The 144179-nt window shown below is 38.1% G+C and overlaps 1 long non-coding RNA gene across 1 annotated transcript; it reads left to right on the forward strand.

The window, feature by feature from the left end:
* The first annotated feature begins 12192 nt into the window (after positions 1 to 12192).
* Positions 12193 to 77605, forward strand: LOC113836283. Its single transcript, XR_003486345.2, has 3 exons — positions 12193 to 12272; positions 14060 to 14140; positions 77301 to 77605. It is a non-coding gene; the product is annotated as an uncharacterized LOC113836283 (long non-coding RNA).
* The last annotated feature ends 66574 nt before the right edge of the window (positions 77606 to 144179 follow it).

The following is a 144179-nucleotide window of genomic DNA, read 5'->3' on the forward strand; positions in this document are numbered from 1 at the left end:
CTCCAAAGTGAAGAAATAACACTAGCTAAAAAATAGTAAGAATTTTTCCATTATATATTAAAAAAGATGGAAAACTCCACAGAAAATATTTCATTATTTATGTATTTTAATAGTCTAAGAAATGTTATGTTATTCACAGAACATAAAATCCAAACAAAATATAAAAGTCAAAGACAAAGAGCAGTAGTAAAAAAGTAAATAAAAGCATAGAATGAAGTCAAGAAAGTCTGTGCTTTCTAGAGAAACACGTTATAGTAAATGTGGTGTGCACTGGGAGGTTTTGTGGAGTCAGTTTTCACCTCCAACCTTCACATGGGGTCATGAGTTTGAACTTAGGTTGTCAGGCTTATGCTGCAAGGCCTTTACCCACTGAGCCTTCTCACAGACACAGGACCATAGCTTAACACAAAAGTCTTTGAGGAGCTATCTAGGTGCAAAGTAGAGTACTGTTAAGTGATCTTTAAATCGTTGCAACCTAGTCTATCCAGTTTGCCTGAGCCCAGGAAAGCTTCAAGATATGTACAGAACTCCCAGGCTAATTCAAAGCATCCCTGGGTTTTAGAATATAAATTGAAGAATGAATATCACAGACAAATTCAAAATAATACTATTTGAAAATAAATGCCAGGTCCAATTTCTTCATCATTGCCCTCAAATACTTGTTTTTTTTAAATAGCTGGTAATTAACTATATATTTAAGTTTAAAAATCCTAAAATGTCTATATCTTAATTAACTTTTGCCATTTTCTAACTGCCGGTTTGCCCACAGGATCTGGTCATAAGTCATCTGAGGAGGAGCTGAATATTAGAGGGCTGCTGCTTTATAGTGTGATGATTTCTGTGGGATAAATATTTTTCATTATGTTTAATAACAGCTATCAGATGCAGATATTGGTAGTTGTCAGGTTCACAATTTTCTGAATATTTAACAATCAGTTCTCTGGGCAAGTACTAGCTTGTGTGTGTGTGTGTGTGTGTGTGTGTGTGTGTGTGTGTGTGTGTGTGTGTGTGTGTGTGTGTGTGTGTGTGTGTGTGTGTGTGTGTGTGTGTGTGTGTGTGTGTGTGTGTGTGTGTGTGGTGTATGTGAGCCTGTGAGCCAATTTGGAAATATCATGGAATTTATTTACAAATGTAAAAGCTAACAAGGAAATATAAGGACAGATATAACTACACAGGGATTTGTTATGAATCTATTTACAATAAAGCAATGGAAGCAGGCTGATCTTACTGATATGAATATTTAAGATCTTTGATGCCAATACATGTGAGTTGGTGACCATTATGGGTTTCAGGCTTTCCATTTGTGTGTTAATACTCAAAAACACAAGAAATTGCAATGGTTCCATACCTAGGCTATTGTAGATCTATTACCAATTGTAGGTGGTGGATTGCTTTTCTGTTTAAAAATTAGCATTTTATATATTTACATATTTCCATTAGCTATTTACAGTTCATTTTGATGCAGTATAGAAAAATAGGGCAGAATCTTCATTTTTTAAAGCTACCAGAGTATGTATCCTTTTTATTATGCAAAATTTCCATTGATCTAAGTGTTTTTGAATCACTTGCTACTTTCCAGGAATCTAACCAACATGTAAATTGAGAGATGTTAATATATATATGTCACTGAGTTGTTTTTTGAGAATCACAGCCCAGAAAAAGAAAAGGCAAACAGACTAAACGGGAGAGATCACTGCTCAGAATCCAAAAAAATTCAGGCAAAAGGCAAATTGTGATTAGATCATTCCCATCACCCTTGGAAGGAAGTGTTATGATGTTTTTAAAGAAAAAAATGACATTTCCCAAACTCATTTTCAAAAGAATGCACAAACTGACCTTATAAAAAATGTTGAGAAGCATAATATCTTCATTTCCTGCTTTACATCAAATGTACAGGAGGAATTCACATGGATACTTTGTATATCTTCTAATAATAACCTGGAGACTTAAATAAGTGAAAGTGGGAGAAAGTTGGGTAATGAAGCTCAGAAATGAACTGATGAATGAAAGCATTAGCAAGCAGTATGCAGTAGTCTACACTGTCATCTGCTGTGGGGAATAGACTCTGGCTTTTGGTTATCATGAAAGGAAGACACAGTGGGGTCAGCATGGTGACTAAGAGGGTAAAAAGGGTGGCATGAAAGTAGATAGAGAATTTTTGGGGTGTGACAGTTTGCATTGAAAAGTATAGAAACTACATTGTTTGTGGACTTGAATGACCTCGAGGGCACAGCTTGTTTCTAGAGCTCAGGGCCTAGCTGTGTCTGCTACCGGAAACTGCTCTTGATTCCCTCATAAGGATACAAGTAGCCTTCTGCATTTGAAAGTTCAACCAACCTCATATTGAAACTATCTGCTAATAAAAATCACTTCTGTGTTCAACGTGTAGTTCCTTTTTTTCTACATTTCCTAAGCAATGCTGCATAAAATTATTTACATAGCATTTATGTCACATATGACATATTATAATAATTAAGTAGGATGATTTAAGACATATAGGAGGATGCTCATACATTAGATGCAAACAAAGCCTTATTTTACATAAGAGAATTAAGCATCCAGTGATTTTAATTTCCATGGGTAACTTAGCATGTGTTCTAATGCTGTGAAGAAACACTATGACCACATCAACTTTTATAAAGGAAAGCATTTAATTGGGGCTTGCTTACAGATTCCGAGGTCTATTATCATGGCAGGGAGCATAGTAGGCAGACATGGTGCTGGAGAAGTAGCTAGGAGTTTTACCTCCAGAACCTCAGGCAGCAGGAAGACAGAGAGACTCTGAGACTGGTTTGTCTATTGAAATTCCAAAACCTACCCCCAGTGACACACTTCCTTCAACGAGGTCACATCTACTCCATCAAGGTCACTCTTCCTAATACCACTCCTTGATGACAAGGCATTCAACTATATGAGCCTATGGGGCAATTATTATTCAGTGCACCACAATGGGGATCCTCAGACCAATCCTGTGACTATAGAAGAGCTGACTGCATATAAAGTGAGTGTTCAGTACAATAAAATTATCACTAGCTGCGTTACATGTCCCGAGCTCAGATTCCATCTCTAGTTACAGAATCTTTGTCAATTAACTCCATGATCTTACTTTCCTTACTGGTGTAATAGGAGTAAAAAAAATGAGTATGTCTAGTTTGTTGTAAAGATGAGGAAAGGTAATTTATAGGGAAGAACTTTAAATTCTATTTTAAACTCTTATTTAGTAGTCTTGTAAAAGAGAGATATCTTTATGATGAATCAGAGGAGTACACTTCATATGGATGGCTGATTGCTATGTGTTCTTTTCCTGTCTCTTCTTATTTGTATATACACAGCTAGATTACATTTCCCAGACTCCTTTGCAGCTGGGCAGTGGAAGTGTTGCCCAGTCTCAGCAAAGGACATTGGATGAAGTTAACATGCATCACATTAAGACTAGCACAGTATATCTCTGATATACTCTTTTGCATTCTCATTTCCCATTTCATTTAGATAATGAAAAATACCAAAGAGACAAACAGTGAAGATAAATCATTAAAGAACCTTGGGTCCTTAGGCCTGCACTCTGTGGAGAGCCACTTGGAGAGACTCACCTAAAAATACTTACATTGAATAGCGGTGTGGACTGGGGTTACTTTTATAGTAGTTCTTCTATCACACCCATAAAAATTTGGCAGTCAGTCAGTAAAGGTCTTGATCTGATAGTGGCAACTAGAAAATAGTATCTGGATGAGCAATTGTGCAGTGACATTGAGCAAAGATTAAATAGAGATCAGTAAATAAAGTTCTTGTAAGAATTACGTATCATGCCGGGCGGTGGTGGTGCATGCCTTTAATCCCAGCACTTGGGAGGCAGAGGCAGGCAGATCTCTGTGAGTTCAAGACCAGCCTGGTCTACAAGAGCTAGTTCCAGGACAGGCTCCAAAACCACGGAGAAACCCTGTTTTGAAAAACCAAAATAAAAAAAAAAATTACGTATCATTTGCCTTTACTCTATAAGACAGTGGGAGTTGTGGGGATGTGGGAAAGCAGAAGATACTTTGAGTCAGGATGTAATTCTACACTATCCTAAGTAGATAAGTGCCTGGCAGAGAAGTGATAAAAGTTACAGTTAGGAAAATAAAACAATCTGGCTGAATGGGAATATGCAGAGGGTCTTTGTTGTCAAACTATGAGAATTGGGTTGGCCTTGATTTTAAATTATAGGCAAGAAGACACCAATCACCCTTTTACATAGTGAGAAAAATAGCTTGTCTATCATCCTAAAGAGTCAGTAGACAATTAGAACTTTCCACAGCCCAGCTGTTCAACAATCACCATTGGCAATTTACTACCAATCCTTGCCTATACCCTGCTTATCTTTTTCTTAGAGCATATTTTTCTTTTTTATATATTTTTGCTGTCCAGATACTACAATTTATTTTTTTTAATGTATGACTGGAGCAAGCTAAATTTATATAAACTCAAACATTGGTTCACAATAATGAGAAAGATTTAGAAATAATTATTTGTGTGTCACTATATGAAAATTCACTGGATTCACACCTTTCTTATTTATATGTTATTTGGCACTTTTTCTCTTTTTTTGGATTTTTTACATACTTAATGCATTTTATTTTTCTTATGTGGTCGCCACAGCTGGAGGTACTATTTCTCAAGAGCAAATTTATAAAGGCAAATGAGAGAAGTTTCCTGATTTTTATAAATTGTTTAATTAATATCTGTTTTAAAACTTCTATGAGTACTATTTCATGGAACCCTTGCTTAGAAGGGAAAAGCAGACATACCAAAATAATAAAAATATAGCATAAAAAGAAACTAAAGTTCTCTTTCTTAGTTGTGTCTTTGTGTGGCTTGGGTATCAAGGTTATTGTAGCCTCGTAAAAGAATTTGGCAATGTCCCTTCTGCTTCTATTTTGTGGAACAATTTGAGGAGTATTGGTATTAGCACTTCTTTGAATTTCTGGTAGAATTCTGCAGTGAATCCATCTGGCCCGGGGCTTTTTTTTTTTGGTTGGAAGACTTTTGATGACTGCTTCTATTTCCTTAGAGGTTATAGGTCTATTTAAGTTGCTTATCTCTTCTTGATTCAATTTTGGTAAGTGATAACTGTCCAGAAAATTGTCCATTTCCTTTAAATTTTCAAATTTTGTGGAGTACAGGTTTTCAAAGTATGACCTGAAAATTCTCTGGATTTCCTCAGTGTCTGTTGTTATATCCCTCTTTTCATTTCTGATTTTGTTAATTTGTATGATCTCTCTCTGCCTTTTGGTTAGTTTGGATAACAGTTTGTCTATTTTGTTGATTTTCTGGAAGAACCAACTCTTTGTTATATTGATTCTTTGAATTGTTTTCTTTGTTTCGACTTTATTGATTTCTGCCTTCATTTGATTATTTCCTGGGGTCTGCTCCTCTGGGGTGAATTTGCTTCCATATAGAACAATATCCCTCATGAACACTGATGCAAAAATTCTCAATAAAATCCTGGCAAATCTAACACAAGAACATATCAGAGATATCATCCACCATGATCATGTAGGCTTCATCCCAGGGATACAAGGATGGTTCAACATACGAAAATCCATCAATGTTATCCACCATATAAACAGACTGAGGAAAAAAAAAACACATGATTATCTCACTAGATGCCAAAAAAGCCTTTGACAAAATCCAACACCCCTTTATGATAAAGGTCTTGGAGAAATCAGGGATAACAGGAACATACCTCAACATAATAAAAGCAATATACAGCAAGCCAACAGCCAACATCAAGTTAAATGGAGAGAAACTCGATCCAATTCCTCTAAAATCGGGGACAAGACAAGGCTGTCCACTCTCTCCATACCTCTTCAATGTTGTCCTTGAAGTCCTAGCTAGAGCAATAAAACAACAAAAGGAGATCAAGGGAATACAAATCGGAAAGGAAGAAATCAAACTCTCACTATTTGCAGACTATATGATAGTCTAAATTAGTGACCGAAAAACTCTACCAGGGAACTCCTACAGCTGATAAACACCTTCAGCAAAGTGACAGGATACAAGATAACTCAAAAAAATCTGTAGAGCTACTATATACCAATGACACATTGGTGGAGAAAGAAATCAGAGAAACATCACCCTTTACAATTGCCACAAACAACATAAAATACCTTGGGGTATCACTAACCAAAAACGTGAAAGATCTGTACCATAAGAATTTTGAATCTCTAAAGAAAGAAATTAAAGAAGATACCAGAAAATGGAAAGATCTCCCATGCTCTTGGATAGGTATGATTGACATAGTAAAAATGGCAATCTTGCCAAAAGCAATCTACAGATTCAATGCAATCCCCATTAAAATCCTAACACAATTCTTCACAGACCTTGAAAGAACAATTCTCAACTTTATATGGAGAAAAAAAAGACCCAGGATAGCCAAAACATCCCTGTACAATAAAGGAACTTCTGGAGGCATCACCATTCCTGACTTCAAGCTCTATTACAGAGCTATAGTCCTGAAAACAGCTTGGTATTGGCACAAAAATAGACAGGTAGACCAATGGAATAGAATTGAAAACCCTGATATTAACTCACACACCTATGAACACCTGATTTTTGACAAGCAATCCAAATTTATACGATGGAACAAAGAGAACATCTTCAACAAATGGTGCTGGCATAACTGGTTGCAGGCATGTAGAAGACTAGGGTTAGACCCAAGACTTGCACAAAACTTAAGTCAAAATGGATCAAAGATCTCAACATAAATCCAGCTACACCGAACCTATTAGAAGACAAAGTGGGAAATACCCTTGAATTAATTGGTACAGGAGACTGCTTCCTGAACATAACACCAGTAGCACAGACACTGAGGTCAACAATTAATAAATGGGAGCTCCTGAAACTGAGAAGCTTCTGTAAAGCAAAGGAGACAGTCAGCAAGACAAATGGCAGCCGACAGACTGGGAAAAGATATTCACCAACCCCACATCTGACAGAGGACTGATCTCCAAAATATACAAAGAATTCAAGAAGCTAGTCTCCAAAACACCAAACAACCCAATTAAAAAGTGGTGTACAGAACTAAATAGACAATTTTCAATAGAGGAATCTAAAATGGCTGAAATACACATCAGAAAGTGTTCAACATCCTTAGCCATCAGGGAAACGCAAATCAAAACAACTCTGAGATACCATCTTACTCCTCTCAGAATGGCCAAAATCAAAAACACCAATGACAGTTCATGTTGGAGAGGATGTGGAGAAAGGGGAACACTTCTCCACTGCTGGTGGGAGTGCCATCTTGCACAGCCACTTTGGAAATCAGTATGGCAACTCCTCAAAAAAATGGAAATCAGTCTACCACAAGATCCAGCAATTCCACTCTTAGGCATATACCCCAAAGAAGCACATTCCTACAACAAGGACATCTGTTCAAAGATGTTCATAGCAGCACTATTTGTAATAGCCAGAAACTGGAAGAAGCCTAGATGCCCCTCAACCGAAGAATGGATAGAGAAAATGTGGTACATTTACACAATGGAGTACTACTCAGCAGAAAAAAATGGAATCTTGAAATTTGCAGGAAAATGGATGGATCTAGAAGAAACCATTCTGAGCGAGGTAACCCAATCGCAAAAAGACAAACATGGCATATACTCACTCATATGCGGATTTTATACATAGAGTAAGGATTACCAGCCTACAATCCACACTGTCAAAGAAGCTAATAAACAAGGAGATCCCTTCTCCCCTGGAGAAGGGGAGAGGTTCAAGATCTGCTGAGCAAATTGGGAGCAGGGGAAGAGGGGGAGGGAGCTAGAAGAATGAGAAGGGGAGAAGAAGAGGGATGCCGAGGACATGAGGGAGCAGAAAGGTTGAGTCAGGGGAAGATTAGAAGAAAGGAGAAACCATAATAGAGGAAGACATTTTAGGCTTAAAGAGTAATCAGACATTAGGGAAGATCTACAAATATGACATCAGCTAACTATCTCAGCAATGGAGGAGAGGCTACCTTAAATCCCCCCCCCATTATGAGATTGATGACTGAATTATATGCCACCTGATAGCCTTTATCCAGCAGCTGGTGGAAGTAGAAGCAGACACCCATAACTAATCACAGAACTGAACTGAACTGGAACCCAGATGCAGAGAAGGACCAGTGAAGAGCACAGAGGTCCAGACCAGGCTGGTGAAACCCACAGAAATAGCTGATCTGAACATCTGGGAACTCTTGTTCCCCAGTCTGATAGCTGGAATACCAGCATGGGACTGATCCAGACCCCAGGAACTTGGGTTTCTTTGAGGAAACCTCAGAAATCTATGGGACCTCCTGTAGAAGCCCAGTATTTATCCCTAGCATAGGTGTGGACTTTGGGTGCCAATTCCATATAGAAGAATACTCCCTGAGCCAAGACACATGGGGGTGGGCCTAGGCCCTATCCCAAAGGATGTAATAGACACTGATGACACCCTATAGAAGGCCTCACCATCCAGGGGGAGAGCAGAAAAGATATGTGACAGATAAGGTTTTAGTTGGTGGGGCTAGGGAGTGGGGGGGGGTGGGGGTGGGTAGTGGAGGACGGGTGGGAGAAGGAAACTGGGATTGTCATGTAAAATAATCCTGTTTCTAATTCAAATAAAAAAGTTGGAATAAAAAGAAATTAAATATCCTGAGAGTGCAATAGGTAGATGAATAATGAATTGGGCTTGGGGAGTTGGGAAAAAAAATCCTTAATGATCTAAATTTGCAAATACTGATGTTAGTAATGGCAGTGACTATAGTTATGATAGTTGGTAAATGGAAATAAATAAGCCCTACCCAAAAATAGATTCTATTATTCTCTGTAACTAATTCAGTCAAGATTAAAATCTTAGCAATACTCAACAAGCTACTGAAAAGTGTAATTGAGGCTTAGATATGTTATAATATAATTCTACAAACAACATGTTCACTTGAAAAATGGTTAGCACCATCCGACAGAAGCAAAACAATGAGTATCTTGAACTGGAACATAGGGAAAACGCAAGTTATTTTCTGTGGCAGAGGTTGAATTTCCAGAGACAGCAGAGTTCTAATTGGTTTTCTTTGCAACCTTAGAGTCATTTTATGTGAGCACTCCAAAATTTGGAGGTCCAATACAGCGTTCTCAGTGAATGTTCACAACCGTCTTACAAGTGGATAAAAGATCTGAAAAAGTATGAACAGGCTGCCATCTGAGCAAATATGTCCACCAGCTTAAATGAAAACAAAATAATGTCTCCTAAGAACCAGTTCTGTATATTGTGATATCCAATAAAAGGCCCTACTTCATGAAAGAGCACCACTGTTTAATCAGCTCTAGTCTAAGGTACCACACGTACACACTCCCAGAAGCTGATCTATTTATTTCAGAAGCAACAGCATAGAAATCAAAGGTCAAAGACAGTTGGTTTCATTTATTTTCTAGACTTAAAATCTATTAATTAAAACCCTCTCCCCCAACTTCAAGAAAAAATGCTTTCCACTTTTAGAGTTTTAAAATGTGTTTTAGTAATTATCTCTAGTTCTACTGAGAGCACAACATGTGTTTCAGAGCTGTAATTATGCATAATTTTGTCAATTTCCATGTTTTATGGAGCATTGTGCCCTGAGTATCTACCATAACTGTAATACAAATGATTAATTAATAAGTGGCTTTATACTGCATAAGATTGGTTGTCTCTGTGCCATGAGGGTAGATAGACTTTTATTAGGAATTTTAAAAGCAGTTGCAAGCTATTATCTGTGAGTCTAATCAGGCTTAAACTCTATTTTGTTGTTTTTAAAGATTTTTTTTGTTGTTGTTTTTTTGAGACAGGGTTTGTCTGTGTAACAGCTCTGGCTGTTCAGAAACTCACTCTGTGGACCAGGTTGGCTTCAAACTGACAGAGATCTGCCTGTCTCTGTCGCCCAAACACTGGAGTTAAAGGTGTGTGCCACTACTGTCCAGATTCAGCTTAGATTTTTATAGTCTCCAGTTTTTATTCGAACCCAGCCATGCATATTCTATCATAGGCTTAAACTATATTGTCTAAAGCCTGGTCCATTATAGCAAAAGTTTTTCTAGTCCTCATCTAAAAGATCATGATTCGGGAATGTATTTTAAGCTTTTTTTGTTTGATACTAAATTCAAGAGGTACCTATTGATTTTATAGCCAAACACTGACAATTTGTGTAAAAGGTTGGAAAGCACATCCATAAGGATGCTGGAGTTTGGTCTCAGTCTTGATTTGATGCTGTTCTACCTGCACTACCTGAGGCAAATTGCTCACCTTTGCAAAGCTTTCACTTTCTCACCAATGATAAATTTATGATCTCTCTCATATTTGCGAAAATATTAATTTTTAATAACACCTAAAATAAAATAAGTTCCATGCTTATTATAATTAATATTGAATAGCTTAAGTCTAAGGGTTTGAAGAGTCCATTATCTTTTGGGGTGTAAGCTTTCATAGTTTGTCCATATTTCAGTGTATGTCCCTGTAATCCAATCACATATGGACACCTAGAACTGAACCTCAAGAGCTGCAAAAAAGTGAATAAATAAGAGAAGATTAAGCTGAGAAGAAATATGGAGGGGGAAGGGATCTGGGAGGAGTTAAAGACTAAATGTGGGAATACAGATGATCAAAATAATCTATATACAAACATGAATTCTCAAAGACTGGATTAATTAAATAAAATAAAAACAATTTCTTTCAGAATCACATTGGTTCAAATTAGGGATTTGCAATTAGGACTTGTTAACACTTTGAGAAATAGAGTATGACTGTATAAATTTCCTTCTTGAAGAATTATAGCCAAATAGCTATTGTCTCACATTTTTATAGAATCAATTAAAAGAAGCATTCCAATTTAAACTAAGAATCAGTTTAAATGAGAAATTATTAAAGACATAATTCGTTGCAGGATGCTGGGTGGTGGTGGTGCATGCCTTTATTCCCAGCATTCGGAAGGCAGAGGCAGGTGGATATCTGTGAGTTCAAGACCAGCCTGGTCTACATGAGAGAGTTCCAGGACAGCCTCCAAAGCCACAGAGAAACACTGTCTCAGGGAAAAAAAGATTTCGTTTCCATTTTCAGTCAGTCATGTACAGTTAAGTAAGACCCTGATCTTAAAAATTATAGTACTCTGGTGAGATCATTTATCTAGGATTGTCAAGGCCCTGTGGCAACCTCTCCACCCAAGGAGGCAAATATTAGAACATTATCAATATACAAGGAAGATGTTACCAAAATTCTTGAAACAATTGGGTTTATAGTACACATACATGATAGATAATTTGTATGACCAAATTAGTACTTTACAAAATTAGGGAAAGTTGATATGAACCAAAAGGAGAAAGAAAAGGAGACTCTTCCATGGAAAGGGATTCTAGGGATCAGATAAGGAAAAATAGATTGAGAATGGAGGATCTTTGCATTAGCAAGTGCTATTCTGACCAGAATATTGGCACAGGTGTAAGAGTGGCAAAAGAATTCCTGAGGACACCACTGCTAACAATGTATTTGAGAGTCCTTAGGCTAGAGAACATCATGAAATTACTCAAGCAAGCTCTAACAAGGGCTTGAGTTGTGGGGGGACACTAGAAATGAAAAGAAGGAACAATTTTAAGAATTAACACAACTTTCTAGGAGTGCATATAAATTCCCTTAATGTTTTCTCATTATCTAATTCTTGTGACATTTTTGTATAGGTATTATCTACAAAGAATAGAAAAGAAATGGAAGATGTAACAATAAGTCTTTCTGCCAGTCGCCTGAGCCCTGCTGCCACATTGCTGCCCCCAAATAACATACAGAGTCTTATATTATTTACGATGCTGTTGGCCAATGACTAGGATTTCTTATCTGCTAGGTCAGTCTTAATTATCAACCATAATCATAAGACTTATCTTATGGAGGATGCTAGAATGGAGACAGGTGAAATGTATCCTGTCTTGCCGGGATCACGTGATGGCTCCAGAGCAGAGAGCAGGAGGGAGGGAGGGAGGGAGGGAGGGAGAGAGGAGAGAGAGAGAGAGAGAGAGAGAGAGAGAGAGAGAGAGAGAGAGATTTCCTGCTTATATTCTGAGTCTGTCTGCTGTGTTAATTCCTACCTGTGTCACAAGACTTATCTTTACTACATTTCCCAGAATCCTCCTTGATTCCTAGTCCCGCCTAACTTACTTCTTCATTGGCCAACAGTACTTTATTCAACAACCAATAAGATAAACATACACAGAAGGACTTGCCTCATCAGGAAGATGGGAACAGGAAGCACACAGTGAGAGATGGTAGGTGTGGATTCAATTTGACTTCCGGGGTTCTAAGTGTAACATTTTTATATCATGCTACAGGTGCTGATTGGAAGAGGGAAGCAAATGAACAAAAAGAATTCTTTGATTTTTGGCTTGGGTGAGACTTAGAATTCCAAAGAGCAATTGCTTTATATCAGAAAATTATATGCTTGATTTGTCATTTAAAGGCACAGTGATCCAGTGATGTTTTCAAAAACTAAGGAGAGAAGAGGTGCTCAGATGTCTTGTAAGAATACTTCTCTTGAGACCAGCTAGATTTTTGTATGTTCTCATCTCTGTTGGGACTGTTGCACTTGCAGATTCATGTCTCAATGACTGAGCAGCCATAAACCTTTAAAAAGAAGAGAGGGATATAGAAAGAATAATGCCAGCAGGAAATCTCTAGGCCCACATAATGGTTCTGCCATATGTACTTTTGGAGTTGGAACCAAAGTCTTATATCTTATGGGAATCTCTGTGGAACTTTTGGCTGCAGTCTTGGACATGAGATTGAGGAACAGGAGCCACATCTATAATCCCATTTCCTTGATTATCAGAAGTCTTTCAATTAGTTAATTTATTTATTCGCTTATTCATTTTTAAGGTTACTGGAGAGACTTGAAATGCCTGGGGGAATACCCAGTGAAGAAAATTTAAGCAATGGTGGCCATCTTGGCATTTCTTTTTTTTTTCCAACTTTTTTATTTGAATTAGAAACAGGATTGTTTTACATGACAATCCCAGTTCCCTTCTCCCACCTGTCCTCCCTTAACCCCTCAACTAAAATCTTATCTGTCACATATCTTTTCTGCTCCCCCTGGATGGTGAGGCCTTCCATAGGGTGTCATCAGAGTCTTTCGTTTCCTTTGGGGTAAGGCCTAGTCCCACCCCTGTGTGTCTTGGCTCAGGGAGTATTCTTCTATATGGAATGAGCTCCCAAAGTCCACACCTATGCTAGGGATAAATACTGGGCTTCTACAGGAGGTCCCATAGATTTCTGAGGTTTCCTCACAGAAACCCATGTTCCTGGGGTTTGGATCAGTCCCATGCTGGTATTCCAGCTATCAGACTAGGGAACAAGAGTTCCCAGTTGTTCAGGTCAGCTGTTTCTGTGGGTTTCACCAGCCTGGTCTGGACCTCTGTGCTCTTCACTGGTCCTTCTCTGTATCTGGGTTCCAGTTCAGTTTGGTGATTAGTTATAGGTGTCAGCTTCTACTTCCACCAGCTGCTGGATGAAGGCTATAGGATGTCATATAATTCAGTCATCAATCTCATAATGGGGGGGGGATTTAAGGTAGCCTCTCCTCCATTGCTGAGATAGTTAGCTGGTGTCATATTTGTAGATATCCAGACATTTCCATAGTGCCTGATTTCTCTGTAAACCAAAAATGTCTCCCTCTATTATGATATCTCCATTCTTGTTATCATGTATTCTTCCCCTGACTCATACTTCTGCAGTACCAGCTCTACTCAACAGGCAGAAATGAGGGGACCAACTGAGTATTCAAGTTTATGTACATCCAAAACAAAAATTCTTAAACTCCAGTAAAAATGACTAAGTTGGCTATGTAGTACAAGACTTCTTGATTATTATACACTGAAAGAATGGACAACTGATAGACTGAATATTCTCTGAATTTCTCACTAAGCAAGTTGTGCATCAAGTTCTTAATCTGTAGAACAGAAAATGGTCTGAATAAGAACCTAAAGATGTAGATGTTATACAAGGTTCTAATGAAAATTAGAAGACCAATTACTCATAAATTTGTTTTCTGTAAAATAAGGCCAAGCTGATCAAACTCTGAGTTGCTACAAGTGAAAGTGTTATAATGACAACTGACATGTACTCTGAACACACTCCACAGGTAAGGAGCTCTTCTTATTGTTACAACTCATTATATTCTTGCACTCTCTCAATCCCTTTCATTTTGCTTCCCCTTTTGGATCTCTCATACCTATGTCAATGATTCCAAATATGAGCCAAGAATAAACTTAAGAAAATGCACCATTCTCTCATCCTTGCATCTCAGTTGCTGAAAGGGTCAAAAAATAATATAACCATTTGCTTTTGAACCCACATAGTTCTTTAAATAAAAGGCAAAATCCTAACATAATCCTATGGCATTGACATAGTAGAAAATTACTATAATTATGCAAATTAAAATAAGTCAACAAGATTCAGAACACAATACACGATAAGTAATGTTTTTGAAAATAACAGTCACCGAGCCTGGTCATTTGCACTTAATAATAGGATCAGGAGGGAGCCTAGTGTCTGGGGAGAACAGCTGTGGTAATAGATGTATTATGGCTTTGATAGGTTCACTCTAGTAGTTTTATTTCTGTATTTGCCTTAGATTATAGAATGCTCCCAGAGTGCCATGCTATTGAAATTCCCATCATTCCCAGGGCTTTAATTAAGTGATTGGATTTGACAGAACTTGAATTGAGGAGGCCCAGCACTATGTCACTTTATGCCAGGATGATAGTATCAGGGCCCTGGCAAGTACATGCTTGGCTTTAATTTACATCTTGGGACGTCTCACTGTGAAGCATAAAAAACATATGCGTCTGTGTGATTTTAAAAGGCACTGGATATAGCATATCATGGTGATACTGTCCTCATAAAACCCAGAAGAAGGATGATATATTTCTTGGTTTAAGGACAAATTTGGACATAAAAACCCAAGGTTGACTGAGGTTGGAACCACTTTCATTCAGTTCTGAAAATAAACTAAACATTCCTTGCAGCTTTTAGCACCACAGCTTCCCTCTAATCTCTCCATCTATCCCATAGATACCTCGTTGAATAACAGGTGTCAGTATATTTTTTTTTCTGGCAGAGCTAGGAGAATTTGGAGCAATAAGGTATGAAATAGTAAACACCAATTATGTGCAGAGGTTTTTTTCTCTGGTCTTCTGTCTCTTGCATAAAGCATCATCTCATCTTCATCAGACACTACCCACTTCCTGGGTAACAAAAACAAACCCAAATCATTATGTGTAGCTGAGCTTGCTTTATTTTAAACCAAAACTAGCACCAAAGCTTAGGTGTATAGATGTGTGATTTAGCAGTTGTTACTCATTGCAAGGCATTACAGAACCATGTCTTTTTTTATCCTGTTTGATGCAGTGTGTGTGTGTGTGTGTGTGTGTGTGTGTGTGTGTGTGTGTGTGTGTGTGTGTGCGCATGCGCGCAGGCTTAGGACTTTGACATGAGTTTCATGATTGACAGAGAAGAAAATAGATAATATTGAATTATTAAACACATTGTTTTGGTAAAAGAGAAAAATAGAGACTACTTTATGTCTAGTTGGGCTATATACCATCTAAATCAGATGGAGAGATTGTTTATAGCATCCCTGTGAAGGGTCTTACTGGATATTATGATTCTTATCAGCCTTTATTTATGCAGGGTGAAGTGTTCTAACAACACTTACTGTTTTGGCCCAAATCGTTATATAAGGAAGGTAGAGTCTCTCGGGTACTTTTCTTACATTGTGATATCCATCTTTTCTCTTTTGTGCCAACCTTGAATATGGTCTTGTGATTCTTTCCATAGCAGGATTCAGACACATACTTTTTCTACTATTTTTCTCTTTTTATAAATGTCTGATCTATTATCTTTAGTGACTGCCAATCTTCTAGAAACATTGATATATTAGCAGAGATAATTTCCTGAATATATTTCGTATAGTTGGATCTTAAATAACAGGTATATGTGAATCAAACATTCTGAGGCAGGCATCTCTTTACCATATTATTCAAATCATATCACAAGAGATAATAAGATGCCACAGAAAAATGGAGACAGGAGTTACAAACTTGTTTTATGAACTTGCACTTAAGTTGCATTCTGTTAAACTGTGATGACTGCTCAGATTAAAAGCTTGTCAAAAACGATCCCAAAGTGTATGATGAATTATCTCATTGTTGAATAAGCCTCCCATTGAGAATGACAGAAAAGTTGGACAAAATATAAGAGTGATTTACGTTAAGAGCCATGTTATTTCTAGATGAATTGATTAGACAGACAGACATACACATGATGAGAGAGAGAGAGAGAGAGAGAGGGAGAGAGAGAGAGAGAGAGGAAGGAAGAAAGAGAAAGAAAGAAAGAAAAAAAGAAAGAAAAAAGAAAGGAAGGAAGGAAGGAAGGAAGAACAAGAGTGCACTAATTTCTGGTGCTGGGATTGAACTCAGTGACTAGCCCTTGTTAAGGTATTGCTCTGCATACAGCTTTTCTCTGGTACCAGTTCCTGACCTGATATTCTGTGAGCTGATTTCCTCCTGGAAAGAGTCACCAATTCTTGGGCCATGAAAGGAGGCATCAGATCCTGAAGAAAGCTGTAGCTGTGAGGCAGAGGAATCCACAGATGATTAAAAACATAAAAGAAACAAAAATTGAAGTTCAGAGTTATAAAGGTTACTGGGACTTGAGAGACACAGACGCCAACAAGAGAAGTATAGAGAAATGAGCTTCTTTCTTGATGCTTTGTGGAATTGTTTGTTTGTTTGAGTATGTTTGTATGTGCACATTGTGCATTTAGGAGCCTGCAGAGGTATGACGAGGGCACTGGGTCCCCAGAACTAAAGTTACAGGTGGTTGTAAGCTGCTTTGTGGATTCTAGGAACCCAACACAGGTTATCTGCAGGAGCAATACATGCTTTAAACTGTAAGGTCTTCTTTCCAGTCCTGTTGTGGGATTCTTATGCTGAGTAAAGCTAGATATAGTGAATTAATCAGGAAAGTCACTGTCTCAGTTACTTCTCTGTTGCTGTGGTAAAACACCATAACCAAGGCAACTTATAATGGAAAGCAAATGGTATGAGTCTGTTGAAACCTCAAATTCCACCCCAGTAACACACCTCCAACAAGGCTGTACCTTCTGGTTCTTCCCAAATATTTCCACCAACTGGGTACCACATATTCAAATACATGAGCCTGTGAGGGCCATTCTCATTCAAACTGCTATAGCCTCACTCTGTAAATCAGAGTGAAACCCTGGAAGGTATATGTCAGATTGGTAAACCACAGTTTGAGAAAGATTTATAAACACTGTAAACCAGGTCTGACTTAGTTATGTTGGTTTAGTTGACATAGATCTAACTCAGTTCACCTTGGCATCCTAAGCATAATGTAGAAGAGCTTCTGTAGTTTATTTTATTTTTTTAACAAAACAGAAGTGATAGAGGATGGGGAAATTAAGAAACAAGGGTATATAAAAATGAAGGTAATATGAGAACACTACTTAGAAATCTACATCTGGTAACACACACACACACACAAAAAAAAAAAACATAAAAGAGAAGCTGAAGGTATATACCACACAAGGACAGACAACACCAGTTTTAGAAGTAATGGGTCATTTAATAAAAATTTGCCCTTTGGATTACCTCTGCAGAAATTATTACCCAGAGAGTACCTGCAGGCACTCATAACTATGTAGGATTGTATTAATTACTTTTCTATTCTGTGATAAAATACCACTAACAAGACAACTTATAGAAGCAAGGGTTTGTTTGTCTTGTAGCTCCAGAGGGGTAAGTTTCCTAAGGAAGGGAAGCATTGTAGCCAGCAGCAGCAGGCTGGAGCAGGATGTTGAGGGCTCACATCTTTAACTACAATCAGGAAAAAGAGAGTAAACAGGATCTGGCTCATTGCTTTGAAATCTCAAAGCCTATCTCCAGTGACATGCTTCCTCCATACAAGCCATACCTCCCCAACAGTACCCCAAACTGGGAATATTCAAATATTCAAATGCCAGAGCCTGTGGAAAACATTCTCATTTAGACTACCACAGTGTACCCCCTTGCTTCTATAGGCTCTGGTAATATCGACATGCAAAATGTATTTGGTCCCACTTCAAAAGTCTCCATAGTCTTTCTTTCTATATGGTCTTTAAAAGTTCAAAGTCCCTTCTCAGATTCAAGACAATCTCTTAACTGTACCCCCCTATAAAATAAAAAAAAGCAAATTTCATACTTCCAATATGAGATAACACAAAATATATATTACAATTATTTCTTTCATTGTATTTCTTTATTCCCTACTCATCTTCTCCATTGTAGACCTGCATAAGAGTGATTACTAATTACAATTGGGAAAACTTAATATTAGGTTGCCGCCACTAAAGACATTAATTCACTAGCTTTAAATGGAGAGGCAGGCAGTTCTTGGGACAGGGGCTGAAAACAGCCACACAATAAAAACTCAAAAAGTAGTGAAAATAGTGAATATTAAGTTAAGTTAAGGAATGGAATCTGTGAGGGCTGAGAGGGATATAAGCCATGATAGGGGTAGAAGAAGAAAGTAACATGGAGTAATTAGCTGCTCCTGATAACACACATGTATGAATATGTAATAAAACCACATTAATCAAAAAGCATAAGTAGAAAGAGAATTTTGTGTCAGATACAAAGATGAATCCTTATATTTCAAGAGTATGAAGCTTAACCTGTACCCAGCATGAGCCTTTTAGTATGGGGCCACTATTCTAATGGCATTAGATAAACCTGCTCGTCTTATATCTAGAGCTTCATGATCAAGTATAAATTGCCTCTTTATCTATATCTAGGCAAACAATCTGTTTGTACAACATGGTAACATATTTTAAGCCATAAGGACTAACATTCAGCTGATTTGTATTTCAGTTTCTCCCTATGAGCTATGTGTCCTAATGATACATCCACCCCCACCACACATAGCAACAACTACAAAGCATATGGGATAATGGAAAGATGGAGCTTCACAAGACTTGGAGATTGTTAGGGACTTAGGGGATATCAGTGTTTTCGATTATTTGATTAGAGAATACTCTGTGGGCTGTTCCCATAGCTTTTGTTGCACAGGAAGTGGGTGAGGATCAAATGTGGGTAAAGCACACTAGGTTATAGGAGCCAGTAATGTAATGTACAAAGGGAAATGTTTACAAAGTTGGCAGTTTTGGTAACTACCAAAAAAAAAAAAAACAAAAAAAACAAAAAACAAAAAAAACTACCTGGAAGCTGACCCCTGAGGGAAATGGTTTCATGGGAGTAGTGATACCAGTGTGCCTCACAAAGAATTGAGATCTATGTGGAATCATTGTATAGTTTGTTTAGATGACATGATTGCCTAGATTTTGTATTTTAAACACATATGTCATATTATTTAAAATTTAAATTAAAACGTAATTTTATTCCTTAATTATTTTAAAGTATGTGTATATTGATGTTCATGTGTGTTTGTGTGTTTGTGTGTGTGTATGGGAGAGAGAGAGAGAGAGAGAGAGAGAGAGAGAGAGAGAGAGAGAGAGAGAGAGAGAGAGAGAGAGAGCAGATGCCCACAGACTTCTGCAAAGGATATTGCTTTGCCTAGGGCTGGAGTTACAGATAGGTGGATGTAAACCACCTGAGTACTGGGAGTTAAACTCTAGTCTTTCAGAAGAACAGCAAAGGCTTTTAATTGCTGAGCCATCTCTCCAGTCCCCCAAATTAAGTTTGTATTAAAGTGCTTATTGCCTACTATATATAAATCACTTTAGGCAAGACATTGGCTTAGGGGTTGTCCTTGAGAAGTTTGGAATGAAACTCATAGATCTACAGTAAAAAATTTCCTATAATTATTTAGGAACAGTTAAGTCTAGGACAGGGTAAGCATATCAATGAATTGTACAGGTATATGGATATATTTCTTCTGAGTGATAACAGTTAAGTATGAGAGAAGTCATTGTGTCTTCCTTTTGATCCCACAATTTTCCAGGTGGAGTCATTTACTCATTCACAAGAGTAATTGAAAATTGCAATAAAAGAAAGATGTCAGAATATTCATATATAGTTACATTAAACCCTGCCTTGAATGTAACCTCCATTTGTCCAAACTCTTTTAATCTAACCCCTCACACTAATGATATTTTTTAGCAGAATTGATTCAGAAGCACTATAAGGCAAATAGGATGCTTTAGAAGCAAGTTACAGACATTTGATAGGTTCAGGTACAATTATTCTTTCTGTTGTGCTGCCCATTCCAGTAGAAATGATAGATAAGAATAACAAATTATTAGCCCCATTATTTATCATCACCTCCTTCTGACTGTGAGTGTACATGTATCTGCACTTGTTGTGTTTCAGATATGACCTTGGAAATGACCTTTTCCTAAAGATCATCAGTTTTTTTCCTATGATTGAGATTCATAAGAAGAACTGGTCATATCTTAATACTTTGTCTTGCATGGTGTTTGTCATAGACCTGGTACTTATTAAGTGCTTTCCTATTCCTGTTGACTGGATGGATTTTTTTTTTAAATGAGAAACTGACTGAGTGCCAAGGGTTCAGTTAAGGTGGCTGGGGTAAAACAAGGAAATTCATCAGTTTATAAATGGGAAGCCAATAAGACAAGGTTGCAAACCCTAGCAGCTTTTTTAAAAAAATGGCTTATCAATCTTTTGAAGTAGAAAATGATACTCCTTGCACTTTTTCCATACCAAGAACAAAACAAGCCCACATAAAATGTAAGACTGGACCTAGCACTCATGTTATTGAGTGTTAGAGCACATGAAGAGAAGAAAGAGACATACTTTCATGGGCTGTTGGGAGTTATTTTATAAGGTTCTTCTATGCACAACTCAGCTCCAGGCATCACAAAGTTTCAAGTATACAGACCTTCACCTGACCCATTCAAATATAAGTTGCTTTTCTCATAACATAGAATCTCTGAACATGTCAGGGCTTTTTTCACACTGTCATAACATTTCTCCACATAGCCACAAAATCATCAAAACCAGGGAATTAGCATTGATGTAGCACTGTTACATAATCTCAGACCCCTGTGAGTGGTATAGTTCTTTCATCCATTATTTACCAGAGCCAAAGATCTAGTTCAAAATCATGTCTGGCTTTCAGCTGTTGTTTATTTTCTTCAATCTGAAATGCCTACTTCATCTTTCTTTCCATGACCTTGACACTTCTGAAGATTATATGGTAGAGATTTTGAAGAATGTCATTGAATTTATCTGATAGCTTCTCATGAATACGCTTTATATCACTGGCAGAAACATACAAACATGATACCATGATTTATTTTTCATGTCAGGGATACACAATTTTGATTCATCATGTTGCCAGTGTTTAAAAGATGATATTTGCCTGTTTTCACTATTGCAATATAATATTCCCTTTTTGATTTATAAGAATTTGGTAGAAAGTTAATTTGATGCTCTATCAGTGTCTAACTCATCATAAAATGTGCCATTCATTCATATAAACTTTCCCTCATAAAACTTTCAAATTATCCATTTAATTATATTGGTAAAATCTTATTTCTATAATCAACTGATTATACTTTATAGTAATTATTATTTGATTTGATGTTTGAATTATCCCACATTTTTTTGAGGTGCACCCTTGCACCTCAGATTCTACCTTCTTTTGACATCATCATGGTTTTTTGAACATGGCTTTACTTTCTGGTGTAAAAAGGGTTTCTAGACTGTCTGGGTGGCTTATTGTTCTAGTCCTTAAATCAGTCACTTCTCTGAGGGACCTGGTTCCTTTTAGTGATCAATAGCATTTAAGATTATTAGCCCAAGTTATATGTCAAACACTTCAATTCTCAGGTTTCTACATATAGATTTTTCAGGCATTCCTGTTTTAGCAATGTGTGGAGCAGCAGAAGTTACAATTCATTAGTTAATTTGGTTGTTCAATTGTCCAGTCTTTGTTGGATGGCTCATCCCACACTGATTACATTCATTCCAGTTTCTCTCTTTTACAATGCAGATCTGATGGAGTAGCATTACTAATGTCTTGTATTTTATTATAGCTTCTATACTCTATTTGTAACCCTCTCATTTGTTAGAAACTTGGGTTATGAATTGAATTGCAGTCTAGCAGGAGAGACTAATGGATATCAAATGTAGGAAGTATTAGAGTGAAGTGTAGATTTCTATGGGAGAATCTGATGGCAGTACTTTTGTGTAAGAAAAGGGCAGGGATCTGGATAAGAATCAGTGACAATTTGTTGTGAAGAAATATTTAAGATGTGACCTTAAGATCAATTGGATAGTGAAGGATAAGGAGCTAAGATGGAGAAACATTCTTGCAAGTGGAGAATATAGTCTGTATAGAAGCCCTACGGCAGGAATATGTAGGGTATATTCAAGGAGCAGATAAAAATGCAGCATGTTGAAAGCATGGAGATCTAAGTGGTGTGAACTAAGTGGTTACTCTTGGAGATGCCTTAAGGATACAGACACAAATTTGTTTTCATCTTAAGGCATTGGGAAGCAAGTACTAAAGGGATTTAAACAAGTAATAATACATTTTGTGTTTTATGAAGAAACCACTGGGTGTTTTATGAGGAATGAGGGCATGTCAATAAAAGAAGATTCATTTCAACTATTAAGAGTGTATTGAACAATAAAAGTAAGAGATGCTAATCATTTTGACTAGTCTATAAGCATTTCGTTAAGGGTCAAGGAATGTGTACTATAAAGAGACCACAGAAAGGGGGAAGTACAGATGTGTGAGGAGGAGAGAACCCGAGCATGCCACCTTACAGAGAGGCCCCAGAGAACAATTTGCTGCTGAGTGCTGCTTATGCTGAGGGCAAGGCAACCTCAACTACTGAAGTTAAAGGAATCAGCATTCAGTTTGCACAGCTACTATGATTGCTACAAGATGGACACATGCCTCTAGTCATTCCTTAAGACACAATAAGTTTTCATTCCCGATCTTGTTTGTATTATCAAGGATGCTGGCTCTTTATTTTCCATTATTTTCAATGTTCAGAGGGTTAGAATACAGAGCCAGTGGTTTAACTCTTCGTGAGATTTACATGAATGCTGAATCAATTCAGATCCCTCACTCTACACTTTTTATATGTAAGCCAAAGCATGATCTTTTAAAGATTTATTTATTTGTCTGTTTATTTAAATATGTGTGTCTATGTATATGAATACACATTTTAATGTGCCTGTGCATATTGATCAGAAAAAAATCATTGAATTCCTTGGAGTTGGAGTTACAGGTAGCTGTGGGCTGTACATGTGAGTGCAAGGAATTAAACTCTGGTACTGTGGAAGAGAAGCAAGGTTCCTACCCACTGAGCCACCAGCCAAGTAGTTTTATAGAACTACTTGGGGATTTGTTTGCTATAATTTGCAATTAAAACTATCTTCCTTGAGCTTTTACCATTGAAAGTAAATTAATATAATGTCCACAAACAAAACTACTTTTCTCCAAAACCTTTCAATTTTCTAATCTTTTCTTCTCAGAGCTTGACCACCATTTTCTTTTCCTCACCAGAACCCAGGAAGCCATTCAATTCCTTTTGTCCTTCTTCTCGCATGTGACCCATGAACAAAGCTGTTTCTCTCCATCTCAAACATAAATCATGAACACACTGCTTTTTATGTATCAATTTTCCCACTGCAGCTTGATGTATTATCACCTCTTCTTAGTTTGCTTATAATGGTTTCATAGCTGCTGTGTCTATCTCTTCTCTCATTCCCATATCCTCATAATACATTATATGCAGAAAACAAAATCATAATTTAAAATTGCATGTTAAGTCCTACTGCTTCCTTCTTAGAATTGTCTGATAGCTTCCTACAACGCTTTAAGACATAAGCAGCATGCATCTGGCTCCTCACTGCCATGCTGTCTCCATCTTGCCAATCACTTTTCTTTTTGGAGTTTCCACACCAGCATCACTCACCTTCCTTTTACATGTTCTTAACAAGAACAATGGCACTCTCTGGGGCACTTTTATGTGCATTTCTTATTGCTATGAATTGTGTCATTCCTATCAGTGTGTGAATGTCATTGATTCCAAATGTTGTGCTGTGTGTAGGTCATTCTATGAAAGGCCTCACTCCTAATTCTGCATCATGTATGATGTTCACAAGTATCTTGCCAAATATTCATGTCTGGGAAAAATCCACATCTGACTAGTACATAAAACCTAAGTCTATTTTAAACCTAATTTCAAAATACTTTTGAATAATTTTAATAAACACTGAAACTTCTAGGAATGTGACTGCATTGCATATCGGGGGAGGATTGTTTGTTATAATTATCAAGAGTTGCTCACTGTTTCAGAAAATTACATCACCAATGACAACGCCATTTGTGATATTCGAGTTGCCAATTCAGCACACCTGTACTTGACTCCATTTGTGGTTGTCACCTTCATACAGATTCTAAGTATAGACACAAACATCTGACTCCTTCATATGGCTTCTTATTTTGACACCCGAGAAGTTTCATATAGAAATGCATATCATTTCATTATACATTATCTTCTATTCCTTTTACCTCTTATTATAGTCAAGGCATTATATTAACATTATCAGAAATTCTTTGTGCAAATATATTAGATATAAATTTCAGGGTAAAATGTGACTTTAAAATTATTTGCTATAAAAGGAGGGCATTGGGACCGGTTGGTTGAAAATACTGCTCTAACACATTAAGTTTTGTCTTACCCTAGTGCTCTATGCTCCAATTTAGCAACTTTTGAAACAATGGGCAGATTTCTTACTCAGATGTAGGAGCGAGAATATAGAGTGGGTAAATGTTAATTCACTCTAGGATTAATCCATGAAGCTATATTGTAGGCAGAGATTATGAGCCATTTACTAATATTTTTATTTTCTTTATTAGGTAGATTGTTGAAGGTGGGTTTAAAGGAGTCCACAAATACCCAGATAAAGGATTCACAGGTATTCATTAGGGGAGCACTCAATAGATGGTAAATAACCACCATAGTCTTCCTGCTCCTGAAAATGCAGTCTCTGCCTTTCAGCATGCTCCAACCACAACCAAAGAGATCACAAGCCTACCGCTCCTTTTCCTTATGAGGGGTCATATCTGCATACCTGAAGCCACATCCTAAGGTGTGGCCACCATTCCAAGTGCACTGGTGGAGCAAGATGCCACTACATTTTTCCTTTTTGTCTAAATAAGAGGGTTTTAAACCTGATACAAAAACTATATACAATGATAACAAATATCAAATATATTCCAGGAGAAAGAAATGTGAAAACATCTACAAATTTAGATCTACAACCAGCAAGAGCAACATTAAGCAAGAAATACATACTAAATGTCCAGTCCAAGGGAAATGGCATATAACAGAATATATTTTGATATCTGTCCTATTCTGTAAAGTCTAAGTCTTGTACCTAATATGCTCTAGTTAAGATAAGAGAGAATATTCATTGTGACTATCCAGTCTTCAACCTCATTAAAGACCTGAGAAGGAAAATAATAGTACTATGTTATGTAAACAGAAAGTGCAAGCAGGTGACTTCCTAAAGGAGTAAGAAATGACAGAAACAGCAGGGTACCTGGTCAGTCACCCAAGGTCTCACTATAATGTTGGGAAAACCAATTTGGCTAAGGCCTACAGTGTCTGACAGACCATATCAGAAGCTGGAAAATTCAGAAGACTGTCCTACCCTGATTTGGCAAGGTTCAGCAGTCTCCTTTTGTTTATCTCCTGCTTGTCTAATTAAGACAGCATATCCAGTGTTAATGGTTAAGTCAAGGGCAGTTCTTTGCCCACAAGGCCAGTTTTGCCAAGAAGAAAATGAACTCCAAATGGAGTGTTACGGGTGCCCATCATACTCTTGGGAATAGCTTGGTGTTTCCAGGAGCAATTTTGTCTTGTGTCAATGGAGTTCTAAATTATTCAAACATTTAAATGTCATATTCTGCATGTCTTCGAAGTGTTTGAAGATCAAATATCTATGGTGAGTACATCTCTGAGCACATAGAGAACCTGCCTGACATAACTAGGTATAAGAAGAATGGGTGACAGTAATCTGTAATTCTCAAAAACATATATTGCTTATTGACTGAAAGTTTACATATATAAATTAAACAATCTTTAAACAGCTGTGCAGCACAAGGACAATGACTTCAAAATCGTAAGTATATACATATGTGAGTAAATATCTAGATCAGAGGTAGAACTGAAAAAGCTTGATTAGAGATAGAACTGTATAGTGCAAAATGATAAAAGAAATCCTAAATAGTATCAATATACAAAATATCTTAAGTGTATGTAGAAACAAACCTACATACAATATGATAAGAATAACTTTACATTTGTGCACAAAAACATTGTAAACAGAAAGAGTAACCTCCACAGTATGACAAATATAATTTCAAGTTTGAAACAATATACAAAATACCCAAGACAGGAATATAGATAATAGTTGCTAAAATAGTTCATAAGAAGATACAGTAATTTATCTATATCTACCTACATATCTATGTTCCATCTATATCTATATCTTTCTATAACCCATCCCATCCATTCCCTTTATACTGGTGGAATAAGATGCCATTAAGATTGTATTCACTCCTGTCCTTTGTCCCCAGATATGACCATGTAGGAAAATAGAAAAATATTTTCAGTATTTACTGCTTTTATAGTTCTTTTGTCCTTGTGAAAACCACTGCTTCCAGGAATCAAACTTTTTAAGTGGCAGTGTATGTTAGTACTCTCCCAACTTCCTTGCTAATTATTTCATTGGAGTTGTGTTGCAGGATATTTGTACACTGTGTGAAGATGTATTTCTGTGATTGGTGTAATAAATAAAAAGCTGAATGGCCAATAGCTGGGCAAGAGGTATAGTCATGACTTCCAGGAGAAAGAGAGCTTTGGGGTGAAGAAAAGAAGAGTAAACAGCCATCCTCAAAAGAAGCAGGATGGGTAGTATAGAGATGAGGTAACACCATGTGGCTGAGTGCAGATTAATATAAATGGGTTTGTTTAAGTTATAAGAGCTAGTGGGAAAAGTCTAAATAAGGCAGAACTTTCATAATTAATAAGAACTCTCCATATAGTTATTTGTGAGCTGGTTGCCTAAGGGAAATTCCAACTACAGAGTTGCTCTTATTGAAAGCATTTGGAAGAAATTTGGTGTACAAAGATTTGTTATAGAAACACTCTTGAGTAGCACTCTGACTACTCAAGAACATGATATGAACAAGAAGTTGTAGCGTCAGTTTTATTTTGAATTTCAATCTCTTGTTGAGTTATATAATAACTGTATAGAAAGAAAGGCCTGGTTTTTATGCAGTCTGTTTTTCTTGTGTATGTAGTCTTTTTATTCAAGTGTGAGGAGGATTTTCTTAGATAAGATATATTTTCCTTAGATTTCATCTCTATTTCTTTATGGTCATGACATAGATTTTCTCATAAATCATTGTTTTTAGTGAAGAAGATTTCTGCCTTTTAGAGAGGGGTCTTCTCAGATATGTTTCAGAAATTTTGAGCAGGCTTCATGGAAGCTAATGATATGAACTATTTTAAATCAATATTGATTGTATTTATTGAAAATATCTGATGATGTCCAGTGTGGTTTGGTTGTCACAGGGTGATGGGGATCTATGGAGAAGTGCTCATTGGCAGAGAAAAGAACTTAATCTCTTTTGTTGTAGGTGGTTGCTACAGCTTGAGATATCCAACAAAGCTGAAGAAACATACTGTCCTTGAAAAGGCAGCTTCACTAAGCTCCCAGGTCCCACAATAATAATCAAAGGCCAATGATACCTTCCAGAAACACTGAGAACATAGACTTTAGAAACTTTTTATTTTGTTATTTATTTGGGGTACCTTTCTACACGCCAGATGCAGGTAGCTTTGCAGGATATTCTTGACATCATTTTTTTTTTAAATAGAGAATCCAGCTCCCCTGTTCTGGTTCCCAGGGTGGATATTCCTTCTAAGAAGTGCAGGCTTGATTGTTCTTTGGTAGTGCTCTCAATTTTCAGGTTACTTATGCATTAAGTAAAAGAAAGAGGGCCAACTTTTCTTCAATGGTATGGCCATTGGTAGGCTACCTGTGCTCCTACGGAGGTCCCAATGCCCATGTACACATAGACAACACTTAGTGGACTCAGTAGAAAAAAAAGACATGAACTTATGGGAGGGGCTTATTGAGAAGTGAACATGGTGAAGTAGTCTTTGGGGAGTTGAAAGGGGAGAGAGTGGAGTACCTATGATCAAAATACATAGTATGCATCTATGACATTTTCAAAGAATAAATAAACAAAAATAGTTGAGCCAGTGATAGAGTACTTGCTCACATGCAAAAATGACCTAAGTTCAATTCTCAAACCTGAAGGACAAAAAGAAATATCTTCATCAAGGGGTTTTGAAAAGACTGGAAAGTCTTTCATTCAAAATTAATTTGTTTCTGCTGTATGCCATTTACTTTTAGTTGTTATTATAATTAGTAATAAATTAATGGCAGCCATTAGTCAGGACCTATGCTTTATTATTCTTTATGTCTTGAGGGCTGCATTAAGGCAAAATATATTGTTAGTATGGTATAACGATATCAGGCCCAAGGATCAGAAACATAGGGCCAGGTTGTGTATTTTCTCTTTATACTATCAGTTCTCAGAACAGAAGTTAGAACATGTATTCTTTTCTTTATAATATTTGTCGAATAAATAGGTCAAGAAAAAAAGAAATTTTAATTGGACTGTGGTTTTCTTATCAAGTGACATTTAAGCCTAGATTCACCTTTTTCCCAAAGGTTAGCTATAATAGGACCATGGGAGAGGACTCAGTGGGTTAAGGCACTTAATGCCATGTCTGACTACCCACCCCGGATCTTCAGGACCCACATGGTGGAAGGAGAGAGAAACCCTTGCAAGTTTTCCTGTTTTGTGTGTTGTACACACACACACACACACACACACACACACACACACACACACACACACACACAAAACTATAGTAACTTTCCCAGATATACCCACAGTCTTGATTGTCCAATCCTCTTCTTCCTTTTTCTCTCAAATACTTAGAATTGGGAAACATGAATTCTCCTGGCAGAGGTCTCCAGTATGACGAATCCCCCTTGACTCCAGCTGCCTGGTACTTAGGCTTTCAAGTGCCTCCCTAGCATTTTGTCCACAGCATTGCTGAAGCACTTCTCACGCATAATTGCATTTACAAAAAGCCCTTACCATATGCCATTTCTCTTTCATGAAATTGTACATATGTGGATTTACTTTTATATACTTTGCCACAATCAGGAAAAATCTTACTTTGATTCGATGCACACCTGTTGGAGATAATTTGAAAAGGGGGAATAAGGAGGTAGAAATTTGAAAGAGCAAAGAAAGGTAAAGCAGGTGGCAGAACAGGAACAGGAGAGAGAAATTTAAAATGCAGCTTGTGGAGAAACTAAGGTGGCCGAGCAGGCAAAGTTAAGATTGTGTTTGTTCCATCAGCTGGAGGGGGTACTGGCGCATATGTTCTTCTGAGGAGAGAACTAGTCAGAGCAGAGCTGGAGCAGTGCTGGGGTGGAACACAGGCTGCAAGGTACTTGGTTGTATGTGGAGTAGCTTCCTTCACAGTAGTTTCTGGATTTTCTCATCAAGTTACAGTGGCTATTTGAGGTTACCATGAGGGCCCCAGGAGACAGATCACCTTGTTTAACCTTCATGTGAGGTTTGGTATATACAGAGCAAAGTAAAGATACAAGTACATTGTTGAAAATACAGGGAAGGTTTTTTTGTGTGCTATCCTTGTTTGTTTTGAAGAAAGACAAAACCCGTCTATCATAATTTCCAGAGCTTTCTTTTCAGTCTTGTTGGCCCGGTCCTCTTTCTCCTAATTGCTTATTTGCTTATTTACTGTTTGGAATGTGGATTATCTGGGCATGAATCTCTTTATTGGAGACAGAAAATTTATGTTTATGTAGCACTGTACAAATTGCATGAGTCACAGAAATGCAAAATGTAACTTTATTCGTCTTTCTAGAACCAGACATAATTTTTAATCCTCAGCTCTCCTTTTCAGTTTGAAGCAGGAAGATTCATTTGGCTAATTTTAGTCAGTTTTCCAATGATGTTGAATTTAAATTCATTCAAATACAAGATATCTTCCACTGATTCTCTCTTATGCTAGTGTTAATAGTGTGCTCATGTGCTATTTATGGAGCAAGGACAACCTGTTCCCTGTATTGATCTTCAATGATCTGACTTCTGTGGCATCAGTCAATACAAACAGCATTGGAGCTCCACCTTCCATTTAGAATGATATTGCATGATCTATATTGTAGCAACTTACTGTCCACATGGCCACTAGAATCATTCCCATCTGTTGACTTTGTAATTATATCCAATAAAGTTTCGGTCACATGAAAAATATCTGGTAGTCCTTGATTCTAAATGGATACTTGAGGACTTCCATGGAACTATGGACAACCCAATTCATCCATGTGTTCATCTATTATTCATACATGCATGCATCTATCCACACAACAAATATTATTGAGTTCCAAGTGCTTACTAGGCACACATTATAAACATTTCCTTCCCTGAAAGATTTCATTTTCTAATAGGATGAAGAATGAAAATATTTTATCTGCCTAGGCACGAAGTTTAAATTATGAAAACTAAATTTGTTAACCTTTGCATTCCACAACATATTTTCTGTGCTAGTTCTATTCTGTTGCTGTGATAAAAATGCCATGAGCAAAAGGGACTTGAGGAGGAAAGAGTGTACATACCCAGGGTCACGGTCAGTCAAGCGAAGCCAGAAGCAGGACCTCAAGGAAGGATCCTGGAGGCAAGAACTGAAGCAGAAGCCCTAGAGAAATGGTACTTACTGATTTGCTCAGCTTGCTTTCTTAAGTAACCCAGGACCACTGGTCTAGGGTGGTACCTGCCACAGAGAGTTGGGCCCTCCCATATCAATCATTAATCAGGAAAATGCCCCACAGACTTGCCTATAGGCCAATCTGATGGAGGTGACTTCTCAGTTTAGAGTACTTCCTCCCAGATGTCTTGGTTTGTGTCAAGTTGACAAAAACCAACCAGCATACTGTCCACATTAACACAATTTTATTTTATTTTATATTTTTTATGAAACTCGTGCCCAAATTCATGACTTTTAGCTCGTCAATGGGAAGTTTCAATGGATTATTTAAGTCTTCAAATTCTGTGAGCTTCTTGTCCCCTTCCTCAAAAAAGAAATATTTGCTTTCCTGTTTAATGCTTCTTCTACAACCCCAACAATTACCTTTCTTTACTTAACACCCAAATTGAAAGACCTGCCTTAAACCATTCTTTTGATTCCTAACAATTTTCAAAACTGCCTCTCCAAGAAAGCTTCAAAATATTGTTAGGCTCATAGTATCCTCCTTTATGTTGTGAGGAATAAAGTCAAGTTGGCCTTATCAATGGTGTGTTGGTAGTATTTGGGGAGCCAGCACTTGACAATGTATCATTATAACTCAGTAGCAAGGTAAGCTTTTAGAGAAAGATACATTAGTATACATAATTATCTACATTAGTTGTACAAAATTATTTCAAATATGATTATTCATGATCAAAAGTAAGGCTTTTCATTGTCAATTATGGTATTGCTTGAATACTATGATGTGCCTTCTTTTCAGGGGATATTAAAATATAATTTTCATTAATAAATATGTTAATATTACTATAATGCAAGTGTCAGCCATGTGCCAAATATTGCCTTTAGGCTCTCTAGAGGATGCTGGATACTGAGTGTCCATCAGCTTTCTTGGAAACAACCTCCATGCATTTACCTGTTACTTGGATTAGGCTCATATAATGTAGGACGCAGGACTAAATCTATGGTTAGGTCTTTTGTCTTCTGCTGATCTATCCAAGTGAAGTGGGTTGAACAATAAAAACACAGTCTAAAACTCCCTTGCTAAGTGTCTCAAAAAGCTATCTTGGCCAGAGTTCTTAATTGTAGGCAACAGAATCTGACCTAACAAGTTTACTTGGAAAGAGATTTATGATAGTTCACACAGTTATTGGGAGAGTTAAAAGTACAGATTCTAGGCTGAGTTTCTGGGAACAATGCCCGGAACCACATAGAAAACTGGCTTGCTAAGGAAGCTGCTGCTACCATTGGCCTCAGAACGCCTGTGCGCCTGCCATATCAGGAAGATATCACACTGGGCAAGGGCCACCACCACCACTGTAGGTCTCAGAAGATGCAACCCCTCCAACCTCCCAGGACTCTGGTATTTGAAAATGATTTTAAAGGTGTGTTCCATCAGATAGCAGCATTAGTACCACCTGGTAACTTGTTAGAAATGCAAATTATCGGGTCCCAACCCAGACCTATGGAATCAGATGATCTGGGCATATGGCCTAATGATTTATGTTTCTGATCCAGGCTAAAGTCTGAAAACGGGTGCTGTCTCAGATTGCTCACTTTATTCTGCTAAGTCTTGTGTAAATGAAGGCAAACTGCTTTGTGGACATAGAGCATACAAAGAAGCCTGTTGCTAAAGGAGACTGGAGCAGTACTCCTCTGAGTTCAGTAAACATCTCAACTATCTTGGGACCCTGTTAAAACTACAGATTCTGAGTTGAAGAGATATCTCAGTAGTTAAGAGCTCATGGCGCCTTTCCACAAGGGCCAAGTTTAGCACCCAGTATCCATGATGGGCACCTGTAACACAATCTGTTGATGCTAAAATTTCTATGAAAAAGGTCCTCTGCATAAGGATCCTGTTGTATTTTCATATGTATTTTTATTACTTTGTCTCAATAGGAAGTCTCCTCTATCTTCAGAAGTTGTAAATGGCTGGGTATTTTATTTTAGAAGGAAGATATGTTGGGTTTTCCTAAGTTAAGACTAAATTAAACCTAAATTGTTAGAAAATTTCTTAATTATTAATTTCTCCAATGGAGGCAGAATCTACTCAATAAGAAAATACACTGAATTCATTAAAATCAAGCCCCCACCAAGACCATAGTCTGCTTTTCAGCCAGCCAAGAGAGCTTAAAGTTGTCTTGATGTGGAACAATTCCTGGGAGATTCTATTGGCTTTACAGCCTTTTTATTAATTCCATGGCTAAGGAAACTGGGATGAATTTTACAGTCTCCCTTTTCTTCTTGTTTCTTACCATCCATCAAGTATCATGAACAAGGCTTATGAGCAAGAGCAGTAATGTTGAGCAGCTTATGTTTCTATTCCACTGTGGGTTTCCATGCTGGCCTCTTCTACAAAATGAAGGCCACAGTCTCTGTCAGATGGCCCATCCCATATTGCTCCCTCTCATCCAGGTTCTTGCCTAGCCTTTCCAGATCTGAAGGGGTAATGGCATTCCTTGTATTTTCTTACAGCTTCTCCACTTTAATTTCAATTAACTCCATGTTACACTGTGTTACTGAAATGTTTACCCACAAAGGCTCATATGTTGAAGGCTTGCTTGAAAGATGGTGGTAGTTTGTAGAAGTGATTAGATCAGGAAGGCTCTGACCTAACCAGTGGATTAGTCCATTGTTGTGTTCATAATTTGATGGCTTTGCTGATATGTGGTTGCAAGCAGTAGGGAGAGCCTAGGTAAAGGAAGTATATCACTAGGAATACAACTTTATACATCATCGCAAGACTCTCCCCGCTCCCCTTTTTGCTTCATTGTTACACACAGCTAACTCTGTGATGTTCTGCCATGCCTCAAGCCAGAATAATGGAGTCAGCTAACATTGAACTAAAATTATGAGCCAAATAAGCCTCTACTCCTTTAAGTTGATTTCTCTGTTAATTGTCACAGTAATGAAAAGTGGACTCACTTCTTTTTTTAAATGCTCCTCAAACCTTCATTCTCAGAGTGATAACTAAATATGCCCATCTAAGCCAGAGATGAAGCTTGATGATTTGTCTTCTAAAACCAGTAAGGTATGGGTCCTGCTCTCTCCTTTTGGCTGCAAAGTAGTTGACTAGTTTTTATTATTATTTTTTTATTTTTTGACTTTCAAATTGTTTTGTATACTATTCATCCAAATAGAAGATACTACTTGAAACACTCTTACATTTGCATGATTAGATTTGGTGTGGAACTATAGTGTTTTCTAGTTCTATATACAAAATGGAATACTTTTCAGCTGTAAGGAAAATGAAGTCATTACATTTCTATGAAAATAGATGCAGCATATTTTCTTTGTTTTGTTCTTAGTATGAATTTTTAATTTTAATGGAAAATAAGTTTTAATCATGTACTTATTTATGTGACTAAACCTAACTTAAGTTTCCTGAGATATTCAAACTCCATGTTTTGCTTACTAGCCAGTAATCATTTAGAGGACACAAAATCATTTGTTCAGCAAATGAACCAAACTCATTTCTGGATAGAAAAAAACAGGCATAAAGACCTGTTTTAATTTGGCTTAAGCTATTGAGTGTGCCTTTGATATAAGCATCAGTGGTGCGATTGATTTTTAGGCTACCTATGGAACTTTTACCATAAACCCCAAAATTTTCAGTAGTGTTATATATGCTTTTATCTTGAGAGTAGAATTAAAGTTAGAATTTATTTTGTATTTGAGAATGAAGTAGCTTATGAATCCATTATCTACAGGTACTTGCTTTGGATTCAATGAATAATAAATATAAGGAACAAATAGATGAATGAACAGAGATTGGCTCTAAGAGGAAAAAATATGAGAGAATGATAGCAGGACTGTGGCCTGGGAAATGTGCTACACCCAGGGTACCAACCTTGTCAGTAACTGCTTTATAGGTTGAACTCTGCAGATTGTTTCCTTTGGCTTTCTCATCTGTCACAAACTCTCACTTCCAATGATGATTAGTAAGTACTGATTATGAGCCCTGTTGTAACAGGCATATTTCAGGTAGAGGTCATGCTGTCATTCAACAGAACAGAATTTACCATCCAGCTGGAAGACATTTCCTTGGACTTACAGTAATACTTTCTATGCTACCTTTCTTTTGTTTGAACTACAGGTATGTTGGTCATGATTTTGCTGAGACTTTTAGAAGCAGGGACTAATAATTCTCTAATTTAAATGAGAGAGAAATGGCAAATAGTAGTTTCAATTTAGGGACAAATCTTGATTCTTAGGAGCACTTCTATGTACTTGATTTTTTTTTCGAGACAGGGTTTCCCTGTGTACCTTTGGAGCCTATCCTAAAACTAGTTCTTGTAGACCAGGTTGGTCTCAAACACACAGAGATCCACCTGCCTCTTCCTCCCGAGTGCTGGGGTTAAAGGCGTGCACCACCACCACCCAGCTAGTATGTACTTGGTTTGTGAAGCAGTGGTGAACTGATGGGAAAACTGGAAGGACAAGATGTTATGACTTAGTCCTTTATCTTAAAGAAGCTTATCAGTTTCATGAGGTTCTGTTTATTAATTGTAGATCTTAGAGACTGCACTATTGGTGTTCTGCTCAGAAAGTCATCTCCTATACCAATGCATTCACTGTATCTGGTTTTATGTTGAGGTGTTTGATTCACTTGGTCTTGAAATTTTGCAAGTTGATAACTACAAATCTATTTCCATTCTTCTACATACAGCCATCCAGTTTGACCTACAGTACCATTTGTTGAAGATGCTGTCTTTTATCCAATGTGCAGTTCTGGCTTCTTTATAAACAATCAGGTCTTCATATGTGTTTGGATTTATGTCTGGTTCTTCATTTTGATTCCATTGAACAAAGTGTCTGTTTTTATGCCAATTCCATGCAGTTTTTAATTACTATAGCTCTGTGTACAACTTGAAATTGCCAATATTAGGACACCCATTTGTTTTCTTATTTTTCAGGAGTGTTTTAACTATTCTGAGCTTTTTGGTTTTTTTCATATGAAGATAAGAATTATTCTTTGAATGTCTGTAAAGAATTGTGTTGGAATTTTGATGGGGATTGTGTTGAATTTGTAGATTGCCTTTGGAAGAATGGCCCTTTTTATTATGTTAATCCTACTGATCCCTGGCCATGGGAGACATTACCAACTTCTAATATCTTCTTCAATTTATTTCTTCAAATACTTGAAGTCTTTATGAATCTTTCACATGCTTGGTTAGAGTTACCCCAAGATACTTTTTATATTTAGGACTGTTGTAAAAGGTGTTGTTTCTCTGATTTCTTTCTCAGTCATTTGTATATAGGATGACTAGTTATTTTTTTTTTAAAGTTAATCTTGTATCCAGACACTTTGTAGAAAGTGTTTATCAGCTGTAGGAATTCCCTGGGGGAATTTTTAGGGTCACTTATATATATACTATCCTACAATCTATAAATAACAATACTTTGGCTTCTTCCTTTCTGATTTGTATCCACTTGATCTTCTTCAGTTTTCCAGTTGTCCTATTGCTATAGCTAGAATTTCAAGTACTATAGTGAATAGATATGGAGAGAGTAGTCAACATTTTCTTGTTCCTGATTTTAGTGGAATTGTTTTGAGTTTCTCTCTGTTTAATTTGATGTTGGCTATAGGATTGCTGTAAATTGACTTTATTATATTCATTGTCCCTTATATCACTAATCTCTCCAGGACTTTTATCATGAGGGGGTTGGATTTTGTCAAAAGTTTTTTCTGCATCTAATAAGATGATCGTGTGGTTTTTTTTCTTTCAGTTTATTTATATGGTGAATTACATTTACTGATTTTCATATATTCCACCATCCCTGCATTTCTGGGATGAAGCCTACTTGATCATGGCTGATGATCTTTTTGGTTTGCAAAATTTTATGAAGCATTTTTGCGTCTATGCTCATATGGAAAATTGATCTGTAATTTTCTTTTTTGTTGTGTCAGGGTGACAATGACCGCATAAAATTAATTGGGCAATATTATTTCTATTTTCTGGAATAATTTGAGGAGTATTGGCATTAACTCTTCTTTGAAAAAATTCTATGCTAAAGCCATCTGGCCCTAGGGCTGTTTTGGTTGGCAGATTTTAATACTGCTTCTATTTCCTTAGAGGTTATAGATCTATTTAAAATGTTTATCTGATGTTAATTAATTTATGTAAGTGGTATCTATCAAGAAAATTATCTGTTTCTTTTAGATTTTCCAATTTTGTGAAGTATAGGTTTTTATTGTACATCCTTTGATTTTCTGGATTTCCTCAGTGTCTCTTGTGTCTCCCTTTTCTTTCCTGATTTTGTTAATTTGGATACTCTCTACCTTTTAGTTAGTTCATATAATGGTTTCTCTATCTTACTAATTTTCTCAAAGAACCAATTCTTCATTTCATTAATGTTTTGTATTGTTATCTTTGTTCATATTTCATTGATTTCAGCCCCGAGTTTGATTATTTATTGCTGTCTTCTCCTCTTGTGTATGATTACTTCCATTTTTCTGAGAAACCGCCATACTGATTTCCAAAGTGGGTGTACAATTTGGCACTCCCACCAGCAATGGAGGAGTGTTCCTCTTTCTCCACATCCTCTCCAGCTAGATTGTCATAGGCGTTATTGATTTTAGCCCTTCTAACAGGAGTAAGATGCTATCTCAGAGTGGTTTTCAGTTGCATTTCCCTGATGGCTAAGGATGTTGAGCACTTTCTCAAGTGTCTTTCAGCCATTTTGAATTCCTCTGTTGAGAATTCTCTATTTATTTCTGCACTCCATCTTTTAATTGCATTGTTTGGTGTTTTGGTGGCTAGCTTCTTGAGTTCATTGTATATATTTTGGTGATGTCAGATGTGGGGTTGGTGAATATCTTTTCCCATTCTGTGGACTGGCATTTTGTCTTGCTGACTGTGTCCTTTGCTTTACAGAAGCTTTTCAGTTTCAGGAGGTCCCATTTATTAATTGTCGATCTTTGATTACTGGTGTGGACCCCTTTGCTCACCAGTCCTCCTTCTCTGCAACTAGATTCCAGTTCAGTTCAAGGTTTATCTGTGGGTGTCTGCTTCTACTTCCACCAGCTGTTGGATGACGGCTATACCATATCATATTAATTAGTCATCAATCTCATTATCAGGGGAGGGCATTTAAGGTAGCCTCTCCTCTGTTGCTTAGATTGTTAGTTGGGGTCATCTTTGTAGCTCTCCAGATATTTCTCTTTAAACCTATAATGTCTCCATCTATTATATCATCTCTTATCTTGTTCTCTTCTCTTCTTCCCTCAACTTAGCCTCCCTGCCCCATCATGTCTTCCTCACCCCTCATCTATTTTTTTTAATGTAGGCACTTTGTTCTATGAATGTTCCTCTTAGCACTGCTTTCATTGTGTCTCATAAGTTTGGGTATACCTGTGTTCATTTTCACTGAATTCTAGAAAGTCTTTAATTTCTTTCTTTATTTCTGTCTTGACTTAGTATTCATTCAATATTGATTTGTTCAGTTTTCATGAGTGTGATGGTTTGAAAGAAAATGGCCCCCACGCAGAATGGCACTATTAGGTGGTGTGGCCTTGTTGGAGTGGGTGTGGCCTTGTTAGAGTAAGTGTGTCACTGTGGGAACAGGCTTTGAGGCTTCATATATACTCAAACTACACCCACACCTCAGACTACTTCTTGTTGCCTGTGAGTCAAGACTTAAAAAACTCTCAGCTCCTTCTCTAGCATCATATCTACTACATGCTGACTTGCTTGCTTCCCTAATGATAAAGGACTAAACCTCTGAACTGTTAGTGAAACACCACAATTAAATGTATTCTTTTGTAAGAGTTGCTGTGGTCATGGTGTCTTGTCAGGGCCCATTGTTATTGACTCTGTTCCATCTTGACTTAAGGTCAGAGAGTTCAAGCCTGTTTTTACTCCTCAAGGTTAAACAACAGATGTTTGGCCTAAGGTGTGGTTACTGAATGTCTTGACTCTCAAGACCAAATTACAGGATGTTTGACTTAGTTTGTAGTGACCAGATGTTTTGGGTATTGGGAAGGTAATTATGTTTGTTTGTTCCTTGTATCATGGTAAGGAAGTCTTTTTTTCTCCCCTTTTTCTTGGAGTATATAAGAGCAATGAATAATAAGCTTGCGGTATCTGCAGTATTCACTGAGTACCCTTCTGACTTTTTCTTCTGTCTCATCTTTTTTCTTTTCTCAATACTCACTCCCCCTTTCAGGTACAATCTAACTGGTCAGCTGGACCTGACAGTGTCTCTTCCCAGCAAAAGAGACCCTAAATCACAAGTTTGTATTAGGGATTTGGGATATTGCTGTGATAGGTCCACCATGCTTTTGTTTGAAGCAATATGGACCTTGGAACTGTGGATTAGAAAAGCAGTTGAATGCTTTAAGAGTTGCTTAATAGGTCATCCTAGTAGGAACAAAGAAGATAAGGATTCTGAGTGTGATTTGAATAATGGGTGCCTGGATCAAGGGGTTTCAGAGGAGAACTGTGTTAGTATGTGGCTAGAGACCAGTCTTGTGATACTTTGGTGGAGAATGTGGCTGCTTTTTGCCCTTTTCTGAGAAGTCTGCCTGAGGATAAAGTGAAGAGTTTTGGATTAATTACATTGGCAGAGGTAATATCAAAACAGCTTAGTATAGACTTTGTTGTGTGGTTATTAGTGTTAACTTTAATGGAGATTTATAATGAAAAAGAACAAGCTGAGTAAATAAAAATACATAATGTAAAATTTGGGGAGGAAAGGAGCACTAGGAAGTAGAATGGAGCTAAGTTCTGTCTTCAAGAAGATAAACAATTAATAAATGAAGTAAAGGGATTGTAACCTCAGTGAAGGATCCCATACTACTAAGTTTCCAACTTGTGAAAAGGAATCAAAAAAAGGTTAGAACCAGGTAGTGGTGGTACTGTGGAAGGCTCTATATGGCATTTAGTTCTATCACTCAGGAGGCAGAGGCAGGCAGACCTTTTAAGTTCAAGGCCAGCCTGGTCTACAGAGCAAGTTCCAGGACAGTCAAGCTTGGGTAGTGAAGCAAACCATAGAAAACAGAAAGTTGGTAAAGATGTAATTCAATGAGAAGGCCATGTTCTAGCCCCAGTGAGCCCCAGAACTGGTCAGCTTTGGCAATGTTTTTCTGCATTCAAAGATAGAAGAAAGGCATTATGGAACCTTCCTCCATGCCTAAAGAAAGCTGATGACGCCAGGCATGTGTCAGGGGTGTCCCAGAATGGATGCCGAGAAAGGCCATTATGTGAAGCTGTGAAGGTGAAGCCTGGATTGCCTTGAAGACCCCAAGATGTTACAGATGCCATAACCATGGGGTATGTGCAGAGGAAAGCTGCTAACAAGGAGTGGAACCAGCCCAAGAGAAATAAGTATGTTGCAGTCAACAAAGCTGAAAGGAGTTGGAGATCTGAAGAGCATTTTGACATCAGATATGGAAATGCAGAGTTTGGAATTTGCTCAGCTTAGTTGTTTTTTTCTTTTAAATTTTTTTTAGTTAAATTTAAAATGATCTTATTTTACATACCATTCCCAATTTTCTCTCCCCCCTCTCCTCATACTCCCCCTACCATCTCCCCATTGTACCCCCATCCAATCCTCAGGGATGGTGAGGCCTTCCATGGGGGAATCATCAAAGTCTGTCACATGGTTTGTGGCAGTACCAAGTCCCGCCTTGCTGTATCTAGGATAAAAAAGTATCCCTTCATAGGGAATGGGTTCCAAAAAGCCAGTTGGTGCAATAGGGATAAATACTGGTTCCACTACCAGAGGCCCCATAGACTCTCCAACCTCCCCCAATTGACACTCACCTTCAGGGGGCCTGGTTCAGTCTTATGCTGGTTCCCCATCTATCAGACTGGGGTCCATGAACTCCCACTTGCTCAGGCCAGCTGTTTCTGTGGGTTTCCCCAGCATTGTCTTGATCCCTTTGCTTATCACTCCTCCCTCTGTACAACTGGATTCCAGAAGTTCAGGTCAGTGCTTAGGTGTGAATCTCTGCTTCTGCTTCCATCATCTACTGGATGAAGGCTCTATGATGTCATTTAAGGTAGTCATTAATCTCATTATAGGGGAAGGGCATTTAAGGTAGCCTCACCGTTATTGCTGAGAGTCTTATTTGGAAGTCATCCATGTGGATTCCTGGGAATTTCCCTAGTGCCAGATTTCTCTTTAAAACTATAATGGCTTCCTCTATTAAGGTATCTTTTTCCTTGCTCTCCTTCTTTTTCCTTCTCCCAACTTGACCTTCCTGATCCCTCTTGTTTTCTTACTCCTTCTCTTCTCCCCTCCTCTCTCTCATATCTCGCTCCCTTTCCCCATGCTCCCCATTTACTCAGGAGATCTTGTCTCTTTCTCCTTGTTGGGCTCATGTATGTCTCTCTTAGGGTCTTCTTTGATTCCTAGCTTCTCTAGTGTTGTGAGCCGAGCTTTTTTTTATGTTCTTGCTTTGGTTCAATATTTCCTCACCATGCTTTACATAATTACAGAATTATGTAATCTGCTTTTGGATTTTGAATTTTTAGGGGATTACAGTTAAGAAATTGTATGAATTTCAGAAGAAACTTTGAACTTTGGACTTTTAAATAAGTTTGAGACTGTGATAGACTATGGAGACTTTTGAAGTTGGAGTGAATACATTTTTGCATTATGAAAAGGCTACAAACATTTGGGGTCAGGGAGTAGATGTAGTGGTTTAAAAGAAAATCCCCCCTTCATTGGGAACAGCACTATTAGGAGGTGTGGCTTTGGTGGAGTAGGTGTGGTCTTATTGGAAGAATTGTGTCATTGTGGAGGTGGTCTTTTAAATCTCAAATATTCTGAAGCCACACCCAGTGTCTCAGACCACTTTCTGTTGACTGAAAGTCAAGATGTAACAACTTTCAGCTCCTTCTCTAGCAACATGTCTGCCTGCATGCTGCTTTGCTTTCTGCCATGATAGTAATGGACTAAACCTCTGAACAGCAAGTGAGCCACTACAATTAAATGTTTTTCTTCACAAGAGTTACCACAGTCATAGTGTTTCTTTTTAGCAATAGAAACACTAAAATAATAAGTTTGCAAGTTTTCTGTTGTTGATATCCAGCTTTAACCTATGATGGTCTAATAGGATGCAAGGAGGTACTTCAATTTTCTTATATCTGTCTAGATTTGTATTGTGTCTTAGAATGTGGTCAATTTTGGAAAAAGTTCCATAAGGTATAGAATAGAAGGTATATTCTTTTGTGTTTGTGAATGAAATATTCTGTAAAGTCCTACTAGGTACTTCTGCTTTATAACATCTCTTAGATCTAGTATTTCTCTGCTCAGTTTCTTTTCTTTCTTTTTTTTTTGGTTGAGCTGTCTGCTGATGAGAGTGGGGTATTGAGGTCTCCCACTATCAATGTATGAAGGTCAATATGTAATTTTTAAGCTATAGCAGTGTTTCTTTTAATGAGCCATGTATGTTAAGAATTGAAATGTCATCTTGGTGGACTTTTTCCTTTGATGAGTATGTATCCTTCCCTTTCTCTTTTTATCAGTTTTGATTTGAAGTCTGTTTTTTTAAGTATTAAAATGACTACTCCAGTTTGCTTCTTAGGTCCTTTTGCTTGGAATGTATTTTTCCAACCCTGAGGTAATGCCTATGTTTGATATTGAGGCAAGTTTCTTGGATTCAGCAGAAGGATGTGTTTTTCTGCTGGTATGGAGGCCTCTGCATTTGGGATGTTTTAATATCTAGGTGCTGATTTCTGAATTTGTCTTTGTTGGGTGAGTATTTTGTTTCTTTTCTTCCTTTGTTTCTGTTTCCTCTGTGGAGTTTTGGAGAGTGTAATGGCTGTGTGTTACCTGTTTTCCTGACTTGTGCAGATGATGTGTTCACATGGAATGCCTGCTGGTGTTGGTGGCTGGGTAACTGGCATAAGTTGGGGGAAGGAAGGTTGGTGGAGGAGGTCTTTGTGATACACTGGGGATGGGGTCAGAGAGGAAAGGGCAATCACAACAGGTTTCCAGGTACAGAGTTAGGGATAGGACTTGGTGTATGAGAGAGTGGATCTCAGGATCAGTAGGAAAGGTATGGGTTGGCCTTCAACCTTCCCAGGGTTGCCCTCGGAAGATCTTTTCCTGGGCTATCAGGGGGTGCCTGCTGGAGTTTGGGTCTGGAATCAAGTGACAACTTGGGGGAGTAAGGTTGAGGAGGGGGATGAATTATGGGACCAATGGAATCCCATAATTGGTCAGGGGTGAGGCTTCAGGTGGTATTCTTTTGCAATACTAGGAATGAGACTGAGGGATGGAGTCTGAGGGAACAGAGAGAAAGGAGAGGGTCTGCGGATTTTCTGGCCTCTCTAAGTTTTCCTGGGACTTATTCTAAATTATTGTGTTCATCTAACTGGGAATGGGTAAAACTAGTTATAAAGTCACTTTGGGAGTCTTATTTCTAGGTGAAGAATTCTACATATTTTTTTTCTTCTACTAAGCAACATTTACAACCTCAGTTCAAATTTTGCATCGAGTAAAATCTAATCTCTAAAATGCCTGCATATACTTATCAGGAATATTATTGGGAAGACCAAAGGACTGGCCCCTGCTTGTTAGCTGCCTGTTACAAGTCCCTTTTCTGGATGATGCTAGCTTTCTGTCCTCAAGCCAATCTGTGCTCCATTCCAACAGTTCTCCCCCTAAGCTATGTTTTTGATCTTGTAAATCAATCTGCGTGTCATATGGTTGAGTCACATGCTTCCCTTATATCCAGCTGTCCAGTGTTTCCCCTGATCTTTTCATTAGATATGAATGCTCGAAGGACTGAAGTCACTAACACAGAAGGGCACTTTGTTTTTCTAGTGTCCCTCACTTTTGGGTGGACACTGGGAAATCTGTAAATTATTGGTTAATATACTTTTTCCCATTGCCCAGAAACCATATGAGTTTTCACTGTATTTTAATGAAGTTTGAAGTACACAGGCTAGTTTTCTCTTTGGGTTTTTGCTTGTTTTTCTATTTTTTGTACTAATTATTAAGAATGTAGAATTCACTTTGGCCTTATCATCCATAGACCATGTATTTCCTTTTCTTGTGATTTAATTTAGGAAAAGCTCCTTCAAAAGAACTTACTGCAGTTTTGTGGAACATGCTTGCTATTGATAAGTTAGAAACAGAATGATGAAACATGTGTTAGTTGGCTGCACTTTAGTGGCCATTTCCCCTGCTCAGTCCCATTCTGTTTTTCTGAAGTCATAATATTGCTAATAAGTGGCTCATCCCAACACATGGTCAAACTATCCCAAGCAATTGCTAATTTTTTTCCCCAAACCAAGTACTTTTGTCAAAAAACTTGATAATGTCAGCCGGTTGTAGTGATGCATGCCTTTAATTCCAGCACTCAGGAGGCAGAAGTAGGCAGATTGGTTAAGTTCAAAGCCAGCCTCATCAACAGAGTGAGTTCTAGGACAACCAGGACTACACAGAGAAATCTTGTCTTGAAAAACAAAACAAAAACCTTGTAATTACCTTTGAATTCACTTTTTTTCCTGTGTACTTTGGCTTGTGGCACAGATGTCTGCAAAACAGAGTCCTTTACTACAACCCCACACCTTACTACTCTTACATAGGCAGTTGAATTCAATGGTATCCTTGTCTTCAGAGACTCTGTGAGTTAACTGGTTTACTACTGTCAGGCTATTTCACTGCATTTTGTGTGGCACATATGCTTAGGAATGCATGTTTATGTCTGCAGCTATGTGTGGAGGTCACAAGTTGCTACTGCCTATCTTCCTTGGTTGCTTTCTATTTTGTTGTTTGAGACCATCTCTCACTGAAACTAAAGCTCATGGATTCAGACAGACTGGCTTGCCAGGAAAACGAAGGGATCCTCCTGTCTTTGTGTCCCCAGTACTGGGATTATAAGCATGTATTACTCACAAGCTTTTTAAATTTTGTATTGGATTGAACTCATGCCCTTAGGTTTGCACAACAAATACTTTACCAATGGGGTCCCCTCCACAGCAACTAATTCACTGTAAAACAACAAATTTATTTCGAAAAAGAGTTTTGCCATAAACACTGCATGTTGCCTATGGAGTACAATTTACAATCTTTAAGTTAGCAGTAAAGATTTCCTTATCACTCAAAGTGCCTAAAGTCTGACAAACAAAATTAGGAGGCTTTATAACTCTATGTTTCACAGTGTTCTGTCCATGTGAATTTATATCTCACACCCCTAAAATGCCCTACTTCTCAATTTCATATTTTCATAGCTTTGTCTAGACTTGTCCTTTGTAACCCCCACTGTTTGGAAGAGGTCTTCCTTGATCCACCTATTTAAAAATATTTGTGGGCTAGCCAGGTGACTTACTTGGTCTGTACACTTGCTGCCAAGAATGAACATCTGATTTAGAACTCTGGAATATAATCGTGGAAGGACAGTACTGACTTCTGCAAGTTGTGTTCTGACCTTCATAATCATGATGCGACATGCAGTCTCAATTGTGTTTGATGCACATGCAAAGGTACAGACACGTACTACATAAATAAATAAAAAAGAATACTTCTCCCTCCCATAACGCTTTTGATTTTATTTATTAAAGATGCGTATGCATTCCTTACATCATCTTGTAGACGATGAGTACTTTTGTTAAATATTTAAGTTGTTTTATATTATTGGATTATAATTTTAGAAATAAATGCTTTATTACCATCTTGAAATTATTTTCATATGTAGGATTCACATGTGCCTGGGTTCTTATCCTCTTTCATTATTTTTAACTGGGATTTTAATTCTCAGTTTCCTTATTTGTGGAAGAGGATAATGAATAACATTTATTCCCAAGTTTCTGTTTGGATACTTATGAAATGTATTATCTGAAGAGAGATTCTGTAAGATTTTATGGTAAGATTTTAGTACAATTCTATAGTAACATTTTCGACAGATCTTTATAGGTACTAAGTGACCTATAATCTAATGGTCAATCTTATGTAAGAATAAGGATAAAAGAAAGTAATAGTTAATTGTACCCAAGACACATTTATATTGCAGTCTACAACATTAACTATCTGGGATTCATGAAGCACAACACAGTATAAAGAAACATTATAGCATCAGTAGAAACTACTATATTGGGATTATAATGTAAGAAAAGTTTATTCAACACAATGATAGCTCTTATATAGAAAATATTTGTTCTCTTTCATATTTTCCTATGGATCATCTCACAGACAACCTCCAACTCCCAAAGGTGGCTCAGAGATGTGTCTCTTCTTCTGTAAGCATATTATCTATTTGGGGGAGGTAGCTGTATGCATACATAATTACCATACAAAGTTACAAAGAAGAATGACTACCAAGTATATGAATGGTTTGATGAGTAGAAGAAATTTGAGATGGTTGTCCCTACTGGAAACAACCATGACGATCATGAAAACAAGATGTCAGAAAGAACACTCTTTCTTTGGAGGTTATTGTGTATTTCATTCCTCTTTTTTTTCATCTCTCAGATATACTTAAAAATTCTAGAAAGTAGACAAATTTGGAAAATATATTTTCCAAGAAAAGAACCAGTTTTAGAAAGCTTTCTGGAGAGCTAGTCCTGTTTTCACAATGAAAGAACATAGTGTGAGAGTATCATTCCATCACTTCTCTAAATTTTGTTGTCTAAAATGTTATGATTATGGTAATTGTGGATAGTGCAAATAGATAAAACATAATAAAATATGTTCATTATAAATGATGTATGCTCATCACCAATCATAAAAAGAAAATGAGTCCAGCACAGCACTGTGAATGTCTTTTAAAGTAATTGCTAAAGTGTATGAAAAGCACACCTATAATCAAAGCTCAGGTAAGGCTTAGGTACCATTCTTGAAGTTGTATTTATTGCAGTGTGTGCATTTACAGAATCTGATAATAGAGATAATAAAATGATCATGACACTAATTTGTACAGCTCTCTCCCTTCCCTCTCAAAGTGCTTTTAATATTTCATTCTCTTTCATTGACCCAATTTCTTAGAGAGAAGTGTCTAAGGAGGCCTTTTTAGAATAAAGATTACAGAAAAAGTGGGCACTTTTCTCTTTAAACATCACCTAAAAAAATAGGACAAAGTACTTTTGCAACTTTGGATATTAACATGAAACACATGGAAAGTGCTGCTGTCACAAAACAGCAATAGAGACCTTCCCCCCTCTTTCTTCTTTTTCTTTTTCTTTTTTTTTAAGGATCCAATTTATCACAGTGTTCTGAATTTGAGCATAACTTTTTCAGTTAAAATGACTCTTCACTCATGTATGCGAACAAATGGAACTTTAGGCACAGTATCCCTAGAGGATTTCCTATGCTATGTTAAGACCCCAATATAGGGACATTCCTCTGTGAATATAAATAACCCCAATCTCTTTAAACATGCCTCCCCATATGCTTTTGCTTAACAATGCAGCAGATGTCATGAATGGAAACAACCCCTTTAGCTATAGGCAGGCCAGGAAGCCTCCCTTCTATCACTGTGTTCTTGCTAGTAGGTCACAGGGTGTGAATGCCCATGGGCAGTTCCTCTGCTGCACATGGCTTACAGGCGTCATATTTTTTTGGCTCCTTTACCTTAAAAGCCTGACAGGTTTGCTTTTTGTGCAATGAGGCCATGTCAATTTATCTTCCAAGTCTGATATGGTGGAGATATCTCTTTGACTTAAAGGAAGGTAAAAACTGAGTAGAGGAATACATAGTGAAAACATTGACAGCATTTTTTCACCCCCCCTTTTTTTAAAAAAAAAATAAAATTAACTGGACCTTGTGAATCTATGAACACATGTTTTCCATGAATGACTCCCTGAGTAACTCTGCTCATTCTATGTTCATAGAAGCTGCAGGGATAGTTTCCTGGTCATGGAAAATTCACTATGAAAACACGTAAGAGCTCAAGAGGTTCAGAATAATAAAATCTAAATTCCATTGGGGAAACCTCAATGACAGTGATGGGCCTTTAGGGAGGTGTTATGGTGTTGATCAGAACACAAGTGAGGGACACAGGATGCTGCCTTCTTCCTCACCTACCTCTGCCACTTGGAGTTCTTATAGAGGCATTGCTTCCTATTGATTCTTCTTCATATTGATTCCTGCTCTTCTACATGCTGCCAAATCCCTATACTTTAATAAAGACTAAAGAGGGAGGATTTGAATATCTGTATTTACTTATTTTACTGAAGGTGGATTTATTGCCGTTCTAAATCCTGGTTGTCTGTGTAATTTGGAAACTATTATCTTTTGCTGGTTAATTCTCAAGATTGATTTTAAGTATGCTTTTTTAAGTTGAAGGTAGATCATTTTCATAAATATTCTGGTTACAGTTTACCCTTCCCTAATTCATCCCAGATCCATTCTTTTAAATAAACTTGTTAGTTTGCTTGTTCAGATATAGCTTACTTTAAAAATATAACACTCTGACCAGTTTTTGGTATTTGTTTGCAATTTACATCTTGGCTACTTCAATTTCACTATTTATCTTTGCATAAAATCATGAAAAAAGGCAAAGGAATATTATGATTACTGCTGTGGGTTAGAGGAAGCCAAATTCTGGAGTGTCCAAGTTCACAAATTGCTACAGAATTCGACAGAGTATGAACTCAGAACTTCTTCTTCTTAGATAACAATTTTTTGTTTTGTTTTGTTTTGTTTTGGTGTGTGTGTGTGTGTGTGTGTGACTCAAAATAACATAAAAATACCTTAAAGCACATTGCCTAAGCTCTATCCTACTCAGGTTATGGTATTCATAAGAATTTGCATTTTTTACAGGTTGCCAGGGACCATACCTGTACTGGTATTTTATAGTTATATAAATGTAATTTATTTAATATATATTCAAAATAACATACAATTTAATAATGTGTAAAATTATACTTATTCAGTGCTTTATATTTTTAATGTATTTCTATTCACTTCTACACAGTTCTGTTGCATTAGCAAGCCTAGTTGGATGTATCTTTCTAGAAGGTTTGCACTGTAAGTAGAAGCTGGATTTACCAACAGCTATGATGATGTAAATAAGAGTTGTCTCCAGGATTATACTTGGACCAAAGAATGGGTAAACATTCTAACAAAAGTGTAGCCAGCTTGAGTCAGATGATGAAGAGAGTCAATGTGATATCTAGAATGCATTTAATACTTTTTCCTGCAAGCCTTGATGCTTACACTTGCATAGCCTGTGTCTCTACAGGAGTAAGAGTTGTCTAAGGATGAAGGCTGAAGTTGTGCTGTAGAAGGTGCCATAGCAACAAATGGAACAGTGGTCTCAACCTTCCTAATGCTGCAACACTTTAATACATTTCTTCCTATTGTGGTGACCCCAACCATAAAATTATTTATTTGCTGCTTCATAGCTGTAATTTTGCTACTGTTGTGAATCATGATGTAAATATATGATGTACAGCATATCTGACATGTAGCCCATTGAGAACACTGCCCTAGGACCTTCTGAGAACACTGAGTATATTCTAGTGTATCATGACTATGCAAGAGAGGGAAACAGATTATGGTATTCCCAACTTGCTACAATACCTATGCTTTCTTTCACATGGAAGATCTTAAAAACCAGTTTTATGAGCTCCAACCAGGAGGAGGACTCTAGCAACAGTTCCACTCTATGCCATGCTGCTAGGGTGGACAGGACTCAATGCAAGATAGCCCAGGCTTTGGAGTCCCAGGTCCATGGGTTTCTAGTCCCAGTGAGAGAGGACTCCAGCAACAGCACCAACCAGGAGCCTGCCTGGAGCCTCTGGCACTAGCTATTATGATCTCTTTGTGGTGAGGAAGCATGTCCCTGTTCAGCACCCTGACAGGATGAGAGGGGGACAAGGAGTCCCATAGGCAGGCTTGGGTTTGCAGGCATATGATGATGACAAGCCTGGGGTGGTCTGCTCAGAGCTCTGAGGAGAAAACACAAGCCTAGCCAGCACCTTGTGGCTCCAGGCAGACTGGCACTATTAGGTTGAGCAAATGTATGGTATAGTATGGGAGAGATACAGAGGCAGAGACAGAATGGTTCATGTCCTATGGACAGATTCATATCTGAAGAGGTAAAAGGTGAGGACTGAGCTGAGGTGGCTAGCATGATTGCCACCCAGGGCCATGGTGATGTCAGGGTCACGGCTGCTGCTGGGGCCCATGCCTATATTTATAGCTCTGATGCAACTGTGGTTTCTGTTGAGGTCCATAGCTCTTGATACCACCAAAAGCTGAGAGGAAAGGGCTGTTCAAAGTTAGCCCTGACCCTCACTGGCTGAAGTGCTCAGGAGAGAGGGTCCTATACCTCACCTGGGCAGCACAACAGAGCTGACCCTATTTGCAGGGGCATGGGTGAGCTGGCCCTGGGGGCATAAGAATGGGAGAGCTGGTTGCTCCTCCTTTGTATGTCATGTGGTGACATAGGTGCGGGAAAGATGCCATTCTCCCCTCTTCCCACACCACCTGCAACAGGTGGGGGACTTCATCGAACTCCTCACCAGTTTCAGCACTTGGGAAAACAGGCCCTGCACCTCGTCTGGCAAGCACAACAGAGTTGACCCTATAGACACGGGCATGGGTGAATAAGCCCTGAGTATGTGAGAGAAATATAGCTGGTACCACCTCCCTTGTCTGCAGTGTGATGGTGGGAGACAGGGAAAGATGCACTTTCCCCTTGCCCCTACCACCTGCAGTTGGTGAGGTAGCTGACCCCCTTTGCCAGCTCAACACTCAGCAAATTGGGTCCTACACCTCACCTGGGCAGCACAGCAGAGCTGACCCTATTGACAGGGGTACATGTGAACTGGTACCGAAGAATACTAGTTCGGGAGATCTAGCCATGCCCCTTGCCTGCCATATGGTGGTGTGGACAGGGAAGAGATGACTTCCCTGGCTGACTTGTGTCAGGTGGTGGATGGAAGAGCTGGCCCTGATGGGAGATGTCATTCTGTAAATATGCCTCTCTTATTGGTTGATGAATAAAATACTGGTGGCCAATAGGGAAGCAAGATAGGCAGGACAAGGAGACAAGGAGGATTCTGGGAAATGTAGTAAGGAGAAGTCGCCATGTGATCCCAGGAGGAGAGGACGCAGGAGTCTGGTGTTCTCGGTAAGATAAGACCTTGTAGAAATACATATATTAGTAGTTATGGGTTAAGACAGAGCTAGCCAATAAGAAGCCCTAGCCACCAGCCAACAGATAATAATTAATATAGTGTCTTGTGTGTTAGTTGGGGCCTGAAGCGGTGACAGAACCTAGGCCAGAATCCCATAACCCTGACCCTGCGATCATAACAGCAGAACAGAGTTGGAGAGGAGGTTCAGAGGTAAGAACACTGGCTGCTCTTCAAGAGGTCCTCAGTTCAATTCCCAGCAACCACATGGTGGTTCACAACCATCTATATGAGAGCTGGTGCCCTCTTCTGATGTGTATGTATACATGCAGGCAGAACCCTACATACATAATAAATAAATCTTAAAAAAATAAAAGAGGTAGAGCGCTATCCCTGCCCCTCATTAGATGCAACACTTGGGACAGTGGCCACTGCACCTTGCCTTGGCAACACAATACAACCGGTCCTGATGGTCCTGTTATGGGAGAGCTGACCCAGCGGGGATGAAAGCAGGAGAAATGGCTCCATCCCTTGATCATCATATCTAGGAGTGAACTAGCCAGAGCAATGTTGGAGAGCTCAACCTCGTGGTGAAGCCTGTGGGAGAGCTGATGGGCTGACCAACCCTGCAACTATCCAGGCTCAGAGCCAGGGTTATGAGTTGGCCCACCCCAACCTCCACTCCATGTATGATCTGCAGAAGCACATGAAGAGGCTAGTCCTGCAGGCCCAAAGCTCCATGACACAGGACAACAACACAATAACCCAGAGGAATCCCAGTAAGGGCCCAACATTTATAATGTAGCAGAAATCAGAGGCTTCAAATCATACCAATGACTTTGCAATGAACACTTGCAAGTAAAGGTATATGGACAGAAAGGGTTTATTGTGTGATTCATTGTGTCACACTACAGCTTCTGTGATGAGATTTTTCCTTTTTATTGTTTCTTTACTTTTTTACATTTTTCTCTTGAATTTTATTTTATTTTGGTGGAGGGATGCAAATGCAGAGAATAGGTATTAAGGGAAAGGGATATAAATGGATTTGAGAGGTATAGTGTAAAAAACACAAGGAATAAATAAAAAGAAAGTTAAAAAAACTAGTATTGCACGTACCAGTCCAGAGAGGCCCGTGCATATATTAAAAGTATTTTGAAAGGATCATATTGACCCAGACTCCCCTCTTTAACTCTGCCAAGTTCCTCCCCAACCTCTCATCCATACAAGTTTTTGCCTTTTTTTTAAACTTAATAACTCATTGCTCCAATTTGTGCAGTTCATATACTTGTAGATACGGGGCCATAAACCAGGCAGTTCACCTATCAGGGGCTACACCATTAAAGTAAGCCAACTCTGCCTCATCCAGAAGCCATAATCTGTCCGTAGCTTCTTAGGGCTGAGAGCTCATGAAACCTTTCTAATTCCATGCTAGAATGTTGACAGTCTTGATTTTGAGCAGGCAATCATAGCTCCTGTGACTTTATGAGAGTAGCAGTCCTGTCGTGTCCAGAATTGTCATGTTCAGGAAAATTGTCTCTTCCTTCCTTTCAGCTGATAGTTACCAATAGATTCTCAGCTGGGTTTGGGACTTTGTTCAACTTCCCTCTCCAAGCTGGCATTTGGTTTTACTTGGGCTTACATAGGCCTTGTATATGCTGTCAAAACCATGACGAGTTCATATAGGCAACTACCCTACTGTGTGCAGAAGACAGTTTCCTTATAGTCATCCACAACTCTTTGTAGTCTTTCCACCCCTCTTCTACAATGATCCCTAAGCCTTTAAAGGTGGAAATGTGACATGCATGCCATGTTTATGTATGGGCCTTCAACAGGGTCTTATTCTCTACATCTTGTCGTGTTATGAATCTCAGTGCTAATTACCATCTACTGTAAGCAGGAGCATCTATGATAAGAGTTGAGATTTCTCTTAATGTGTTGGTATAATGATAGGTTATCAGGAGTTAGTCTAATCCTATGTCCATTTAGCAGAATAATAGTAGTAGGTTCTCTCCTAAGGTAGATAACATGTCTAGCCATAGGTTCTTGGCCCAATAATAGTCCTAAGTATGGATTTAATATTGTGGAGTAGGCTATAAATCCAGGTAGAAAATAGTTGGCTACTCCAATGACATTTGTGTCATTTTTGTGTTAGTGGGCATGACTTGCCAAGTCAGTCACTGTAGCTCCTATTGTTCAAAGCTTGATAAGTTTGATGATTACTTTTCTCCTCTGTTAGCATGCACCTTCCTTCACTATGAAAGCCAACCAGTTGAAATGGTGTTTCCAGGTCAGTATCAGCTCTATTGCTCCATGCTCTATGACTTAAATATGTGTTATCTCATTGGGGCAATCTTACTGCAAACAGAGAGTTCTCAAAAGAGGAAATACAAGTGATTGAGAAATATTTTTTAAAAAATTTTCAGAAGAACCTACTTTTCTTTTTTTATTTAAATTATAAACAAGTTTGTTTTATATGTCAATCCCAGGTCCCTCTCCCTCTCCTCCTCCCCTGCCCCCCACTGATTCCCTATCCCATCCCGTTTCTGCTCCCCAGGGAGGGCGAGGCCTTGCGTGGGGATCTTCAAAATCTGTCATATCATTTGGAGCAGGGCCTAGGCCCTCCCCCAAGTGTCTAGGCTGAGAGAGTATCTCTCTATGTGGAATGGGCTCCCAAACCCCATTCATATACTAGAGATAAATACTGATCCACCATCAGAGACCCCATAGATTCCCCAGGCCTCCAAACTGACAACCATGTTTAGGGGATCTGGGTCAGTCCTATGCTGGTTTCCCAGCTGTCAGTCTGGGGTCCATGAGCTCCCCCTTGTTCAGTTTAGCTGTTTCTGTTGGTTTCTCCAGCCAGATTTGACCCCTTTGCTCATCACTCCTCCCTCTCTGCAACCGGATTCCAGAGGTTTGGCTCTGTGTTTAGCTGTGCGCTTCTGCTTCTGCTTCCATTAGATGCTAGATGAAGGCTCTAGGGTGGCATATAGGGTAGTCATCAATCTCATTATCAGGGAAAGGCATTTAAGATAACTTAGATTATTAGTTGGGGTCATCCTTGTATATCTCTGTACATTTCCCTAGTGCCACATTTTTCTTTAAACCTACAGTGGCTCCTTCTATTATGGTATCTCTTTTCTTGTTCTCTATTCTTCCCCTGACTCAATCTTCTGCTCCCTCATGTCCTCCTCTTCCCTCCTTTTGTCCCCCTTTTTTTTCTCCTAACTCCCTCTCCCCTCCCCACATGTTCACAATTAGCTTAGGAGATCTTGTCCCTTTCTCCTTCTCCAGGGGACCGTGTATGTCTCTCTTAGTGTCCCCCTTGTTTCCTAGCTTCTCTGGTGCTGTGGATTGTAGGCTGGTAATGTCTAAATGTTCAATGTCTAAAATCTATATATGGTTGAGTACCTACCATGTTTGTCTTTTTGTGATGGGGTTACCTCACTCAGGATGGTTTCTTCTAGAAGAACCTACTTTTCTAATCAGTATAATTACTAACTACTTTCTAATTATTTATACTTATGCCCACAGAAAAGGTTAAATTTCACCCTTTATCAAAGCAGTTTATTTTTACAGCAGAAAAAAAAAAACATAGAAAAAAAAGAAAAACAAAAATGTGGCTGATCAAAATGTAAAGAAATCCTGACCTGGGAGTAATCTACCTCAATTGACATATCTATAACTACTGCACCCAAGAATCAGGGGATATCATAGAAGGAGGGGAAAAAAGACTGTAACAGACAGAAGACTAGAAAGTTTTCTATGGGATTGTGTCTTCTGGCTGTGGACAGGGAAGTTACACCCATAAAATATCATTAACATGGTTTGCTAAAGAAGCCTTCAACATTTCCAACAACAGTTGTACCCATGTAGATGTGGTAACTGTTGTGGAGCCCCACCTCTAGATGAAGAGCTGCAATGCAAAAGTGCTGAGAGAGGGAAAATTAGTATCCCTAAAGATATGCCCTTGATTGGTTATCCAATACCAGTGGTCATCTGTAGAAACATATACAAGCAGGAAACAGAATATACCCAACAGATTGTATTAGTATATTTATCTATACACACACACACACACACACACACACACACACACACACACACATATATATATATATATATATATATATATATATATTATATAATACTGATGGTTAAAGAAGAAGAGGCTAAAATTTAGGAGTAGGAATGGAAGTAGAAGAGATAGGAGGGAGGAAAGAAAGGAGAAAATGATACAATTTTATTTTAATAAAAGCAATCAAACAAAAACTGTTCAAAATTCTTAGCGATCAGAGAAAAGCAAATTAAAACTACTATGAGATTTATTTTATAGTAGTCCTACTGGCTAAAATAAGTATAAAACAGTGGTAAATGCTGGTGTGGATATGTGGAAATGGGGACCACTTAGTTATTGATTATGGAGGTGCAAATTGATGCAGCAATTATAGAAATCAGTGTTCCTCAAAAAGCTGAAAATAGTATACCATATCATCTAACTATATCACTCTTGGGCATGCAACTAAAGGACTCCATATTCTACTGTAGAGATACCTGCTCATTCATCTTTATTGCTACAGTATTCACAATAACCAGAAATTTGAAACAGTCTAGATATTCATTAGCTGATGACTGGATAATGAAAATATGGTATATTTACAGAATTAGATATTTCTCCCCTATTACTAAAAGGGAAATTATGAAATTTGCAGATAAATGGATGGAGCTGGAAACAACCACTCTAAGGGAGTTAACCTAGGCCCAGAAAGACAAACATTCATGTTTTCTCTTATTTGTGGGTGTTAGCTTTAGTAAGACAAACATTCATGTTTTCTCTTATTTGTGGGTGTTAGCTTTAGTATGTGTGCTTCATTTGAAATACTCGTAGAGGTTAGAAAATTACTATGGTAAGGGGCTTTTAAGAGAGTTGAGAGAGAACACAGTTTGTAAGCATTACAGCTCCAGAGGAAAAGGTATCATGACTTCTCAGGAAGTCAGGCTATACCTGAATCTGGAGTCCCCTGGGGATAGTCTTCCCCACAGGATGTGGCAATCCTGCTCCTCCCCGAGAGAGAGAGCCTTTATTGCTGAGCTCAGTACTGCCCCCCTAAGGGAGTTTCCCAGCGGAGGTATCCATTTCTTTTCAGCTCCAGCCCAAGATGTTACTTCTGCTTGGTTCTGTTAAGGGGAAATGCCTGCAGAAATGTAGCAATCTGCTCTGGCTCCTGTGAAAAGTTCTTACTTCTGCTTTGTTCCCCTAAGGGAGTTTTCCGTGCAGAGATTCTGCTCCATGCCAGTGAAAGATCTTTACCTGAAATTCTTGTTTCAAGAGATGTATTTGGGAAGGAGGGATCTAGGAGAGTGGTTGTCTCTGCCAGGGTAGAGGACAGCTGTCAACTGAACAGGCAGAGGAGCTTACATAGGACTTCTTAGTGGCTGAGTTTTTCCAGGGAGGCGGTTTTCAGGCAGGGAATTGGTTGGATTTCTATCCCCTTGAGCTTGGACAAGCTCAGACTGGCTAGATTTCATGCTCAGGGATTGGTTGGTTTTCTGCTATAAGATTGGCTGGTTTTCCTGTTCAGGGGTTGTTTGGTTTCATGTTTAGTTGGTCAAGGGCAGATTTGGTTCCGTTTTTTAGAGCCAAAGTGTGTTTCTTTCATTTATCCCAGTCTTTTGGCATTAGTTTCAGGGCCCGGGTGTATTTCTTTCACTGACTCTGGTTCCAAGGTCATAGCGTGTTTCTTTAGCTCTTATTACAGGGTCAGGGTGTGTTTCTTTGGTTCTTGTATCCGGGCCAAAGTGTTTCTTTCACTGGCTCTGGGTTCAGGGCCAGGGTGGCTTTCTTTGGTTGGCGCTGGTTTCAGGGCCAGGGTAGGTTTCTTTGGTTGGCTTTTTATCCTACTCTGGTATAAAGGGTTAAAAGAGAATCATAGGAGAGGAAAGATTAAGTTAGGATGGAGTAAGGGAGGGATATAGAGGAGAAAATACTGGTTGGGGTAATTAACATCAAAAAAACTTTTTTAAAAAGTCACATGGAAATCTATAGTGGTAGAAGCTTAATAAATTATATCTATACAAAAACATAAAAACTTTAAAATAGAATTACCCTATAGCATGGCAGCAACACCCTTACTAGACATCACAGACTAGCAAACAAAAAGCCCAGTGCCAGGAGTGAGTTACTTCTTTTGAAGTTGTTGACCAAGGGGGCCCAAAGATTCCAGAAAATTCTTGGCTTTTGTTTATTAGTGCTGCAGAACTTGACAGGAGGGTCATTTTGCTGATGACATAAGACTACTCTTAATCATGCAAAAACATTCTTTAACCTAATATTTTCTATTACTTATTTACTTTATACAGATAAGGCTATATATCAAACATATATACTCACAAAAATCATTTCTAATATAGAATAAGTTTCCACTTTTTCCTTAAAAAAGAAAGCCAAACTTTCTCTGCAAAGACATGTTATAGAGAGGTAATTGCCTTATAAGTTATCATGCTAAGGCTCTGTGTAGCCCTTTACTGCATTCACAGAAATTGCCGAATCAACAATGTGTGTAGAGAGTGAATTCTTTAGAATATTTCTAGAAGAGTAGGTGCTCTATCAGAACAAAGAACACAAACAAATTAAGAAAAAGCCACTATTTTTAAAATATTAACTGGGAGCAGGATGCTGGCTTATTATGTATCCTTAGGGCAAGTGGCCTAGGTAGACTAGCCAAATCTATGAGCTCTGAGTTCAAATGAGAGATCCTGACTCAATTTTTTAAGGTGGACAAGGATCAAGGAAAATGCCTAATACCAACTTCCAGCCTCTAAATGCACATATACACACTTACACTGTCACAGATAACCCCTGTAAACATACCACACATGCAAAAATTGTATTTTCTGTGTTTTATTCTTCTAGGAAATTCAAAATGGATTTCCTGTGTCTAGAGATGTGTGTACTTAGCTCCATTTAGTTTTCAGACAGAGTTAACTCCAAAATTTTCAAGTGTGACTCATGGTATTAAGTCCTAGAGTCTACAGACTGCTTTATTTTGCTAAACATTTTTCAAGTTGTGTGGAACCCTAAGGAAACAAGTATCAGTTTGATGAAATTACTTAGAGAAGAACAAAGACTTTAAACTTGACTGCTAGCATTTTATTTCAGTTCAGTTGTTCAAATTAGCGCTTTGAAAATTATTTACAAGTTATTTAAATTTTTCATTACATTTATTAAATTACTGCATATGCATGTGTGTATGCGTGTGTGTGTGTGCCTAGGTGTGTGTGAGAGAGTGAATGAGAGAGAGAGTGCACATATGGAGGTCAGAGAACAATCAGAAAAAAAAATTGGTTCTCACTGTCTATCATTTTTATCCCAGGGATTAAAATCAGACTTTCAGGCCTATTGGCAAGCACTCTTACCTGCTGAGCCTTTGTGCCAGGCCTTATTGGTAAACTCTTATCAAAATGACCTGGTTTTGCATCTTAATCAATTTATAACAGATAATGCTAAATATTTTTTCTGTGTCAAGAGGAGCTTCACATCTATTATCTCCAAATTTTGACACAAAGTAGAGAATATAGAAGAAACTGGGGCTGGTGAATTAACCTAGACCTAATCAAATTATATATAAAAACACATAATTGTGTTGATATTTCCTTTTATATCTATAATTCAAAATCTTTTTATTATATCTTGACTTCTAAGCCACTTATTTGTAACAAGTATCGGAGCATTTTACTGTCTAGATTTTTTCCATTGGAGTTTATGGTTTTCAATAGAAGAGAAAGGGGTGGCTTGAATGAGAATGACTCCCATTAGCTCATATTTAAATCTTTAAATATACTTGGTCTTCATTTGCTGGAACTGTTTGGGGAGGATTGGGAGATATTACCTTGTTTAAGGATGTGCATCATTTAGGGTAGGCTTTGACATTTCAAAAGATTCTTTGCTGTTTCCAATGTCTGCTCCCACCCTTATGCCATTGAAGGTCAATATGAATGCTCTTATTTGTTCCTGTCACCATACCTTTGCTCACCATATGGTCGGTCATCCAAGCCTCTGAATCCATAAGCACAGTTAAATGATTTCTTTTATAAATTGCTTTGATCATGGTGTTTAGTCACAGCAATAAAAAAGTAACTAAGAAATGAGGATTTATTTATTTATTATTTATTTTGTTTTTCGAGACAGGGTTTCTCTGTGTAGCTTTGGAGCCTATCCTGGCACTCACTCTGGAGACCAGGCTGGCCTCAAACTCACAGAGATCCGCCTGCCTCCAAGTCCCGAGTGCTGGCATTAAAGCCGTGTGCCACCAACGCCTGGCAGGATTTAATTTTAATAGTATAAAAACCCCATGAACAGTGGCAGTTTACAATGTCAATACTAATCACATGAGTGGGAAATTAACAAAATATAGCATTCCAAATTCACATTGTTGGGTTATAAGTATCAGTCTTTGGCCTCCCATAATCATGTTCAGAAGACTAAACCTTTCTTCCTTGTCTACATTTCCCAATGTTGAAATGATACAAAGAATTGTCCAAATCAATCTTAAACACCAGACAAGGTTCTTCAGCCATCTCATGAAGAGTTCCCATAGAGACCAAACAAAGAAAACTGATTTGTTTATTATTTGTTAAGTCTTTGACATAACTGTAAGAATCTAAACTGGATTTTACAGAGAATTCTTCATGCATATTAAAGACTGAAAGTGTTTACTGCTTTTAACTGAAACCACAATCTTGGCACATATTTTAGATTAAATTATTTTTGCTTGGAATATATAATAGATTAACTAGTTTTGCACTAGCCAGTCATACGTTGAGTAGTTCTCTAGATTTAAGATGAAATGGTAATTTTATTGTTTTGGTTTCAGAGAATGATATTGAAGAAGAGTAAAAATGCCCTTTATTCATATGCTTTTAAATATAGTCTAAGTTTTATTTTTTAAGCTTTTCATCAGAAAGTTCATATGAACTTCTTAATTATTGTTACATTTTATATGTACAGGTGTTTGGCCTGCATGCATATCTGTGTACCACATGTGTTCCTGGTCCCTAATGAGACCAGAAAAAGGGTTGTAACCACTGGAGTTACATATGGTTGTGAGCTACCATGGGGGTGCTTGGAATTGAACCTGGGTACTCTGGAGGAGTACCAATGCTGAGCCATCTCCCTCCAACCCCCACATAAATTTTTATTTTGTAGTAGGCAAAAGGCTATGTGATTTATATAATTCATTTCATTTAAGAGTCAAATCAAGAATCTCTTCACATTGTAGGTATCATCATCCCATTTTTTCAAATGGAGAAATAGGGTGTGAGGAGCAATGAAAAATTGTGAAGAATTATCCAGGAAGTAATTAATGGCAAATTTGTACATAAATACTTCTAGCACCCAAGTCTTGGTTTGGCTAAGTATATTATGTTGACATAAAGCCATGATCTGCATTTAACTGTTACACACTCTGATTCATTGAACTTCAATATAAGACATGGTGGCAGAGAGAATACTTAGTTCTTAGTTCTTTTTAAAAATAACCCTTGACATTTTATCTGTGCCTTTGAACATGCTTAAAGTAGCAGTTAATTTAATAGATCAGTTTCAAATTTGGTTTGGAAAAAGCTTGATCTGTTATAGTATTAACATTTTATTCTATTATAATAAATGTAAATAAATAGCTTAATTAGTTAATTAATTCATTTTTGGTATGTTTCTAAAAAGGTTAAGATGAAAACTTAGGTTCGACCATGCACATTATTTTAAGAGCTCAATATTTTGTTTTCTTCATAACTAAAAAAATCTTTATTTTGATTGTTTACTTCCAGTATAAGAGTCAAAATTAATCTTAGAATAAGAGGTTTAAATCATAAGTGATTTATAAATATACAAAACAAAAGTTTTTATTTTACAAATGACATTTCTGAAGTTTTTCTCTATGGATCTACTTATTTATCTTTCTACCTAACTGTTTAGCTGTCTATCTATTAGCAATCATCCACCTATCATCTATGTCAGTCATCTGTTATGTTTTCTTACCTACAGACTGGTTTTGTCAAGTTTTGGAAATTGAACTTATTATTTTAGCAAAAGTCTGAGCATTCATTACTTTTTCAAATCTTGAATATTTATTTAAGGAGATGCTTGCAATATTCTTTTAAAGGACAAGAACTTACTAATTAGATTTTGGTTTAAAATGATGAAATGCCAAGTCTTAGTTCACAGTTTATTTTAAATTTTATGAGAGTTTGCACTTGCCTTCTTTTCTCCTCCTGTCCCTCCCGAAACACTCCAGTCATTATCACATCATATTTATAGCAATCTTTCTCTGAAAATGTGTTCATGGAACACTGACCATGTTTCATATATAAAACTGAATCCAAAGTAAATTGATTGAAAATATGCATATTGTGTTTAAGTTATGATGATGTCAAAGCAACTGGGTGACTTGGTTACCTCAGCGCTTCAGATGTTCCAGGCCTGTCATTATTTGGCCAAGTCTGTGTTAAAATGAGTATTGGGTAAATCCTTAGCATTTTAACAAACATAGCTGCCTGAATCTTGCACTATTTCTCTAGTTCTGCTGGTAATGCACATGTATTTTCTTTAAGAAATGTTACTTTGACAATTTCATACAATGTATTTTGATCATATTCACTCTAACTCCCCCGGCCCCTGAATTCCTCTTTGACCAACCTCTCCTCTATCCTACAACACTGCACCTAAAATATCTCATTGACTCTAGTTTGTGCTATCCATGTACTCATGGATACTGAGCTATCACATATTGGGTCAACGACACAATTCACTTTCTGATTATATGAAACAGAGAGCATTTTATAACTTGAACCCCAAAGATGTGGACCACAGATTGCTAGCATGTAAAACCCAATTTTTAAATTGACCTTCAATTGATGCATTTTAAGGGATGCATGGCTGCACACTAATTGCACATATTTTGGGTATTAATTAGGTTTTATTTATGAAATACCAGTTATTTTATTGATTTCATTTCCTTGTTGAATTACAGAAGGATTTTTTTTCTACACTACTGGGAGTCTTAAAATAGTTGCAATAAAATATTATTAAATCTATAACATGATAACCTAATTTTTAAAATCTGAGCTATTGAGAATGACTTATCTAATGCTACCTTTTAGGAAAAAATGTTGAGAATAGTCTTATGAACATGTTTTAGTTAAAGGTGGTTAATAGTTTGTCAAATATTTGAATTGTGGTGAAACAGAAAAAAACATTTCTTACTGGTTTATTATTAAATAGCTTAATGGATCTTGAAAAACGAGCATACAAAAATTTCTATGTTCTAATGACATCTGTGTCCAGGTTTGGTGGTGCTGGTCTGCGTTTTCCTTGTCCTGAATGTGTTGAGAAGCAGAATCAAGACTCTGTAATATATAAGACTCTTACAGTTAAATGTCCATATCATTAGTATTCTGATGCTTCAAATCAGCAATATAAAACAATTATGTTCAGAATCCAGACATTTACTGGCTGTGTTGCCACTGTTATATTATTTATTAGCATAGATTATAAAATGAAGTGGGGATTTGGCAATTTTATGGTCTATTGATCAAGGTAGGTAGCACAGAAATATAATTTAGGCTTTCAAATGAACTGACTAGCTAGACTGTAAGCACTACTCAATTATCCAGATAATTAAGGATATACACTGCACCCTCTGCTCTCTACATAATCCCTGAATTATGACCAAGACAGATACAAAAATAACATTGTTGGGATATTACTTTTATACATAATAAGCTAATATGATTTAATGTTTTCTCCTTGTTACCTCTAAATTATAAGACACCAAGTCTTTCTCTGTGTCCTCATGTTGTGTCTAATGCATCTCTTATGCTGGCTATCCCTAGACCGGGGGAATGATGCTGTCCCTGTGACCAGCTGCAGGGTCATCAACTTAGTTGAGTTCTTCACTGCGGAGACGGGCTCTTTTGTTTCACATTCTTGAAGCCTTTTCCTGGCCAGTGTTGATTTGGCAGGAAAACACACTTCGTCTGTTGGGCTCTTGCCAGTCACTTGGTCCTGAAGCTGGAGTTAGTAGCATCTTGCCAAAGATTAGACTGAGAAATCTGGATGCAGGCTGGCAATCCAAGCAAGCAGCCCCAGCCAAATTGGCACAGTTGGGAAAACCTTGGAGAATCACAATTATTTTAGACAAAATACAAAGTTTGTGAGCTTTCTAAACATTATGTAAATCAGTCTTGATTCTTAATTCACAGAAGCACAGAAGTCCATCACTTTCAGGGAGCATGCAAATATATTACTGCCCCAATTCATGCCAAACTGAACCTTGGTTACAAAAAGGAAATTGGATGGTCTGCCTTGGGAGTGTTTAAGCACCTGGAGTCACAAACAGAAAAGTCAGGTGCCTTAGAGCTGTATTCTCAGAATTTAGGATCAGGCCAAGAAGTGTGTGGGTATGCATTTGTGTTAAGAAAGTGGTGTGGAACATTAGTAGTACTTAGTCTTCATGTCTCCTATGCATGATCTTGCTTAAGCTTATCCTTATAATGATGTTGTGAGGCAGCCACTGCTTACTCATCCCCATTTTGATCCCAGAGAGCTGAAATTCAAGCACTGTACCCCAAGTGTGAAGATTGTCATTTTATCCTTTTGGGTGTCTTGTGGTTCTTACTAGAATTTGGTGTAGACGGAAATCTGTTAATGAGCTAAAATGTTGGTTCTTGGGCCCCAGATATTTGAATTTTATTTTTTTATCTACTCTGCTAACATATGTTACTGAGTCATGCAGCTGAAAACATTAGCCTATAACTTCTTAACGTAGCTAATGTTGTAAGCCCTTGTGTTGGAGAAGGCAATCCTTTCTGCTCAGACTTCTTATATGCTGTGAAATCCCCAAAACATCAGCTAGCTGTGGTCTATCCTGTATAGACTCCTTTTCCTTCTTTATACCCAGAGTACTCTTCTTTTTGTTCTTCTGCAGGACCCCAGTTCCTGAATAATGAGCTAATTTTTTAAAACAATTCTTTAAGATGGCGTTTCTCCGTGTAACTGACTGTCCTGGAACTCACTCTGTAGACCAGGGTGACCTTGAACTCATAGAGATCCACCTGCCTCTGCCTCCTGAGTGCTGGGATTAAAGGTGCCTGGACTGAGCTCATTCTTACTGGTGTACACTGAAATATATTTAGAAACTTCCAAAGAATCTAAAGCATTACCTGTTTGGATAAAATGTATACTCTGGACTCAGAGGTGGATTAGCATTGCTGATAAACTCAGCTCTGAGTGCTTATGTCAGTACTGCCAGATATTACTGCTTTCCATCTCCTGGAAGGGAGAACTTATATAGCATCCTAGAGATTTTACAAGAGGTGCTTGAGATTATCAATGGAAGCCATTTGAACTGATTGTTTGTATGGCTGGAACTACTGCAATGAATAAGATGGTCAGTTTTCTTTGGCAAATATTCTGGAACTCTGAAGAGTCCTGATATCCATTAAATTCACTATTTTTTTTAAAAAAATTGATTATATTGTGGTTCTTGCTTAGCAAGGAAAATATGAATACAGAATACTTGCTTTTAATCCCAAGAAAAAATCTAATTAGGAAATGAGCGAATTTTAAAAATATCATTAGGAAATAAATGAAAAAAGTATTTTATAATCATCAGGAAATAATATCCTTCATGCAAAAAGGAAATTTCCATGTTCGTGTTGTATTTTACCTGATACAGATTTAGTTACAGAAAGTTCCTCTTGAAAACAAATCCAGTATCTAGAATCCTATTGCTGGAATAAACAACTTAAAGCTATAATGCCAGTTCATGGCTTGGAGATGAAATAATTTCATTAGGGTTTGAGTGTCTTGTAAGCAAAACCTTCCTATAAAAATTGAGTGCACCAGAATTAATCAAAGTAACATAGTTTTTCCATTTACATTCACTTAGAAATTATGGTGATTTCAGAGAATGTTAAATTTTATTTGATTCAGCATCTAATCTGAGTGGCAATATTTCCTGCAAGTAGGTAGATGAGCTGCCATAATTTCAATATGACTTATGATGTGAAGACTAGGGTGATCTAAATGTCACAATTTGATTAGAATTTTGCCTGAGTGGTGCTTTACAATTCTTTTCTTTTAAAATAACTTTTGTCAGCTATAGTTATGGAGACTACCTCAATGGTGCAAGGTATAAGAAATTACAAGAAATATTGTAAAACCTCTGCAAGATTTTGGGTTTTTGTCTTTTTAACTTTTAATTCAGTTAATTAATTAAATGTAATAATCTCCGTGCTCATACAGGGAGATTAATCAACTTTGCTAGGTTGTTGTCATTTAGGGATGAGACTACACAAGCTTAACGGCTATAATTTTCATCATGTGAAGATGTAGAATTTGTGGCATGAAGGTCAAGTTGTGGTAGAGCTTCACTGTTTATAGTCCAATACTTTTATTTATACAATAGTGAAGTGTAAATACTTCCAGTGAAGTAGGAGTACTTCTGGTGAAGGCATTCACTGAGTTACTTAGCCAATAGCTTTAGCTTATGGCTTGACATTTTTTTGGAAGAAAATAGAACTTTAGAGATGAGGGTAAGGGACAAAAGAACATTTGTAGAGTCTTGTGGAATGTGGGAGAGTGACCAGAAAAGTAGTAGATAAAAGGAAAATGACACAATAAAATGAGGATTGAATTGCTGAAGTGGAGGAGAACAGATTTCAGTATTGAGACAGAAATTGTGAGTCATATGTAACATCACAGACGTGTATTAGAAATTTTGGATGTCCAAAATGAAAGAGCAAGAATAAATGAGACTGGTTATGTGAAGGAATCATTTGACAAAGGACTTTGGTTCTAGACTTCAGAATTCAGCTTTTGTGTAAATAGGCAACATGAAGCCAGAAGATGCTATATAAATTTTGGGATTTGAATGTACAAGAATACAGAAAAGCATAAAGAGAATGCAGAGACAATAGAAAGCCAACTCTCTGTCATGAAAAGAGTCAGGCTAAGTAGAACCTGCCTACTTTAGATAGGACATGAGCTCACCTGGTAGCCAGAGGTTACCAATAGATCTAATTTAGTCATTTATATTTCTTGCATGAGTACATGCATATCAGAGTTTGCAACCAATAGTTGAAGAGTTAGACAGAAGGCAGAACTTTGGAATCATCAGTTATTTCTGCAGATGACAGGTGATCTCCAAAACTGCTAGTCTTTCTGCAAGGCAGGAAGGTGGAGGCTTGGTCATGCATCCCTGCCAAAAGACTGCAAATCACTTGACAGTGAAATGTAGGTCACCTAGCTGGTTGTTTTGAATGATACACAACTACAACCATGAAGTATTTGTGTTATCGACTGAACTTGCCATTAGTTGTATTGGCATTCCAGAGATGTTGCCCCAGGCAGGCGTATATTTGAAGTAAAAACTTAGGTTCACTGGTTGAGAGGTTTTTCTGGCACAACAGTCTTAAAGTGTTTTTCAATTGGGTGATTATGTTAGAAGTGTTACCTTATAGGAGAAAACTCTGGACTGTATTTCTTCCTGAACAGAGATGGGTTTAAATGTTCTGAGGTTGAGTCAAGGTATTAATATTTTAGAAAATCTCCCCCAAGTTACAGGATAACCCTTGGCACCTGTATGTATGTTTTGCTAATGTATCTGACATGAACTATGTTGGATAGCTCCAAAACAGGTCATTCTAACATTTCTTAAAACTGCAGCAGGTATCTAGACATCACAGAACTTGATTTGGATAATCAGAATCTTTCTTATTATATTAAAAAAAGTCAATCTTAGAGCTAGAACAAGCAACAAAATAACAAGTCTGAAAACTGAGTTGGGGCAGAAATTGAATAAAGGAGAATAAGTTGAGTCAGTTAACATACAGCTAGTGAATAATCAGTTTGAAGAGTCTTTCTAAAACACACAGGGCTGGGCTCTGTGATGAGTGGAGTCTTTTTCCTGTTTTTTTTTTTTTTTTTTTTTTTTTTTTGTGTGTGTGTGTTTGTGTGTATGTGTGTTGTATAGACAACAAAGTTAATGGTAATGGTCTGAGCTCCCGAAGTCCAAAGACTTCACTAGTCCTGGGTAGTCATCTAAGTTTCCAGTACTAGGTATGGTTTTCCTCTTGTTAAGTAGGTCTTAAGTCCAATCAGAGAGTTGTTGGTGGCCACCAAAGTATGCATGCCACTCTTTGGATTATAATGCCATGTTGATGCTGTATGTGATTCAGAGGTGTCAGAATTAGATAGGACTGTTTGGTTATTTCCTTCTTTTCCTGTCTTTCTCTTTTCAGAGATTTGCAGTATTCATTGTAGAGGTCTGAATTTCTTTAGTTAGATTTATTCCTAGATATTTCATTCTCTGTGAGGCTATTGTGAATACAAATGTGTCCATGATCTCTTGCTCTGTAGGTTTATTATTGATGTACAGAAAAGATACTAATGTGTGAAAGTTGACTCCATATCCTGACACACTGCTGAATTTGTTTATTCTTGGAAATCTTCTGGTAGTATTTTCACAAACTCTAATGTATAATATCATGTCATAAGGAAATAAGGATTGTTTGAATTGTCTTGTTTTATTGCTTCAGCTACTGCTTGTAGATAATATTGGGAAGCAGTGGAGGTAGTGGATTCCTCTGTCTCATTCTTAACTTAACTTGAAGTGGGATTACTTCAAGTTTTTCTCAATTTAGGATAATGTGGGCTGTGGGTTTTTCATGTTTAGTTTTTATTTTGTTGAGATATATTCCCTCTAATCGTGTGTTCTCCAGGAGTTTTAACATGAATCCATGTTGGACTTTGTCAAAGGCTTTTTCTACCTTTATTAAGGTCATGTGATCTTTGTATTTAAATTAATTTATGTGGTCTATTACATTTACTGACTTGTGTATGTTGAGCCATCCATGTGTTTCAAGGATAAGTCCAATTAGTCATAGTGGATAATCTTTTCTATATTTGTCTGGATTCTGTTTTCAAGTATTTTGTTGGATGAGTTTGAATCTGTGTCTATCTGGGATACAGTTTTCTGTTTTTGTTGTGGTTTTACCATGTTTGGGTTTTGGTATTAGAGTGGTACTGGCTGCATTGAAGGAGTTTGGGAGGGCTCCTTTTGTTTCTCTTTCTTTCTTTCTTTCTTTCTTTCTTTCTTTCTTTTATTCTTTCTTTCTTTTATTCTTTCTTTCTTTCTTTCTTTTATTCTTTCTTTCTTTCTTTCTTTTATTCTTTCTTTCTTTCTTTTATTCTTTCTTTCTTTCTTTTATTCTTTCTTTCTTTTATTCTTTCTTTCTTTTATTCTTTCTTTCTTTCTTTTATTCTTTCTTTCTTTTATTCTTTCTTTCTTTCTTTTATTCTTTCTTTCTTTCTTTCTTTCTTTCTTTCTTTCTTTCTTTCTTTCTTTCTTTCTCTCTTTGAGTAGTTTAAGAAGGATTAGCTGTAACTCTTCTTTGAAAGTCTGGTAGAATTCTGCTGTGAATCCATCTGGCCTTAGATAATGTTTTTTAAGTTAGAAGACATTTTATTACTATTTAAACCTTCTAATTTGTTATGTGTTTGTTTAGGTTGTTGGCTTCTTGGCTTAATTTTGGTAGTTTGGCTGAAATCTAGAAATCCATGCATTTTGTTTAGGTTTTTCCAATTTAGTGGAATACAGATTTTTAAAGTATTACTTTCTAACATTTGGAAACATTTCTTTGATATCTCTTGAATGTTTCCCTCTTCATTTCTGATTGTTTTGCATTTGTTCTTCTCTTTATTTCTTTTGGGTAGTAGAGATTAGACTCTGTCAGTCTTATTTATCTTCTCAAAGACCTAGCTCCTAGATTTGTTGAGTTTTTTCTATTTCATTATTATCTCCTCTGACTTTTATTATTTCTTGCTGTAAACTGAGTTTGGATTGTATTCTTGTTTCACCACACTTTTGATTTTTATTTTTATTTTTATCATTCATTCATTCGTTTGTTTTCTTTCTTAATGATTTATTTTAATATAGGCACTTAGTGCTCTGAATTTCCCTCATAAGACTGCTTTCAGTGTATCCAAAAGGTTTGTTACATTGTGTTTTCATTTTCATTTATTAAAGAAATTTTAAGTGTTATTTCTTATTTTCGTTACTGATCCATTCATCACTCAGTAATGATTTGTTTGATATCTATGAATATGTGTAGTTCCATAGAGATTTGTTTGCTGTCAGTTTTAATTTTTATTGCATTATAGTCAGATAAAATACTTGTAGTTGTTTACATAATTCTGAATTTGTTATATTTGTATTGTATCCTAGTTATGATCTATTTTAGAGAAGCTTTCATGTGCTTCTGAGTAGAATGTGTATATTCTATAAATATCTATTAAGTCCGTTTGATGTATAATGTCACTTAATCTTCATATTTCTTGTTTAATACTTTTTTTGTCCAGATGACTAGAGATAGTATTGTATTCAAATTACTTATTATTAATGGATTTATGTTCCATGTCTTTAAATTCAGGAGTACATTTTCTATGAAATTTGGTATGCTGGAGGTTGCTATATATATGTGATGGGGGATGTCCTTCTGAATGCTGTGAATATTTGTTTCTATTATTGGTTGATGAGTAAAGCTGTTTCAGCCAATGGACAGGAATGATGTAGCCAGGCAGGAAGTATACTATACTAGGAGAATTCTGGGAGAGGAACACAGAGAGTGAATCATGAGGTAGACATCTTTTAGCTGATATGGGAGCAACAGGTTTGGGTGTTCTTTGGTAAGCCAAGATCATGTGGAGACACATAGATGAATAGAAATGGGCTAATAATTAGAGAGAACTAACCAATAAGAAGCCTGAGTCATAGGCCAACAGTTTATGATGAATATAAGCTTCTATGTGTTTATTTGTGACTAAATGGCTACAGGACTGGGTGGGACAGAAACCTCTGTTTACATATACGTTTAGAATAGTAATGTCTTTTTTGATAACTGGTTCCTTGATCAGAATGAAATGTCCCTCTTTATTTCTTCTGATTAGTTTTAGTAGGATTTCTCTTTGTCATATATTAGAATATCTATATGTTCTTGTTCTCTAATCACATTAAATGAGAGTAGTTTTCCCATCCTTTTACTCAAAATTTATGCCAATCTTCAAAACAAAGACGAGGTTCTTGTAGATGGATTTTGTTTCTTGTCCATTCAGTCAGCCTATGCCTTTTGACTGGTGAACTGAGATCATTAACATTTAAAGTTGTTATTGAAATGTATATGTTAATTGCAGTCATTTTGTTGATTTTTATTGTTGCTTGTGTTCTCGGTGGTATCATTTGTGTTTTTGTAATTATGACTTGTGCTTTTTTCCACAGACTCTTGACTGTGCTTCTTTTTTGTCTTAAGCCTAAAATATTGCTTCCTGTATTTTCTGAAATTTGTTAAGTTGGCTATAAAATTTTTAGGCTGTATATATCATGGAAAGTTTTTCTTTCTCCTTCAACTAGGTCAGACAGTTTTTCTGGGTACATTAATCTAGATTGGTCTTTGTCATCTGTAGGACTTGGGAGGCTTTGTTATAGGCTGTTCTGTCTTTCAAAGTTTCCATTTAGCAATCAGCTATGATGGGTTTACCTTATAGGTGACTTTTGTCCTTTTTTTCCCTCTTGCAGCTTTGGATACTCTTTATTTGTCCTGTATATGTAATGTTTTAACTATGATAGGCAATGACGTTTTTCTTTTCTGGTCTTGTTTATTATGGCATACTCTGTGATATTTATATATGTATGGGTGTACTTTTCCTCAGCTTCAGGAATTTCTACATGATGTCGTTGAGGACCTGGTCTGTTCCATTAAGTTAGGACTTTTCTCTCATTTGTGCCTATATTTGGAAGGTTTAGACTTTTCTTGGTGGCCCACATTTCCTGTATGCTCCCTGTCTCTCCTTTAGTTTTATTCCCATATTCCTTGTTTATTTGATCTAGATCTTCTACGTTATTATCTAGTTCTGTTTGACTATTTTCCATTTGATTCATTCTAATTGTAAAACCTTCTTTTGAGTTTTATATTTGAGTTATTCAGTTTTTCAACTTCATCTTCATTTCAGCTTGAGTCTTTTTCAATGTTTCTATCTCTTTATTAAATTATTGTTTTCAAGTCCTGGCTTGTGTTTGTAATTTATTTCAGCCTTATGTTTCCTCAGTCTCTTTCTCCTTAAGTTCATTGATCTATTCCTTTCTGTCCCTTCAAACTCTTTGAAGTTTTGGATGAACATCATGATTGTTCATTCTTTGAAATTCTGTGTCCTGGAGTTCATTGAGGCAATTCTCATTAGCAAATAATTTTCTAGGAATGATATACTTTAGAGGGGAGATACTTGTCTGATCTCTCGTATTGCTTGATCATTACCATGAGATTTTCATATGTGGATTTATTTTTTTGTTGTTGTTTTTATGTTTAGTATGGACAGAGAAGGTAGGACATACAAGATATGACAGTGGGTTTGGCCTGGAAGTTAGAAATAGTTTTTTTGTGGAATGAAGTGAGATGGACATTGGCAATTGGGCTAGTATACAGGGTGTGTACCTGGTCCAAGCCTAAAGTGTGAGGGTAGATATTGTTGGGGGGAAAGGTTGCATGAGAGGAGTATTTAGGTTTGGGGTCCAGGTAGGGCTTGTCCTGGTAGGAACCTATAGGTTGGTTGAAGTTCACAGAGAGATGTACAGACTAGGCCATGGCCTTAGGTTTGAAACCTAGGCTAGATCTGGTGAGTTGGAGAGGATGTGTGGAAGAGAGAGTAAAGCAGAGTCAATGAGCTAGACCCTGGAGAAGGATGTGCAGGGGCTGACTAGGTGGAATTGTTCGATGTTTCTGAGATTTTAATGTAATTACTTTGAACTATAAACTTCCCTTTTAGGACTATTTTCATTGTGTCCTATAGATTTGCATCTGTTGTGCTTTTATTTTCATTTAGTTCTCAGAATTTTCATTTTCTTCTTGATTTCTATGGTGACCCAGTCATCATTCAATAGCTTTTGCTTGGTCTCCATTGTGTATTTTCTGTAGTTTCTACTGCTGCTGATTTCAAGCTTTATTCCACTGTGGTCAGATGGAATAAAATAAGTTATTTATATTTTTCTGTATTTATCGAGAATTTCTTTATACCCTAATATGTGATAGATGCACAAGGTTCATCTGCCAACATTCTAGCATGGAGGGAGAAAGGGCTGATGAATCACCAACCCAACATAAGGAGCAATTTACAGTTGATGGCTTTTGAGCTGGGATACACTGGTTATTTTATTTATTTATTTACATATTAATTTATTTATAGGTTATAGCCCCTGGTAGGCATATCATTCTTTAGTGTAAGGAAGTAGTATTCGATCAGCACACGTTAGACTTCATGTGTTATTTTGAATAAGAAAATACATGAATTTGGGAAGTTGGGAGGAGGTGAAGATATGGGGGTAGATTTAGGAGGAGCTGAAAGAAAAATAGGGGGTGAATATGATCAAAATATATGGACTTCTCAGAGTTGTCATAAAATACATCTTGAGAGCAGATTTAGTTCTGCCAAGCCATCTGTTCCCACCCAGAGAAGCTTTGAAATCAAAGTGGGATCAAACCCCAATACCAATGTTTGTGCATTATCTGATGTGGCTCAAGTTACATTGTCTTTTCTGAATTCAGCGTTGTTAAATTTAATGTGGGATGCACCCACTGCCTCTTCCAGTTTCTGGGATGAGTCGAGGAAATATCTTCTTCCATGTCTATGCACTGCAGCTACTAAAAAACATTAACCTTTGCCTCAGTCTTTTGGAAAGGGATGAATACAAATGCCCAATGCTGTGTTGGGACTTAAATCAAAGGGGAAAGAGTTAATTCCTCTGGGAGTCATCCATCAGTAGCAGTCAGTTCTGATTTAAGCCTTTTCCCATAAATTTTTACCTAGTTCCTGTGCTGCAGTGAGTGAGTAGTTAAAGCTGGCAGAGGGTGTGATTTTGATGGATTATGCCCAATTTTCTTTTGCAATCTTTCCATCCACCAGTAGTGAGATGTAGATAGCATTTTAGTTTGAGGAATGTGAACTATTGGAAAATCACAGCGTTGACACTTTGTATGAACAGATATTATTTTTTTTACTTTCGTTTAAAATACCGATGCACAAATTAATTTTTTACCTGAGATTTGAACACTGTTTAAAAAATTCAAGAAGTATTAAATCACATTTTTCTTCTGAGGGAGTGGGATGGAAATCCTTTTCCTACCTCCATTCTGATGAGTGACGTTGGCTGAAATTGGCAATGAGTGTTAGAGTTTCTGCCTTTAAAAGTGTGTCTTTGGATACTTGGTTACTTTGGTTGAAGGTATCCTTTTTTATATCTCAAGGTGTGGATCATTATATATATCTATATCATAATATGTAACTTAGAGTTCAGAATGGAGTGGGAACAATTCACTTTGTTTTGGATTATTCATTTATCTGTACACCAAACATATATTTATTGGGACTCATTCTCTTTCCTTTGGGAGAGAGAGGCACAGATATTATGTATATGTGTAATATAGGACATAAGGAGGAAAATATACATACTGCTGTCAGGATCTGTCCTTCCAAAAGATGAACACTTGCACCAACTAGAACCACATTTATTTAGAAACACTACCACATAGTCCAGTGGTTCTCACTGTGTGGGTCATGACCCCTTTTGGGGGTAGGGATGTAGAATGACCCTTTAACATGGGTCTCCTAAGACCATCAGAAAACACAGATACTTACATTACAATTTGTAACAGTACCAAAATTACAGTTATGAGATAGCAACCAAAATAATTTAATGGATGGCGTCACCACAACATGAGGAACTGTATTAAAGGGTCACAACATTAGGAAAGTTGAGAACCACTGGCAAATTCAAAAGCACAGCTCTAATGTCAAGCAAATTTGCTTTACTACTGCATCTTCCACATAGTAGCAATATGAACCTTGGGTAGTGTATAAGCCTTGGTAGTTATTACAACCTCCATTGGAGGGCATAGTGGCTCATTTTGTGTTAACTTGACACAAGCTAGAGTCATCAAAGAAGAAGGAGCCTCCATTATGGATATGCCTCCATCAGATTTATCTGGGGGAGGGCCCAGCCCGTGATGGGTGGTATCATCTATGGGCTGGTTTTCCTGGGTTCTATAAGAAACCTGGCTAAGCTAGTCATGTGGAGCAGGATATAAGCAGCTCTACTCCATGGCCTTTGTCAGTTCCTGTATTCACTATTCTACCCTGTTTGTAGTTCCTGTCCTGACTTTCTTCAATGATAAACATTGCTGTAGAAGTGTAAGCCAAATAAATCATTTCCTCCACAACTTGCTTCTTGGTGATGGTGTTTCATCACAGGAATAGAAAACCTAACTAAGACTGAGGGTACATGAAGATGGTCACCAAGGGACAAAATGGACCTAGAAAAAGCATATTGCTTATTATACCATAAACATTTTTTATGCAGTAATATTATTGGTTCAGCAAGATGGGTGAGATTGACTGTTTACATCACCATACTGTGACTATTTCAAGAGTCAATGAAATTAATAAAAAACATATTTAGCCACATGACTTCCAAATGGAAATACTTAGTTTCAAACAAAGTTGTCTTTATACTGATATCCAGAACTCCATCTAAGTTAGCTCTTTCTACACACCATGCTGTTGACTAAACCCTTCTATTAATGGTTCAGACCTGTGCCTATGACTTAGGACAGATACTAAACAATACTTTAGGCAGATTGAATTCTTCTTATCCTACATTTTTCAGAAAATGTACATAATTTATTCAAAGGAGGGCCCCATACTCAGTTGAGGAGAGAATTTAAAAAGTTGAGAGAGAACTTATGGCCAACTTTAATTAGTGTCTGGTTACAATGACTTATACATATTTATTGAAAAATGATAAGAATGAACACCAGAAGTCTTTTAGAATGAGCACTATGCTGGATTGCTTCATGTCAACTTGTTTAAAACTAAAGCCATTTGATATAGGAGACATCAATTAAGTAAATGCCTCTATTAGATCAGTCTGTAGGCAAGCCTGTAGATTATTTTCTTAATTAGTGGGGAGGCCCCAGCCCATTGTGTATGGTTGCTATCCCTGGGCTGATGGTCCTTGGTTCTATAAGAAAGCTAGCAGAATAAGCCACGATGAACAAGTCAGTAAGTAGTACCCCTCCATGGACTATGCACCAGCTCCTGCCTCCAGGTTTCTGCCTTCTTTGAGTTTCTGTTTTGACTTCCTTCAATGATGAACAGTGGTATGGAAATATAAGCCAAATAAACCCTTTCCTCACCAAGGTGCTTTTGGTTGTTGTGGCTCATCATAGCACTAGTAAGCATAACTAAGATTAGATGTAAGTAGCTGCTTTAGAGATGTTATTCCAAAGGTAGACAGATTCCTTGGGCTGAAATTAATACACTGCTGATCTGTCTGGGATGAGTATTGAGGAGTTCTGCACACACAGAAAAGTCTGTCACTTGGGTTTACCTCACTTGCAACAATATCTAAAATCAAGTGTGTAAAAACAGAGACTGGAATAGTCTCAACAACACTAAGGTTCTTCCCAGTGCTGTATCAGAAGTAGAGCAAAGATGGGATTCATAGCTGTGAGCAACACATCTGTTTTCTTTTGCTGACAGACCATTTCTCTTTAGTGTATCAGAAAAAGAAGAGAGACTATAGACTCATGGTCAGCTTCCTTGTAGGCATGCTCAGCTTTAGTGTTTTAAGCTTCTGTCTGCTACCATACTCTGTCTTGGATCAGCAGCATGATCACTACCCAGGACATCTGGGCCTAATTTCTTCTGTGGCAATCTGAATCCTCAGCATTGTGGACCACAGAGGAGCAGATGTGAGACCACCTCTTTCCTCTGCCTTGGTTGTTCCTTTTGCTTTCTGCAATGCCCAACTCAGAACAGATAAACAAATGCTTGGACAATCCCCATTTTTTTTATAGAAGAGAAAACTGGTAGAGGAATATTAAATGTGATTTATCCTTTAACACAAAAGAAAGAAAGCCAAGAAATTAAATCCCACATGATGTATTCAGCTTCTGGCATACTTCTTTGAGAATTCTTTCCTTCAAATCTTTGCTATTTAGGATATCATTGTGTAATAAACTATTCTAAAACCTAATGGCTTAAATTAGGTATTGCATTTCATTCATTGCTCTATAGGTGAAGAATTTAAACTCAATCTAGTATCATATCTGGTCTCCATGACACCAGATGAGAATGGAGTAGTCAATATTCATGGTGTTTTTTTGTTTTTTTGTTTTTTTTTGACTCAACTCCATATATCCTCTGGCACTGTCTTTCTCTGCTTCTCCATTACTCTCTCTCTCTCCACTTTCATTTCATTTTCAAGGACTTCTCAGACTCACTTCTTTGCAATTCTTCATAGCAGGGCAATCACCTTATTTCCAGAACTGATGCCCCAAGGGGCTGTAAACTTGGAAAATCTTATTGCTCATGTGAGACATGGTGCCTTTTTTGAGCCAAGGATAATAATCAAACCTTATCTCTAGATGGAAGGAAGGTCCAGGAGTCTATTCAATGCAATATATCTGATGGTTATGCAACATGGGAACTATTGAGTATTCACATTTTTATGTCATGAGTATTCATATTTTGCAACATAGATGCCATGATTCAGTATAAATCAGAAAACTGTCTAAAATCCATAGTTTTGAAAGGCAAATGATTTTTATCTTCTGGAAACCATAAAGGCCTTCTGTGGTCTTTAGGAATCCCTTTGTAACAGGTCCGTAGACCTTTACCACAATTGATTATATGTTAGAGTCATTATTCTAACTTTAAAACTCAGCAATAGACACCACCAATACTTTCCAAATGGGAACAAAGACCTAGTCCTTAGTTCTAGGAAAGTCCCTAAGAAGGAAAATGTCATATTACTAGCCTTGCTTTTTGGCTTCCTTTTTTTCTGCTTCTTGCTAACTGGCATATGACAACCAAGGTATTATTTGATTATTTTTTTGTGTGTGAGGGGGGATTTAGAAAATAAAAAGCTATAAGACTTTGGGATGCATTATTTAGACAAGTTCCCCCATTGCAGCCACCAGCCAGCAACAGACTTTCCCGAGATATCACCATGCACCTCTCCACCCCATAATTTAAGTCTGCTTGGTAGCCACCTCTGGATACCTTTATTATTTGCTCATCTATGTGTTTCTGTCACTTCTGTTGGTTGGATAAATAGATCTAAAGTTGGAGAGGGGATAAGCAGTTCCCAGACACTGTTGAAGTGCACGCTGAAACACTTCAATGAGAGTTCTGAGGGTGAGGATGGATATGGTGTTTGTTTCTTGCCCAGAAAACTCCAGACCTTCTGTGAAATAGATTTACCCTCCTTTGGAGTTTGGTGGCCCAGTGAAAAATCTCTGAAGCTCATCCTGGACCCCATGGAACTTGGTGACTGGAGACCCTGAATCTACATTGAGAGTAGGAAGGCTGCCCTCAGGCCAAGCAGAGGATAGCTTTAGGACAACACAGCTGGAATAGAATCGATCCCTCTCTGCCTGATCTGACAGGAAACTCAACACTGACCAAGGTAAGGAGGCTCTGGGCAATTTTTTGCCAGGTCCTTTTAAGAGGATTAGAGAGAATTGCTAAAAACAAACAAACAACCAGCAATCTGCCTAAGGTGAATGAGGTTATATAAAAGCCCCAAGAATCACCTGATGTGTTCCTGGAGTACCTTCATGAAGTTTACCTGGTGTTTATTCCCATTGACCTAGATGTGTCAAAAATAGAGATCAACCAACACTGTTTTTGTTACACAGTCTGCTTTACACAGCTGTGACTCTGAGAAAGAAAAACAAGAGAAGGTTGACCTGATTTGGCATGCATTTGCCACAGCCCATGTAGGGCCTTCTCTCAAGAAAGGGGCTCCTCTCCTTGGCCAAAAAGGAAATAAAAAACAACAAAAGTATCCTGGCCCTGAAATTTGGGCCAAAAGAGGTAGGTATTGTCCACTACACAGGACATAAAAAACGGGGTTCTCTCAAGGCCCAAGGAAACAGGCAGCAGATTTGCTATCTAGATGAAAGCCTGAGAACTAGAAGGGATTCTGCAGACCTCTGTTAACCCTGTCCAAACTCAATTGCTCCAGCACTCAAACTACAAACAGGTATCACCAAGTGGACAAAAAATAAAAATCTCAAGCAGGAGACAAATAGATGACGGTTCTTGTCTGACAGAAGACCCATACTCTCTACAGCTATTGAAAGACAAAAAATTGTCATCAAACTCCATCTGGGGACATCCAAAATTACTGTTACTGTTGCCAAGATATGCCATTTAACTAGACAGTCTTGTCAAAGATATTTTGTTTGGATCTACAACTTGTGCACAAGTGAACCCCAGAGGAAAAAATTCCCCAAGAGGATCCATGCCAAGAAGCAGTCCTGGAGGACATTGGGAAATAGACTTTACAAAGATGAAATCCAAAGTTCTTGGGTATCAGTATTTGTTAGTTTTCACAGATACCTTCTCTGGACGGATGAAAGAATGTACTAACTGACTGGAGAAAACCATAGTGGTTACTAAGAAACTCCTCCAAACATTCATTACTAGGTTTCGATTGCCCCTCTTCCTGGGGCCCAACAATGAGTTAGCCTTCATGGCCAAAATTCATTTCCCAAAATTTGACAAAGATTCTAAATATTAATTAAAAACTATATTGTGCCTATAGGTAACAAATCTCAGGACAGTTTTTAAAAAAGCAATGGATAGGATCTTAAAGAAAATTTTAAGTAAATATGTCCCGAGACTGGCAAAATTTGGGTTAATTTCCTACCTTTTGTCCTTCTGAGGACCAAATACACCCATATTGGTAGAGTTTTGTCCCATTTAAAATTATGTTTGGCAGGTCTCCCCATCTTCCCACTAAGGTCAAAGATGGTCACAAGGCATAAATTATTAACCATTCCATCATCAAGTCCTTAGAGGACAGACACTGGCCCTATGACTATGATTGTCCTATTTTGTCTTCTTTGCTTCCCCATGAAAAAGGCTCGTAGCCCTCATAATCCAAGATCCTGGATATGAAAAATTTTAAAAAGACCCAAACAGGGAGCTCTTAGTCAGTCTATCCACTGAAACCTAACCCACCTTCCAGGTGGATTCTGTAAAATATTACTTCCAGAGACAAGTAGTAAAAGATGCTGCAAAGGAGTCTACTCCTGGGGCTCTTCGTCTACTACTGAATAAAGGGGGCTCCTATCTACCCAATACTATGCCTTGTCTGTTGATGACCCTCTGAACTGCCATGACTCCATTGTGCTCAGTGGGATTGTAAAACCCAGTCCTCATGGGTTTGTATGGACTCCTTCACATCCCCTAAAAAGGAAGCCATCACCACCTACTTGTGGCTTCAGGAAATAAATCTCATATTTATAAAGTTTAAAGGTGATAGAAAACCAAAGATCATTATTGGGAAACTTGTAAAACCTGGCGAGTCAGGTTACATGTAAATATTCAAGACCCATACACAACCCCCCCAAAAAACAACAAAAACAAACAAAACAAAACAATAAAAAACAAAACTCTCCACCCTGAATCATCTGGCCCATCAGCCCAAACTTATCCATCTTGATACACTTGGTTTATGAGCCCCTAAGGTGGCAAGCCTCCAAACCCCAATTTCCCTTGGAATTCCTTTGATAACCATGAGGGTAAAGATTCAGGAAGCAACAAACACCAATCTTTTGGTGTCTGGGATGCTAGAAGGAGTATATTGGTTCCTTAATTATTCTCAACTGCACATAAGGAAAAATTGCTGGCTATGATTGAATCTCAAACCACATATTATGTTGGAATTAAAAGTGAACAATAAGCTCCACTTTCAATTCTTACAGTTGTAAATGGAACCAACCTAAGCTTACCTTGAGTGCCCTCCAAGCAACTGGTACCTATTTAATGTCACCAAGATACCGTCTAGATTTTTTCTCCTTTGTAGATACCTGTAGTTATAGATAGCAGGTTAACTCCAGACATGGCAGTTGAGTGTAATTCCAGTCCCCAGAGACTACCTGGCTTATACTAATGGCCTAACAATATGTACACCTTCTGAATTGTTTACACTGGAGTAGACTCTACTCCTTTGCATCGTTATGTATGTCATACCACTGATATTCATCTAAAATAATAAAAAAGGGCAGGGCCCAACCTATCCAGATTCTGGGTTTCCCTGTGCTTAGTGAGTCATCCCCAGTCTCATCCCCTGTTGGGTGGAGGCAGGCATTGTGAGACCCAATGCAGTTGAAACTTCATTCCTAATTGTGAGGGACAAAAACTTCAAGGAACTCAGTGCTCAACTAGACATGGACCTGGGCCATCCAGAAAATTCTATTTCCCATCTGGAAGCTCAGGCACATTCCTTATCAGAGGTTGTTCTTCAAAAATCACAAAGTTCTGGACCCTCCTCTTAATGAAACAAGGAGGTCTCTGTATGATATTGGGAAAAATTTATTGCATCTAGGTCTATCAGTTGGAGAAAAACAAAAAACAAACAAACAAACAAACCAAAAAAATCTCTGGTATTCACATAAACCCATGAATTATAAACTTCCTTTTTAATTCCATGATTATCTAGGAGGTAAAAATTGACTCAGATTTATAGACACAACTTTCAAGGCAGACATTAGTTCTCTAAGATTCCACTTTAAATCCATAAGAAAGAAGAATATTTTGGTAATATCACTTTTTTGTAAATAAACTGTTTTCCATTTTCTTGTGAAACAATGCTTACTACTTGATTTAATCTTCATCTCATTACATCTGTGACTTCACAGTGTGTTCTCTCAGGTAAAGAATAAGAAGCCAGATCTTTACTCAGTCAAATATATTTTAATATCCAAACCTTTATAACAAAGAGAGAGATAAAGATATAGACCAAATTAAATCTTGTCACTGCTAAAAAAAACTGGCTGAACTAGATGTCTAGATAAATACCTTCTCATGTGCATGCTTGGTGAACAAGAGATATAATTTTGTCACTTTAATTGTATATAAATCTTAAAAATTGATACCATTTTGCATTTAAAGAGCCAAAGTAACTACATATTGAAAATTAAATACATCAGGGTTCAATAAGACCTTGAGAGTTTCTGCCTCATTGGTTTTAAAACCTTAAAAATCAGGACAATTCTTACCAATTTTATATTTAAATTAAATGGAATTGGCTATAGATAGATATGTTTAAGCTGCAAATGTGCATATGCTTAAGTGCATATGATTTAAGATGAAGGAGGTAGGTGTGGTAGTGTCCCAGTAATGAAGGAAGTAGTGGTGGTGGTACTCCAGCTGTAAGTCCACCCTTTACTATCCCTCTTTCTCTACTTCAAGGAGACCTCTGAGGAGTTTCCAAGAAAACTCAAGATTCTGTATGACACATCCTACTCCACCCATGCAGTGTGGAAGAATCCAAGGTCCAGCTATACTGAATGACTAGTTAATAGCATTATATATCCTGAATCTAGTGACTATCATGAATTAGGCAACCTTCTAAGTTTTTGGTTTTCTGTCTATCAAGTCTACCAAAGTTTGTGTTTAAGTCCTTCTCCAAGTTTTACACACACACACACACACACACACACACACACACACACACACACACACAACCACAAATTTCTAATGCTTTATGTAAGTTACAATTTTGTGGTGTGCTGTATCACAGCTATCCTTGACCACATACAACATATGGGCTATGCATTGAACACACCTGATATACATTCTCCCTTCCTCATCTTGTAGATGATGTCAGGGACTTACCTCGTTACCAGCAAATCAAGACTAGACCTCAGATGTCCTTAATCTTTAGCATGAGTCTTCTGACTCTCATATGAAACATCCTCCAAACCTGTTTTTTGTTAGAAATGACTTTTAGTATCAACAAAAGCATACTATGTATTTTTAGACATCCATTTCCTTATGTGTTCCTCTTGCTGCCTACATAAATTTAATAAATATCAAAAAAGCTTAACCAATGCCAGACAGGTTTAAAGTTTTGACATCCTTCCATGCCCTCAGGACTCAAGTTCTAGGCAGCTCTAAGCAATGTGGTATATGGGTAATACTACCTTGAGTTTGGCATGAATGGGAATCTAGGAACATAAAAACTATTAAAATTTAGTTGGGTGGGGTAGTAGAGGAGGAAGGGAGGGAGAAGGGAACTGGGATTGTCATATAATTCAATCTTGTTTGTAATTCAAATATATAAAAAATAAAAAACCAACAAAAAACTATTAAAACATTGAGAATAATAGAAAAGTGTTGTGGGATAATCTTTTCATACACTTTGAAGATGTGTCTCTGCCAAAGCATCTTCTGATTGTTTAATAACAAGCTGAATGGCCAATCGCTAGGCAGGAGTGAATAGGCAGGACTTCTTCTTCTTCGAGAGAAGATCTTGAGGGAAGAATCAGAGAGATAGGGATTTGCCAGCTAGACATGGAGGAAGTGAGGCACATAGTACTGCGCAGAGGTAGCAAGCTCCACAGCAGAACGTGGATGGACATAAATGGGCTAATTTAAGTTTTAAGAGCTATTTGGCAATAGGCCTACACTAAAGCCAAAATTTCACACTTAGTAAGTCTCTGTATCAATATTTTGGAGCTGTCAGTTCCAAAAAGCCCAGCTACAGAAAAGAGAACTTGAAAGACCTGGCTGGGCTCCACCTGCAGATTTAGGTGCATCATGTTACTAACTGGGTTAGTTTTCTGTGGCATTGTCATAACTGGGATTACATTTGCATACTGTTTTAGTAAGTGGGGACAGTGTTACCAATCATCTCCCTTTCTGTTTCTCTGGGGTAATGTCTGACTGCTACTCTATCTTGATGTTGCCCTTGTGTTCTTTCAAGATTTGAATACATTTTTGTTGAAATAGTGGGCACATGGGCATCAGTATCTCTTCCTCTAATTATACAAGTTACTAGTTCAAACAGAACCCATTCTTTCTCATTTCTCAGCCTACTTTTACTGTTAATTCCACCAAGCCAGCTGCAGAGTGACAGGGCCAACCACCCACAGATTTGCTGCTAAGTAAGTGAAATGGAGACCAAGATGTTTGAGTGACCTATCAATTGTACGGTATACTTTTGGTTGAGAACAAAATCCAACTAACACGTTTTTAAACTCTTCATCTGAAAAAGTCCAAAAGATTAAAATTATTAATAAATTATGCACCTCTGGTACATGTACACGGGTATGCGTTTAAGTGAGTGAGGTTGCTTAATACGTGGGTTGACATGTGTAACAATGACCAACTTTCTTGTCTGAGGTCAAATTTGTTATCTGAATGAAACATGGAAAATATTCAAATTTATGACAGAAACTTCATATCTTCAAAAAATCTGACATCTGCATGTGTATAAATTGGAGACATACTTTTTTAAATACTAGTATTTTAGGTGGTATAAAATCTTTAGTTCAAACTTTTAAAACCAATTTTGTCAGATGTATAAATGATGGTTTTATTCACTGGGATGGCTTATACAAGAGAATATTTGCTCAATATTTCAAGATCCTCATATTGAAAGTGCTGTGTAAATACCGGGCCAGATTAGCTCGCCATGTGTCTCCCTGTGTGCACAGAGCTGTTACTGACTCTGACGGGTGGAATGTGGGGGGAGAATTTGGCTCATTATTAGTTTCCCTATTTTGATTTGATCAACTGTTGTCAATTACAGACATTGGTAATTACCCACAGAAAAGGAGAGGAGGGAGAGAAAAACTTGCTATCACAATATTTATCTTATCAGTTATGGTATTTTCCTATATTGAAAAAAATATTGTGGTAAATTGTGTAACACAGCAAGTACTGATTTTCCAGTGTCCTTGACTCAAGTGTATTTTACACAATTTTTTTAAAATCCAAAATAAAATCCAAGTTTACAGAGTACATTTGCTTCCCTTTCCACTTTCCCCTGGAAATTCTTTTAGCTCCTCTTCACACTTAGATTTGTCTCTTACATCTAGTCCCCATTAACCATATAGCACACACTATCACTGTGCAAACATGCAAGGATATTTGTCTTTAGTTTTCCCTATGCATGCCAGTTAATCACCTTTAAATTCTGCTTTCTTCATTAAAAATTATATTTATAAATCTATAGTTATTTCTAACAGTCTGCTATAGTATGTCCAGGTACAGTTCATCTCAAACCTGTCTGCCTATCAGAACCACTTAAGTACACATGGCTAGAATATTACTGAAGATACTGAAGATCCTGGGAAGTTGCCTCTGATAGTCTCCTTTATGAATTCCTGGTTTAATAATCTCCCGTTTTCTGCATATCTATTGTTGCTAGATAAGTCTATGAACATTTGTTACCTGAAATTCTAAAATAGTCTTACAACTTTATCTCTCTCTTACATCTTGCTATTTCTTCCCCACCCTCTACAATCTGTTCTGCACATAGCTGAAATGATCTTTCTAAATGTTAAAATAGAGCACAGTATTCAGCAGTTCAAATCCTGCAACGGTTCCTCTACGCCTACCAAACGGAACACAGGCTTTTGTGCTCATGTTCCACAAGACCTGTGTGCTATTCTCAGATAAAATCCACATTTACAGAGTTCAGTTGCTTCCCTTACCATTTTACTGTCTGAATTCTTTTTTGCTCCTATCCCCACTTAGATTTCTTCTAAAATTCTATCCCACATTGACTATATACACAAACTATTGTTGTCCAAACATTTTCTGTGAAGATTGAAATATTTCATGCTGCCCTTATATTCTTGGATATGTGGCCTTCAACTGAAGTGTGGTTTAGCTACCAACGTCTATATTCTTAAAGAAAATTCTCTCCCTTACCTAAGCACCCATCAATTGCTAATAGCTTCTTAGCAAGGGAGAAGTCTCTGTTCCTATGTCCCCTTCCTGTGCTGGGATTTTGTTTGGTTTGAGATTCATCAGGTCTTAGTATGCTGCCGCAAATGCTGTGAGTTCATATTTGTCACAGCTTTGCTGTTTCCAGAAGACACTGTTTCATTGTAGTGTCCACTACTTATGCTGGCTCTTGGGATTTTTCTGCCTCCTTTTCTGCAATGGTCTCTGAGCCTTTTTAGGAACATGTGTGATCTAGATGTTCTGTTCAAGACCGGAAACTGTAGTATCTTATTCTTTGCACCTGGACCAGATGTGAGTTCTTTGTGTTGGTCATTACCAACTGCAAAAGAGAAGCATCTCTGATGAGAGTTAAAGTATACATTCAGTAATCTATGGGAATAAAGATAAGTCATTAACAATAATTTCAATACTTATGTCCATTTGTTAGAATACTAGTCCTAGATTCTCTCAAAGAGCTATGACTTATCTAGTCACAGGTTCTTGATCTAGATAACATTGTGGATTATGGGTTTTTATCTCCTGGAGTGGGCTTTTGAGTTAATCAGAATGTGGTTGTTTACTCCAGCAATGTCCACTTCATATTGAACCAATGTGCATGTCTTGCCAGGGTGCTGACAAGGGTCACTGCTGGTAAGAATGAAGACTGCTTCTTTAGTAGTGTGGCATGCACCTTCCAGCACTGTGAAAGCTGAACAGTAATGATGAGATGTACAGGTGAGCACCAGCTTGATTTTCCCATGTTTTATGATGCAAGTGTGTGGTGTCTTTAGTGACATTGTCTTACTATCAAGCTCTATAGGGAAAGCGAGAGCACTGTCAATAGCTTTTAATGTTTGGATGTCTATGGAGACTCACTGACCACTTGCTTCAAAAGAAATAACCCTTTAGGGGCACTGGGCTCAACTTATTACCTTGTAGTGTTTAGTAGTGGTTTTGTTGACCTCTTTTAGATGCATATATTTAAGTTTTTATACATGCATATATCTTGTCAGATGCTTACACACCATTAGGTTTCCATATAACTTTTCCATAAGATTTAGTGTTATTAACTATCCCTCTAGTATTCCCTCCTCTGCCATAACTTCCATTTCTACCCCAATTTAACCCTTTATTTCCCCATTAGTCTCCATTAGACTTATATAATACTTCATTCTATCGCCTCTCCTTGGAAAACCTTCACATATCCATGGCCCCGTACTAATTTTTTAACCCTTTTGATATTTCAAATGAAATAAATGCATGTGAAGATGCAAAGATGACATCTACAAGTGGGAGAAAAATGCCACATTTTTCTTTCTGGGTCTCGGATAGCTGACTCAGGATGATTGCTTCTAGATCCTGCCATTTACCTACATATGCCACACCTTTGTTTGGTTTAACAGATCTTTTTTACCCATTCATTGGTTACCTGACTTCTATGTTGCTTCCATTTCTTAATTATTGTCATGGGACCAGTAATGAACATGGATAAGCAACTGTCTCTAAAATAATATATAGAACCCTTTGGGTATATTATCAAGAGAGGCATAGCTGGAACTCGCAGTAAATCTATTTCTATCTTTGTGAAGAAGCTGCTCAGTGATTTACATACTGGCTCTACCAGTTTGTGTTTCTATCAACAGTGAGTAATTGTTCACCTTTCCCAACATCCACATTAGTATTTGTCCTTATTTATTTATATTTTAGTCATTTGGACTGGGATAAGATGAAATCTTAAATCAGTTGTCATTTCTTTTTTCTTTATGGCTAAGGATGTTGAAGTTTTAAAACGTTTCTTAGCCATTTGTATTTTACCTGCTAAAAGGTTCACATAGTTTCTTGCCCTACATTTTAATTGAAATGTTTCCTTGATGTTTAGTTTTTGCTTTCTTAATATATTTTGTCTACTGATCATCTGTCAGATGTATAGCTGGCAAAGACTGTTTTCATTCTGCAGGCTGCTTCGTCATCTCAAAGATAGTGTCCCTTTCTGTACAGAAATTAATTTCATGAGACTCCGTTGATAAATTGTTAGTCTTAATGCCTTCACTACTAGGTCCTGTTCAAAAGCCCCTCCTGGGCTGATAAGTTAAGAGTGTATTCCCTACTTACTCTTCTATCAGATTCAAGCTATCAGGAATTGAGGTTTTGTTCAGGGTGAGAGATAAAGATCTAGGTTCATTTTTCTACATTTAGCTATCCAGTTTTTTTCACATAATATATCCTGGTTATGGTTTTCCTTTCTCTACTCTTCTCAGTTCCTCCCTACCTCCTCTCCCATACAGATCCACTCCGTTCTGTCTCTCATTAGAAGCAGGCTTCTAAGGTATAATAATAAAAAAGCCCACAAAATATAAGAGGATAAAACAAATACTATCATATTGGGATTGGACAAGACAAGACAAAAGGAAAAGAGCCCAAGAAAAGACACAAGAATCAGAGCCCTACTTGTTTCCACATTCGGGAATCCCATAAAAACATTACATTGGAAACCATAATACTTATGCAAAGGACCTAATGCTGTCCTGTACATTCTGCCTCAGTCTCTGTGTGGTTCATATGTGCTTTGATCATGTTGATTTAGGGGGTCTTTTTCCTTGGTGTCCTCCATCCTCTCTGGCTCTTACAGTATTTCCACTTCTTCCACAAGGTGTCTTCATTCTCTGCATAACACCTGCTATGGGTCTCTGTATTTGCTCACATATGCTGCATAAAGCTTGCATGATGATGGCTGAATGAGGAACTGATCTATGAGCAAAGTGCTATTAGGAGTCATTTTGCTTGTATATATATTTGATGGGGGATGTCCTTCTGTATGCTGTGAATATATGTTTCTCTAATTGGTTGATGACTAAATGCTGATTGACCAGTAACCATGTAGGATGTCTACGTGGGGCTACCAGACTAAGAGAATTCTGGAAATAGGAATTCAGAGAGTGATTCTCAGAGAGATTCCATGTAGTCACAAATGGAGTAACATGTTAGAGATTTATGGGTAAGCCACAGCCTCATGGCAACACATAGTTTAATAGAAATGGGTTAATAATTAAGAGATAGCTAGCCAGCTGAACCATCAGCCAAACAATTTATAATTAATATAAACTTCTGTGTATTTATTTGGGATGCAAGGGCTGTGGGACCTTGTGGGACAGAAACCTCCCATCTACATATATTTAAGACCAGTAGTATTTTGTTTTCCAATAGAACCCTGTGCTATCTAGTCTCATGTTTGTGGCCATACACTCTGTGTGGGTATGGGTTCTATCTTATGGAGTATGTCTTAAGTTGAATCAGATATTGGTTGGTTACTACTTCAAACTTTGTGTCACCATTGTACTAGTATATCTTGCAAGCAGGACACCATTATAGAACAAAGTGTTTGTGGCTGGGTTGCTCATTATGTTTCTCCTTTGGTAGTATGAAGAACACCCCGTTTACCAGAGATGCTATAATGTAGGGGTGAAAAGTCTCTGAAGGCACCTGCTCAATTTCTCCATGTTCAATGAATTGTGTAGGTGTTGTCTTCAGCAATGAGGTCTTGCTGTCAGTTTCTTTCAAGCAACCTATAGCAACAGTCTATGTACTTTGGGAATTCCTATGAGACCTTTTTGGCCAATAATTTAATTAGCTGTAACACAATCCCAGTACAGGAAGCTTCATTTGCTAATAGGAGATGGGATTCTGTCTCCCCCATTATTTGGTAATTTTATTTAGACTGCCTTCATATTTACATCTATTTTAGGAAGCTTCTACTATATTAGGTTTTCATACTACACCTCAAATGGCCCTTAATTTTAGCTCTCTCTCTCCATATTCTCTCCCTTGTCTCCTTATCTGCTCTTCCTTCCCACTTGATCCTCCCTTTATAGGCCTCCCCATTCATCCATAAATATCTATTCTATTTCCCTTTCCTAATGAGATTTTTCCATCCCTTCTAGTGCCTTACTCTATACCTAACCTATATGTTTCTACAGGCCGTGACATGGTCATAATTGATTTGGCAGCTAATATTCATATATAAGTGAATTCTTTCTGTCTTTGTCTTTCTGGGTCTCAGATGCCTCATTCAGGATAATTGTTTTCGAGGTTCTTCTAAGTTCATTTTTAAGGGTTGAGAAATACTCCATTGTTAAATATGCCATATTTTCTTTATCCACTCTTTTGCTAAGGTATTCCTAGGTTGTTTCAAATTTCTGACTGTTAATAACAGGTTGAGTCATAGCTTCTTTAAGGTCTTTGAACATATTCATTATAGCTGTTTTGTTTTGTTTTGTTTTGTTTTGTTTTTTGAGACAGGGTTTCTCTGTGTAGCTTTGGAGCCTATCCTGGCACTCGCTCTGGAGACCAGGCTGGCCTCGAACTCACAGAGATCTTCCTGCCTCTGCCTCCCGAGTGCTGGGATTAAAGGCGTGTGCCACCAACGCCCGGCCATAATAGCTGTTTTTTAGTCCTTGTCTTACTTATGCTTTAGCTGTGTTGCATTTCTCAGGGCCTACTGTAGTAGCATTGCTTAGTTTCTGTTGCCCTCTCTGGTGGCTATTGGTTGCCTATTAGCAATTACTTCTGAGTCCCTGCCAGTTGTGGTCACTGGGGACCTGGGTAGAGCCTGTTTCTAGGTTTTGGGACCATTCAAGAAGGAATGTAGATGGTATGGGAGACTAAGAGGGTTCAGAGAAAGAAGGAAAGCTAGGTTTGCCATGAGGATCTGTGTAGTTACCAGGGAATGGAGGAAGACAGAGAAGACAGGACCCTGAAGATGGCCGTCTGCATGGCTAGGGTTGAGATGGGAATTTGTAATGGTAGACAGATGGGAGAGGGAATATCTCCTACCTGATTCCCAGGCTTGGGTGGCCAGTGGGTTTCCAGGGCCCCTGAGTATTAGCTGCTGATACAAAGGGATGGGATGAGGGAGAAATTTTGAGCCTAGCCAGGGTTTGCACAGTCCCCAGAGAATAGAAGCAGAAGATGAAAACAGTCTCCTGTAGGTGGCCTGAAAAAAAAATCAGGGTTTTAAACATTATGAGATATGTGCCTTAAGACAAGAAAGGTAAAACTAAGGTAACTATATTATAAAATCCCTTAGAAATAAAGATAAAATTTACTGAATTATCAGCTTCATAAGATATAGCAATTTGAAATGTGCATGAAAATACTTAGAGAATTTCCATGTTTTGATAACAAACCTAATAAAATGAAGGGAATGAAAAGAGCAAATATAGTTATGCAAGTTGAAAGGTCTTTATTAGTAAAAGGTCTTTTTTAGTAATTATAGAAATGAGTAGTTATAACAGCATAAGCTTCTGATCCATGAGCTATTCAAACCAATTCCACTATTGTGGTATTTACAGAATACCAATTCAGAATATTGCTTCTCAAAACTTCAGGTTAAACTCAGCATATACAGAGTTAGAGAACAAGCTTTAGTGTGTGTCAAAGGTTTGAAATCACATGTAGCTATACCTTGTTCAGAATGGAATCTGGAAATCAGAATAGTGAATGATGTAGAAATTTCCATTATTTTCAATTTTGAAAAATGAATATTAAAATATTCTGTGGATTAAAGCAGAAATTATACAGCAGTTAAAATACTAGAAAATGATTATTTAGAAGTATTACTAATTCAAGGCATTCTATTATTGTCCAGCCATTATTTAGATACATATTTGATGGGGAATGTCTTTCTATGTATATGTTTATCTTATTCGTTGTTGAGTAAAGCACTGTTGGCCAATAGGGGAGCTAGTTAGGTGGGAGTAGGAGTCAAGGAAGATTCTGGGAAATGTAGTAAAAAGAAGTCTTGTGATACAGGCAGGAAGTGACATAGCAGTTATAAGCAGGAACAAACAGGAAGTCATCCCTTTTCTCTTGCTCTTCCTCTCTCTCCTGCTCTCTTCTCTCTGGAGCCACCATGTGAGCCCAAGATGAGGACGCCAGCAGAAAGTGTCCTCCATTAGATAAGTCTTAGAATTATGGTTGATAATTAAGACTGAGCTAGCATATAAGAAATCCTAGTCAATTGCCCAGCAGCATTGTAAACTAATATAAGACTCTGTGTTATTTTGGGCACCCACCTGGCCAGCAGAACTCAGGCAGGTGGAGTAAAGACTTGTCATTACAAATATTTATAGAGTTAATATTTGAAGTCTAGAGATTGACCCTTGCACATGTTCTTAAAGAAGAAAGTCTAAAAGTAACGTTATGCATTTCCACCTTGAGACACAGGAAAAAGGAACCAAATCTAGTCATTAGTAGGACAATTTTTAAAATTTTATATTTATTTATGCAGTGTGTGTGTGCGTGTATAGGGAGTACTTCTTATAATTCACCTTTATGATTATTAATTATAGATAATTTACACTGTTAAGTTTTAATCTTCTTTAGACTAAAAAGGGGATTGTAAGAGGAAATGTTGGCCATGCCCACTTGGGCTGGCACAGGTGCCAGTGACCACGCCCAAGTTGCCTTCAACATGGCAAGATTAGCCATTTGGGCAAGAAACTGCTCTTGCCTGGACTGTTTGATAAATTGGATGTGCAGGACCACAGGAAAGTGATTGCTGAACTTGCAAAACAAGACAGTCCTGAAGGGTTTCTGCTTCATGGAGAAGTCTGCCAGACACACTGTGGCCTATAGGCTAAAGATGGATGCCCCTACATTACAGAGGAACTTCAGGTGACTGTCCAGGCATTGAGATGTCTCTGTTAGATCTAGAGTTTATATGTTATCCTTCTGTGGTCTTTGATGGAGTTGAAGAAAGATAGTTATGGCTATAGTTTTCTTTAGTTATTATTAAAGATAAGATACACATAAGACCTTAGACTCATAAAGATAGGACAGATGATAGAATATTTTCTTTAAATTTTGCTAAATGTTAATGGACTAAATATTGTAACTATAGTTATTACTTGATAACTGTTTTGTTGTATATTATACTGTGTTAATGTTACAACCCTTTTTGTTGTAGATGATGGGGGAAGTCCTTCTGTGTATATGTTTGTCTTATTGGTTAATGAATAAAGCACTGTAGGGAACCAAGATAGGTGGGACTAAGAGAGAAGGAGGATTCTGGGAAATGTAGAAAGACGTAGCCATGTGATTGCTAGCAAGAGAGGATGCATGCTGCTAGCATCCTTAATAAGATAAACCTTTATAAAATATATAGATTAGTAGTTATGGTTGATAATTAAGATTGAGCTAGCAAATGAGAAATCCTAGTCATTGGCCACCAGCATTGTACTTAATATAAGACTCTGTGTGTTATTTGGGAGCCCTAATGTAGCGATGGAACTCAGGCAGCTGGCAGAAAGATTTATCATTATGTGTGTGTTTGTGTACATGTGTGCATGAATGTGGCAATCAGAGGGCAGCTTTCTGGAGTTGGTTCTCTCCTTCTACCATGCAGCTCCTGTCTCTGGTTGTCAGGTGTGGCAGCATGCTTCTTTATATCCTGAGGCATCTCAGTTGCCCAAGGGGTGCTTTTTAAGCAGAAATGTATGAAATAGAACTGGGCATACAAACCTGACTCTTTTTAGACATTGGTAAAATCAATAGATTTGTGGAAATATTGAACGGCTTCTCCCTAAAAGATGAAACACAAAATATCCACCTGAAAAATAAAAGTACCATTCACTGCAAATTCAGTGTTTAAAACTGAATCTAGAAGAAAGAGAAAATTTGGACAGTCTACTATTTATTAAAGACATAAATAAGCAAATTAATAGTATCACATTACGACTAATAACTAATATGTAGTCAGTGATAGTCAGGATATATATTTATTAGGTAGCCAACTGGCAGGCAGGCAGAACAAGCCAAAACAGTAGGGAAAAGAGAGCTACCATGTGCATTCCCTATCTCTTCAAACCTCTCTCTCCTCACCCTGACATCGCCTGGACCACACCCAGATGGGTGTGGTTGAGCACACCTGTAGCCAGCCCTTAGGAGGCATGGTTACAGTGTCTCCCTACAGTATCCCATAAAGGAGACCCAGGACTAGATAACTTCAGTCATTAATTCTATTGAAGAATTAAGGTGGTTGTCATCCTCAACACTACACCCTGTCATTAAGCAGAGCAGGCAGAAACACTTTCCTATTTTTTTTCTGTGAAGCAGATGCCATGATGTCAAAACCCAACAAAGTTATTAAGAGACAATAAAATTTAAGCAGTGTCTCCCATGATAGCCAATGGAAAAATACCTAATCAAGTATAATCAAAGAAAATCGAACAATACATACATCACTATATATTGTGCCCAAGTGTTTAGAAATACAAATTGGTTTAATTTTAAAAAGACAACAAATATAGTTTGTGATAAGGTTTCAGAAATATCATGTGAACAAATTCTGCTTCATAACTTGCATGAAGAAAACATCCTAAATGAGATAAAATTTATCGATTGATTTGTATTTCCTATTGAAACAATTAATTTTGTTTTTCAGAATTGAATAAAAATAATAACATATAATTTCACTATTTTATTTAACTTTGAATTAGTTGCCCTAATGTATAAGACAGGACTGCATAAATTAATGATATACCAATTAGAAAGAAAAAAAAACTCTGGAATTATTTGGAGACATGGTTGTGTAAACTACAAGATTCAGAGGAGTGGATCAAATAAATGCTGTTACTAATTACCAAATTTTACATAATTGAAATATAAATGTTAATATTAAAACAATTCCATTTTCTATGCTAGCAACAAACTATTAGAAAATTAAATTTAAATGTTTGCAATATGATATGAAATTGTTGAATATTTGGTAATAGACTTAGTGAAAGGTGTGATGTCAGTAACTCTAAACTAGTAATTCTGAATTATTTATGAGTAAATTAAATAAAAGTAAATAGAGACATAGGTTATATCTATGTATATCAAAGACAATATTGTATGATGTATCCCTCTTCAAATTTTTAAGATAAAACCTCCAATATTTCTCCCAGAATACAATCATTTTCTAAATTAATATGGAAATGTAAAGAATTTAAACCACAAAATAATTCTGAAACAGTTCAAATAATTCTGAAACTGTTTTCTAAGTTTGCTATACTTAGTTTCAAGTCATCATCACAAAGACTTTATTGGTTGATAGGATAAACAAGTGGAGTGTAAAAATGAGCCCATGTAGAATTGATTGGCTATTGATTAAGATATCAGACATATGTTTGGGATATGGATTTTTGATGTATATGATAGAATACTTACAATAAAGGCCTCAAAATATTGACAGTGAAAAGGCAAACAATGAGTAAAAGGAAATTACACTTGACCAAAAATTTCTGCAAAACAGATACATGAATTCCCCATCAGTGCAAGAAAATGTGCTCAACACCACTACTCCTCATAAACATGCAAATTTAAGCCCCATGATGCCCTCTAGAATGACTGAAATCAAAATGACTGACAACACCAAATGTTTGTTGGGATGCAGGGAAAACAGAAATTTAATACATGGCTGCTTGCAGTGTCAAATGCTACAAGAACTTTTGAGAGCCATTTGGCACTTTTAAACAGGGTTAAACTTCCATCTACCCTATGGCTAGAGATTCCATTGTTACCCAAAAATACTTGTACAAGAATGTTCATCATGACTCTGCTCATAACAGCCTCAAACTGGAAACAAGACAAGTGTCTTTTTAGCAGGAGAGTGGATCAATAACATGTATTTATAATTGTTCAGTGGAGTGCTACTACTTAACAACTAAAAGACAAGCTACTTATATACACAAGTGTGGATATCAAAAACATTTGATTTATTACATGAATATATACTTTGCAATTTTGTTTTGTATTACCAAGATGAAATTATTCTCTGCTATTGGAAAATTGTTGCCTCTATTCATATATAAATATATGAATTAATACTATGAACAAATACTGTGTGTCATTCAGAAATAATTTGTGTGTGTGTGTGTGTGTAGTAGGGAAGTTCTTACTTGTTGTGGGCTATTTAAATAAAAGTTATGTTCTGTACAGATATAAATGCTAAGTCACATTAGTTATATCAGTGAACGCAACTGTCACAATTTATTATAATGATGTATTGAGATCTAGGCATTTGTTTACTTACAATACAGTTGAACTGGATGGGTCCGGTGGCAAATGTCTTTATTCCCAGCACTGTGGAGGCAGAATGGGTTTCTGTGAGTTCCAGGCCAGCTTGGTCTAGCTCGGTTAAGTTTTCTTGCCCAGGCCAATTCCTCTCAGTTTAATTTGATCTTCTTCATAGTTTTTTGTTTGTTTGTTTGTTTGTTTGTTTTTAAGTGACTCCAGAGTCTACTTTGGATGCCATCTTTGCATGAGGAAGTCCCATTTGCCACCTGTATATGCAGTTCTGTTTAATTATAGGACAGTGTTAAGACATGATGTTGACAAATGCCAGGAGCTCATTCTCTCAGCCCTGGAACCCCCATTTCCTGTTGTTTCTGAGGCTCTGCAGAGCAGTGACTGCAGCCTCCAGAGATCCCAGTGACTGCTCCTTTTCTATTTCCGTTTCCCTGCTATTGTTAAATTTATCACTATTTGGGTTCCGGGACACAATCGGTTAATCTGCTAAACTTCTTCAATATGTTCATACACAAATCATCCTCATGGGATGGGCCAGCTCTTTGCCCTTTCCTTTTGTGACAGTTCTCTTCTGTGCACATTTATTCCACCTGCTTTTTATTTGCCAATTGATTAAAATTCCTGGCCAAATTTGACTCCCTTATGGTTTTCCAGTGCTGTAATGAAACTTGTAGTTAAGAAAATAGGCGTGTCTCCTGTCATTTGCTGTAATTCTGGTAGGAATTTAGAGACAAACACATTTGCTGTATTTGCCACCTTAATCCAATTTCCCAAGTCACTTTTAATTAGCAGCTTCCTTGCTGCTTTAGTGCTGATGCACCTGGTAACTCTCATTATCACATTAATGTGGTCCCGCCTGATGGGCTATGGACTTGGCAGTCAGTGGCCTGGAGTCTTCTTACTTGCAAGGTAAAAATTTCACAAGTTCACAAAAGTAGAATGAATGAGACAGGTATTGCTCTCTATGGTATACACCATTTTGAGAAAGGAGAAAATTATTATAACATGCTTGGGTTTGCAAGAATTGGGATTGACATTTTCCAATCTCTACAACTAGGGTCTACTGCATAGACACACAACCCCAAACTGAGAATGTGGGGAAGCCTTTCCTCCAGTCTCCCCAACTATTTATAATTCTAATGTTGAACTAGCACTTTAGGAAGCTGTGTCTATAAATGAAGGGAGTGTTTGTGCACTGAAGTCAAGTGCTATTTGCCTAAGACACTGTGACTTCCGCTCGACTTTCTTCTTGATAAAAGCAGACAGAAAGCTTTTTTTTTGTTGTTTACTTTCAAATTAAAAACCAATAGTGCAGAAAACAAGGACTGGAGGACTGGAGCTCCTCCTCACGGATATGCTTAGAGGTGGTCCAGAACTCTCCAAAGATTGGTGGTTAATACAGCTTTGCAGGAAGCCAACAGTGAAACTAGCCTTACTGTTTCTGGTTTTTAACCCATGGTTGCAGGTCATTTATAATACCTAGCACTGATGTGTCATATGACTTACAGACTCACAGAGGATGCAATTTCCAGAAACTGAAGGAAGCACTGAATAATTAGGTAACTAGGAGTCAGCTTGAAAAGAATATAGAGGCTAGGGAGATTGTTCAGGAGTTGAAGATCACTGATTACTCTTGCAGAGGATGCAGGTTCAATTCCAAGCACCCACATGGCTGCTCATAGCTGTCTGTGACTATAGGTCTAGAGTATCTGATGGATTCCTAGGCACCAGGTATGCACGTAGTGAACAGATTTACACACAGGCAAAACCACACATATACTAAAAAATTTAAATACTTAAAAATTAAAAAGCAGTTTATGAAAATTAAGGCCACTACAATATCCTTTGGAGGAAAACTGTAGCTTGGTTGTTATGGTAAACTAATATTAAGTCAATCATTTGAACCAAATGGAATTTCGATACTTAGAATTTCTAAAAGTAGTTCGATCAATCAGACCCTACTGATTTAATCATTAGAATATATACTCACATAGAAAGTTTAAAAAATCATAATTCTACAATCTGGAGTCATATATCTTTCTTGTCTAGATATACTCTTAAGGTTTTATTTATTAATTTAGTTGTTACTTAATATTCTCCCTTTAAAATACATATGAATAGATTCACTGAAACACATCACAGGCAAACTTGCCCTTTATTTTTATTTATTTTTTTATTAAAAACAAGTTTCTTTTACATGTTAATTCCAGTTCCCTCTCCCTCCCTTCCTCCCCTGTCCCCCAACTCCAATCCCAACCCCTTTCTGCTCCCCAGGGAGGGTGAGGCCTTCAATGGGGGATATTCAAAGTCTGTCATATTATCTGGAGCAGGGCCTAGACCCACCCATGTGTGTCTAGGCTGAGAGAGTATCCCTTTATGCGGAATGGGATTCCAAAGTCCATTCGTGTATTAGAGATAAATACTGATCCATTACCAGGAGCTCCATAGATTGCCGAGACCTCCAAACTGACATCCTCGCTCAGGGGTTATGGAACAGCCTTATGCTGGTTTCCTGGCTATCAGTCTATGGTCCATGAGCAACTCCTTGTTCAGGTCAGCTGTCCCTGTTGGTTTCTCCAGTCTGGTCCTGACCCCTTTGCTCATCACTCCTCCCTCTCTACACGTGGATTACAGAGCTCAGCTTAGTATTTAGCTGTGGGTATCTGCCTCTGCTTCCATCAGCTACTAGAAGAAGGCTCTAGGATGGTGTATAAGGTAGTCATCAATCTCATTATTGGAGAAGGGCATTAAACTTGCCATTTAGACTGGATAGTTTCATTTTCTCTTTCCCATTACAAATTGAAAGAAATTATAAATGTTACATTACAAATCAATATCTTTGTAAACAAATATGTGGATACTTAACATAGTTGTTTCCTAGGAACTGATTCTGAGGAGAATGAACAGCTTAAGAAGGAATGCATTAATGATCTAGATTCCTTCCCAAAATGATTCTTTACTGACTCTGTAGATCTGAGGATCTAGATTTTTATCCCTCATCAATACCAGTGGTGTATCCATTTATATTGAAGAGAATGACTGGTCTTTCCTCAGGAATATACAAATGTCTATACTTCCTACACAACTCTATAAACTTCTGGGAACCTGGTGTATGAGTTCAATATTCTTTTTATTCTTTTAATGACTTAAATGAAATTGTTTCTTGAAATATTTCACTTTATAGTCCTATCAATGTGATTGGGAACACAATTGTACTTTATTTCTTTGGAAAATCTGATAACATTTTAAAAGAAGCATGTGTATTCTTATTTTAATTTGTATTCATTTATTTATTAAACATTGGCATTTAATTCTTTCTATTTTATAACATATAAATTAATATCCTTTATCAACTGAGGCTAATTTGTATGTGCTATAGGTAAGCTAGAAATACATGCAATTGATGAAAGAACCTTGCCATATTTTCTTAATGAATTTATTTTATATTTTTATGAGATACAAATGTTTGTGCATTTAGTAGTATGAAGTGTATTACCCTCTTTTGGCTCCTTTAATTTTCTAATAACATTAAAATTTTTGAAATTGAAAATTTATTCCTTTTGTGATATTGATATGGCTCATGTCAGCCTTGGCATCATGTGTTTTTAGTAGAACAAGGAGACATAAATCCACTGATAAGATTTTTTCCTGTTTCATCCTTCAGAGAACATACATTATAATTCTCCTGTTATTTACCTTTTTGAAAATATAATTTTAAAATATTTTACATGAAGTGACCATTAAGTAGTGACTACTGATCAACATGAAGTTATTGAAGATAATGTAGAACTCTTTTTTCCTACTAGCTCTGAGCCCCAGAATTGTATAATGTCCAAAGATAGCCCACAATTTTATCTTAGCAATCCCAAGTTCCTGTTTGTTGATTTGAAGTTCCTAGATGAAGTTCAGCCTCTGATTGAAAGATGACTTGGGGGTCTAGGGCTGAGTTCCTTCATGGCCAGAGATCTTGTGACACTATTCACTCTGCATTTCAAGCGCACAGTGGTCCAGTTGTGCCCAGGGATCTGTCATCAAACACTGCTCAGATTTCACCTCCAGCTTCTCTAAATATAGGCTTCCTGTGAGTGACAAGATCCTGGTAAATGGCATTCTCTGCCATCCTCTTTGATATTGTTTCTAGCCAGATGACTCATGGCTCTGCTCTGCCCTAGAAAATGTTTAATTACACCAGGGGCTTTTCATTGAGCAAAAGCCTTATTGACAGATGAGCTGCCACCCTGACAACTTAGATTGTTATTCCGCTGTCTGGAGATCACACAGTATTTACTTTTCTAACACTGATCATGTGAAGGGAATTTCAACTGGATTCTAGGCAGTCAGTCAGAAACTCTCAACTGGGAAAACGGTTGAAAATTCAGACACATGTGTACAGTGATAACTGAATTTCTTCATGAGATCCTATAAAGCTTTTGACATTCAATAAATTAGATGTTTTCATGTCATAATCAGAAAATTATGAAAAAAGCTTATCTTAAAATGACATACTTATTCAGGTAACAAAAGTGTATGTAAACATAGCTTTGAGATGAAACTAACCTGAAAACTTATACATGACAGCAGAACTCAAACTACTGAGACATGAAGTCTTGAATAGCATATGTTATCCAACCTCTACATTTTTGTTTCTGGAGTCCCATTCAAAAGGACATCCAGTTGCTAGAAAGTATCTTAAATCTCTCCAGTCCAGTGTTTGGTACAGGTGTTTGTTGTAAAATGATCTTTTTTGGCTTGAGTGACTGGTCACATCCTCATTTCCCATACAGGGCCCTGGCACAGGCTGAGTTGAAAAGTGATTCCAGCTACAAGGATTGTGTTTCTCCTTAGCATGTTTCAGAGCATATAGACTACCTTTCTTCCCTCAGATGGAGAGCACACAGGTGCCCTGCTGATAACTTTATGGTCGATGAGGCTAATGTACAACTTTCCCTTATATTTTCATGCATAGAAACACATTAGGGAGCAAGTTTAAAAGTCATGTCAATCTTTCAGTGAGAAACAGGTTTGTCATTATTTCCTAGTCAGACCCTCACTTTGTGTCCCAGAGCTCTTAGGGAGTTAATTTCTCTCAGTTTTAGAAACCAGTCTGTGGGAGAAGTCATTTTTCAGACTTCTCTGATGTCATTGTGCACCCCTGACAGACAGACTGTATCCATCAGTGTTTGGCTTGTAAACTCTGTCGATGGATGATGGTCACCTGATCCTGTGTCTTGTTATAGCATGCATTTAAGTTTTGCCGCTAGATACTTGTAATCCAGGAGGAATATGGATCCTATGCATGTTTTTCTCTGTGGAGTCTTTCTTTGGTTGATATAAAAATAAAAGTCTTACCTCAAAGAGGTCAAGAGATAGATTGCTCTGGAGCCAAATGTACATGACCAGTCTAGGATCTGGTTACAGATCACACACACACACACACACACACACACACACACACACACACACACACACACACACACACACACACACACACATCTTTTGTGTATGAGCTAATACCATTTGGAATGTACAGAGACACTTAATTCTCACCAACCAAAAAGCTAAGGGTACCATATAGCATCTCAGATATACAGCAGAGGGTTTTTTTCTTATTTGCTTTAACCAACCTACTTGATGTTCCCACCAGTAAATTTAAAAAGTGTCTCAATTTATGACTTCCTTTATTCTGTTACTGTAAAACTTCCATGAAACCATGTCCATGTTGGAACATGGCATTCACTGTAAACTCAATCTATAACCTGTAACCAGGTAGGTGTGTGTGTGTGTGTGTGTGTGTGTGTGTGTGTGTGTGTGTGTGTGTGTGTGTGTGTGTGTGTGATGAAATATATTGCTGTAATATAAAATCTAGGTTCAAATACTTATATTAATTTCACATCATTTTTAAATATATTTTATTAGTTCTTTGAGAATTTCATATAATGTATTTTTATTCACCCTCCCTATCTTCCAAATGTTATAAGAGCCAACCCTTTTTTTTTAATCCTCACCTAACTCTGTGTCCTCTTTATTTCCTATAAAGGCAAATTTGTACTGCCTAAATATTTTTGGATATGTGACTCTCTATTACAACTTGATATACTTATAAGAGGCTAAACTCTTACAGAGAGTTAAGAATTGCCAATAACTCCATGTTTAGGGGTGGAACTTGATGTACACCTTTCATCTCTATGATAGAATTTTGTATGGCTTCTCATTGCATAGGTCTTGTGCATGCTATTACAACCAGTGTGGGATAATATGTGCAGCTTCCCTGCTGTGTCCAAAAGACGCTGTTTCCTTACAGACATCCACCATGTCTGGCTCTTATAGTTTTGAAATACCCTTTTCCTGCTATGATTCCTAAAAATTTGGAGGAGAGAGTGTAGTAAATATGTTCCATGTAGGGCTGAATATTCCACAGTCTCTTAGTCTTTTCACCTTGGCCACTTTTGCATCTCTGTGTTAATAATCACCATCTGCTCTAGAGCTTTTCTGACAAGCGTTGAGAGATGATTTGCTTTTTGGATACAATGGTAAACCAATAGGAGTTAATTTAAGACTATGTTCATTTAGCAGAATATACATAGTAGCTTGTCCATTAAGGTCTAAGATCTGTCTAGCCATAGGTTTTCAGCCCAATAGTAGTTCCAGGTATTAATTTCGTTTTGTAGAACAGGCTTTAAATCACATCAGATGTGGTTGGTTACTTCCACAATATTTTTGCCACCATTGTACCAGGGCCTATATCTTGCTAAGCCAGTTATTACTGTAGCTTGCAGAGTTTACAATTGGGAAAGATTGAGAATTGTTTCTTCTCCAGTAGGGTAGCACCTTTGTGAAAGATAGCAAACAGTGATGAAGCATCCAGGTCAGCACCTTTTTTATTTTTCCATGTTTTGTTACTTATTATTTCTATGTTTTATGGGGTGTCTTTAGCAATTTTGCTTTACTTACATATTTTGGAGAGTAACCAAGAGAATTGCCAACAAGTATCTTACACTGTTTGGGGTCCTTTGGCCAACAATTCCAAAGAAATGACTCATTTCTGAGGCTAGACATTTTATGTGCTAGATTCTGATATGAGGGCTTTTGTTGCCCTGTTATAGTGTAAATTCCCTTTTAACTCTTTTTTTCCAGATTAAATTATCTTCACTGCTGTTTCTGTTACATCTTAATTGAATCCAGATCCTCATACACACACTGCTGCTATACAAACCTTGCCATGCCCAAGGTTCAGGATGAGAATGAACAAAAATACCAGGAACTTTCAGCACCCACATCTTCTTCCAGCCCTGAAGCTCTCCATGTGTATGTACCATCAGTACAAGACACCTGTACCAACAGCCCTTCCTAGAAGCCTCCCATCAGGCAGCAGCAGCAGCAGCTCCTTAGTGCCTCAAACTCAGAATGCGAAGGTCCTTTTTCCTTCAGGTAGCCTCCTGGGGTGGTGAAACCCTGCAAGCACCTGGCATACTGTAGGCTCCCATGGGCACTGCACCCAATTTAATCTCTTTTAATGTATGTATGCAGATATATTTTAGAAAGCTTCTATAATAGTAGGTTTCTATATGACTTATTAAAAAATTTAATAAAAAGAGAGAAATATCATCAGTCTCTAAATGCATCATAAGCCTTAGGCTTAGTACTTAATCAACCAGTCATCTATGTCCCTATTTATTTGACTAAGAAATGTTCTTTGCTTCTCATTTAGACTAAAGGCCTTTTCTAACCCATTAGAAAACTTTGGCTGCTCAAATACTGCAGATTTTTCCATGTGGGATTCTGTCATGAATTAGCTGGTATCTTGCAACTGGGTAGTGCCAGTATGTACTTAACTGAAAGCATTAATGTTTGCTAAGAACTGCTAATACCCCATTCAGCCATTGCATAAGACTACCTTGGATAATGACTTAGGCTGGGGAGTACCCAGGAATTACAGAAGTTTTGCTATTTATGCTAAATTACTTCTCAAAGGAAGCCATCCTACAGACTTCTGGACTTACTCATTTCCCTCAGTCATCAGTTACCATCACAATGTGGCTAACTGAAGAGGCTAATTGTCAGTCATTGACTGTTGGCAAGAAGATATAGGCAGAACAATTAGACTATTGTTCTGTAAAATATCCTAATTCAGAAAATAAGTTGTTGGCTCTACTATGTTCTTCATCTTACTTTTTTCTTACTGTTAATTTTACGAAAGCATTGTTCTCTTCTCTAGCTAATTTAATTCATATATTAAACTCAGCAAAGCTTTGCTGTTTTTCAGGAGCCTACCATTTGTTAACCTATAATGTGCAGATTCTAATACAGTGAGAACTCCAAATGATGGCTTAATACTTTTTTGTCGTTTGTTTTTGACTTTTAGTTATAAAAACAATATGCACTTTCTTTCTTTGGCAGGGGGAGTTGCACAAGAGCCAAGAACATAGATATATAATGAAGGTTGGATTTTATTCCTCCAGCTCTTAAAATTCACATCTCTCCAAAGATGGTGACTTTGAGTCTTCTTTTCCTGTTTTTTTTTTTCTCTATTGTGTTAAAAATGTGGATTTTTGTTCTAAAGTACTCTGCTTTGTCAGGTCTCTCTCTCTCTCTCTCTCTCTCTCTCTCTCTCACACACACACACACACACACACACACACACACACACACACACACACACGAGTTTTCTACTTCCCTTTCTAAGAAATTGTCTCATCAAGTGTTTTATCCTGAGTCTGGTCTCTTCTCATTTGTTTTTATAAACATGATTGAGTTTTTGAAAGGAAATTTGGATTTATAAATATGTGACTTTAAGCTATGTTTGAGCCTAATATTATATTTACATTTCAAACTTGTACAAAAAGACAGGAAACATGGTTGCCATGGCACTTGTACTTGAGTTTGGAAAACTATTCTATTGTACCCTCAGTATTTCGATTTGCCACAAGTTACTGACCTGAAGAGAACTCTCTTGACTGTTAGCTTTGTTGGGAAGAATGTTCCAAAAGTATGGAGAAGAAGGGTATGAGATAAGTCTATGCCCCAGTCTCCTCTCTGCTAAGATGCTTTGTGTTGGCCATATTCTTCTATTCATAAACTCAGCATACTTCCTCTCTAAGGATGTCCTCTTTAGGTATTGTTACTAATTGTTACCCCTACCCTTGTGGTCTGGGACTTATAATAGAGGATGTTAATGCCTAGATGTTTTAGTTCAATTTGTTCCCTTCATAGGACTGTATTGAAGGCTCTCTTTAGCTAATTTTCTTCACACCTCAATTTGCCATTTTCCCTGTTCTAGAATCTTAAATCTCAAATCTTAAATATGCTTACAATTTATTCAAAGTTCTCAAGAGGTATCCTTTACACACCCCTTTCCCTGTTATTATAAATTTTTATTGCTGTAAAATCTCTAACGGTGGTGGTGACTGGGAGGACTGTACAATATATGAGAGAAGAATAAATTAAAAAAGAAAAACAATACCCCACTGAGACTTGGACTGAGAACTAGTTGGCAGAATTCAAGTTAGGCCACTGGACCACAGACCTTCCCCACTTCTGTGTGTCCACCCATCATATCCCCATTCCCCTCATCCCTCCTTGTCACAATGTCCCAGCTGCTAATTCAGGCAGACACTAGCTGCTCAACTAGAGGCCACATTGCCACAAGAACTCTATATAGGCAACCTATCTACATTGCAGGACCCCCTCACTCTCTTTGGTGCCCTCTACCAAATCATCATCTCCTGCCACTACTTATTGCCTTGTCCAAACCTTCAATCTGGGTAGAGAGCCCCAGCTTTAACAGAAGCCACAATGGCTATCAGAATCCTGTCTCCCAACTCAGATGGAAACGCCTTGCTCAACCACCAGTCACATCAGCTAGATGACCAGAGAAAAATAGAAACCAAGGAGCAAAACACCCATCCAACAAAAACAAACTCAGAAATTAGCATCTAAACCCATAATCACTGTCCTGCGCAATCGCCTCGCCAGCAAGAACGACACAGGACATTCGGATCCTTCTGCAGTAAAGCTTTAATGCGTCTTGAGAGGAGAGCATAAGCTTACCAGAGCGGAGACCCCGAGCCAAGAATCCCGTCCCCTAATAAAGGCTGGCAACCGCCGCCTCGGACGTGTCACCCCATGATTGGCTGCAGCTCATCGGGCCATATGACGCCATGGAATAGGCAGAGATCAAGGAATGGAAAATTACCCAGCGCCTGCGCAATAATCTTGTTTACATTCGGTGCCTGCCGGATGCAGGTGCCATCTTGTAATGGAGAATGCAGGGACGGCTCCCTACATCTCCCCCTTTTTTATTAATTAATGATAAGGCTTTATATTTTTACAAGCAAATAGGTCACCCAAATGTTGAGGGATAGAGGCAGAGGTTGTACCTTCCCAATCAAACATTAAGACTGTGTACAAGAGTCGCCATCAGGCTGTTAGCTTGACCCGAAGCGCTCTCGACCTGTCCTCTGCCGTTTTTCTGGGAAAGGGAGACTAGGGCAGGCAACCCTTATGCAGGACAACATGCCTCCCAGAGAAGCCTGCATACTGGGCAACTCTCTGTGCGATGCCTTGCTCAACATCCCTCATGGGCTGCTCAAACCAGACACTCTACCCTGTGCAATGAGCCTAGGCTCCGGGTGTGCAAGAGCTGTCTGGCCGGCGGCCTATTGCTTAAGCATAGTTAGCCAAATATCAGTGGAAGCCCCTTGTTCCAAAGCTACAAGCGCTTGGGCGATAACCACCTTGTCTCTCTTAGTTTGAGCCCTGAGCCTACAGACCAGCCAGAGAAGCATCACCAATCCGCAGCAAACGGCTGCACCAAACAATCCCATCCCCACCCATTCCTTAAAATAGGAGACAGCTGAAGCGATCTATGATGACAATCTCTCCGTCAAGGACAGGAGTTAATCTGGATAATAGCGGCTCTCAACTCCCGGGGAGAGGGTGGAGTTCCGACTTTTGAGGGTCCGAAGGGGCTCTTTGGGTGAGTCTTTTCGGGATCCACAGGGGATTCTCTTCATCCTGTGGAAAAACACATATAGCTCCCCTGGATCTTATGAGAATAGGATCCGGGCCTCTCCAAAGACCAGTTAAGATATCTTTTACCATTTCCTTTGGCCTTTTAGGTTCTGAGGTCTGGTGCTTGGCCGCAGTATGGCCCTGAGCGTCAATGTTTATGAGGCTTTCCCCAGGCATTCCAGGCCTCTAAGCAGGGTTGAATCACATGCGCAGCCTTTTCCCCTATCAAAGACTGGGAAAGCCATCTGCAATTTTCTCTGCTCCTCTAATGGTAAAAAGGAGTCGGTACCAAATAATGGGGGTGCTGATGGAAGTACACCCGCTGGATTAACAGGTCTCTTAAATTTACCAGGGTGTGACCGGTTATCCCCTATTTTCTCTCCCCCTTTTTTTGTATCCTGGGGAGGACCTTTTTCCTTAGACTTGTCCTTCCTTTTTTGAGCTCCTAATCTCTCATCTCGTTCGGTTTCTGATATATTATCCTGTACCTCTTTAAGCGTTTTTTGACTCTCTGCTACCATGGGACGGCAAGCCTCAATCTCTAGACAGTTTTTAATTAGGTCTCTCTGTTTTGAAGAGCCCATTATGCTGGAGGCTACCTGGGGTAAGCTTGGTCGAGAACTGGAACACCAGCCACGGTGGGCACAATATAAGACCAATGTAATAAAGACTAGAATTAAGGCTTTTACTGATCCATCCCATAGTGGTGACAAATTAAAAGCAAAGTCAAAAAAGAAGGTGTCAGAATAAAGCATACCTCTCCGAACTTACCACCCTGCAGTTCTGAATCCGCCCCGTTCGAGGGGTCTCCGCAGTGCTGGCGATGTTAACAAGTTCCCGGGTTTCGGCACCAGATGTCCCGAGCAATCGCCTCGCCAGCAAGAACGACACAGGACATTCGGATCCTTCTGCAGTAAAGCTTTAATGCGTCTTGAGAGGAGAGCATAAGCTTACCAGAGCGGAGACCCCGAGCCAAGAATCCCGTCCCCTAATAAAGGCTGGCAACCGCCGCCTCGGACGTGTCACCCCATGATTGGCTGCAGCTCATCGGGCCATATGACGCCATGGAATAGGCAGAGATCAAGGAATGGAAAATTACCCAGCGCCTGCGCAATAATCTTGTTTACATTCGGTGCCTGCCGGATGCAGGCGCCATCTTGTAATGGAGAATGCAGGGACGGCTCCCTACATCTCCCCCTTTTTTATTAATTAATGATAAGGCTTTATATTTTTACAAGCAAATAGGTCACCCAAATGTTGAGGGATAGAGGCAGAGGTTGTACCTTCCCAATCAAACATTAAGACTGTGTACAAGAGTCGCCATCAGGCTGTTAGCTTGACCCGAAGCGCTCTCGACCTGTCCTCTGCCGTTTTTCTGGGAAAGGGAGACTAGGGCAGGCAACCCTTATGCAGGACAACATGCCTCCCAGAGAAGCCTGCATACTGGGCAACTCTCTGTGCGATGCCTTGCTCAACATCCCTCATGGGCTGCTCAAACCAGACACTCTACCCTGTGCAATGAGCCTAGGCTCCGGGTGTGCAAGAGCTGTCTGGCCGGCGGCCTATTGCTTAAGCATAGTTAGCCAAATATCAGTGGAAGCCCCTTGTTCCAAAGCTACAAGCGCTTGGGCGATAACCACCTTGTCTCTCTTAGTTTGAGCCCTGAGCCTACAGACCAGCCAGAGAAGCATCACCAATCCGCAGCAAACGGCTGCACCAAACAATCCCATCCCCACCCATTCCTTAAAATAGGAGACAGCTGAAGCGATCTATGATGACAATCTCTCCGTCAAGGACAGGAGTTAATCTGGATAATAGCGGCTCTCAACTCCCGGGGAGAGGGTGGAGTTCCGACTTTTGAGGGTCCGAAGGGGCTCTTTGGGTGAGTCTTTTCGGGATCCACAGGGGATTCTCTTCATCCTGTGGAAAAACACATATAGCTCCCCTGGATCTTATGAGAATAGGATCCAGGCCTCTCCAAAGACCAGTTAAGATATCTTTTACCATTTCCTTTGGCCTTTTAGGTTCTGAGGTCTGGTGCTTGGCCGCAGTATGGCCCTGAGCGTCAATGTTTATGAGGCTTTCCCCAGGCATTCCAGGCCTCTAAGCAGGGTTGAATCACATGCGCAGCCTTTTCCCCTATCAAAGACTGGGAAAGCCATCTGCAATTTTCTCTGCTCCTCTAATGGTAAAAAGGAGTCGGTACCAAATAATGGGGGTGCTGATGGAAGTACACCCGCTGGATTAACAGGTCTCTTAAATTTACCAGGGTGTGACCGGTTATCCCCTATTTTCTCTCCCCCTTTTTTTGTATCCTGGGGAGGACCTTTTTCCTTAGACTTGTCCTTCCTTTTTTGAGCTCCTAATCTCTCATCTCGTTCGGTTTCTGATATATTATCCTGTACCTCTTTAAGCGTTTTTTGACTCTCTGCTACCATGGGACGGCAAGCCTCAATCTCTAGACAGTTTTTAATTAGGTCTCTCTGTTTTGAAGAGCCCATTATGCTGGAGGCTACCTGGGGTAAGCTTGGTCGAGAACTGGAACACCAGCCACGGTGGGCACAATATAAGACCAATGTAATAAAGACTAGAATTAAGGCTTTTACTGATCCATCCCATAGTGGTGACAAATTAAAAGCAAAGTCAAAAAAGAAGGTGTCAGAATAAAGCATACCTCTCCGAACTTACCACCCTGCAGTTCTGAATCCGCCCCGTTCGAGGGGTCTCCGCAGTGCTGGCGATGTTAACAAGTTCCCGGGTTTCGGCACCAGATGTCCCGAGCAATCGCCTCGCCAGCAAGAACGACACAGGACATTCGGATCCTTCTGCAGTAAAGCTTTAATGCGTCTTGAGAGGAGAGCATAAGCTTACCAGAGCGGAGACCCCGAGCCAAGAATCCCGTCCCCTAATAAAGGCTGGCAACCGCCGCCTCGGACGTGTCACCCCATGATTGGCTGCAGCTCATCGGGCCATATGACGCCATGGAATAGGCAGAGATCAAGGAATGGAAAATTACCCAGCGCCTGCGCAATAATCTTGTTTACATTCGGTGCCTGCCGGATGCAGGTGCCATCTTGTAATGGAGAATGCAGGGACGGCTCCCTACATCTCCCCCTTTTTTATTAATTAATGATAAGGCTTTATATTTTTACAAGCAAATAGGTCACCCAAATGTTGAGGGATAGAGGCAGAGGTTGTACCTTCCCAATCAAACATTAAGACTGTGTACAAGAGTCGCCATCAGGCTGTTAGCTTGACCCGAAGCGCTCTCGACCTGTCCTCTGCCGTTTTTCTGGGAAAGGGAGACTAGGGCAGGCAACCCTTATGCAGGACAACATGCCTCCCAGAGAAGCCTGCATACTGGGCAACTCTCTGTGCGATGCCTTGCTCAACATCCCTCATGGGCTGCTCAAACCAGACACTCTACCCTGTGCAATGAGCCTAGGCTCCGGGTGTGCAAGAGCTGTCTGGCCGGCGGCCTATTGCTTAAGCATAGTTAGCCAAATATCAGTGGAAGCCCCTTGTTCCAAAGCTACAAGCGCTTGGGCGATAACCACCTTGTCTCTCTTAGTTTGAGCCCTGAGCCTACAGACCAGCCAGAGAAGCAACACCAATCCGCAGCAAACGGCTGCACCAAACAATCCCATCCCCACCCATTCCTTAAAATAGGAGACAGCTGAAGCGATCTATGATGACAATCTCTCCGTCAAGGACAGGAGTTAATCTGGATAATAGCGGCTCTCAACTCCCGGGGAGAGGGTGGAGTTCCGACTTTTGAGGGTCCGAAGGGGCTCTTTGGGTGAGTCTTTTCGGGATCCACAGGGGATTCTCTTCATCCTGTGGAAAAACACATATAGCTCCCCTGGATCTTATGAGAATAGGATCCGGGCCTCTCCAAAGACCAGTTAAGATATCTTTTACCATTTCCTTTGGCCTTTTAGGTTCTGAGGTCTGGTGCTTGGCCGCAGTATGGCCCTGAGCGTCAATGTTTATGAGGCTTTCCCCAGGCATTCCAGGCCTCTAAGCAGGGTTGAATCACATGCGCAGCCTTTTCCCCTATCAAAGACTGGGAAAGCCATCTGCAATTTTCTCTGCTCCTCTAATGGTAAAAAGGAGTCGGTACCAAATAATGGGGGTGCTGATGGAAGTACACCCGCTGGATTAACAGGTCTCTTAAATTTACCAGGGTGTGACCGGTTATCCCCTATTTTCTCTCCCCCTTTTTTTGTATCCTGGGGAGGACCTTTTTCCTTAGACTTGTCCTTCCTTTTTTGAGCTCCTAATCTCTCATCTCGTTCGGTTTCTGATATATTATCCTGTACCTCTTTAAGCGTTTTTTGACTCTCTGCTACCATGGGACGGCAAGCCTCAATCTCTAGACAGTTTTTAATTAGGTCTCTCTGTTTTGAAGAGCCCATTATGCTGGAGGCTACCTGGGGTAAGCTTGGTCGAGAACTGGAACACCAGCCACGGTGGGCACAATATAAGACCAATGTAATAAAGACTAGAATTAAGGCTTTTACTGATCCATCCCATAGTGGTGACAAATTAAAAGCAAAGTCAAAAAAGAAGGTGTCAGAATAAAGCATACCTCTCCGAACTTACCACCCTGCAGTTCTGAATCCGCCCCGTTCGAGGGGTCTCCGCAGTGCTGGCGATGTTAACAAGTTCCCGGGTTTCGGCACCAGATGTCCCGAGCAATCGCCTCGCCAGCAAGAACGACACAGGACATTCGGATCCTTCTGCAGTAAAGCTTTAATGCGTCTTGAGAGGAGAGCATAAGCTTACCAGAGCGGAGACCCCGAGCCAAGAATCCCGTCCCCTAATAAAGGCTGGCAACCGCAGCCTCGGACGTGTCACCCCATGACTGGCTGCAGCTCATTGGGCCATATGACGCCATGGAATAGGCAGAGATCAAGGAATGGAAAATTACCCAGCGCCTGCGCAATAATCTTGTTTACATTCGGTGCCTGCCGGATGCAGGTGCCATCTTGTAATGGAGAATGCAGGGACGGCTCCCTACAAATCACCCCAAGCCCAGATGCCTAGATGCTAGCATGAGAGCTTGATCAATAATAGCTAAGGCAATATGTCACCACCAGAGGCTAGCTATCCTACTACAGCAAGCTCCAAATATTCCAGGACAGCTGAAGAACAAGAAAAAAGACCTTAAAAACCAACTTTGTAAGAATGTTAGAAGGCCATAAAAAGGAAATGAATAAATCACTTAAAGACATCAAGAAAAAAACAAACACAATATTGGAGGAAATGAATAAATCCCTTAAAGAAAGCCAGAAAACAACAAATAAATAATTGGAAGAAATGAACAAGATTGTACAAGACCTGAAAATGGAAATAGAAGTAATAAAGAAAACACAAGCAAGGAATTCTGGAAAGGACAAATCACGGTAAGTTAATAGGAACTGCAAATATTAAGGATCACCAACAGAATACAAGAGATGAAAAAAACATCTCAGGCATTGATGATATGATAGAAGAAATAGATACATAGGTCAAAAAATGCTAAATCTAAAAAATCCCTGATATAAGACAACCAGGAAATCTGGGGTACTAGGAAAAGAGCAAACCTAAGAATAACAGGAGTACAAGAAGGAGAAGAATCCCAGCTCAAAGGCCAAGAAAATACTTTCAATAAATATCACAGAAGAAAATTTTCCTAACCTAAAGGAGATATGTTTAATGGTACAAGAAGCTTACAGAACATCACACAGGTTACACCAAAACAGAAAGTTCTCTCACCACATAATAATCAAACACTAAACATATAGAACAAATAATGAATATTAAAAACTACAAGGGAAAAAGACCAAGTAAAGTATAAAGGCATACCTATTAGAATTAAACCTGACTTTTTGATGGAGACTCTATAAGCCAGAAGAGCATGGACAGATGTCCCAGACTCCAAGAGATCACAGATACTAGCCTAGACTACTATACACAGCAAATCTTTAAATCACTGTAGATGGAAAAAAACAAGATATTCCATGATAAAATCAAATTTAAACAATATCTATCCCGAAATCCAGCCCTACAGAAGGTACTAGAAGGGAAACCCCAATCCAAAGAGGTTAACTACACCTATGAAAACATAGGAAGTAATCTCACATCAGTAAAACCAAAAGATGAACAACAGACACACTACCACCACCACTGTCAACAACAACTGCAAAAAAATAACCAAAGAACAGACAACCAAATGGGATGTAACAATTATTTGTTATTGATTTCCCTCAGTATCAATGGACTCAATTACCCAGTAAAAAGATACAGACTAACAGAATGGATGCAAAAACAGGATACATCCTTCTGCTACATACAAGATATACATAATGTCAGGTGATGATGGTGCACGCCTTAATCCCACTACTTGGGAGGCAGAGGCAGGTGGATCACTGAGTTCAAGACCAACCTGGTCTCCAACATCAAAGATAGACATTGCCACAGAATAAAGAGTTGGGAAAAGATTTTCCAAGCAAATGGACCTAAGAAACTAGCTGGTATAGCTATTCTAATATCTAACAGAATAGACTTCAAACCAAAACTAATCAAAAGAGATAAGGAAGAACACTGCATACTCATCCAAGGAAGAATCCACCAAGATGATATTTGAATTCTTTATATTATTATTATTATTATTATTATTATTATTATTATTATTATTACTTTATTTATTTTATATCCTGAATGCAGCCTCCCCTCCCTTCTCTTATCACTCTCCCTCCCACCACCTCCCCTCTGCCAACCCATCCATCTCTTCTCTGGATTTGCTGAGAAAGGGGCAGGCCTCCCATGGCCTTCAGCAAAACATGGCATATCAATTGCCATAAGACCAAACACCTCCCCCTGTATTCAGACTGGGCAAAGCAATTCAGCATGAGGAATAGGTTCCCAAGAGTCAGCTAAAGCATCAGAGGCAGTCCTGTTCCCATTGCCAGGAGTCCCACAAATAGAACAAGCTACACAAATGTCACATATTTTTAGAAGACTTAGGTCCATCCCATGCCAGCTCCCTGGTTGTTGGTTCAGACTCTAAGTTATCATGAATCAGGCTATTTATTTGGGTTCTCCTCCAATGTCTCTGATACATGGCTCCTATAATCCCTCTTCCCTCTCTTCCACAGGAATCCCAAAGCCCAACCCAATGTTTGGCCATGGATCTCTGAATATGTGTCCACTGGATGAAGGCTCTCCTATTACAACCTGGGCACAGGAGATGACTAGTTTAGACCATGCACCCACTGCTGCCAGGAGTCTTAGCTGGGGCCATCCTTGTAAACTCATGGAGGTTTTCCTTTCATTAGGCTTTTACTATACAACTTAAAGCCTCCATTTTCAGTCATCTTTCTCAGTACTCTCCCCCTCTGCCCACCCCCAACCTGACCCCTCAAGTTCCCATGCCCAACTGCTCCCAGTTGAACCAGGACATCTGCTGTGGTTCCCCTTTCCTGAGAGATCCATATGTCTACATTTGGGCACTTCTTGTAACCTAGCTGCTTTGGGTCTGTGAATCTTAGCATTGTTATCCTTTATCTTGTAGCTAACATCCACTTATGAGTGAGTAAATACCATTTTTGTCTTTCTCAGTCTGCGCTACCTCATTCAAGATGTTTTTTCTAGTTCCATTGACTTGCCTTCAGATTTTCTAATGTCATGTGTTTAGCATCTGAGTAGTAATCCCAGCACTATAGAGATATAAAAGATAGCAGCAGGGTCTTCAAAAGGCATCCATTTTCCAGTCATATTGAGGATAGGAAGACATTAAAGGCTCAGGATTTCCAGCCACACTGAAGAGATGTTTCATTCTGAAGTTTGGTAGAGCAATGGTTGCCTTTCAATCTGAGGTAGAGTGAGATCTAATACCTGGCTGCTTTGCTTTTCGGGCATTTAGTTTGAAGTTTGAACCCCAACATCTGTCTCTAGGTCATTGATTTTTCATGCTACATACTACTTATCAAAGTTAAGTCAAGAATAGATAAACATATAACCTCTCAGAAATAGAAGCATTTATTAAGTCTCCAAAACAAAACAAAAAATCCCAGGGCCAGATGGTTTTAGTGTAGAGTTATACCAGACTTCAAAGAAGAGTTAATGTCTGTATACCTAAAATTATTTCACAAAACAGAAACAGAAGTAACATTGCTCAATTTATTTTAGAGATCACAATCATCCTGATACCTGACTACATAAAACCCAACAAAGAAAGAATTATGGACCAATTTCTTTTATAAACATAGATATAAAAAACTCAATAAAACTTTAGCAAACTACATCCAAGAGTACATATAAAAGATCATCCACCATGATCAAGTGGACTTCATCCCAGAGATTCAGGGTTACTTCAACATATAAAAATCATAAATGAAATCAACCATATAAACAAACTGAAAGAAAAAAACAAAGCATGATCATCTCATTAGATGCCTTAAAACATTTGATAAAATCCAATACAACTTCATTTCAGAAGTCTTGGAGACAATAGGGATACAAGGAATATACCCAAATATAATAAATACAATTTTCAGCAAACCTACAGACAACATCAAATTAAAGAGAAAGTAACTCAAAGCAATTCCACTCAAATCAGTAATAAAGTAAGAGTGCCCACTCTTTCCATATCTATTATATATAGTACTTGAAGTTCTAGCTAGAGCAAAAAGACAAATGAATACAATCAAGGGAATACAAAGGGAGAAGTCAAAATATTACTATCCACAGATGATATGATAGTATACATAAGCAATCCCAAAAATTCTGCCATAAACTCCTACAGCTGATAAATATTTTCAGCAAAACGAGTGGATATAAGATTAACTCAAAAAAGTCACTAGCCATCTTATATACAAATGACAGACAGAAAGAAATCAGGAAATAACACCCTTTACAAATAGCCACAAATAATAGATTTTAGGGTAATTTTAACCAAGTAAGAACACCAAGTCTTTGAATAAAGAAATTGGAGAATATATCAGAAGATGGAAAAATCTCCCATACTCATGGATATGTAGGATTAACATAGTAACAATGGCTAGCTTACCAATAGCAATCTACAGATTCAACACAATTCCCATCAAAATTCTAACACAATTTTTACAGACATTGAAACTACACTACTCAATTTCATATGGAAAACAGAGTCCAGGATAGCTAAAACAATACTGTACAAAAAAAGAACTACCAGAGGTATCACCATCCTTGATTTCAAGCCCTACTACAAAGATATAGTAATAATAACCCTTGGTATTGGCATAAAAATAGACAGTTGGATCAACAGAATGGAACTAACGACCCAGACTCAGATATAAATCCACACACCTATAGACCCTTATTATTAATAAAGAAGCCAGGAATACATAATGTAAAAAAGAAGGCATCCTCAACAAATGGTGCTTGTCTAACTGGATGTTGGCATATCTATCACCCTGCACAAAACTCAAGTCCAAGGATCACAGACCTCAACAAAAATCCAGATACACTGATCCTGGAAGAAGGGAAAGTGTGGAATAGCCTTGAAAGCATTAGCATAGGCGATAACTTCCAGAACACTGATTTCTTAGGCACTAAGATCAGCAACAATACATGGGACCTCATGAAAGTGAAAAGCTTCTATAAGGCAAAGGATACTGTCAATAGGACAATAAAGCCTAAAAAGTGGGAAAAGATTTTCACCAACTCTACATCTGATAGTTGGATAATATCCAAAATATATAAACAACTCAAGAAACTAGACATCATCAAATCAAATAATCAATCTCGAAAATGGGGTACAGACCTAAACAGAGAATTCTCAACAGAGGAATCTCAAATGGCTGAGAAACACTTAAACGTTCAACCTCCATTGCCATCGGGGAATGTAAATCAAAACTACTTGGAGATTCCATATTATATGTCTCAGAATTGCGAAGAGAAAAAACACCAGGGATAGCTCATGCTGGATAGGATGTGGAGCAAGGGGAGCACCCCTCAATGGCGCTGCTGGTAGTGCAAACTTGTGCAACCACTTTGGAAATCAATGTAGTGGTTCCTTAGAGAACTGAGGAATCTATGTGTCTTAGGATCCAGGTTTGGACATAGACCCAAAGGATGCGCCATTCTGTCACCAGGACACTTGCTCAACTATGTTTAGAGCAGATTTATTCATAATAGTCAGAAAGTGGAAACAACCTAAATGTCCCTAAACAGAAGAATGGATAAAGAAAATGTACATTAATACAATGGAATATTACTCATCTATTAAAAAATAAAATCAGACAGATGGATGGAACTAGAAAAGAAAAATCATCCTGAGTGAGGTAACCCATACCCCAAACATAATATGTTTTCCCTCATAAGTGGATTAAACTGTTGACTAAGTGAAAATTATGCTATAGTTCATAGACACAAAAAGATAAGTACCAAGGAGATCTCTAAGTGGGGCACATCGATCTCTGTGCGAACAAGAAATGGAATAGATTTTGCAGGTAGACTGGGAGCAGGTGAGAATGAAACAGGAGGGTTCAGATTGCAGAGTAGGGGATGAAGGGAGAGAGTATGGCAAGAGATGACTAAATTTGAGGTTATTTTGGGGGGCCTTGTGAAAATCTAATGCAGTAGAAACTCCCAGGATTCAAGTAGGGTGAGCATAGTTAGGACTCCTAGTAATGGGAGGATATGGAGCCTGAATGGGCCACCTTCTGTAATTAGACAACTTCCACTAGTGGACTGGGACCCCAATAAAATCACAAAATCTTCCATCTACAATCTATACTGCCTGATAGATGTGCAGAGGCAATGGAGGCACAGAACTTGTGCACATGGTCAACCAATGACTATTCTAATTTGAGGCCCATGCCATAAGAAGGTGCCCATACCTGACATTGCTTGGATTACCAGGAATCAGAGGCTGGATACCTCAGAGACCCAGAATAGAAAAAAGTCAATAAAATGATTCCTAATGATATAATGCTATACTCATAGATCAGTGCCTTGTCCTGTCATCCCCAGAGAGGCTTCCTTTTGCAGCTAATGGGGGCAGATACACAGCCAAATATTAAGATGGAGAGATGGTGCAAATTGGAGATCTTCATTGGGCCCCTCCCCTCAAAGTTCAGGGAACCATTTGGAAGAAGGGGATGATGGATTGTAGGAGTCAAAGGGTTGAAGACACCAGTAGAACATAGCCCACAGAATCAACTAAGCAGTGCTCACAGGGGCTCACAGATACTAAAGTGGCCATTGCAGAGACTGCATGGATATGAACTAGACACTGCATATATGTTATGGTTGTTAGCTTATTTTGTGGGACTTCTAACAGTGGAAGTGGGGATGTCTCTGACTCTTAATGTCTGTGCTTGGGATTTCTTTCCTCCTGCTGGATTGCCTCACTCAGCCCTGATATGAGGATTTGTGTTTTCTTCAGAAAACACTAATATGTTAATAGAAAAAATCATTTTCACTTCAGCTAAGGAAATGTTTTTGGTTGTTGTTGTTGTTGTTGCTCAAGTTAGGAACAAGCTTGCTTCACTTGTCAATCCCTTCTCCCTCTCCCTCACCTCCCTCCCAACCTCCCACCGGCTGCCACCCCTTCCTGCCTCTGCTCCCCAAGGAGAGTAGGGCCCTCCACTGGGGCTCCCCAAAGTCCACCACATCATCCTGGGCCAGGTCTAGGCCCTCTCCCATGTGTCCAGGCCGAGAGAGCATCCCTTCACGTGGGATGGGCTCTCAAAGTCCCTTCTTACACCAGGGAAAAATACTGTTCCACTACCAGGTAACCTATAGAATGCCAAGGCCTCTTCATTGACATCCACGTTCAGGGATCTGGATCAATCCCATGCTGGCCTCCCAGGCGGCAGTCTGGGGTTCATGTGCTCCCCCTTTTTCAGGCCAGCTGTTTCTGTGGGATTCACCAGCCTGGTCCCGACCCCTTTGATCTTCATTCCTCCCTCTCTACAACTGGGTTCCAGAGTTCAATTCAGTGTAGAGCTGTGGGTGTCTGCCTCTGCTTCCAACAGCCACTGGATGAGGGCTCTAGGATGGCATATCATCAGTCTCATTATAGGGGAAGGGCATTTAGGGGAGCCTCTCCACCCTTGCCTAGATTGTTAGTTGATGTCAACCTTGTAGATCTCTGGAAATCTCCTTAGTGCCAGATCTCTCCTCAGACCTATAATGGCTCCCTCTAATATGGTATCTCTCATCCTGCTCTCTATTCTTCCCCTGACTCAAAACTTTCTGCTCCTCTATTTTCTCCCCTCTCCTCCTCTTCTCCTCCTCTCATTCTGCCAGCTCCCTCTCCCTTACCCTCATGCTCCCAATTAGCTCAGGATATCCTGCCCCTTCCCATTCTCCGGGGTCCATGGATTTTTCTCTTAGAGTCCTTCTTGTTTCATAGTTCCTTTGGTGAAGAGGATTGTAGGCTGGTAATCCTTTGCTCTATGTCTACAATTCATGTATGAGTGAGTACATACCACGTTCGTCTTTTTGTGACTGGGTTACCTCTCTTAGGATGGTTTCTTCTAGTTCCTTCCATTTGCTTGCAAATTTCAAGATTCCATTGCTTTTTTCTGCTGAGTAGTACTCCATTGTATAAATGTACCACATTTTCTCTATCCATTCAGTTGAGGGACATCTAGGTTGCTTCCAGGTTCTAGCTATTACAAACAACGCTGCTATGAACATTGTTGAACATATGTCCTTGTATGAACCTGCATTATTTGGGTATAAGCCTAAGAGAGGAATTGCTGGATCTTGAGGTAGACTGATTTCATTTTCCTGAGCAACTGCCATACTGATTTCCAAAGTGGTCTTACAAGTTTGTACTCCCACCAGCAATGGAGGAGTATTCCTTTTTCTTGACATCCTCTCCAGCATAAACTGTCATTGGTAATTTTTATTTTAGCCATTCTGGCCAGTGTAAGATGGTATCTCAGAGTTGTTTTGAGTTGCATTTCTCTGATGACCAAGGATCTTAAACACTTTCTTAAGTGTCTTTCAGCCATTTCAGATTCCTTAGTTGAAAATTCTCTATTTAGTTCTGCACCCTACTTTTTAATTTCATTAATTGGTGTTTTGGTGGCTAGCTTCTTGAGTTCATTATACAGTTTGGAAATCAGCCCTCTGACAGATGTGGGGTTGGTGAAGATCTTTTCCCATTCTGTGGGCTGTCATTTTTTCTTACTGATTGTGTCCTTTGTCTTACAGAAGCTTCTCAGTTTCAGGAGGTCCCATTTATTAATTGTATATCTCAATGTCTGTGTTACTGGTGTAATGTTCAGGAAGTGGTCTCCTGTACCAATTAATTCAAGGGTATCTCCCACTTTCTCTTTTAGAAAATTCAGTGTGGGTGGATTTATGTTGAGATCTTCGATCCATTTAGACTTAAGTTTTGTGCATGGTGACAAATATGGATCTATTTGCAATCGTTCGCATGTCCAAATCCAGTTGTGCCAGCACCATTTGTTGAAGATGCTTTCTTTTTTCCACTGTATAAATTTAGCTTCTTTGTCAAAAATCAGGTGTTCATATGTGTGTGGGTTAATATCAGGATTTTCTATTAGTTTCCCTCTGTGTATCTGTCTATTTTTGTGCCAATATCAAGCTGTTTTCAGGACTATGGCTCTATAATAGAGCTTGAAATCAGGGATGGTGATGCCTCCAGAAGTCCCTTTATTGTACAGGGTGGTTTTGGCTATCCTGGTTTTTTGTTTTTCCATATAATGTTGGAAAATGTGTTTTGATGTAAAAAGATGCTATAGTTTGCCTTTGACCACCACAACCATATTTTATGGAATAATGAATATAACATGGACTTCCATAGGCAAAGCATTGGTTATTGGTTCTGTGTAGTGGAGGAATTCTGCAATACAAATATTCATGAGAAGAGAGGGAGTGAGAGAGGATAATATAACAATTTGGCTCACATGGTTTTTGAAGCAGAGAATTCTCCTGATTTGTTATGTGTAAGCTTAAATCATTAAAGGTAAGAGTGCATTGAACAGAGGCCTGTAAGCCGGATGGGTTGTAACACAATGGTATATGTAGCATTTAGAGTCTGAAGACCTGAAAACCAAACTCCACAGGCAGAATGTCAATGTCCCAGTCCAGCAGAGGAAGAGGAAATCTAACTCTGATTTGCTTTTCATTTTACATAATCCCATTTTGGTATATAGACCCCACCCACCAACAAACTAAAGAAAGCAACCTCCTTTTCTTAGTCTACAGATTAAAATGTTGAATGCTGAGAGACACTCAAAAGTGTTTAACACATAGGTGGGTACCTATGTCCTAGTCAAAAATGACAAATAAACATGTGCAACACATTAACTTTGCTAGAATATCCTCCAGCAAAAGCAACTCAGGATAAAACTGTTTAGCCACCTCTTCTCCAGGACAGAGCCATCTGATCTAACATCTCAGTGAAGAAAGCTCACTATGACACGGACACTGGACATCTGTTCCCTTTACACTTACTGTAGAGACAGAAATTTCCCCTTTTCCCGCCTACTGCCTTCTCCTGTGTTAGAGAAAAAAGATGTCACATTTGGATCTGTTAGTTAACAGCAAGGATGATTTTACACATTCAAGTTTTCTATCAAGAATGTTTTATTTTTTACATTACTAAAGGCTTCTGCTGTGTCCTATGATTTTAAAATTCCTTTTCAGTAGTATTGCATATTAATTAGGTTAAACTATGAAAAAGCCTTTTACTTTCCATGAGTATCAAAAATCTTTGTGACCTATTTGTCTGGAAAGAAATTTGAAATAGCTTTTATTTATTTACTTATATGTGCATTTCTTTTACACTTTATATTTTTATGTAGGATGTATTTCGATGTGTTGTTCTTAAGCTTAGTCTTATTAGTTAGCAACTTGAGTATTTTTCAAAGATTGTTAACAAAATATTCAGTAATTAAATTTCTTTGTGGAAAGTCTGTGATTGGTGACATGTCCTGTATCCCAAATACTGATTTCATACATAAATGGGATAACCTTTAGTTGATTAGAATATTTCATTAGACTGAACATATCTCCTTTTGAACTTGTCAAATAATTAAAATATTAATTTCCTTCCTTATATCCTTCAGACATAGCTAGCCAGTATATTATGTGGTTTGGAGGAATTTTTATTACTTTCTGATACAGAAAGCATTTCTGTTTCTTTATAACTATCATGGCCCTTTATCACTATGAATTTCACCTTTGCAAATTATATTATTGATATATTAAAGCAATGTTACTTCCTTAGATAAGGGATTGATCAACTATGACCCACAAGTCCAAACTAACCTACTTTAGTATGAGCTTTGGGCAAAATTATTTTTTACACTTTTAATATAAAAAATAACACTATTACTTGTAAAAACTCTATACAATTTTTTAGTGTCTATCACTATGACATCATTGGCATATAACCACATTCAATGACAAATGAAATTGTCTTAATCATTACCATGGAGTCTGTCTCTATCTCTTACCGAAAAATACTTCCCACATTTGTTTTATATATCCAAATGTAGCATTCTTTTCTTAAAACAAAACCTAACTGAAAAACCCAACTGTTGGACCCATGGAATTAATGATCCCGTGGGTATTTTTTTCCCTACTGGTTGCCTATTCCTTGAATAAAAATCTAAAATGTGAAACACTCCAAAACTACTTGAAACATTTTAGTGTGGACTTGATGCTACCTCATACGATGGTTCATAGTCAAAGTGCAGATAATAGTACAAAGTGTATAGAAAATTACCTTCAGACACGTGTAGTGTGCATATGGAATATAAATGAATTTGTGTTTAGGTTTGGGTCCCATCTCTAAAATATCTTACAAATATGCAAATATTATAAAATCTGAAGAAAACAAAGTCAGCTGCAGTTCAGGACACGTGGCCATAGTCTTACTTTTGTCAGGGGCTATGAGGTGTCAAAGAATTATTTCCACAGCCAAGGTCAAGGCTAGAAAGATAATGAGCTCATTTAACACAATTTAGAGGCAATTGCCTTATTTGATTATCACATTGTGGCATCAGGCTCACACTCAGAAACTTCAATTGTGTAAAATTTTACTTGGGAATTTATAAACAAAAGTCTATTCACCCTAATACAGAACCAACAGACTAAAGAAATAATGCTATTACAGTCTTAGTGAGCCAGTGAGTATAATAGGGTTATGCATAAAAGCATAATTAAGGGTATCAAACTCAAGCATGTGTGGCTCAAGTGTGGCTCAACATTGGCTACATTACCAAAGAGCCTATCCCAGTACAGGTGATGACTAATGAAAGTTATGTCCCTCGAGTGTCCTGAATAGCTTGTTTGGCCAGAGTACCCCCTCTCTGGCAACTATTCACTTCTGTTTCATAAACTTGGAGGACTGTCTATGAATTTTGCAATTTGTTGTATTTCTTATGCCTGCTAAGTCTTGTTCTGAATGGTTTATAGGTGTTTTTCATAAGCTATTGGCCTTCTCATCCCAAGACACTGCTGATGCTATGGTTTTGTGGTCTTCCCACTCCCATGGTCTGAGGCTTGCGTTTGTGCTGCTCAGCCTATCTCCCATGAAGAGAAGACTTCATTCACACCTGCTATGCCTGTTACTGGAGCAGGCTTCCCTGTTCCAACAGGCTTCCAGCTATCATATCTGGCTGTCAAAAGGGACCTGCAATAGTCAGTAATCTTCACTCCCAGTGTATTTTCTTGCAGAGGTAATATGTATACAGTACAATCTGGAAAATAACTGCCTACTCCTAGACCCTGTCTAACTTTTTCCACCTGCACTGTTTTATCATTTATTTCTTCTGTGAAGTTTTGCTCAGACTGTAAAATCTTTCAGAACCTTAGTAGCTTAGCACTTGACTTTCTACTGATTCCTTTTTCACTAGCAATTGTGACTCAATACAAATCAAGCTATATCTGCCCTTAACAGTATCCTACACAGATACCTTGTCTGCTTTCCCTTTTATCCCTGCTTGTTTCTATACTTTAAGAATCTGATTTACATGCTGGTCTGTCATTCAGATCTGCCAGAGCCTTCCTAACTCATAAAGATCTTGTTCTCCTCTGTAGCTCAGTAAAACTGCTGCCTTAGCTTGCTCTCTGTTGTGATAAAACAATGGCTGAGTTGGGCATTGGTAGTAATACCTTTAATCCCAGCACTCAGGAGGCAGAGGCAGTGGCAGGCAGATCTCTGTGAGTTCTAGGTCAGCCTGGTCTACAGAGAAAGTTCCAGGACAGGCTCTAAAACAATACAGAGAAACCCTGTCTCGGAAAACCAAAAAAAAAAAAAAAAAAAAAAAAAAAAAAAAAAAAAAAAAAACACTCCCCCCAAAAGAATAAAACCAAACAAACAAAAACTAACAAAAATCACTGGCTGAAACAACTTGGACAAGAAAGGCTTTTTTTTTTGTCCGGCTTGCAAGTCTGTGACTTACGGCAGCCAGGGTAGCAACTCAAGGCAGGACCTTGGAGGAAGAAACTAAAGCAGATGCCACGGATGAATGCTTTTTACTGGCTTGTTCTCCATGCCTCAAGCAGCCTGCTTTCATATAGAACCCAGAATCACCTGACCAGGAATAGTACCACCTAAGGTGGGCTGCACCCTCCCCACATCAATCATTAATTAAGAAAACATCATCCAGACATTTCTATAGACCAATCTGATGGAGGCAATTTTTCAATTGAGATTCCTTCCTGCCACGTGATTAGTTTGTGTCAAGTCAACCAAAATTAACCAGCCAGGCCACTAAAGCCCCATGCTAGCACTGAGGTCCTTGCAGAATCAACTCCTTGTCTTAACTCTCCTTAACAGCCCTTTCTGGCCCAATGAACAGGCTTCACATCCTGACTGTTTCATAAGCAATTTCCTCAACAATGCCTGGCTGGACTCATGCTTGATATTCATGGAGACCTCAGCTGACAATATGAAATATTCCAGATGACTTGTATGAGATAGTTCTTCAGGGCTGATATTCCTTGTCTTGTCTTGTCTTGTATTAGGTAGCTTTGTTCTTAATGAGGGGTGAGTAGTTATACTATTCTTCTTTCTGTACTCAGAGCATTCAAACTGATCCCATTTGCTGCATGTAGCATAGATTCATTAGTCAGTCAGTGAAAGACTCATTTCTTCTTCAAAATTCTCCCAAATTGAAGGAGTTTGGATATGAAATATTCCTTAATTGCCATAGTTTCCTGCACTGAGTCATTACTGAGGCTACCATTTGCATGCTGAATCATGGGCTTTACTTTCCTTGGTAGTAAGGGTCTGACCTGAGGAATACATCTGTATTTAACACACTTCCCCTCAATTCAATGTATTTTTTTTTCCTATGGACTCCATGGTTTTGACTCCAGGAAGGGCTCTTTACCACAGATCTATCTGAATCTTACTCTGCCCTTATCATTCTGGCTGTAAGAAATTGTAAGCCAATACTTCCATCTCACCCACCTTTTCTTTCCCAGTTTTTTTGATAATTCAAAGTCTAATGTGGAAAATAGCATGCACATGCTTCCTCCCCATTGTAATTTTCCCCTTAGTTTGGCAAGCTTTTTCTGGATAGGTAACTCAGCCTTGATTGCATGTCTTATTGCCTATAGCAAAGGCAATGCAACAGCCACAAGAGCCCATTTTCTCTCTTGCATGCTATTTTTAGGGATTTAATTGTATTTTGTAGTCCATCAGCTGTTTGGAACATCTTAACAGTCTTTTACATATTGATAACATATCTGACACCACATATGTAGGGGATTTCTCCACATCAACCATTTTGCCAACTCTTCAGACATCACTGTCTTTCCTTGAGTTCCGTCCTGATACTCCTTACTTGGAGTAATTGTAGACTCTTTAGATAAGGAGTCTTCATAGGCATCAAGTCCAAGTACAAGTTTAACTGGTAAAAGCCAGAGGGTTTTTATTTATAGCCTACTCTTGCAGCTTGACTCTTGTCTTCCCAAATGCTGGGAAATGCTTACTTAACTTACTGGCTAATTAATTATAAAAAATATTGAAAAAGACAAAGATGAGAGAAAGAAAACAGAGATATATAGGGGAAGGTCTATGGGTGTCCTATGCAGAGGTACTTTTCTCTTTGTGGTATTAGTGTGTGCTGCCCTCATGGCAAATGGATGTATTCATCAAATTAGAAGTGCTCCAATCCCCAATACCCACTATTAAGAGTTCTTACAGAGATTTTATTAGGAAGACATATTTGATTATATCACTGGTTATTGATTATCAGGTCAGTTTCCAATCCCTCTTCCTTCCCCAGAGGGAAAGTGTGTCTAAAGGTTCCAGCCACCTAGATGTACTTTGCTCTTTCTGGTTACCAGTCCTCTCATAGAATAGGACACTCGTCACTGCATAGATCTCACAGGTCTCAGAAACTCTTGTGTCAGGAATTCAAGACTAAGACCAAATACTATATTTATTTGTTACTATACTAATAATACTAAATTATTTTCCTAATGTTATAAATCTTAGAATCACAAGGAATGTTAGGAACCCCATGTCAGAAATAGAGGCAAATACCAAATGAGTATTTCTTATTATGACACAGATATAGCACGGGATAATTTCCTCATCTTTGTACACAAAATGGGACCAGCAAGTATGAGAACAGGTGTTTCAATTATGGTTGCATCTAGAAAGCTTGATTCTTGATGGACAATTGCACATAATATCTTTATTTGTTTTTTTCTTCTCTTGCAATCTAGTTCCCAGCAGGAAATTTACTGAGCTGCCAAGTTGTGATCATCTAATTGACTCAGAAAGAATCTGAATGAGTTTCTAAATATCCAACTGAAATCAATTGTGACTCTCTTTATTTTAGGCCCCAGGCAGATTGAAATTGAGACAATAAATGGAAGCACCTCATTCTGAAAGAATGAGGCTTGGCAGCTTTGTAACAAGTACTGTGTACATATAGTCACATACCTCTGTGTGCCCCCACATACACGTACACACAATAGACATATTTACACATATATTTATACTCAGCAAAAACATACAAATGGTTGTTTGTCGTCTTAAATCTTTAGCTACATAACATGTCCAGCCTTTAAGATCCATGATTTCAAGAACAGAAAAATATTTCATTCAAAAAAAATAATACTGAGAATGGTTGGATGTTGGTTTAGAGCTATGACTAATATATAGCTTAATTATATAAAGGTTATTTTCTGGGAGTCTCAAGTCTCTGATTTTATTTTTACAGTATTACCCAAGGAAAAACTTTTCCCAGGGCTCATCTCTGTATACATTTTATGTTTACATGTTTTCATTAAATTCCAATTTGTGTGCAATAGAAACAACAAGGATTTCAAACAGTATTGTTATGGCTTTAATAGCCCATCTGCCATTTTAATCTCTTGCCCTAACAGCTGAAAGAATGAATGACTGTGAGAAAGATTGAACAAAATATTGAGTGGTATACCTCAGTACTACAAATCTGAAGTATCTGGATCCTCAGAAACAGGTACTGAATGCTTAGCTTTCTTTGACTTATGTCTTAATGAAAAGCACTGTTAGAAATTGACAAGTAGAATGATGAACTCAGGAGTATTAGCAAATTTGCACAATAAGTAGTAAAGGAATTGTTTAGCCACATAACTAAGGGTTCCCCTTAGTTGCTAATATGGAGAATTGATACAAGGGTAATTGTGATGATGTTAAGTATATTCAGCAATAAAATTATTCTTTTAATAATATAGGGAATTTACTAGTATTATTAAAAGTAACAAATAACAAACATGAAGAATATTCTCTCTGATTTTAGGATTAGAAGGATATTTTCATTCTTTTCAACTGTCTTCAAAACAAAAACAAAAACAAAAACAGCAAGGTATGTTTCTACTGTCCCATACCAGTTTTAATAGTTAAACAAAATTAAAACACAAGTATTTAAAGAAGTTACTGATAATCTCATATGAACAACATATGAGAAAAAGTATTAGCAAAGGTACAGGGTGGGAGATAGAGGAGCCCTGAGTCAGACAGTGCTAGGTTCAAAGTCTTGCTCTTTCATTTCATTATCTATGACTGGGAGCAAGGAACTTGGACTCTTTATTTGTCCTTTTCTTATATGCTAATGAGGCATTATTGGTTTGCCAGGACTGCTGCAACTAAGTGCCACAAACTGCAAGTAGGATTAAAACAACAGAAACCTATTACAACACAGTTGTGTAGTCTGGAAGTCACAGGGCTGGTTGTTTTTGAATGCTCAAAGGACAATGCCGTCAACATTTGCCTCCTTGCTTCTGATCACCACTACCATCTACAGCATCCACTTGCTTGGAGATGCATCTTCCTCATCTCCAACTCTGTCTTCTCATAGCGTTCTCCTTATGTGTGTCCAAATTTCCCTCTTTATGACTAAACTCGTCCTGTCGGATTAATGCCAAACCTAATTACCTATTCTTAGCTTGATTAGCTTACTAAGAAACTAATTTACAAATAAATTCACGTTTATCATTGACAAGTGATTATTAAAGAATTCAAGCATATTGGGGGGGCACAATTTGACCCAGAGTAGGAGATAATAATAGAATACTTTCTTTAAGCTTATCATATGGATTAAATAGTTTAATATTTTGAAGACTATTGCACCTTATTTTGATCTCCCAATGTACAGCAGTTGTGGTGGCTGTGTAATGGAGTCACCTATAACAAAGTCAAGCTCTTGGACTGTCCTATTTATCGCCTCTACTGTCATCAACTCTTCTTGTTTCCTTGGTAAATTATTAAAATCACAAAACACAGTTGTGTTCACTTGACATTGCATCTTCTGTGTGGATGTGCTAAACTCTGCAAGGCTCAGTGCTGTCCATGAACTTTCTCTCTGTTCTGACTGTTCCAAGTTCTGCTTGGAAGTGGCATAGAGCTGGTATGAACTGGAAATCTGAATGACTGTATGAACACAGAGACAGATGGCAGGATCCCCATTGGAATGTGTGGCCAGCACATGGCTGCTATTTGTTTTCACTCCCGAGTAGTCAGCAGACACACTGTGACTGCAGTGCAGCTGCAGTGAGATTTACTTCCAAAGCTTCTGGGGACAGTGGGGCAAAGCATGACGGGGTTACCTGGACAGGCTAAGTCCAAAGAAGTAAGTGAAGGATCTTCACTTTGGGGAACAGGTTGTAGGAGGTTCCATCCCTCTGAGCAGTCATTCTAATTTTCTAACACATTGGAAGCCAAACTCCTGCCTACAACTTAATTTTGCTTAACCTAACTTCTACTTCTTCCTCCTTTTCTTTTCCTTCTTCATTATTATCATATTTTTATCATTATTGTTATTATTTTAATTCGAGAAACACCTTCATACTAATGCTTAAGTTACTTTGCATTATTTGACATGGAATTCACAAAGGGGTTTGAAATCTTTACAGTTACATATACTTGGCTATTTTTCATGCCCAAGTTTCGTACATTCTTTAAAAATATACAATTTGGAATGTACAGTCTGGATTGAAATGCCTCTTTACCTCACTTGCCTATTTTCTACCTTAAACATCAGTTCAACCTCTGTCTTTCCAAATGACACTTTCCTATACTCGGGCTCTTCTTCTTGGATTCTTATCACTTACCACATTTATAAGTGGTCCACCTTTTCCAGTTTAGAAATGCATTTTCCACATTGAGGCCTTAGGGTCTGTGAAGCAGCCCTAAGTGTTTTAACTGCTGAGTGTATTAGTTTGAATTTCTTATGAATGTCACTCTTTTGAGATAGGGTATAACACTATAGCAGGCTAGCCTCTAACTCATGGCAGTATCCTGCCTCAGCCTCTGCATGGTGAGGCTGTGGACATGAACAAATATGGTTAGAAAAAATGTTTTTCTTTCATTCTCTCTCTCTCTCTCTCTCTCTCTCTCTCTCTCTCTCTGTGTGTGTGTGTGTGTGTGTGTGTGTGTGTGTGTGTCTTTCTAACCAAATATGTGAGATACTACCTGCTCTCTTTCAAGGAAGAATAAATTAATTGTGAGTGGTCACACACACACACACACATATGTATGCACACAAGACTGGCTGAGAAAACTATAGAGTGGGTGGAAAGAATGTAAATCTGGAGAATGAGAATGAGTGCTGTGAATGAATGGGACATGGCTGTTACATATATGAACTCATAGCAGCTGTGGTTACCCATATAAGTCTTCCATGGATAGAGAGTTAAAAATTCTATTATGGAGAGATAAGGGGTGCTGAGAAGTTAATAGCATTTGATAGATGCTTGGACAGGGAGGGTTGCTTTTCTTTCCAGGGGGATGCGATGGTCATTGGTAGGCTATCCATACTTAAGCAGATGACCCTATGCCCATGTGCATATAGGCAGCACCAATTGGACTTACTGGATTTAGTTTTAAAGACATGGATATAGGAGGCAGATGGGTGATGTATGGGGGAGCAGGGAGTTGGAAAGGGGAATGGATATGATGAAGGTACATTGTAAGTATTTATAGATACATTTCAATAACTCTTGTATGAAATTTTCAAAAAGAAAACAAATTCTAAGATAATAGACAAAGAGTATTTTATTTAAAAAGAAACTATTTCCAAAAATTTCTAAGTGCAGAGGTCTTTAAAATAGAGTTGTTTCCCCCCTGATACCTTAATGTTTCTTTCTCAAGAAAAAAAAATAACACTTTCAAGTTGGCATAAATCTTTACTATCCATTCATGCCTAAATGTTTGCAAATACACATACATCAAGTGCTGACATAAATACATGCATATTATATATACAGATGAGCATATGCATACATATGTATGTAATATTTATATATTAACATAAAAATAAATTTATAAACATAAATAGTATATCATACATTTTAAATATTTTCAGAAATATATACATGTACTTCCATATATCTATATTTATGTTATGAGTATTTATGTTACATTTGAGGTGTTATTCTTTCATCCTTTTTATAAGATTTTTTATTTTTACTATGTGTGTTATTGTTTTACATATATATATATATATATATATAATATATATATATATATATCTGTGTGAGGGTGCCAGATCCTCTGGAACTGTAGTGCAGACACTTGTGTGCTGCCATGTGGGTGTTGGGAATTGAACCCAGGTTCTCTGGAAGAGCAACCAGTGATCTTAACCACTGATCCTTCTCCCCAGTCCCTAGATTTCATTTTTCACATAATTTTTTATTGATTGTTTGAAAATTTCACATCATTTACCACAATCTAACTCATTTCCCCAGTCCCTCCATATCTGCCCTTCACCCTTGGAGCATTTCTACCCCCCCAATGGAAAATATAAAAAGAAATAAAAATAATAAATTAAGCAAACAAATACAACAATAAAGAAAAGCAAAACAAAACCAACCAACAACAACAACAAAAAAGCCACCTTGCTCCTCCCTCTTTCTAATCTCTCCATCAACTCTTCATTTCCCCCAATGGCACTGGGAGATGCAGTGTGTCACAAAGTAGACTCCTTTTTTCTGAACAGCTTTACTTGCAAATATTCATTGCAATAAGTTGTTGGTCTGGTTCAAGGCTTCTGTCTTCTGTTACACTATTAAAACTGGACTCTCGCCAAAACTACTCTAGGATACCCTGATTTTGCCCCAGTCATGGAGATTCTATAACTATGGTTTCTGCGGATCAGTCCCTTCATATATACAGGCAGGTTATGGATGGGATATGCTAACGTAAAGCCTTGGATGTGTGCCCGAGTGGTAGCTGAGTTAGTCAGTCCAGGCTGCTGGGACCACACTCCAAAGCGAGCCTTCTGTGCCTGGGTCATCTGGGTCATCTCTCTCAGGGCCAGTGAGGGGTGGGACCAGTTCCGCACTGCTCTCAGACTTCATCATGCCTGGTTTACCTGGGCTTCTTTGTTAACAGGGGCATTGGGCATCAACACAGGCCTCAGCTGCGGCAGGACCAAGGATCCAGGCATGGCCCTGAGCAGCAGCTCGGGCAAAGATTTCACCACGGTAGGAGGTAGTAGCATAGTCCACTCAGATCTTCATGGGCTCAGTGGCTGCATGTTCTCTGGCAGCATGGCCCTCAGACACCAAAATGGCCACAGGAACTGTTTTTCATCAGTTTACTAACTATACAATTTTCTTCTATAAATGTACTTTATAATTCTGAATTGAAAGTCTTGATTGTTAACTGATAGAATCATACTTTATGTTATTGGAAAAGAGCCTTGAATATCTGTACCTCAGAGAGCTATCAGGGCAGCTGGTCACCATCTTCATTCTTGTGGCCAACATAGGTATGTACCTTAATATAGGATTTAATGTACAGCAAAGGATGAAAACCAGAAAGATGAAGATTGATTTCTTATATAAAGGGTTTTACAAACATATAAGCAATGAGATAGACATGAATTTCTTTGTATTTTCTAATTCATTTGTAACTTGATTTTAGGATCCAACACAACATGAGCAATGACCTCAAGTTCTAACTTCAAGTGTGTTTTGAAAAAAGTCAGCAAGCCTCTTTATCCCCTTCAAGACTTCCTGTGCAAAGTTTTATGTTACAATAGACACTTAGGTAGCAAAGAACACGATTAAATACTTGGATTCAGGGCTCATGACAGTTTCATAAATAAACAGTACTTTTGTTTTTATATGTTTAATTAAATTAGATCAATGCAACCTGCCAACCCATTTAACGTTTGAATTTTAAGATAAGGAAGCAGTTTGAAGTCTTCACAAGCAGCTGTACAGACAAGGAAGTGGGCTGGAACTGATTGAAAGAAGACAGATTACTGGCAGGTCTATGAGAGTCTGGAACACTTGGAAGAGGACTCTTGCATTTTGATCATAGAAGAGGCAGTCCAATTAGAAACATGTTGAATTCTTTCCAATGGGTTGCTGTACTGAATCATCAATGGTTTTTTTAATACGTATGCATGCATGTGTTCTTAATTGTAATTGACTGTGGGATCCATTCCTTTACATGTCCTTGGAAACACTGTAACTTTGTAGCATTTCATTTCTTTACAAAAGAAGAACAACACATCAGTATATGGTCTTTCTTGCCCTTTGCAGCCGTCTTATACCGTAGTAGGTACTAGACTTGCCTTCTCCTTGACCTTTGAAACATATTTGAAGTTGGAAGTGAAGGAGGTATGAATGAAAGGCCTACTATCTAGATTGTGAGTTGGGAGTATGGGTGGGTTCACCATCAGATGAAATTTTCCCATAGAAAAGGAAGAGAAAACCTAAGTGTTTGATTGGGTGACAATTGGCATTTTGCAATTTCAAGATAAAGGAAGGCAGAGAAAAACTATAGGCAGCTATATGTGACTTAAGCTTTGCATGTTCATGCCCTTGTGGTATCCTCATTTTGTGTCATTGTGTAGCTCTCTGTAAAGCCTGAATGAGTTGATCCAAGTTAGTTCTGAGGCTTCTGCCTGGCCTCAGGTGGTATATATATTTGTGGAAATGTATTTGTGGTATCAGTATTTGTGGAAATGCCAACGTGTATGTTGGAATCAATATTTTCTGAGCAATTAATTACTTCTTTGTATATTCAGGTTGTGTCTCTAGTAAGAGGAAGTCTCTTGCTTACCCTGTAATTCACTTATAGAGTTAGACTAGTGAATGGGAAAGTCCCTTGGTTTGTGGTCAGTGTTGGAGCTGTCAAAGCTGGGGAAATGTCAACAATGAATCAAAGCTGATGGTGCCTGTGATGGTTGACTTAATGATCAGTTTAATCAGCTATGAGGTTCTCAGATTTTTTTTTTAAGTGAGCATTATTCTGCATGTGTCTGTGATAGTGTTTTTGATGACATAAACTTCTGAGTCAGCAGACTAGGTAAAACAGATAACCTTCCTAATGTGGGTGGTCCTTATCCAATAAATTGATGGCCCAGACAAGTCCTTGGCCTGACAGCCTTGATCTGGAACATCAGATTCCTGTTGCCATTAGATTCAAATTGAAAGTGAGCTGGCTTTTCTTAGGTCTTGAGTCTGCTAGCAGACTATGAATTTACTACCAGAACCACTGTACTTGCCTAGTACTTGCAGGAAATTGGCTGATTATTATAATTAATGTACAATTTACTAATCTATAATTTATAATTTACTATAATGGATATCTTTTATATAAAAATATATACCTTGATGATTCTGACTAGGGAGCAGTCTATTAGAATAGGATGGGTTTCTGGATACTTGGTTAGAGCTGGGCCTTTCTGAGTAATGTAGAGAAAAGTCTACCGACGAGAGAGAGAGCCTCTAATAGGCCTCAGTCTTTTCCAACCTGGTCCTGCTGCCAATAGGGAAGACACTTAATCCAGGATTGTCTAAAGTGTATGAAAGGGACATTTCACAATCTGTGTGAGGACATGTCTTCAGAACTTCTTTCATTTGAAATAGTACATTGAAAATTTCAACCTTTAACTTCAGATTCACTACTTTTACAATTTTTTTCACGAGTTAAATTAGTATACCAGAGAAGCAAACTAAGGACACAGGGGCTGATTTCTGAATGTGTAGAGATAAACATTCACACATTGGGATCCCTAGAATTTGTAGTTGGGGTGTGGCACTGAAGGTGTCCTAGCAAAGAGCAAATAAAAATGGGGCACCCTTCTTTATGATTCAAAGCCCAATAGAATACAACATTTGAGGTCTGTCCAAACAGAGGCAGGGCCAATGATTGCTTCCCTATTTTTTGCCTTTTTAGACCCCTTCGTCCTCTGTATGATAGGCACATTTCCCAGCCTTGGATCATAAGAGGAACAGAAATATGGTCAATCAGAGTTGATAAAATAAAACCTAGGATATGAATGTGAGTATGTTAGATAATGTACATAGACTTGGTTTCCACCATTTTTTGAGATTTTTTTATTTGAATTAGAAACAGATTGTTTTACATGTCAATCCCAGTTCTCTCTTCCTCTTCTCTTCCCCTACCATGCCCCCAACTAAAACCCTACCTATCACATATCCTTTCTGCTCCCCAGGGAGGGTGAGGCCTTCCATATGGGTCATCAGAGTCTATAATATCCTTTGGGACAGGGGCTAGGCCCACCCCCATGTGTCGTGGCTCAGGGAGTATCCCTCTATGTGGAATGGGCTCCCAAAATCAACACCTATGCTAGCGATAAGTACTACAGGAGGCCCCATAGATTTCCAAGGTCTCCTCACTGACACCCATGTTCCTGGGGTCTGGTTCAGTCCCATGCCAGTTTCCCAGCTATCAGTCTGGGGAGCAAGAGCTCCCCATTGTTCAGGTCAGTTGTTTCTGTGGGTTTCACCAGCTTGGTCTGGACCCCTTTGCCCATCACTCATTCTTCTCTGCAACTGGATTACAGTTCAGTTCAGTGATTAGTTGTGGGTGTCTGCTTCTACTTCCACCAGCTGCTGGATGAAGGATGGCATATAAGTCAGACATCAATCTCATTATCAGGGGATGGCATTTAAGGTAGCCTCTCCTTTGTTGCTTAGATTGTTAGTTGGTATCATCTTTGTAGATCTCCAGACATTTCCCTAGTGCCTGATTTATCTTTAAACCTAAAATGTCTCCCTCTATTATGGTTTCCCCTCTCTTGTTTTCTTCTATTCTTCCCCAGACTCAACCTTTCTGCTCCCTCATGTCCTCCTCACCCCTCCTCTTCTTCTCTTCTCATTCTCCTAGCTCCTTCCTCCTCTCCCCATGCTCCCAATTTGCTCAGGAGATCTTGTCCCTTTCCCCTTCTCCAGGGGACCATGTATGTCTCTCTGAGGGTCCTCTTTGTTTACTAACTTCTCTGGCTTTGTGGATTGTAGGCTGGTAATCCTTTACTCTATGTCTAAAATCCACATATGAGTGAGTAAATATCATGTTTGTCTTTTTGTGACTGGGTTACCTCGTTCAGAATGGTTTCTTCTAGTTCCATCCATTTTCCTGAAAATTTCAAGATTCCATTGTTTTTTCTGCTGAGTAGTACTCCATTGTGTAAATGTACCATATTTTCTCTATCCATTCTTCAGTTGAGGTGCATCTAGGATGCTCCCGGGTTCTGGCTACTACAAATTGCGATGCTATGAACATCGTTGAACAGATGTCCTTGTTGTATGAATGTGCTTCTTTTGGGTATATGCCTAAGAGTGGAATTGCTGGATCTTGTGGTAGACTGATTCTCATTTTCCTGAGGGGTCACCATACTGATTTCCAAAGTGGCTATACAAGTTGGCACTCCCACCAGCAGTGGAGGATTGTTCCCCTTTCAGTACAGTCATGCAGTTTACCGCTTTTCCTCTAAAAATTTCAAAACATAATTTGTGATGTATTTTAAATTAATTGTTGTGCAAGTGAAAGGGATGAACTTACTTATACTCATCTGTAGGTGGCTTTCAAATTTTTCCAACATAGTTCTGTCTCTTCCAACTTTTATGACAACTTTGTTAAAAATTAAGTGGCTATATTCATGTAAGTTTATTTTTGAATCATCCCCTATTCTATGCTATGCTGTGTTATGCTATGCTACGCTATGATCCAAATACCTGTTTTTGTTACTATGGCTCTGTAGTATATTTTGAGACCTGGTATTTTGATCTTCCCAGCATTGCTTTCTGCTTAATATTACTTTGGCTATTTGCAGGTTTTTATTTCTTCCACATACATTTTAAAATGAATAGTCTTTCCATCTTGTAACATCTTCTTCAATTTTTAAATGACTATCTTAAAGTTTTAAATGAAAAGATCTTTTATTTTCTTGATTAAGTTTGTTATTAGGTATTTTAGTTTTTGAGAATGGTATTTTCTGTCAGTTGCTTACTGTTATATAGAAAAGTTATTTCTGCATGTTGACTTTTATCTCTTATAATCTAAAAATGTTTATTAGGTATAAGAATATTCTGGCGCAGGCATTCGAGTCTTTTAAATATAGAATCATGACTAATAGTGTTTATTAAATTTTTTTGTTTCCAATTTGTATTCTATTCATTTCTTTCTTTTTTTCTTACTGTTCCAATACTTCAATGCTATTGAAAATGAGAAGAGAGTGCTAATCCTGACCATATTCCTTGTTTTAGAGACAATGTTCTCAATTTCTCCTTCTTTGATGTTAAGTTGTTTATAACTTTATTACATTGAAATGTATTTCTTCTCTATCTGGTTTTCTTAGGGATTTTATCAGAGAGGCTTTGTCAAAGACTCTTTCTGTCTTGGTTGACACAATCATGTATTTCTGTCCTTACATGTATTTATGAATTTCATTTTATTCTTTGATTGTGGATATTGGACCAGTCTTGCATTTTGGGGATGAAACCAAGTTGATCATGTATCTGATCTTCATGATGTGTTCTTGAATATAATTTATACAAATTTTATTGAGAATTTTTATATCTGTGTTCATCATGGAAATTGGCCTATAGATTTTGGTTGTTGAGGCTGTATTCTTATCCAGTTTTGGTATCTGAGTATCTGGCTAAGTAGAATGAGTATAGAAGTATTCCATCCCTTCTTACCTGGTGGAACAATTTGAGGAATATTAGCTATGAGAGTGTTAGCTGTCACTTGAGTTTTCAGCCAGTGACTTGATCTGGTACTAGCCTCTGCGTTGTAGAGTCTCTTTTAATTTCAAAAATAAACATTTTTGAATAATTGATTCTATCCATTTACTAAGATTTCCCTGATCTTTATTGTTTTTTTTGCCACCAAACTGCTTTTGAGTTTGGCTTCTTCCTGGTTTTCTAAGACTTAGTTGAATTATTGGATCTTTTTTTTTTATTTGACATCTCATTTTGTACTGCTTTTGCCTTTGTTTATTTTGTGTGTCAGAGCAGAATATATATCAAGGCACATGTATGGAGGTCAGAGGCAACTTGTGGGTTTTGGGTTCCATCTCAGGTCATCAGGCTTAGTCAAAAGCACCCATTGAGCCATCTCATCAGTCCCTGATATCTATATCTTAAAAATTGTTAGTACTTATAGCTATAAAAATTTCTCCTAGAAATAATTTAACTGAATCCCAAAGATTCTGGTAAGTTGTGATTTTATTTTTATTTGATTCTGGAAGTGTAACCTTTCCTTCCTGAGTCTCCAATGACTCAGTGGTCTTCTAAAAGAATAATTCTCAGTCAGTCTTTATGTAGTTGTGTAGTTTCTCTTGCTATTCATTTTATATTTCATTCCAGTATAATTTGGTAAAACATAAGAAACAGTTTGGACTCTTTTGAAACTTTTAGGACTTGCTTTATGACTTTGAATATGTTGTATTTTTGAGGGGCTTTGTGAGCTGCTGAGAAGTACATGCACTCTTGTTATGATAAGTCTTTCTGCCAAGCAGCCAGAGCCTTGTCGCCGTGTGGGCACTTTCTGCCAGCCACCTGAGTTCTGCCTGCTGCCACGTTAAGGTCCCAAGTAATATACAGATTTATATTAGTTTCAAATGCTGCATGGCCAATGACTAGGATTTCTTATATGCTAGCTCAGGCTTAATTATCAACTATAACTATTAATCTAAAGACTTATCTTATGGAGATGCTGGCAGCAGGCATCTTCTCTTGCTGGAATCACATGGTGGCTCCAGAGCAGAGAGGAAGAGCAAGAGAGGAAGAGCAAGAGAGAAGGGAAAAAATGATCACTTCCTGTTTGTCCCTGCTTATATATGAGTCTGCCTGCTATGTCACTTCCTGCCTGGATCACAACACTTCTTTACTACATTTCCCAGAATCCACCTCGACTCCTATTTCTGCCTATTCTACTTCTTCATTGGCCAACAGTATGTTATTCAACAACCAATAAGATAAACATATACAGAGAAGGACATTCCCCATCACACTCTGTTTCTGATTGATGGAATACATTTTAGATATCTAACTATTAGATCCATTTTATCTATAGGGTAGCTAACCTCTGAAGTTTCTTTGTTAACTTTTACCTATTTAAAAATGAAATTCAATTATTGAAATTACTCACTATTTTTTGTACCTTGATTTATCATACCTTTGCTACCCATTGTTGTTTGTTTCATGGAACTGCTCAGTGTGGCTTCTGTGTGTGTAATATCCTTACCTTAAAACCGTTCTGCTATGTTAACACTACCTTACAAATGACTAAGTCTCTTCCTCTCTCTCTGCAATACAGTCTACTTTTTTTCTTATTCTGATTCTTCTTTTTCACTGGCTTATGAAGGCTTTAGTCTTCCATTTATCCAAGTAGGATGAAATATTACTTATTAAAATGTGACTAAACTCTAAGCTTGGTGCGGTGACTCACACCTTTAGTCCCAACACTTGGGAAACAGAGGCAGGTGAATCTCTGAGTTTGATAACAACCTGTTTGAAAAAGTGAGTTTCAGGACAGAAACTCTGTCTTGAAAAACTAACACAGCAATAACCACAAACCATCATCACCACCAAAAAATAAATAAATAAATAAAAACCTGAGAGAGAGAGAGAGAGAGAGAGAGAGAGAGAGAGAGAGAGGAGAGAGAGGAGAGAGAGGTAGAAAAATATGATAATCCAAGATCACATGGTTTGAAACCGCAAAACTGGTTCTCTTAAAATTTAGGTTGATTTTTCCATTTCTTTTGACTGGAGCTAGCCTGTGTGCCTATCACTAATACCATGAACATTCTTTTCTTTTTATTGATTGGCTACATTGCTTAGACTTAGACCACTGATTCTTTCAATTATTTCTCTTTCACTTAGAAATAATTAATGCTCTTGAGATGACAGACCGTATCTTCCACTGCCCTGAATATTTTTCACTGTTTATTTTTATTAAAATATTTTTTTCATTTTACATACCAACCCCAGTTCTCCCTCCTTCCCCTTCTCTTACCCCTACCTTCCCCCATTCCCAGTCCCTATCAATTCTTCAAACGGGGTAAGGCCTTTCATGGGGAGTCAACAAAATCTGGCATACCAAGTTGAGGCAGGACCAATCCCCTCACCCCTGTATCAAGGTTGGGCAAAGTATTCTACTGCAGAGAATAGGCTCCAAAAAGTTAGTTCATGTACTTAGGATAGGTCTGGGTCTTACTGCCAGGGCTTCTCCAATAGATCACCCACATTCAGAGGGCCTAGTTCCATCCAAGGCAGGTTGTCCAGCTGTCAGTCCATAATCCTTGAGCTCTCAATAGCTCAGGTCAACTATCTCTGTGGTTTTCTCCATCATACTCTTATTTATTTATTTATTTATTTATTTATTTATTTATTTATTTATTCGTTAATCCCACCCATGGGATGGGCTCTCAAAGTCCCTTCTTGCACCAGGGAAAAATACTAATCCACCGCCAGAGACTCCCTGGAGTGCAGAGTCCTCCTTATTGACATCCATGTTCAGGGGTGTGGATCAGTCTTGTACTGGCCTCCCTGACAGTATCTGGGGTCGATGTGCTCTCCCTTGTTCAGGCCAATTGTTCCTGTGGGTTTCTCCAACCTGGTACAGACCCCTTTGCTCTTCATTCCTCCCTCTCTTCAACTAAATACCCAATTTCAGCTCAGTGTATTTGTGGATGTCTGTCCCCATCATACTGTTGACGCCCCTCCTCTTTTTCATATGATCCCTCCTCCCTCTCTTCAACCGAACTCCAGGAGCTCAGCCTCATGCTTGGCTGTGGATCTTTGCATCTGCTTCCATCATTACTGGATGAAGTTTTTATGATGACAATAAGGGTAGTCTGATTAAAGGAGTCTTAGCTGGGGTCATTCTTGTAGATTCCTGAAGGAATTTCTGTAGCACCAAGTTTCTCCCTAAATCCATAATGGCTCCATTTATTAAGACATCTCTTCCATTGCTCTCCTCCTCCATGCCTCTCCCAAATCAGTCTTCTTGTTCCTTCATGTTCCTAACCCCCATCCACTATTTTCTACTCCCTCTCCCTGTTTCCTTAGGAGATCTTAATTATTTTCCCTTCCTGGGGCCCTCCATGTGCGTTCCTCTTAGGGTCCCCCTTTTACCTAGCTTCTCTGGAGTTGTGGATTATAGCCTGGTCTTCCTTTGCTTTGTGTGTAATATCCACTTATGAGTGAGTACATACTGTGTTTGTCTTTTGGGGTCAGGATGTTTTTTTCTAGTTCCATCCATTTGCCTGGAAATTTCAAGATGTCATTATTTTTTTACAGCTAAGTAATATTCCATTGTGTAAATGAACTTCAAGATCTTTAAGTCTTTGAAGAAAGAACTGTAGATAACAGAAAATGGAAAGTTCTCTCCTCCCATGGTCTTGGATAGGTAGGATAAACATAGTAAAAATGGAAATCTTACTAAAAGAAATCTACAAATTCAATACAATCCCCATCAAAACCCCAGCGCTATTCTTCACAGACCTAGAAAGGACAATACTCAATTTCATACAAGAAACAAAAAACCCAGGATAGCCAAAACAATCCTGCATAATAAAGGAATTTCTGGAGGCATCACCATTTCTTACTTCAAGCTCTACTATAGAGCTATAGTAATAAAAACAGTTTGATATTGGCATAAAAACAGACACATGGATCAATGGAATTACATTGAAGACCCTGAATAGTTTATGTATTTATGAGTGTTGGTTTTAATTTTTGATGTCCTATTTTAAAAAGGTAAAGGAAAGTCTTCATCTATCCATTTAGTCCTTAGAGGTCCATCCCCAGTCTTCTAGGCTTTCCATCTCTGCATCATGTTCTAGACTTCATCCACCACTTGTGTGCACATAAAAGCATACAGATCTCTGCTTGCTACCCTAAATGTCATTGAATTAAACTGTCTAAGGATACCAGTCAGGTAATGTGAATGTTTATGGCAGTAAAATGATGATAGAGATCACTGGAGATCACAAGTTCTCTTGGAAGAAAGTATGGAAAATACAAAAGGGAAAGTAAAAATTCTTAATTTAAAGACAGAATTGATAAATGATACTTCTTTAAAAAGCCATGGGCTAAATCATGCCAACTGGATTTAACTTGTGGTCTTTTAGGCTCTACAGGCTCTATCTGGTAGAAAAGACATGATTATAATCATTTGAACAACTAATTTTAATTAAATAAATACCTCATTCCTCTTAAAGCAACTTCTCCTTACTTGCCTTTGCCTTTTTTTCTTCTGTCTTGCTTCATTCTTGTTTTTTTCAAAGTAAGAACACATAATATTTTCCCTAATATAGTTAGCATATAAATCATGTTACATGAATATTTAAAAAATGCGTGAGTGCAAGTGACATCATATGCTTGAAATTTCATAAAATACTTTTATAGTTATTAGAAAATAATATACATATGAATGATTTGAAGAATGTAATTATTTATGTACACACCCTCATGCTTTATTTAGAAATAAGATATTTGGTAACTCAAGCAATTAGAATACAATTTTAACTGTGAATAAAGTGTTAGGAAGGTACTATAAAACATCTATATTCTCTTACATTTAAAACGTTTCTTAATGCATGTTAATTGTGCACATTAATGGGGTTCAATATCATATTTCTGTTCATGCATTCTACATGTATTGATCCAATTCTACCATCCTTTCTCTACTCCTGTAGTTTCTTTTCATAGAAAGAGTCACTCCACACTGAGGTAGCACACAGGAAGCAGGAGAGTGGAAAGGGAGGTGGTGAGGAGGATTTCTGACCAGGCCACTTATTGATATTCCAAAGAAGGTGGGCATGCATTTCAGCAGAGGTCTGCAAGTGTCAGCATGCAGGTCCAATTAAAACACTTTATAGTGATTTGAACTAAAATTGCTTCTGTAGTTTCAGCACACTTGAAGCTCCAATAGTAGTGCCATGAAGTCCTCATGGCATGCTAGGTCTTTAAAGGCATTGAGATTTACAACCCATGGATAAAAGCAGTAAAAAAAAAAAAATAGAGTAAAAAACAGGAAAATGGAAGAAGCTTTGAAAAGGAGCTTTGAGCTGCCATATCCAAGAGGCACAGATGCTCCCCATTAGACATCTCTCTGGACGCCAGGCTTTCTACTAAGTATAACTTCACTAATACATTGTAAAATAGCTTTTGTTTGTCAATGTCGGTCAAGTGTTCTCACTTACTTATATTGACATATATTCTTGGTTTCTGTGGAAGTCACAGAGTCCCCTGACAATGGGGTGTCTCAAATTACTCTGGAGTTACATTCCAATAAACCCAGTGTAACTTGAAAATATCCAAGTAGAGGATGTATCCAATACACTTCCTTCTGGATATCATAGCCTAGCAATTGTTTTCTTAACTTATTCTGTGAGTAGATGATGTTTCCTGAATGTCAACTCTCTTAGGGTTTCTATTGATACAATAAAACACCATGACAAAAAAAGCAAGTTGAGAAAGAAAGGGTTTATTTGGCTTGAACTTCCATATTAGTGTTCATCTTTGAATGAAGTCAAAACAGGGAGTTAAATAGGGCTGGAAACTGGAGATAGCTTGTGTAGAGGCCATGGAAGAGTGCTACTTATGGCTTGTTCAGTCTTATGGAAGGATTTTCTCAAATGGGGTTCCCTCCTTTCAGAGGGCTCTAGCCTGTTTGAAATCAGCATAAAATTAGCTGGCACACCAACATTCTGAGAGGCAGAAACATTCTTCTCCAGGGATGAACCTTCTGATAGTTCATCCAACTCAAGCAGTCACCCCGAAGCACACACACACACACACACACACACACACACACACACACACACATATATATATATATATATATATGAGCAACACTAAGTGAACCAAGATATATACATATAATTAAGAGGCCATACAGTTAAAAAGCAAGAAATAGGAGAGATACAGGAGGAGTTAGAGGGAGGAAAGGGAGGAGGGAAATGATTCCCATATAGAACTCAAATATGCTATAGGGAGTTTCCACTGCATATGAATGTGTTTCCTTTTATCACAAAGTAAAACAACAAGAACAACACCACACACACACACACACACACACACTCACGCACGGCAAAGATTATCTACTGAAGTTGTAGACCATTTGCATTTACAAAAGAATTTCCTTGGTAGAAATATGTAGGGATCCTTGAGAATACCCACCTTTTAGACCTCGACAAGTCATACCTTGTTTTCTTCCCTTCCATAAGTCCTTCTTTCCTTTCTGTTTCACATCTGTTTTTAGGATTTATAGAACTGAATTCAGTGGGTTTGTATATTGGTGAATGGACAGCCAAACAACCATGGCAAAGAAATGACTTGGAGAATGGATTTTGCCTGCAGCTCGTAAGGAGAGTACTAGAATTGCTTCCAAAGCAATGCTTCCCTGCAACAAAGGTAGTCTTGAAATTTTATTCAGGGAACACACAAGTTCATATAAGGAAAGCTCTTCAAGGGTGGACACATTTCTGAGCATGCTCATTCTTGAGCATGTTAGTTTAAGTTTATAGTTCAGGAAGGATATGAGACATATCTCTGTATATGCTCAACTTGAGATGCTGGAACACAGTCCATACTCCAGCATGCTCAGCTTGCATCATAAAGAGAGCTGACAGTGGCACTTTAAAAGTGGGTCAGTATAAGACCTTACTCATAAAGGGGTCTCACTTAACAGATAGCAATTTTTGCTTACTCCAGGTCTGTGTGAGGACCTTCTAGTTAGCACAGTCTTGCTGCCCTGGGTACAGGCTTTCTCATTTTAAGATGTGGTCTGTGCATTCATATTTCTGTGTTCATTTATACTCCCCAAGTGAAAGCATATAGAGAGAATAATGACACAAATAGCCCAAACAGAAGTTACAATACTTGAATAAATTAAGATTTTATTTTAATCCTAGCCAGCCTTTTCAGAATCTTCTTCCTACACAGCTCTGAAAACTTTTAATAATGTTGCTAGAAATTTATTTTAGAAGTTGTTAGTCTAGTACATAGACTTCAGCTCAAAGTGGAATCAGGTTAGAACTACATCCGACCCAGTGTGGCATGAAGCTGTTCCTCATGAAACATCTTTGACAATCTGCTCCCAAGCTTGAAGCCCATGGTTGCCTGTCAGTGTGCATAAATCAAAGGAAGCCCCTTTCACCTGGATGGTCAAGGCTCATTCCTGGAGGGTTCAGCTCTATGTGACACAGTATTGTATAATGTATGAGTAAGTGGATGCATCCCATGGCTGCCTCTTCTGTCAAAACTCACACTTGCAGACGTCCAGAACTTTTGCAGCTATCTGTTGAAACCCTTGCTCCTAGAGGGCATCTATCAGCAAACAGGTACTCATTTAATAGTTGTCCAATTAATGTGTAAGTAATATCACACAATGCCTTCTCTGCCTCCCCCAGGATTTTGGATGAATCATTTACTCAAGTGTTTACCCACCCACAAGGAAATAAGACAATATACAGCACACAAAAAACTTGCACAAAAGGAGGAAGTCAACTGTCTATGAACTGTGGTCTTTGGATGACTAGTCCAG

This window comes from Cricetulus griseus, chromosome 6 (assembly GCF_003668045.3).
Source record: "Cricetulus griseus strain 17A/GY chromosome 6, alternate assembly CriGri-PICRH-1.0, whole genome shotgun sequence".
Classification (NCBI taxonomy): Eukaryota; Metazoa; Chordata; class Mammalia; order Rodentia; family Cricetidae; genus Cricetulus; species Cricetulus griseus.